Source organism: Phodopus roborovskii, unplaced genomic scaffold (genome assembly GCF_943737965.1).
Source record: "Phodopus roborovskii unplaced genomic scaffold, PHOROB, whole genome shotgun sequence".
In the NCBI taxonomy this organism is placed as follows: domain Eukaryota; kingdom Metazoa; phylum Chordata; class Mammalia; order Rodentia; family Cricetidae; genus Phodopus; species Phodopus roborovskii.
Genome location: NW_026126517.1, coordinates 53237378 through 53362067, shown reverse-complemented (window position 1 = coordinate 53362067; position 124690 = coordinate 53237378). Strand labels below are relative to the sequence as shown.

The 124690-nt window shown below is 44.2% G+C and overlaps 1 protein-coding gene across 1 annotated transcript; it reads right to left on the bottom strand.

The window, feature by feature from the left end:
• Positions 1 to 49629: 49629 nt before the first annotated feature.
• On the bottom strand, positions 49630 to 114508 carry Elovl5 (ELOVL fatty acid elongase 5). Its single transcript, XM_051197996.1, has 8 exons — positions 114352 to 114508; positions 72725 to 72790; positions 68796 to 68983; positions 58028 to 58105; positions 56928 to 57099; positions 54312 to 54436; positions 52557 to 52691; positions 49630 to 51510 (listed from the first exon to the last, which is right to left on the bottom strand). Exons 2-8 carry the CDS (start codon positions 72780 to 72782, stop codon positions 51367 to 51369), a joined length of 900 nt encoding a protein of 299 aa, XP_051053953.1. The 5' UTR covers positions 72783 to 72790; positions 114352 to 114508; the 3' UTR covers positions 49630 to 51366.
• Positions 114509 to 124690: the final 10182 nt, after the last annotated feature.

Genomic DNA, 124690 nt, shown 5'->3' with positions numbered 1-124690 from the left:
CTCCACTCAGCCACGGCCCTAAGCTCCTGTTGAAATCTTTTGTTGTCATTGACTTTTACTTTTTTCAGGAGGTAGGGGTGGAAAGGTGCTGGAGACAGGCTTTCACTCCCAGCAGCCAGGCTGGCCTTTTAATCTGTGGAGATCTTCATGCCTCAGCTTCCCCAGTGCTGAGACTACAAACAAGATTCACCAGAGCCAGTAGCCACCACACCCAGCTAAAACTGTCTTTACAGACACTGAAATGAACTTCCTTCTTTTTTGTGTGTTAAGTATTACATTTAAGTTTTTCAGTTGGTAGAGCACTTGCCTAGCACGTGGGAAGTCCCAGGCTCTAACCCCAGCACTGTAACAGGGTGTGGCAGCTCATATATGTCTTCTCAGTACTCAAGTGAAAGCTGGAGGATCATCCAGCAGGGTCATCCTTGATACTTAGACTGACCTAGAACTCACTCCTACCCTAGGGTCACCTCGAACTCCCGGTCCTTCCAAGCACAGGTGTCTGTCACAGTGCCTGGCTATCTCCTCTTTACAGATGAGGACCTGGACCTGATAAGAAGGTTCACTTCTTACTCAAGGTTACACTGCGGTTTGGGGTGGCCTGGAGGTTGCTGTTTAGGAATCTGGAGCCCGAGATCAGGCCATTATGCTGGTCGCCTGCACTGACCCTTTCATTACAGCTCCTCTCTCACCTTCAGCCTCCCCCTCCAACCGCACACACGCTCCCAGTTCTGAAAAAACAAGGAGGCCTGTCGGGTTGCCCTTGCTTCAAGGTTGCTCTGGTCGTTGAATGTTCCTGGCTGGCCTTTTTACATGCGCACACCCTTCAAGTGGGAATTCAAATTGTACTTCCATAGACTTGGTTTAGCGGTATATATCTGTAATGCCAGCACTCGGGAGTGGAGACAGGAGGATTAGGATTTCAATATCAGTCTCAACTAAATAGCAAGTTCTAGACTGTCCTTGGTTAAGATTCCAGCTTCTCACTGATGACCCAGTGTCTGTATAGATCTTGCCCACTCCTCTCTGGTCTTTGGCTCTTTCTTCATAACACACTGTTTTTACATTTTCTTTTCTTTTCTTTCTTTCTTTAACAGTTTCAATATTTACTTATGTTGTGAACACAGCATGCACAGAGGTCAGAGGACAACTTACAGGAGTCAGTTCTTTCCTTTTGTAGGACTTGAGGATTGAACTCAAGTCAACAGGCTTAGAGACAAGCATCTGGCTCATAAAGGTTTCCCTGCCCCTGCCTCCTGATAGCTGGGATCAAAGGCATGTTCTACCATACCCAGCTTTTTTGTTTGTTTCATTGTTTGCTTTGGTGAAAGGATTTCACCATGTATCTAAGTTAGGGTTTCCATTGCTGTGAAGAGACAGTATGACCACAGCAATTCTTATAAAGGACAACATTTAATTGTGGGTGGACTACAGTCAAAGGTTTAGTTCATTGTTATCATGGTGTGACAGGGTGGCATCTGAAGGCAGAGGGAGACTGTATATCACACTGGGAGTAGCTTGAGCATATGAGACCTCAAAGCCCACACCCACAGTGACACACCTTCTCAACGCCACACCTACTCAAACAAAGCCACACTACATAATAGTGCTAGTCCCTATGGGGGCCATTTTCTTTCAAACCACCACACTTTGTAACCCAGGTTTGCAAAAACCTTACAGCATCTCCTGCCTCAGCCCATATACTACCATACTCAACTTTATTATTTTGTAATTAAGTTTTTGCTTTTTTGTTGAGACAGGAACTCTTGTAGCTTAGGCTAGCCTTAAAGTATCTATGCATGTGAGATTGTACTTGAATTAGTGTCTCTGTCCTTGAACTAGTATCTCCACCTTCCAAGTGTGAATTTCAATAATTGCTTAAAAGTTTGCGATGGGAGTGGTAGCCTAACACAATCCCTATCTTTCACCCTGTGCAAAAATCAATTCCAAATGGATCAAAGACCTCAAAATGAGACCTGATGCCATGAAATTGCTACAGGAAAAAATAGAGGCCCAGGCAGTGGTGGCACATGCCTTTAATCCCAGCACTCGGGAGGCAGAGGCAGGCAGATCTTTGTGAGTTCAAGGCCAGCCTGGTCTTTAAAGCAAGTTCTCAGAAAGCCAGAACTGTTATGCAGAGAAATCCTGTGTCAAAAAAAAAAAAAAAAAAAAAAAAAAAAAAAAAGATATTCAAAGACATTCAAACTAAAGTCTTTTTTTGGAAGTATGGGAAGGAGAGGGAATTGGGATTGGTATATAAAATAAGATTGTTTTTAATTTAAATAAAAATTAATCTTAAAAAAGACAAAATAGAAAGAACACACCAAGACTTTGGTAGACTCTGTTCAGGAAATAGTATCAACAGTTGACAAATGGGACTTCATGACATTAAGTTCTGTGCTGCAAATAAAACATTCATCAAGTGAAGAGGCCACCTAAGGAAAGGAAATGTGAGAATCTGACAGAAGAGTGATATCTAGAACATATAAAGAACCAACAAACCAACAAATAAGAACTCAAACATTAGTAAATAAATTGGCTAACAAATAAGAAAATCAAAGGATAAGTACAAATGGTCAAGAAACAGAAAATGCTCAGCTTCACTAGTTATCATGTAACAGGGCCCACCAAGATCCAGGGGAAAGAAAACAGAAAATATCCACACAGGCTGAGAAATGTCTGAGTGTTACCTGAACAGTACATCCATCTAGCAACCCCACCCTCCTTAGTAAGCTTTCCCAGAGTCCTTGGCAAAATCACAAAGAGACACCATGTGCTTTAGTTTCTGCCAAAATGTTTACAGAAGACCTTACTTCACACCCCCCCCAGGGACATCCCTTGCTATCTTTAGAATCCTACCTTAGGGTCTTAAATGTCCAATGAAATGATAAGTTACTATGTATGGGAAACAATGAAACAAAAACCATATAACAACATAATCATAAATATAAAAACCACATACTAAAATATAAACATAAAAATATATAACATAACATAAAGTAGCAATGAGGTTTGACACTCAGTTCTTTGGAACAGGAGTTGAGTCTGCTACCATATTTAGAATTGTTCAGAAGCCTGGTACCTCATCCTTCAATCAGAATCCCACAACAATCACAAAGATGCAAATATAAACTACATTGACATTCCATCCAGAATTGCAGTCTTCAAGAAAACAAATGACAGCTCGTTGGTCTCAGCAGCAGAAGCACGATGAATCCGACGTTATTGTTTGGGAAAACATCTCAAAATACACATGTTGTGCCACCACTTCTGCTCTGAGGCATGCCACCTTCAGAAGTAGAGCTGTGACAAGTGTGGCTACCCTGCCGATCACAGGAGGATGAGCCACAGGAGAACCAATGATCATGAACTAACCCTCTGAAATGGTAAGCAAGCCCCCCGGCTGAATGCTTTCTTTTATAAGCATCCTTGGCCATGGTGTCTCTTCACATAGAAGATATAGATACAACAATAGAACAGCAGCTAAGACACTCAGTAAGTTTTAAAGTATAGTAGAAGGGTGGAAAAATAGAAATATTTTAAATAAAGGACTCGTGTATAAAGATTAAAATGGCTAGATATTGGGGATAGAGAGATGGCTGTCTAAGAGCACTGGCTGCTCTTCCAGAGGACCTGGGTTCTATAGCTGGCATATCCCTCCCCTTAGCCTGAACTTCCCAGTCCAGGGCTGGGCTGCCCTTTTCCCTGCAGACTCTTCCTTATATAATCCAGTCATTTGGCTATGTCAGTGCTTTTACCTTTTCTTCCCTCTTGTCCTCTTGACCTGCTGATTTCCTAGCTCTCCTCTCTCCTCACATGGCCAGGCTCAGGGTCATGTTCACTGTGGATTCTCCCAGATGCTCCTGACTATGCACACCCTCATATCTACAATAAACCTTCTCTTCCACCACACCTAAGAGCAGACATGTCCTCCATTTTACTTCTTTTTTCATTCATCTGATGGAAGCCCAAAGTGTTAAGGAAAGCATGCTTGGAAAAGACAGAAAGAAGTAAGGGAAAAGTTATCATTTGCAGAAAGGTGCGCTGACTCAGCACCCTGTCTGGCTGCAGTCTATACGAGCTTTTGCACTAATGGCAGGGAATCTGGAAAGGGGAAGTACTGTATACCATTAATAGACTAACTATTCCATCCAACTCTTTACTATGGTTTAATATGAGCCTGCCATCTTAGCATTGGTCCTTAGCCAAAGTGATTAAATGATCGAACTGGATGTTAGACCGCCACCCAGAGATTCTAGCTGTCCCTATTATAAAGTACTAAAACTTCTAAGGTCAAAATTCAATATATTATTGTTGAACCTGTTCAAATCATTGGAACTGCTTGCTGGTTTGCTCTTTGTAATGACAAGGGCAGACTTAAAAAAAAAGGATATGTCTAATTAAACCTTACTTTAAAATGTTTGCTTCTCAAGATTTCCTCTTACCCTGCCCACCAGTTCTAAACTATATTGTGAATTTTTGACAGTTCACAGCTCTGAGGATGCCCAACAGAGAAAACTCTGAATAGCGCTTGAGGACTTTCTTTGCCATTACCATTAGATCACATTCTTTTTGGACATCAAATTATAATTCTGCCTGACTATCCATAGACAGTCTATTGTGTTTCTTTGTTTCTTCATTTCTGAAGGTGCTGTGCCATGTGAAATTTATGTGAGTAAATTTTTACCACATACCATGTTCTTTTACCATGTTAATGTTTTTGTTATAAGGATGCTGGTCATGAAGATTTGATGAGTGAGAAAAAGACTACAGCCTCCTTAAGAACATGGTATTTGGGATGGAGAGATGGTTCAATGGCTGCTCTTACAAAGGACCCACATGATGCCTGTCTGTAACTCCAGTACCAAGGGATCAAATTCCCTCTTCTGGCCTCCATAAGCACTGCAGGAATATGATGTACACATATGCATATAAGCAAAACACATTGTCCTAGTTAGGGTTTCTATTGCTGTGAAGGGACACCATGATCACAGCAACTCTTATAAAAAGAAAAATGTTTAATTGGGGTGACTTACATTTTCAGAGGTTTAGCCACTATCATCATGGCAGGACATGGCAGCATGTAGGCAGACATGGTGGTGGCTACATCTTGATTTGCAGGTAACAAGAAATGGTCTGAGACACTGGGCAAACTCTAAACTTTACATCTCTATGTCTGATGTCAGAACGCTCTTCAGATCTCCAACTCTGTTCAGCTTTGTTGACTGCAACACACTTCTCTCTCTTGGGTTGGTCCACTCCCCATTAGCAGCTCTCCTTGGCAGGTGTCCCACGGCTCTGGCAACTCTAATATCTTGGGGTCTCCAAGGCAATCCAGGCTTCAACTTCACAGTTTCACTCAGTGATCTCCATCAGTGATCTCCATTAAAGGACACCCTGATACATGCCTGGCCTCAGGGCCCATCTCTGCCTCCCAGTGATGAAATTAAAAGCATGTGCCACCGTGCCCAGCAGGACTGTGAAGTTTTAACACAAAGAAAATAGTTAGAGCCCAGGGGCCCTGAGTAGGGCTATGACATGTCAACCCGTGGTTGTAGATGACAAGAGCCAAGAGTAATAGTTAAATGCTGAAAAAAACTAGAGGTAATGGTTGGCCTGGTGGCCTTCATTTTTAAGCCCAACACTCAGGAGACAGCTGCAGGCAGATCTCCGAGTTCAGGGCCAGTCTGGTCTACATAGTCAGTTCAGGCTATCAAGAGAAGAGCTACATAGTGAGGGCTTGTCTCAAAATGCCAAATGAATCAATGGAAAGAGAGAGAGAGAGAGAGAGAGAGAGAGAGAGAGAGAGAGAGAGAGAGAGAGAGAGAGAGAACAATGGACTGGCCTAGCCAGATGCTCAGTGGCAATAGAGACTCTTACTGCCAACCAGATAATTTGAGCTCAGTCCTTCCTGGGTAAGGAAAGCATTGACCCCTGATGTTCACGTTCATCCCATGTAACCACCACCACCTCCCACAATAAATAAATACATCTAATACAAATTATCATGACTAGTTAGGTGTTGGTGGCACACGCCTTTAGTCCCAGCGCTCGGGAGGCAGAGGCAGGAAGATCTCTGTGAGTTCAAGGCCAGCCTCGTCTACAGAGTGAGTGCCAGGACAGCCAAGGCTACACAGAGAAACCATCTCAGAAAACCAAAAACCAAAACAAACAAACAAACAAACTAAAACAAAAAACCAACACCCCCCCCAAAAAAAAACAACCCCACAAATGAAAGGAGGTGGGGCAGCAGTCAAAAAGACAAAGGTCTTTCTGGGCATGATTAAATATGGAAAGGAATAGCACTGATGGGTGACAGCATGAGCAATTATGAGTAGTTATGGTAAAAAAAAAATGAAGGTCTAGGTTAATGAGCAGAATGGCATATCCATGGGTGTCTGAGGTAAAATCCTAAAAGGGTCATTTTGGTTTCCATATGCCCTGACCTGCACCATTTGTGATCTTGCAATATAGGACTCACCAATATAGGACACACCACTCAGTGAGTGGTGTGGTGAGAAGGCAAAGAGAGAGAGAGAGAGAGAGAGAGAGAGAGAGAGAGAGAGAGAGAGAGAGAGAGAGAGAAAAAAAAAAAAAGAAAAAAGTTTTCAGAAAAGCTAATCAGAACAGGGCACAATGTACACAATGTAAAGCTGTAGGGAGAAAACAGGTATTCTTGATCCCCAGACTGAACTCTGTGTCCAGCCAAACCCATTAGCCAAATGTAATTCTCGGTGCTGTGTCATGGTGGCCCCCACACTTATCTGTGGTTCCACGGTCTGTGGTTTCAGTTACCTGTTTAAATGGGGCCTGGAAATGTTAAATGGAAAGTTCCCAACATAACCAAACCCTGTGCTTTACATTGCATTTCATCCTGAGCGGTGTGCTGAGATCTCTGTCCTGCTCTGACCTGCTCGGGGTGTGAATCACTCCTGCTTCCTGTCCACCCTGCTATGCACACTCTGTACCCATTAGTCAGCTGGCAGCACCACCCCAACACAGGGCTCGTGTCTGGGTCTTGTGTCAACTCAGCTTCGAGTGCCTACCCCTGAGGAGCAGTGGTGAGCAGAGCATAAAATAACTTAGAGTCCCTGCCAGTGCCCACTGAGGGCCTTCTTCCGGTGTGCTGCCGGAAGTCTTGGGGACACTGACAAGATGAAGCGTCTGATGGTGATTGACGCATGCTTTAGGTAATGTGAGCTGTGAAGAGAAGATGTGACAGGAAAAGGCTTGACAGGGAGGCTGCTTTGCCTCTGTGGTAGGGGAGGCTTCTTCAGCTGACGTTTTGCTAAGTATGAAGGGAGCATTAAGGGCCAATGAGAAAAGTGTTTACAGAAGCACAGTGGTTCCAAAGCCAGGGAGTCTGAGGGACAGAAGGAGGGGCCACGGCAGCTGGAGCATGGGAGACAGCAAGCATGGCCAGGAAAGCAGAGTCACAAACCTTGGATATTACTTAACATCCATGGAGGCCACTGAAGGGGCAGTGACTGGCTATCATTTCTGTTAATACAAGAGTCTCAAGAATGTATGGATAAAGAGGCTATTCATCACATAGTTCTGGAGGGTGGAAATTCAAGGCTGGCTAGCCACATGTAGCAAGAGCCTCGTGCTTCATTTTAACATGTGGGGACACAAAAGGACCTGACAGAGAAGACAAAGAGCAAGGGCAGCCTGACCTTACAACAGCCTGCTTTCACGGTGACAAACTCAGTCCCAACAGTGGCCTTCATTCCCTTTTGGGGAAGAGGTGCCACAGGAGACTTCTCTTCTTTCAGACCATTTACAAGAGATGCAGGGGTGTGGGATGGGGGTGTGGAAAGCGGCAGAGAAGGTGGAGCCCTGCATCCGGGAGCGATCTCACTCATGTGGAATGAACTTCTCTGTATGAGGAGGAAAGCACAAATATTATATCTTTTTGACAAGAAATGCTTGAGAGATTTCTGCAGTACTCAAGGATCAGATTCTTCCTTCCTGAAAATATGCAGAAAGTGGCTTTAAATCTAGAGACCAACGAAACTTTGAGACAAGGCTGTGGGTTTCAGTGGGTGAGCAGCTGTGGGTAGGTACACAGGCCAGAAGGACTTGTAGTAAAGGCAGCTAAGCCTGCTTAGACATGTCTGTGCAGACCCAAGTTGCTGACAAATGTCCCTTCTTACCAGTGTAGAAGTTTGTTTATTCATCTCATTTGAATGAGTGTTTTGTGTGCATGTAAGTCTGTGTACCACTCGTGTGCCTAAGGAGGCACTGGATCCCCCGGGACTGGAGTTTCAGACAGTTGTGAAACCTCCATGTGAGTTCTTGGAATTGAACCTGGGGTCTTGCAAGAGCAGTGGGTGCTTTTAAATGCTGAGACAACTCTGCAGCCCAGTGCAGAACATTTTGAATGACAGTTGTTTCCTGCGGAACAAGCAGGAGAACCATGAGCTCTCAGGAAAGAAAATGGCCAATGAGACACAAAAATATTTTATGCTTGATCTCCGGGCCTGCACAAGAGCTACAGCTGGAAAAGAGATTGTGAGACACCATTGAGGGAATCTGGCTATCTAAGGCCGTGTCCTTCCTCTGGGACTGTTAGAGAGGGCCGGGCCTGCAGGAGCTGTCACTGTCAACTGGTCCAAAGGTCAAACGTTGAAGGCACTTTGGAGAGAGAAGTTGTCTATGAGGGCAGACTCACATAATTTGGAAAGATGAGTCAACAAGGGTACTAAGGTGAGGGAGTAGTAGTTACTGCTGATGCCAAGCAGGTTGCTATGGCTGGGATATAATCACTTCTGAGGATTTCCCATTGTCCATTCAGATATCCCTGTGTTATCAGGCACTGATGTTCCAGCCCTTATAGACACGGCCTGCTCCTCACTGTGCTGTAGAAGACATACCACAGTAAGAGAATCAGGACAAACAGGGCATGTGTCCTGATTCAACCGTGGGAAAATTCCCTGCAAATGAAGAAAGACCAGAAAGGAATGTGGAAAAACGAAAACTTTTGTTGTTGGGACTGGAGGTTTCTATGCATTTGTAAAAGGACAGAAAGTTCCTGCTGTTGTTTTGTAACCCAGAAATCATGTAGCCTAGGCAAAGAGGACTTTAGACTTTGATTCTCCTGCCTCTGCCTCCCCAGTGCTGGAATTATAGGTCTTTACTACTGTACTCAGTTTTCTGAGGCGCTAGGGATTGAACTCAGGTCTTCATGGATGCTAGACAAGCACTCTCCCAACTGAGCTACACTCCCAGCTCAGAAGTTCAGTTTACTAGCAAATGACAGCCTCAGTTCACCCTTGTTGTCCTGACCTGTATCTCCAATCCATGTCTCTTGAGCTAAGAGCTTGATAGTGCCTGGGGTCTCCTCTACAGAAGAAAGTTGGCAAATTACCTTTCCAGTTGAGCCTGAGAGAGCATCAGGTAGTTAGGGGGCCCTGGGGTGAGACTCCAAACAAACTGTATTCTGAAGATGGGCAGGCATAGATCAATGAGGGAAGACATGCATTTGCCAACTCTAAACTTCCTTAAATGTCCGGCTGCTCCCTCAGGCCCCAGAGGACTAAGAAGCTGAGGCCTCTTGGTTCAGACCTAGCAAGGAGACTGTGGAGGGCCTTGCTTCCTTCTTGTGCTCAGGTGGGCCCTGAAAACCATCAGTGGGTTAAGGCATACAAGAAGAGTGTGGTATGCTGCTTGTACAACTCATGAGATGCTGTTCTATCTGAGCCTCAGTGACCCAGCAGGGAAAGGCCTCAAGGACAGCTAAGTGACCTATGAGTCAGGGGGAAGCCACTCACAGACCACATGGCCACAGTCCACATGAAAACAGAACTGTGGAAAGAATCAAACAGTATAGATCCAAAGAGTGACAGGACTTGAGAGAATTCCAATACAACACACATATATGCACACACATGCCTTCCTAATACCAAAAATAATTGGAAAGAAAAGGTCAGTGTTGAGACCCATACCCCAAGGTGTGTCATTGTTGTTGTTTGTCTTTTGAGACAGGGTCTAAAACAGACCAGGCTGACCTTGAACTCCTGATCCCCACCCCTACCTCTATCTCATAAATGCCAGGATTACAAGTGTGCATCACCATATTTCTCTCTCCCTGCTCTCTCTCCCCTCTCTCTCCTTCTTGATCTCTCTTTAAATACGGCCTTTTGTTTTGTTGGTTTGGTTTCAGTATTTTTGAGATAGGATGGCTTGTAGGCTAACCTTGCACTCCCTAAGTGGATGAGCTTGGCCTTGAACTCATGACCCCCGGTCTCTGCTTCCCATCACACCTAGGTTTAAGATGTGTCTTGAAATAGACATTCCATACATTCTGGTAGAACAAAAGTGGGAAAAATGAGAGAGGGAAAAATACAAAGATATCAAAATAATGAATATGATAAACGATTTTGAACATGATCCAAGGAACCACCCATGTGGATGCAGATTACTTAAAAATAATTCCTCAACTGGAAAAAATGTGTACATTTCTAGGCAGAAGTAAAAAGAGTTAAGTCAACATACTGGCATAATCTCCTCAGTCAACTGTGAAAACAGGAGTCCCAACCCCAGTACCCACCAGGCTGGGGACAGCTATTTCCAGACAGTAAAGAGTCACAGGCTGTTACTCACAGGTGGCTTGGAGATCTCCAGTCTAGTCACAAAGAAATGGGAACAGAAATTTAAAACAGAGAAAGGTTATTTCACAATGGCATGTAGTCAGAAGGGAAATAATGGAGTCCTCAGAAAAGAATAATTTCAACAGGAAAGAGGTTTTCAAACAGTAAAGAAAAGCAGACCTTGTGGGAAAGCCTGTTAGTAGCCAGGAGCAGGAAGGGGGAACCAGCTTTTTGTTGTTGTTTCAAGACAGGGTTTCTCTGTGTAATCCTGGTACTCACTCTGTAAACCAGGATGGCCCAGAACACAGAGATCCACCTGCCTCTGCCTCCCAGACTGCTGGGATTAAAGGAGTCCACCACAACACTTAGCTGGAAATCAGCTTTTAAAACCTAGTGTTGAGTCATGTTGGAGGGTGAAAGTGGGCAGAATTTCTGTTTTCACTAAGTGGGAGATGATGGGAACAGAAAGCATTCTGAACAGATCTTTTTTTTTTTTTTTTTTTTAAATGGGAGAAATGGCATTTATCTAAGAAAAACTGCTGCTATTTCATATTCACAGAATACTAATGAAATATGAGAACATAGGGAAAGCAGAGAGTAGTCAGTTGTCTAATAAAAACTACAGCAAACTATGAAGCCACACACATTCAAGAGAATCAAGTGTGGGCCTAAGGAGACGACTCTGGTCTCCCTGAACCCACATGGCGCCATCTGTAACTACTTCCGGGGATCTGACACCCTCTCCAGCTTCCATGAGTACCAGGCACACACACACACACACACACACACACACACACACACACACACACACAGTACACACATGTTTTATTTATATAATAAATCTTTAAAATATTTAAAAGGAGAGAACGAAGTGCAATTTGCCAAAACTTGTAAAAGCAAAAACACAAGAAAGCAAAGATGCTGGAGGTAAGACATGGTGGTTAAGAGCAGCCTCTTGCAGAAACTGGGATTTGACTCCCAACCCCACATGGCAGCTCACAATCATCCCCTTTTCTAATTCCAAAGAATCCAATGCCCTCTTCCAGTCTCTGAGGGCACCAAGCACATACATTGATATAGGCAAGACACTGATACACATAAAATAAAATAAATATTTCTAAAAATGTAGGATATGAGGAAAATTAAATAAAGAGTAAACACAATGCCAAAAGAATTAAAGTCAAATTTTCATTCAAAGTAAAATGAATGGATCTATTAATAAATTCTAAAAAAAAAAAATTGTGCCTGAAAAAAGACATTCCTAGCTGCATATTTAAAGAAAGGCAGTTAAGGGGTGAGACAGCTCATGGAGTCAGTGTCTAGCATCCACATGGTGACTCACAACTGTCTGTAAATCCAGATCCAGAGGACCTGACATCCTCTTCTGGCCTTTTCGAGCACCAGGCATGCATATGGTGCACATTCACACATGCAGGCAAGACACTCCCACACATAACAGAATGAAATAGACAGCACAAGCACCTCCCAGCCACGGCACCACACCGAAAGTGCTTGTCCTGAAGAACCTTCCCAAATAAGTCTACCTCTGATTTCCTGACCATTCTTTTAAAGTACTGAAGTGCTGCGTTAGTGTTGCCCAAGTAGGAAGTCCATCCTGAGACCTTGTCCTTGTGAACTCTGTCAGGCCCAGTGAAATGAGCTAGCACACGGCAGCGCCTATGCTGGAGCTCCAAGGCAGCCTGGGACAACTCCCAGACACTCTCTCCTCACTTAGATGGTTTTGTAGACTACATTTTATTTATTTTTGTTCTCTACGTCTGTCTCTGTATGCAGGTAGACATGTGTGTATGCAGGTGGACATATGTACGTATGTTTATGTAAGTATGTGCAGGCAAAGGCCAGAGGTCAACCTCAGATGTTATCCCACGGGTGCCATCCATCTTGATTTTTGAAAGTGCATCTCTCACTAGCTTGTGGTTTGCCCAGTAGGCTAGACTGCCTGGCCAGAGTGTCCCAGGGACCACCTGTTCCTGCCACCCACCCAACTGCTGGTATTATAAGCATGCATTGTTACTTCCAACACACACACACACACACACACACACCTACCTCATTGGACAGTTTCAGTTTGGGGATGCAGAAACATTTGGAGCCCAGTTTCACACAATGTGGATAAATGTACAACACTACTGTGCTGGTCTGAATGAGAACGCCCTCTTTAGGCACAGGCATTTAAACATTTTTCATTTTTGGTCCTGTTTGGGAAGCTTTAGGAGGTGCAGCCTTGCTACAGGAAGTATGCTCCTGGAGGCTGGCTTTGGGAGTTTGTCGTCCCAACTGCTTCTGTTTGCTTGAGTTACAGGTGTGACTCTCAGCTTCCTGCTCTTGCCACCATGCCTGGTGCCATGCCTCCCCACCAAGATGGCAACTATAAGCCAAAATAAACTCATCCACGTATTGCCTTGGTCTGTGGCATTTTAACACACCAACAGAAAAGTAACACAATTACTGAGCTAGACCTCTCATTTTTTTAATTTTTTTTTTTTTTATGTTGCTGCGGTCTGGACATGCTAAGCATGTGTTCTGTCACAGAGCAACGCCCCAGCCCAGAAGTATTCATTTAAAAATAATAGCTGGGCATCGTGACACGTGCCTATAATGCAAGCTATATACTGAGATCCAGGTTGGCTAGGCTTACATAGTGAGACCCTCCCTCAAAAACAAAACAAAACAGCAAAAACTAAGATGCTAAAGCATATGCTACTTCTATGTATGAGGGGCACACTCACACTGCAGGCTGGCCTTGAACTTGTGGCGATCCTCTTGCCCCAACCTCTGGAGTGCTAGGATCACAGATACCACCATACTCTGCTGTCATATATGTTTACAATTTTAAAAACAAATAGTCTATTAACTATTATTTGCTTCTTGAGACAGGATCTTACTGTGGAATTCATGATCTTTCTGTCTCAACTTCCGAGGTTGCTGGGATTACAGGCCTGTACCGCCACACCCAGCATAGTACTAGATATTTCTAAAAAGTCATGTTTTTAGCAGAACATTGGAGATTCTTTCCTCCATGGTAGAAGAGACAGAAGTGTGGAGTTCAGTATGAGGTTTGTAGGTAACTAATGAGCGATTTGGTGTCAAAAACGGATTTCAAAGGCCTGGTACACAATGTGAATTGTTTGCCCAATGACATCACACTGTTCTCGTCTTTCGTAAGTGTGCTTTTCCCATTGACTTAATGACTTTCTGATTCCCACTGTAGTTTTTGAGAACTTCAAATGTGTGAGGCTCTGGCAGTGGGCACTAAGTCTCTGGACATGAAGTGCTTGTGGGGAAGACAGCTCCTCAAAGCAACAGACAACTTAGTGAATGTAACAAAGAATGGAATGATGAGCTGCTCCCACTATGGGGGCCTACAACAAACTGGGATTCAGTCTAGGTAGATCTTGGATGGTCGATGTTGGGTGGCTGTAAATTTGCGGGGGTTGGGGTGGAGGGTCGCTCCTTTCCCAGGAGAAGTGGTATCTATGGGCTAGTCCTGTGACTTTGTGCTGACTGGATGTTAAAATAGCTGCCTTCGCTGTTAGAATGGTCCCATTAGAAGGTAGCTGTCACAGTCTGAGGTCATCGTGCTGTGGAAAAGGACCGTGTGGCAATGCAGCATGGACACAGAAGGAGGGCTCAGGAGTAGGAGCCTCTGTGCTCTTCCAACCTGTCCCAGCCAGCAGCGATGGTGCCTACATTCCTCCTTCACAGAACCATGAAAAAGGATACATTTTGAGTAGTTTATCCTATATTTCCCTCAGCTGCAGCTAACCACAGTGCCGAAGGAGAGGTCTTCGTGATGTCTAAGCTTTGGCAATGAGCAAGATTCCCAGCATGGCTTCAGCACTGGTCTTTAAGCTGTAATTTACAGAGTCACTGTTGAACTCAAAAGGAAAGTGGGGGTGGGAGGGGGGATGAGGTGGGGGGAGGCAGGCACCGGAAGCAACAGACCGAGGTTGTTCGACCCTCTTTGAGACTTGTGTTTGCAGTGGTGGTGTGATGGATTTGTAATATCTGAAGGCAAAGAGATTTGAGGGCTGGGATAAGGGGACAAATACTTACGTACCCCGAAGCATTCTCTGGCTGGGTAGCCAGGTTTTCTTCAAGTCTGTGAACTTTCATCCTTCTGCCTCTGGACTGTCTTTGACTAGTTTCCTGGTTTGCAGTGTTTCCCTTCAAAAGCTCAGCTACAGCAGAACATCAATATAGAAGTTTCTAAAGGACCCAAACCTCAACTTCTGCTGCTGTAAGGCCTTGCCTCCCTCCTGCGAGTTGCGCTAGCCAGACAGGCTTTTCTCTCTAGCTTCCTCAGGAAGAGGTCAGGGCCAGAAGACAATGGCCGCAACTCTATGTTAATAGTATCTACATCTGTTTATGGTGTGTTTACAGAATATGATTAAAATAAAACCTTTAATGAACCAGGAGCATCATATAAGGAAGAAAAACCAGCCTGTGCCATTATTGTGGAACTGGAGACTGAGAAACTGCATTTCAGTGTAAGTACAAATTTACACTGCCATTCAGTAACAGTAGCAAGAATGATGAGCCTTCTGGAGAGGGATGGATTCTCCCTCCGGCCCATATCACTCAGAAAGGAAAGCCTATGTTCTCAGGGGGCCTCTCTGGTGGAGGGCACACAATCTTCCAGTTCAAGCCCTGTCTTTAAAAATTAATGTGTGGGGTGGGAAGAGTTAACACGGGCAGTTGTGCCATCAGCACAAATAGTTTCTGAAATGCTGAGCCCAGGTAAGGTGACTGACCACATTCCCACAGTGCCTTCGTATGTGGTATTAGGCATGGTGACCTTAGAGTCAGAGGGTCCAAGTTCTGCTTGCTGTATGAGCTACAGCGTACTCAAAAACTTCAGAGCCCAGTTTCCGTTTCTTTCACTAGATTGAGAGTCTAGTATCTCATTCTGGTTCCTAAAATGCTGAGGACCAAAAGAAAGGCAAGGAAGAGAAGGAAGGAGGGGATCCACCGCGTGACCCTGGTCACTGTGGGTGGCAATGTAGGCAGCAAGCTTTTGAAGGAGATGGGGTCGGAGTGGGGGCTCTTCTTCATAGAGGGCACAGAAAACAGAAGGAATGTGCACAAGCTACTGGCCACATGGGCTTTCCTGTTCTTGCTCCTCTTAAAGCCAGTGACATTACAAATGACAATGGTGTAGGAGAGGAAGGTTGTCAACAAGGACAGACTGGGCTGCATCTTTACCAACAGTAGGGTCAGAGCTGCCCCGGAAGCCCTGTGGAACTGCCACTTAGTTTTGTGCCACCAAACTTGTCTGATGCATGTCCCTTGGCATCCTCCATTCTTTCAACCTTTGTAGACATTCCTCCACCCCACCCTGTTTAGGATTGTTCTCGGCTTTGAATAGGAATGTTAGCTGCAGAGGGCAAAGGAGTCAAGCTATTAAGCACTCCAATCTTGCTTCTTGCAGACTGCTTCAGATTTGGAGAGGTTGCTAGTTTTAGAATTCCTTCTGGCTCTCACCCCATGTCCTGAATGATTAACTCTAACCATCTTCTTGATGTTTAACCCATTGCTCCTCCAGTTGCTCCCGAGATTAAAAAAAAAAAAAAAAATCTCAGCCATCCCCAATTAAGACCATTTCCTATAGCCTCCAGCTTATCAGAGGTAACAGCACTGTGATAATGTTCACTTGTTAGAAATTGAACTCCAAGTCACACTGGTTAAGCATGCAGTCTTCACCATCAGACCCAAACCTTCAATAACCTTTAAATTCCAGTAGAACTCTTTCGGTCTTTAAAGCAGGTGACTTGGTGAAATCTTCAAACAGATGATGGAGGTACTTGCCTGTGTCATCAGATACAGAGGCTCAGAGGGTGTGGTGGTGTGCAGGTCTGTACTCTAGAACTCAGGAGGTAAGGGTGTTAGGATCATGAGTTACAGGCTAGTTTCCAGGCTCATGGTTCAGGGTTCAAAGTATGCACTAAATTATTGTCTTAGGGTTCTCATTGCTGTGAAGAGACACCATTACCACGGCAACTCTAATAAGAAAACATTTAATTAGGGTGGCTCCCTTACAGTTTCAGAGGTTCCGTCCATTATCGTCATGATGGGGAGTATGGCGGCATGTAGGCAGACAGGGTGGTTGGTGCTGGAGTAGCTGAGATTCCTACATCTTGCAGGCAACAGGAAGTCACGTGAAACATAGGAAACCTCAAAGTACCCACAGTGACACACTTCCTCCAGCAAGGCCATACCCACTCCAACAAAGCCACACTTCCTAATAGTGCTACTCCCTATGAGTTTATAGAGACCAATTACATTCAAACTACCACAATTACCCTTGATTAATCATTTCATTTTGTGTGTGTGTGTGTGTGTGTGTGTGTGTGTGTGGTATGAGTATCTGTGTGCAAGTATACATGCACAGAGGCCAGAAGAAGATGCTAGGTGTCTAGCTCTGTCACTGTTTTATTTCCTTGAGACAGGGTCTCTGAGTGACCTTGCGAGGGGCCCCTTATTATTTTGCTGCTGCACACATTGGTCTAGTTGTCTGGTTAGTTTCCAGATCCTCCTGTCTCCACCTCCCATGGGAACTGTGGGATTACAAAGTACCATCATGCCCAACTTTACATAGGTTCTGGGGATCCAAACTCAGGTCCCCACACTTGTACAGCAGCACACTACCCATTCTCAGTTCCATACAATATATTTATATACTATTCACTGCTTCCCCATGTCCTTCCAAATCTACCTCCAACTCCCTGCTCTTGTAACTTCTGTTCTTTCTTTCTTTTTTTCCTTCCTTCCTCCCCCCCTCAAACATTTGGAGTTCAATTTGTGTTTCCAATACACTTGGATTAGGAGCCTGCCATGTGGAGTGGTCAAATTAGCAGGGGCCACATCCTTAAAGAAAATGAACGCTTCCTCTTTCAGCAGCTATCAAGAGCTAGTAGATCGGCAGCTAGGTGTGGGAGTTCATTCCTACTCCCCACACCCACAGTTATCCTGAGAACGTGTATGCTTGATCTTACACTGACTTTTCTTAATGTTGTACCTTGGTCTGTAGCCAAAGCACTGCCATTCAATCTCAAACCCCTATCCTCATCTCTTACTTCTTTTCAAGCCACCTGACAGATTTTGTCTGTTCCATTCCTTTTAGGGCAAGTGTTACATTTCCAAAGTTCTACTGGATATTTGAAGGGAAAACTGTAGGTTCTGGCTGGTTTTTGTGTCAACTTGACACAAGCTAGAGTCATGCAAGAGGAAGGAGCCTCCGTTGAGGAAATTTCTCCATGAGATCCAGCTTTAAGGCATTTTCTCAATTAGTGACTGATGAGGGTAGGGGGCAGCCCATGGTGGGTGGTGCCATCCCTGGGGCTGGGGGTCATTGGTTCTATAAGAAAGCAAGCTGAGCAAGCCATGGGAAGTAGTGCTTCCCCCATGGCCTCTGAAGCAGCTCCTGCCTTCAGGATACTGCTCTGTTTGAGTTCCTGTCCTCTATTGAGTTCCTGTCCTGTCTTTGGTGATAAACAGTGATTCGGAAATTTAAGCCAAATAAACTCTTTCCTTCCCGACTTGCTTTTTAGTCATGATGTTTCATTGCAGTAATAGAAACCCTAACTAAGACAGCCACCAAATCATCATCTTTTTGTTATTTATGTTTTAGTCTTGTTCTGTAGTCCAGTCTGGTCTTGAATTTACAGCAACCCTCCTACTTCAGCCTCCCTAGTACTGGGATTTATAGGCGTAATCTACCCTACCCAGCGTGAGTCGACACCTTCAAATGAACCAAAATTCCAATATTTTTTGTTTTGTTTTTCGAGACAGGGTTTCTCTGTGTTGCTTTGGAGCCTGTCCTGGAACTAGCTCTGTAGACCAGGCTGGCCTCAAACTCACAGAGATCCGCCTGCCTCTGCCTCCCAAGTGCTGGGATTAAAGGCGTGCGCCCATCTTCCAATAAATTTTTTAAAAAGTTATTTAAGCTGAGCTTATGGAGAGTGCCTTTAATCTCAGTACTCAAGAGGCAGAGCCAGGTGGACCTCTGTGAGTTCAAGGCCAGCCTGGTGAGCCATAGCTATGAGACCTATCCAAAAAAGAAAGGGTAAAATTATTTAAGAAGACAGAAACAGCTGAAGTAGCGCACACACCCGCCTCCACTCACCCTTCACCCTGGCCCAGCACAGCTTGTCATGTGGACCCGAGTCTGGCACAGTCAGATCTGCAAGTCAGCTGTGAGAGGGAAAGGAACTATTTTAGAAAGATCCTCTCCTTTGAAGTAACGAGTCCAATGAACTCTTGAACTGGAGAGCGGATGTCCTGATTTCTGTCATTTGAAAAGCAGTCTTGACAGTCTCTGTGTGACTTACTTGGGAGTTATAAAAGTGGTGCAAATTATTAATGGCTGCAGCCTTAGCCTGTCTCGATGAAAAAGGAGAAACATTTTTGCTTAAATCCTTGTGCAATTCCCATGTAATGACAGGACACATTCATTGGGTGCAATGTGATATTTCAGCAGACGAATACATCGTGCAGTGGTCAGACAGGGTAATTGGTGCCTCCACTACCTCAATCTTTAAAATTCATTTCTTTGTGCTGGGAGTTTTCAAAACTCTTTCTTTACAGAGTATGGTGGCACAGACCTGAAACTCCAGAACTTAGGAGACAGAAGCAGGAGAATCATGGATTTGAGGCCAGCATAGTAAGACAGGCAGGAGGATTATGGGTTTGAGGTCAGCATACTCAGACCCTGTCTCAAAACACAACAAATCCCTTTTCTATCTGCTTTGGAATATCTAATAAGTTGTTGTTAACTATGTAGATAGAAACTGTTGAGTCAACCCAGAATGTCCCTGCGTCAAGCTTAATTAGTACTTTCAAATGAGCACAAATAGTCAGAAGGTTCTGTGTTTCAGACAACCAAGGCTGTGGGTCTTGCATGGTATTTGGTGTAGACCTTTCTAAACTGTGTGATGGGACGTTCATTAAAACCCAGTGGTAATTCAGTTTGTCACCCTGGCCAAGTTGCTTCATCATGAACTTGGTTTTCCACATCTACAAAGGTCACCTATTTCTCTGGATTAATCCATATCCAGATAAATGAGTCAGATATTTTCTGGTGACACTAAATGTTGTGGGTTACCCTGCTTGGACACCCCTTGGGGGAAGGGATGAGAAGACACAGCACCAACAACTCGGGCACTGGGAGTCAGTGAGTAGCAGAGCATGCTGCAGACTCGTTTATTAAGGAAGTTAGAGCTGGGCGTTGGCTCTTGCCTTAAAACCCAGCAGGGTTTTAAGCAGGGCCAGGCAGATCTCTGTGAGTTCAAAGCCAGCCTGGTCTACAGAGCTAGTTCCAGGACAGGCACCAAAGCAATACAGAGAAACCCTGTCTGGGAAAAAAATAAAAATATAAAAAGGAAGTTAGACCCGCCTTTATCCCCCCTCCCAGGGTCCCATTGGCTCAGTCAGCTGACTCTGCTGCGTTGTCCTTTCCTCACTGGCGTCTCTGGGTCAGGTGTCCGCAGTCTCTGGGCATAGAGGCAGGCTTGGCTCAGGGAGGAAGTGCCTGCCATGTCATGAAGGCTGATCTGGGCACTTGGGCAGGGCAACTGTGGTTTGGGTAGGCTGGCTGACTGTTTCTCCTACAACTAAATGCCATTTTCATAACCTTCCCATTGGGCTAGTGAGATGATTCAGCAGGTAAAGGTGCTGGCTGGCTGCCAAGCCTAAAGACCCGGCTTTGCTCCCCAGAACCCATGTGGTGGAGGAGAGAACTGAATGACAGAAGTTGTCTTCTTATCTCCATATCTCTCTGTTTCTGTCTCTCATGCATACCCAAAGCTATATAAAAATATGTTTCAATGCTTAAAAAGAAAAAAAAAGTTCTTAAATGGCTTTTCTGAATCTGAAAAGATGTGGAAATGCCTTCAGCATCCCACCCTGGCCAGTCCCACTAAGTCCCACTAAGCAGCCACCAGCTGGCTGTCTGCAGCCCTGCAGCCTGAACAGCTCCGCTCCTTACTACTTGAAAGCCCTTGGAAGCAGCAGGTCTGTACCACTCTGTCCACACTGATAAAGCGGAAGAGTGAGTGTCAGATGTGCCGCCCTCACCTAGCACATTCTCAGGAGTGAGGATGGGCTGTGAGCCACGGTCGGTCCTCCGGGAAGACTCACTCGGGTTCTTAGCTCTCTGTACAGAGCCCATCTCTGTGCAGAGCTTGGGCTAGTCTGCTTCTTTTACCTGCTTCTTATTTCCCTTCTGGCTAGTGCCACTTGCTCCCTGGTGGTTCCTATGGAAGATAATATACCTAAGTCATCAACCATCATCCCCAGCCTTCCGCACACACTCTTTGTCTTTAGGACCAGATTTTGTGGAAGCAAACCCCAAAGCCCAGTGACTGAGTGAAGGATTCCCAGATATCTGTTTCATGAACACACCTGATGGGTCTATTACTCTCCAATCCTCCTTTCCTACTTACTCATCACCAGTATAGGGATGGGTAGGGCTGCACTTCCAGTCGATTGAGAAGCATCTGGAGAAAACACCATGACATCTGTGCCCTGTGCCTGAATGCCACTGCTGCCTTTTGAGGATCAGCAAGACAATCTGACAGGCTGCACGAGGCCAGCTGAATTGCCTGGACCCTGGGTGACACAGTGTGCTGTTTGATGCACAGCCCAGAGACATGCTGTCTCCTGTGCTACCGTGACTTCAGGTTACCATTGGATGGGAAGCCTGAAGCATCTTCACATGGCTGGTGTAGTAGAGCAGTGAGGACCTCCCACTTAGGACTGCACTGGCCCAGTTTCAATTCTCAGTTCTTCTGCTCACTGTTGTTACTGATGAACAAATTAACTCAAAGCTTAGTGGCTTGAAATACAGTACCTCCACCATGGAAGCACATTCCAAGGTGCCCACTGGATGCTGGAAACAAAGGCTTGACACCTCACAATTTTAGTTATATACACATACCTAAATGAAGCTTTATTCGTAAAGTACACATAGCGAGGGACTCACAATCACTGCTAAGGAAGTAAAATAATTACACTGCTTTTATAGTTGTCAAAGTTATTTAAAATGCATTTGTTTATTTTTTTTTAATTTCTGGAAATTTCCATTTAACACTCTGGGACCTTGGTTGCATTTGAGAATAGGAAGGTGAGCTCACAGGTGGGTGGGGACTCCTATAGAAGCAGCATGTATTTTCTCACATCCTATGGGTGGTACACTTGGGGACATCTGGAGTCAGCATCACTGGCTCCTATTGTTACACCTCAATGATCCCAGGAGGGGGAGCATTCCAGGCCATGGTGGGGTACTTAGAGAAACTCTAGAGCAGTCAGGAGGCAGCTGGGGCAGGGTACCACAGCTAAGCTGTTGTGCTGAGCTCTCTGTGGGAAGAAATGATCAAGGCAATGCAATCATGTTTGGGACTGGCTAGGTGGAAAATTGCAGTGGGCTCTGGAACATAGGGCTGTACTCATTGACTTGTATCTGATCCTGGGATAATTAGAGCAAGGGGTGTAATTAGAGCCTAGAGTGTAAGACAGAGGAATGTGGTCGCTACAGGGATTGGCGTGCACTAGAAAAGTGCACTTGGAGTTGTTCACTAACTCTAGGAATTAGCTATGAGATGGGCGTGTGGGGTGTCTCTCTCTAGGTCATCAAGGCTTCAGATATCAAAGTATTAATAAACAAAAATATATTTAATATAGCCTTATGGTATGGTGCTAACTGCTCATAGAAAGCAAGGCAGAGGACAAGATAGAACTATGGCCTCTGGGATCTGGGCTCAGCAGTCACATGATGTACAGTACACAGGCCAATCCTAATTCAGCACTGGGGTGGGCAGTGTATACCTGGCATGAATTCCCAAGACATGTGGATCTTTAGGGCCATCCTAGAGGGTGAGTGGATATGTTTGGTAAGTCCTTACATCCAATACTCAATTTCCTCATGTGAGAAAGAAAAAATATTTCTTGGTTGCAAATAATAGAAAATGATTCTGAACTGTGTAAGTAAAATCTAGACAGTTCATATACCAGAGGAGAGGCTATATCCAAGACCCATACACCAGAGGGGAGGTCATACTCAACTATGACAGGGAGGTCATATATCACAGGGAGGCCACATCCAAGAGGGAAGGCCATGCTTAAGATCCACACACCAGAGAGGAGCCATGTCCAAAAATCGATGTGTAAGAACTAAGTGAACAAGAGGAATTGTGCAGACCGAGAGCTTGGGAGTGAGCTTGCTAGGGTACCAGTGTTGACATCACTCAGCTGAACACCAGCTGTTAGCAGGGCTCAGCTCAGCCTGGACACTGCTGCTGCCACTGAATAACTCTCAACCATCCAAAGCAGCAGAAAGAGGATTGGCTCCTTGTGCTTCCCAAGAACACAATCAATACCCTTACATATTGATCCCATGGCACTCTCCTAAGGATGAAATAAAGTATATGGGGTAGGTATTTAATAGAAGGCAGAAAGCAATCATCCTGGGGTAGACTACAGTGAGTTAAGAGGTCTCAGGCCAAAGTGTAATGATGCCTCTCTCCCGATGGTGTCGGCAGGCAATCAAACACAAAGCTTGCTGGGCAAGTACTCCTGCTGAGCCACACAGCCTTACCCCACTGTTTGACATCCAAATTCTTAAATTGCTGAGATCTTGTTGCCTTGTGGACAACAATGGAGGCAGCAGGCAGCAGGTGAAGCAACGGACTGAAGGCTTCCTGCAAAATTGTAGAGCAGGCTCCTCAGTACCCAACGGGAACTAAGATTAACCTCGCTCCCCAAGTGGGTGTGGCTCCACTTGGGTTATTTCCTTTACTTACTTCCATCTCAGTCTGAAGAGCCACGATGTGGCAGCCCTTTCTTACCAGGAAGCCCGGGCTTTGTTAGCTGTGGGCAGGATGCATGGCTCAAACTGAGCTGTTTCCTCTGCGTTGCAGCCCTGTGTGTTGGAGGCTGACATATAACTCAGGCTTACGGTCCTGAAACTGTAGTATACACAAGGCCCCTCACTATGGGATTTGTATTTGAAAGTTTTTGACGTTTTGCTGATGTGAATATGACACCTGTTCAGGAAAAGCACACTTTGGATTTTTTTTTGAATTTTGAATTTTCTTCCAGTTAGTACCTCATCTTGTGACAAAAGGGCCCTGACTGGACTAGTAATTCCAACAGAGGGTGAAGTGCTCTGTGGTGTATATATTGCGGTTAAATAAGGATCAGGATAAACAAATAGGCAGAATAGATGTTTATTCAGGGAGAAATAACTTACAACCTAGACAGATGAACACCAGCAAGTTCCACCGGATGCTCTCCTGTCCAAGTCCCACCAGCAAGAGAGCGTGCCAGGCTCTTCCTCAGACCTCCTTCCACAGGTCACTTCTGCCCATGGCTCCACTTCCCAATGGGCGTGGTCAGTGCCACAGAAGGAGACAAAGTAAATATCTCACTACATGTATGTCTTGCTAAGATTTGCTATTTTGAGGGCCAAGGGCATTACATTCATTTTTAACTCATCTTGTTTCTAGATATTTATAGTCAGGTATTTGGCACATACCTACATACTCAACACTTGGGAGGCAGAGGCAGGACTAGGAGCTTAACACTAGCATTTTGACACTAGTATGGGCTATAGGAGACCCATTAAAACACAAAAAAAGCTTTACAAGTTAGTGTGTGATGGGTTTATTGCATGAAGCCTGGCTGTAATTCAAGCACTGCTTACCTGTGAGGATAACCAATTGGCCTTGCTAAAACACACAGCCTGGGCACCTTCAGAGTCTAGATTCGGAGGTGTGGGGCAGGAAGATGCTCATCAAGGGCGTGGGGCAGGAAGATGCTCATCAAGTGTGAGAGCCGAGATTACAGAGTAAAATCATGTGATAGTCACATAAGCATTGAAACTTTGTTGTTGTTAAAAGGATGTTTGGCTATGTGAAACAAATTTACATACAGTAGCTTAACCAGACAATAGTTTATTTTTCTCACATTCTCAAGTTCCCTTACTCACGGGGGATAACATATTTACTTGTTCAAGGCATAGGACAGAGGGGCAGAATATTCAATTTACTGTACGGATGAGATCAAGTTTTCAAAGAATCATACATGGTGTTGAGAATGGATGTCACAAATATTGAAATTAGGCTTATTATAGGAGGCACACAATAAAAGGGTTGATAGAAAAACAGACAAACAAAAGGGCTGGAGAGATGGTTAAGACCACTGGCTGATCTTGCAGAGGAAGCAGGTTTGATCCCCAGAAGACAGGTCACAACAGGCTGTACCACCAGTGACACAAGATGAAACACACTCTTCTGGACTTACATGCAGGAAAGTACCAGGAAGGAGTTACGTGGCAACCAGAGCACGCACTAGTTAGCAAGCATCTGCTAGCTTGGTGAAGGAGGTAGACCAAGCAGTAGATGGCTATTACAAAATAGTATTTTTCTCTCGGAACTAAAAAGCTAAAATCACGGTGTGGAAAGCAATATATTAGCAATCATTAAACTGGTCCTGCAATACTTTACTTAATTTTTTTCAAGATAGGCTTTCTCTTTGGCTTTGGAGCCTGTCCTGGAACCAGTTCTTGTAGACCATCTCGAACTCACAGAGATCTGCCTGCCTCTGCCTCCCAAGCGCTGGGATTAAAAGCATGAGCCACCACTGCCTGGCACAGATTTGTTCTTTTTTATTGCATGTACATATGTGAGAACCCAGCCCTCTTCAGGAACACGCTCCAGCCTCACTCACCTCAATTTTCAGGGTGGGGGCAGAGCAGGCAGAGCTCCACACACAGCTGCAGCCACACAAAGAATTTGGAGTTTAAGATGAGGTGCAAAAAGAAACATAACATCTACATCCAAGGAAGGGCTGAATGGGGACCGGGACTTTATTGACCATTGGAGGTCCAATAAAAGAGCAAGAACCAGAACCAAGAGAAGGGATCCAGGTTTGTGTACACCAGGACATTACAGCCTTGGCTGCACCAAAGCAAGCTGGGACAGGGAGTCCATCATTGGGTGGACCTGCTCTGTTTGCTACAGCAGGGGTGGCAGAGCCGCTGGATCCCATCTATCTGACTATGGTAAGCACCCTGTGTAGGCTGTGCCATCCCTAACTGTCCCTGTGTAGCTGAGGAATCTGACAAAATCGCTGCAGTATACTATAGTCTGTATAGTCAAGGAACGTATACATCCAAGGAACAGGCCAGGCCAGGCCAGAAGAGCGCTGCCAGAAGGTGGAGCCCGAGAGCCTGGAGAGGTGCTGCACTTTGCAGGGAGTTGGGTTGGCAAGGCACCACTAGGAGTGTCGCACTGCTTTGCTTTCTGTCTGTTCAGGGCAGCTCTAGGTCAGGAGGACTCACAGACAGTCTATTCAGGATTGCACTGTGGGTGGCTTCTATCTGTTAACCCCAGCACAGACTTTCAAAGGCAACTTCACCTGGGCAGGTGATACGTTTGGGATCTACTCACTTACATGGTTGTTGTACTGCATCTAGGTTAACTGCCTGTCCTCCTGACCCTTGGGTTGCAAAGAATGGAAAGAGGACGACAGCCGAGAGGGACGGGGGCAAGTGGGCCCTCTCCAGTTGGTGCAGATGCTCTTATGTGGTTTAGAAAAGCTGTAAGCCTGTGTGTCCCCCGGGGCGTCGGGAGCCAGATTCAGTGGATGGTACTGGCTCTCCAGCAGCCCTGGGAGTGTAGCAAGGATGTCAGCCCACACAGCTTGGCACCTTGTACAGTGGGAACCTTCAGGGTTTGTGGGGCAAGTGCCCCCCCCCAAGCACACAGCTTATTATAAATCCATGATGCAGGTTACACACAAGTTGTGAATGTGGGCAGCTTGGGCAATGTGTACAAGCGCTGTGTGGCAAATTAACTTCCTGACTGCCAGAATTGGATTTCTGATGCAAAACACAGACTAGTTCCAAAGGGATGGACATAAAATTCTGAGGTAGAAAAGGCACAATGAGCAGGCAGCTAGGAGAAGCAAACCCAATGGCCTCACTGGGTCTAGCTGGATAATTGTATTTCCTGATATTTTAGGGTGCAGGTGCGGAGGGAATTTAGAGTTATGCTTTTGCACACAAAGGACGGTGTCTAAAAGCCGTCCCAGGTTTTAAACATAGATGCCCCAAGGTTAGCAACTACACCTAACTCAGGAGATGTTAGCCATGAGCTGCTGTGTGAATGCCTGGCTTTGGGTGCTGCTCTAGAACCTTCCTTCATACCCTGGAAGGCTGGGCATGTCCGTCTCTTTTCTAGGCAGGTTAGGTGACAGTAACCCTGGCATGGGACAGAAGTGGAGAGAGTCTCAGGCAGGTAACAATCAGTGCATGAAGATGCTCCCCTGCCAGGGAATATAAAAGATCTGTCACAGAACTAGATACAGGGAGACATATCAAGTGTTTGCAGAAACAAATGCTGTTTCATAATTTGGAAATGCACCTTCATAATAGCAAGAAGAAGAAAAACAGGCGGAGGAATGAATGAGTTTGTTTGTGAGACAGGGTGAAGCTAGCCTTGAACTCCTGACCCTTCTGCCTCCACTTCTCAGATGTTGTGGTTATGTGTGCATTGGAACACTTGGCAATGTATGGTTTTTATATGATTCTAGGTTGTGAAATCTGAAATGACCTCATTACTATTGCCCACTCCTGGATGCTCTGTTTGAGTAATAATATAAACATAATTCATATGCCACATATTTACCAAAAATTAGGTATGGCTTTCATTTCATAAGGTTGCTAATAATTATACTGTTTTAATCAATATTTTTGAGTCTTGGCTTATTCATTTTAAAAGCTTTTTTTGTTAACCCCTTTCCATTGTTTTGGTTTTGTTAACTGAGGTGGAGGCTTGAGTAGCCTAAGGATGACCTCAAACCTCTTCTGTGGCCAGGGTTGGCCTTGAACTCCTTGATGCTCCTGTCTCTGCCTCCCTAGTGCTGGGATTGTAAAGCAGTTCTTTAAATATCCCAACATTCCCTTCTTCCTTCACTGCTGCAACCCAATACCTGACCAAAGCAACATGAGGGCTTCTTTTGGCTCACAGTTTGGGTGAGAGAAGCTGTCATGGTGGGGTAGGTATAGCAGCAGGGGTGGAGGGCTGCAGGTCACTTGCATCTGCAGTCAGAAAGCAGAAGACAACTAGTGCTGGTGCTTAGCTTGCTCTCTTTTTATGTGCTCTAGGACCCTGGCCCACAGAATAATACAGCCACAGTTGAGGCAGGTCTTCCCACCTCAGTTAACCTAGCCTAGATAAACCCTTGAGGGCATGCCCAAAAGTTTATCTCCTAGGTGACTCCAGAGCATATCAAGTTGACATTACCCATCACTACACTTTAAATTTATTTGTGTGTGTGTGTGTGTGTGTGTGTGTGTGTGTGTGTGTGTGTATGTCTGTGTGACTGGTGATCAAACCCAGAGCCTCCCATGATAAGCAAATACTCTACTACTGAACAACACCCTGAGTACCTGTATAACTTATTTTTAATTGACAGAGATAGGGTGTAGGGTGATATTCAAATCCATGCATACAATGCATAATGCTCAGAATAGGATACTTGACATATTTATCATTTAGGTGTTTATTGTCATTTTATGATTGGAACATTAAAAACCCTCTCTGCTAGCTATTTTCAAATATATAATTATCAAAGAGTGGACATGGTGGCACATGTCTGTAGTCCTATCACTGGGCAGGGGCAGGGAGTGGGTGGAAGCCAGAGGATCAGAAGTTCAAGGCTATCCTCAACTACATAGTGAATTTTAAAGTCAGTCTGGAGTACACGGGAAGCTGTTACAAGAGAGAGGGAAGGGCTGGAGAGAGGCTCAGGGGTTAAAAGCCTGGTTCCCTTTCAGAGACCCTGGGTTTGATTCTCAGCACATACATGGTAGCTCACAAACTGTTTTAACCTCCAGTTCCAGGGGGATCCAATGCTTCTGACCCCCATAATTATCAGGCAAGGACATGGTACACATGTACATACAGGCAAAACACTTCTACACATAAAATGAAAATAATAAAAAAAGAGGTTGGGAGGGAGATAGAGAGAAGAAAGAAAAAGAAGAATATAGAGAGGGTCCAGATCATGAGATCAGGGTCAAGACAGCTAAAAATCAGGTGGATATATCCTATTATACTATATAATACAATTATATTATATAACATATGTATATAACATTCTATAATATATAATAGATATTACATTACCATAATAACATGTTATATTAGAATTTATTTAATTGTTCTTGTGCTCCCATTAAATATCTCTCCATATCTTTCTCCCCAGCTCTGCTAACCTAGTTTCTACATGTCAATGTTTCTTAAAAAATTATGTGCATATGTGTATTTGTGCATGCAATGCCAGAAAAAGCCAGACACACTAGATCCCCTCCTGGGGGAGCTGGAATTACAGGCAGTTGTGAACCATCTAACATGGGTTCCAGGACCCAAACTTGTGTTCTCTAGGACAGCAGTGTGTGTTTTTAACTGTGGAACCATCTCTCCAGCTTTACATCTTTTTAAAGCTTTCACAGATCACATTGTACACATGGCATTGTGTACAATAGTGAGAAATCAGCTCACCCTAGATGGAACGGCTATTATCAAACAGATAGAAACTGCATGGGATGCTGCCCAGTGGCAGAGCATCCACTCAGCATCTACAAGGGCATGTGTTGCATCCCTAGTACCCTTCTCCCCACCAAAGACCCAAACTCAATAGTAACAAATAGTGATGTGGACATGGATAAAGGGGAACCCCTCTATGCCACTAGTGGGAACATACATTAGCATGGACATTACAGGAAACTGTGAGAGGTACATTAAAAGCTACAAGTAGGCTGGGTGCTGGTGGCATACACCTTTAATCCCAAAAGTCAGGAGGCAGAGGCAGGAGAATCTCTGTGAGCGTGAGGCCAGCCTGGTCTCAAAGTAAGTCCCAGGACAGCCAGGACTGTTTCACAGAGAAACTCTGTCTTGAAAAACCAAAAACCAATCAACAAACCAAACAAACAAAAGCTACAAATAGGGCCACCATTTGATCCAAACATTCCACTACTGGATGTACAGTCAAAATGAAAACTAGAATGTTAAGTCGTTGTTCTGTGATGTTTATTAGCCTAACTCAAATTTGGAAATGAATCATGAGTTTTTCATATTATGTACTGTAGTTAGGTTGCATATGATATACTATCATTGTGATAGACAACAATTTAATTTTACCTTTTAAAAAATAATGTGTGTGTTCTGCCTGCATGTGTGTGTACTACATGTGTGCAGTACCTGCAGAGGCCAGAAGAGGGAAACAGATCCTCTAGAACTAGAGTATGGATGGCTGTGAGTTGCCCTGTAGATACTGTGACTTGAATCTGAGTCCTGTAGAAGAACAGCCAGTACTCTTAACCACTGAGCCATCTCTCCAGACCAGATACTTTATTCTAGGTCATCTATGTCATGATTTCCAAAATCGTTTAAATAGCCTTTAAAGGTCTTTTGTAAAGAGTTTCTATGTTTCGTGTGTGTGAGGTACAAATCTGGTATATGAGCTTCCTGTGGCTGTAGTGAATAAAACCCTCAACAACTTAAGGAACTTTTGTCAGTTTCAGTAGTTTGAGTCCATGCATGGCTATGTTGGGCCTATGGCAAGACAGAACAACAGGCACGTGGAGTAGGCTGCATATCTTACAGTGGCCGGGGAGAGTGATAACATGCCTATGTTGGGAAGCTTCCTCCTCATTTTCTTGCACCCAGGTCCTCCCTCTGTAGGACAATGTGGCCACATTCAGGGTGAGTCTTCCACTTTAGGTAATCCTTTCTGGGAATGCCTACACAGACATACCAGAAGGTGTGCTTTCCTGGTCTAAATGTCTTTCAACCCAATCAAGTTGGCAATGGAGATTAACTGTCACACACATACACATACTCCAGAGTGACAAAGCCTATAGTTCCAGCTGCTTGGAAGGCTAAGGGCACAGGATCATTTGGGCCAAGAGTTCAAGACTGGCCTAGGCAACAGCAAAGCCCAAATAAGTGGCAAAAAGACCCACAAACTGTTGTCAACATTATACAGTGTAACTCCAGAATTGTAAGGTGGAAAATCAAGAGAAAGGACTTGCGGCATCCAGCCCATCAGAGAAGAAGCTTTTGGAAAGCTTGGAGCCCCTGTTGCCCCAGGCTTCCTCATGCTCCACCGTCTGTGTGGCATCAGCAGGAATTATAGCCTACAAACCTTTGTGGCATAGGTGGTATCTCCCTTTCAGGGATAAAGACACAGATGTCTCCTGGGCTGGTTACTATCCCAGTGCAGTGTTCAGGTCTGGGGCTACACTATGTAAATGCTGCGTGCTAAGAGACAGAGGTCTTAGGAAGCAAGAGGTCCGGGGTTTATAAGGGACAAGGAGATAAGAGACAAGAGGATGGATAGGAGAAAGAACTGTGGACAGACAATGGAATGACAGCTAAGTCATCAGAGAAAGGACTTGGGACTCTGAGACATCAGGGCTGTCAGCACCTTGAGTTTGGGCATCAGGCACCGTGGGATAGTTTTATGTTGTCTTAAGCCACAAAGTTTATAGTATGGCCATCTGAGGCAGTTAGGGCCAGTTATGACTGTCACCAATGATGAGTACTTGTCAGGCCTGACTGTGTAGCCACTCGGCTATGGGCATGCTACGTTACCTTATTCAACCTTGTAACTGCCTAATGGTGAATGTCATCATTATGCTTAGTTTACCCACACTGGAATAAATTTTAAACAGGCCAAGGGGCATGCTCACATGGCCCGTAAGTTTCAGAGGCGTGATTTGAGACCAGTGCATCTGACTGCAAATAGTTCCTCTCATTATCCATGAAAGTCTTCCTGCCTGGTCACATGTTCTTATGAGAAACAAAGCCCACACTTTTTTTTTTTCAGTTGCTTTATATTCTTTGTCCCTCTACTTAGGTACAGCTTTTCTTCTTAAGCTTTTATTGTGTGTATGTGTGTTGTGTGCGTGTCATGTATATGTTTATGTGTGTGCATAAGTGTGTATGTGTCATGTGTGTGCTTGTGTGTTGTGTGTATCATGTATGTTTATGTGTGCACATGTGTGTGTGTCATGCATGTGTGTATTGTGTATATATGTGTGTCATGTGTGTGTGTTTGTGTGTTGTGTGTCTCATTTGTGTGTGTATGTGTCATGTCACTCATGTGGAACTCAGCACAACTCACAGAAGTCAGTTCTCTTCCCATATCCTGTGGGCCCCAGGGATCAAACTCAGGGTGTCAGACTTGGTGACGGTCACTTTGAGTCATCTAGCCACCCAAGGTCTAGTTTGTCGGGCGCCTCTTCTCCAGCCCTCAGTTCTTTACCATCATATGAGATATAGAACATAAAATGACAATCAAACATCTTTTTAGCTCAGTGGATCACGGGAAAAATGTTTTTCTTGCTATAAAGTGGTTTAGTTTTTTATTTGAGGTGGGGTTTCACCTAGCCCAGGCTGGCCTTGAGCTCTCGATCCTCCTTTCTCCCTCTCCTAAGTGTAGAGAAGTTTTCTGTAGTCACACACAGTTCTCTGCATCTCCTGGGCTCTAGGTCATTTGGGCGTATCTGCAGATGCGGCCAAAGTGATCAGAAATCTGGGAAAACAAGCCGTCCTTGAAAAGGACAGTAGGAGGTGGCTTTTGCTGGTAACTTTTTGCTGATTTTGAATTTGTGTGAAGACTATCTCACTGCAGGGGGAAAAAAAGTTTATTTTCTTAAGTTTGAAAATGTCCTCTGAGCTTAGGATACTCCCAGAATACTAACCCTGGGCTCTGGCTGACAGCATGATTTAGGAAGCAAGCATTTCTTTCCTTTCTAGTTTCAGCCTGTCCTTCAAGGACAGAAGAGATTGTTCCCTTCGTTAACAAGCTTGAACTCTCTCTCTCTCTCTCTCTCTCTCTCTCTCTCTCTCTCTCTGTGTGTGTGTGTGTGTGTGTGTGTGTATGCGTGATGTGCACAAGTCCTGAATAAGATGATTACCTTTGTTAATCTTTTCCTTCATACAAAATTCATAACATCATTTTACAGGTGAGAATGTGGTGTCTCAGTGAAGTGAAAGGATTTTCTCTTAGATGACTCAATCATATATATACTAATATAAAGGTTGTGTGCATCCATATGAAAATCCAACCATTCTACTTAGTGAAAACAAGAACTATTACACAATGAGTTTTGAGGCTAATTTTTAAAGCAAGTTGTGTGTCCTTCCCATTGTTCTGGCCCAAATATCTTACATGCAAAAGCCCAGGTTAATGAGAAGGCTCTTCGTGCACAGTTGGCTGATTACAGAGACACAAGCCTCATTTTCCAGCCATTGGGTTCCCTCACATGTGACCCGAGAGAAGGAAGCACAGTCCTCAGCCGGGACTGACCCTATATCACCTGGCATCTAAGGCTGAAGCCATGGTTGAGTATTTGGAGGACTGATGGGGAAGAGGGCAGACGGCACTCGGGCTGGTTGCCAATCACCTAAAAAGCAGCCTAGGGCTGAGGGGCATGTGTGCTGACAGAAGGCAACACCGAGACAAAATGTTGGTTCACCCCCAGTTCCGTTCGGATGAACTTTATTTTTCTGTCCAAAGTTGCTTTATACCAGTGGTTTGCAACCTGCGAGTCTTGACCCCTTTGGGGGGGGGTCAAACAGCCTTTTCACAAGGGTCAACCAAGAGCATCGGAAAACACAGATATTTATGTTATAATTCATAACAGTAGCGAGGTTACAGTTATGAAGCAGTAATGAAATACTTTCATGGTTGGGGGTCACCACAACATGAGGAACTGTATTAAAGGGCTACAACATTAGAAATGTTGAAGACAACTGTTTTACACAAACAAAAGGTGTTCTTCCCCTCTCTTTTCTCCAAATTAAAATCTGCTCTGGGGATATCTGAGTTCAGCTGTACTGTGGAGAGCAGGGAGACTTGCCTCCAAGGACAATCTGCACCTGAGCCAGAAACCCTAGTAAAAGCCACCTGCAACATCAGGGGCCAGGGAAGAGGGGCAAGAGGTAGGACTTGCTCTGGAGGCAGGAGTCCTAGTCAGCAAGAAAGTCAGGGGTTCAGCAGGATAAGAAAGGGAGGGCAAGGGGCAAGGAAGACAGTGGACATGGAGACAGAACAGACAATCACAGAGCTCATGCTGGATGCTATCTGCTTCTTCCTTCAAGAGAAAGACTAGAGAAAGCATGAAGGCAAGTTGCACTTATTTACAATTACATTCATCCATCTGTGTGTGCCTCCCGCCATCCATCTACTTATCCATCCAATCATCCATCCATCTCTCCACCCATCCTCTACCTATCCATGCCTCGCTCCATCCAACCAACCATCCTCATCCATCCATGCCTGCCTCCCTCCATCCACCCACCCATGAATCCATCCATCCATCCATCCATCCAACTTCTTATACCCTCCATGTGTCTTAGTCACTTTTCTATTTCTATGATAAAATGCCATAAACTTATTTCAAAATGTATCTGATCATACTATATAATAATACACTGGCTTTATGTGACTCTTGAGATTCTATAGTTTTTGCTGGCTCTTTAATTTTTCTTTTTTGGTTTTTCAAGACAAGGTTTCTCTGTATTGCTTTGAAGCCTGATCTGGTATCCTGGAACTCACTCTGTTGACCAGACTGGCCTCGAACTCACAGAGATCTCCCTGGCTCTGCCTTCTGAGTGCTGGAATTAAAGGTGTGTGCCCTGCCTGGCTCTTTAATTATAAACAAGAGTACATGTGCATATTTTTTTGTTTTAAAGATATAAAGATGTTTTCACCCAGTGCTTGGGCCTTTGATTGAAGGATACTGAAAAGAGAGGAAAAACAAGCTAGCAGACACGAACTCAATTTCTGCTGGTCTGCTGGACAAGGAAGAGCTGAGGTTGCCGGTTTCAAGTCTCCAGAGGGTTGTTTCCTGTTTGCTGTCCTTTTTGTTCTTTTCTTGCTCTGCTTATCGGCTCCGTTTCTGTTGTCGCCTCCCAGCCTCCACCTTGTCTGGCTTTCTCCCCTGAACACACCATCCCACTTCCTGAAGCCATCAGCAAACGCTTTGTATTTCCACCCAGTAACTGAGAGGATATTTCTAAGGGCAGCTAATGAAGGTTCCTTGTCACAGTAGCTGAGTTTGTGCCCATCAGCTTTGACAAATCCTTGCACTATTTGGCCTATAGGTACATTTCCACGAGTGACCCCAGGGATAATCTTGATGATGACTAACAACAGCAGGACCTTTGGATTTCTTTCAGCTCTCTTTATAGGGCCTCATATTGCCTAGGCTGGCCTCGAACTTACTCTGTAAGTGAGGATTATTCTGATCCTGATCCTCTGGCCTCTGCCTGAGGGTTGGGATTGCACCACGATTCCATTTTACACGCTGTGGGGTGTGGAATCTAGAGGTCTGTGCATGCTGGGCAAGCACTTTACCCATAGCCACATGCCCAGCCCTTGACATTTCTTGCTGGATTGAGTTATCTACCATCTTCCAACTCTCTACTCTCTTCTTTTCAGGGGTTCTTTTGTGATTCTAACAACTGAAAAAACTGGGCTGAAAACCATTGTCAAACTACAATTTGAGAAACAGCTGACAGAGGTAATAAAAGTCAATAAACCTCAACTGAGTGTCTGAACATCAGTAACACTCCCCTTCCCTCCCCCACACACATACACCAAGACATCTCATTTGCTGCAGTTTCTAAAAATAGTTTTCAATGTTGTCTTTCACCTTCACAATTATTTTTGTCTTCAGTTCTAAATGTGAATGGCCCGGAGCAGCAGAATCTGTGCATCGTTTAGAGGAAAACAGAGAGTCCATTAATCTGAACATTGGCCAGATCTGACTGGTCGCCATCATGTGCTCATTTTGAAATAAACCTGGGCACACTTTTCCGAGATGATTAAGTAGTTTTACAGACAACCTCAGGGCTATTAAAAGCACAACACCCTTCATATCTGAGACAAGGTGAATGTCCCCAAGGGAGGGTGTAGGTGACATCTACCCAGACCACCTCAGCTCACTCATCCTGTAAGTTAACTTACTCAAGTATTAATACTCATGCACACCAAGCAAGGGCATTCTAGGAGGAAAACACAAACAGGGCAGAAGGGAAATGCCACAAAGAACAGGAATCCAAGGAGGGGAAAGGGGTAGGCAAGAGTAAGCTATTAGATTTGGTCATTAGGGAAGATCTCTTTGGGTACATGGCATTTCAGTACAGGGACAGGCCACCAAGTATCTGCAAAAGAGCAGAGCCGAGTTTCCAGCATTGCAGGTAGCTGAGTGTGATTGACTGTGAAGGAGAGGGAGGCAGATCCAAGTCGGTGTGGGCCAGCTCAGGACAGCATGCATGTAGCAAGGGATGGACTGTACTTTATTCCCCATGAAGCAATGATCCAGAAATGGCTGGGAGGCAGAAGGAAGCATCCATTAGGAATTGTAGGGGAAAGTTCCAGTCCTTGTGCAGCGATGCTGTCTCCCAGGCCCACCCTTTTAGAGGCTTCGCCATTCAGGTTAACTGCCCTGGCACCCAGTCAACTGGAAGCAGACTGTATTTTCCCTCTGTGCCTTCAGTAGTTTTCAACCATCTGATATAACCACTGACTCCCTCACAGGGATCAAAAGTCTTGAGCCTGCCCATGCGGAATAATATAAATTGGTGCATAGTTGCCTTGTCAAGGAGGTTAAGTAGGTTGACAAGGAAGATCACACAGTTACTGAGGGACTGAGAGCATTTAAACTCAGCTCTAATTGGCTAGAAAGCCTCTTTCTAAATTTGCACAATGGTGTCTAGTACTTTCCGATTGCTTTTTCAGAACATTTCTTGAAGCCAGGGTGGTGATCCAAAACCCATTAATTCTAGCACTTAAGAGGCAGAGGCAGAGGATTTTAATTTTGAGGCCAGCTGGGAAAACCTGCTTCAAAACATTTTTATTCATCTGCTGTGTGTCAGGTGCTATGCTAGGTATACAATGGCGATGGAGGGAGGGATGACTGATACAGTTCCTGCTGTCATGTGTCTTGGAATTGTGTTGTCTAGAATCTGTATTATTTCCTCTAGGATAGTATGAGAATAACTGCCCCCCACATACATACTTTAGATGCTCAGAAACAGATTTATCATATCATCTTCCCCAGTAAAGACCTTTGCCAGATGCCAGGTAGAAGATGATGCGGCTGTCATCTGGCCTCTGCTAAATCTTTCATCTGTCAACGCATACCATTTTGTGACAGTGTCATGTAGCTCAGGCTGCCCTTGAACTCCTGATCATCTTGCCTCACTGACCAAGCTTGATCTGTTTGTCTTGAATTGACTTTGGAAACATTATTAGGTAGATGTCTTAGTTACCTTTCTATTGCTGTGATAACACATCATGACCAAGGGACTTATAAAGGAAAGCGTTTAATATCGAGCAAACAGTTCCCGAGGGTTAAAGTTCATGATTACCATGGTGGGGATCATGGCAGCAGGCAGGCAGACATGGGGCTGGAGCAGAAGAGAGAGCTTACAAACCATTCAGAAGCCGCAGGCCGAGAGAACAAGCTAGACGGGAATGGTGTGGGCTTTTGAAGCCCCAAAGCCTATTCCCAGGGACACAACTCCTCCAACAAGGTCACAGCTCCCAGTGCTTCTAAAACAGTCCCACCAACTGGGGAGCCAGTATTTAATCACATGAGCGTATGGCACATTCTCATTCAAACCCTCACAGCAGACAACATGTAAATTCGGATCTCTAAATTGTCACTAGAAAGACTCTGCAAAAAGAACAATGAGCCTGCTCAGCATCTGGGACACTTGCTGTGTAAGTCTAGCAACCTGCTCCATCCCAGAGCCCACCTGAAGGTGGAAGGAAAGAACCAGCTCTACCAAGTGGTCCTCTAACCTCCACATGTATGCCAAGACCTGCGCATCTCAACACTCATCATGCACACAAAATTAAAACAACAACAACCTTCATAGAGATCACACTACGCTGTAGGGCTAAAATGAAAAGCCCGCCAGATGTGGCACTACCCGTGACAGGTCACGGGGCTCTGTGTGTTACTCAGTGTGCAGTGTGTCCTTCCAGTGTACAAGTCAGGGTACCATCCCTGGCACTGATACAGCAAATGCTCCAGCACCTTTCACTGCACTTTAAAACTGCCTGTGTGAGTGCCTAAGAGCACACACTCAAGACTGATACCCTGTTCCTTCAGAAAAGGGCCCCAGTTGCCTGTGGCACTGTGGCCTTGACTTTGTCTTTGCCCCAGAATGAACATATCTCTAGTAACTGGAAAGTCAACAGAGCACTTGCCACAGATTGAAAGCCAGCACTCACAATGATCCTGACTGTCTGGAAGAAGTTTAGCCACAGAAGAAAACACTATACACTTCTTTTTTCTGAGGAAGAGTCTATGTTGTCCTAAAACTCATTATGTAGATGAGGTCAGCCTTGAACTCACAGAGGTCCTCCTGCCTAGATTTCAGACCTAAAGCTGCTAGAAAACACACAGGAAGTGCTTCAAGGACACAGGGAATACTTCAAGGTCACAGGAAGCACTTCAAAGCAATTCTACAGGTGATAATTTGGGGGACAGGACTGCAACGTACAGGAAATGAAAGTAGGCGCACAAATTGTATTCATCGAACCTGTAACCCTTTCTAAAGCAAAGCAAATAAGGTTGACAACCTAAAGAATGAGAAAAAATTATTTGCTACCTATTCATTGACAGGAGAGTTAACATCCCAAATGTACAAGAACCCATGAAACCAGCCAAAACAAATCCTCCAAAACACAACCCAGAAATCCCCCAGGGAATGCAATTTGAAAAATAGCCCAAATGGTCTCCGGCTAATATGTATTTGAAGAAATGCTACACTTCACTCATCAGCAGGAGAAGGGAGGTCAAGACCACAGCTGTGAATGGCTAGAAAAGCTTCAAATGGGTAGTGTAAGTAGCAAGATGGCTCAACAGGTAACAGTACTTCCCTCTTAGCTCAAAGACCTGAGTTCAATTCCCCAGGCCCCAGATGGTGCAAGTTATCCTCAGGACTATTCTATCTGCACCTCTGCTTCAGAAACCTCCCTGCAAATCCCAGTACAAGGGCTAGGACCCAGGCTACACTCCCTTGCTCTGTAGGCCCTCTTGATCTCATTTCCCAAAGGACCACATTTATAACCTATAGGGAGAGCAATCCTAGAAGCTGAGAGATGGGGCAGGAAGGTCACAAGTTCAAGACCAGACTGGACTACATGTACCCACACCTGTCACCTGTCCTAGTAATGCAGGAGAGGCAAAAGGGTCAGGAGGGTGCTATCAGGGTGAGGGCTAACATTTCCGGGGCTAATTCTTTCTTCTCCTACAATTTAAAGACAAAAAAAAAAAAAAAAAAAAAAAAAAAAAAGGCAGGGAAAGCTAGGGTTTTAGCACGTTGCTGGAATTTGATTGAGAGCAGAAGCATACAGCAAAGCATACACAGACAAATTTCATGTGTTTGGAATTCTCTCTCTGAACAGGCTGGCTTGGGCTGTTTGAATTGCATAAGCCAGACAAAGGGAATTTGATTAGTTCTTACTATTAGTATTTAGGCATCTGTACTGGCCGGTCCTTGGGGTTCTGACAGGATACACCCTCAGCTGCTGCCACTAAGAGCAGCACCTGTGCACATTCACTATGTTCCCTTTTAAAAGGGCCTTGCCCAGCTCTTCTCCTCCTCCTCCTCTCTCTCTTCCCTTTTCCCTCCCTCCTTCTCCTCTCTTTCCTCTCTTTCTTCTTTCTCTCTCTCTCTCCTCTCTCCTGCTGCCCTTGTCCCTGGAGGTTGGTCTCCCCATTCTCCTTTCTATGATCCTTTCCCCTTAATAAAAACCCCCTTTGCTTGAAGCCCTGTTGCATGGCGTTTTTCTCTCTCGAGCACTACTTTTCTTAAATTACAACGCCTACCGCAGGAACCCCCTACCCACCCCATTTGAAGATCCTATTGAACACTTCCTTTTGGGTAGGAAAAGGGAAAGCTCACTAAGTCTGTCCTGGAGAGGAAGCAGCAGCAGGAAGTTGGCCATGTTAAATATCTAAGTGACCTAGACCTTCAAAGAATCCAAGGCTTGCCAGTCCATCGTCAATGTACACAAATTCAAAGCTACCAGGGCTACATTATATGAGACTCTCTTAAAAACAAAACAAAACAAAAACAAACAATCCCCAAACCACAGTCAAAAGTTAAATCATGCTGTGACAAAGTTATACAAATTTTCCTATAAAATGTATTTTATAAAACATGAAAAATGAATTGAAGATAGAACAAGTAACAGGAAGATATTTAGACCCGGAGAAGGGTCAGTCCTGAAAGTGCTTGTCATGGTACAGAATTTGAGTCTCCAGCATCCCCACAGGAACATGCATACACATGCACACCCATATATGTGAGAAAGGCATTTTTGAAGTTAACTTCTTTGTCTTTATTTTGTGTGCATTGATGTTTTGCCTGCATGTACATCTGTATGAGGTTGCCAGATCCTTTGGAACTGGAGTTACAAGTCAGTTGTGAGCTGCCATGTGAGTGCTGGGAACCAAACCCAGGGCCTCTGGAAAAGAAACCAGTGCTCTTACCTCTGAGCCATCTCTCCAGCCTCCAAGAAAGGCATTTTTAAAATTATTTATATTTTAAATTACTTAATGCAAACAAGGTGGTTGTTTTTTCGTTGGTTGTTCAGGCTGCTCTCCTGAGAAGTGCTTTGATAACCTCAGACAGACAGACAGACAGACAGACAGACAGACAGACAGAGGCCAGGAAATCGGCCACAGGACTCCTTATCTCTCGGTTCTTCGAGTGTGACGAGTGTGATGTCAGAAGCACATGGGGAGCATGGTCACGCTTGCCTTTCACAGAAAGGAGTGAGAAGGAAGTAAACGGAAAGAACGGGAACGCGCCTGCAGCCTCTTATTCACACAGTAATCCCAGAGTTCCGTTTCACTTTTACAATTACATAGCATGTCAGTGTGAGAACAGCTTGTTTTCTAGTAGCCATTATGATTAGGCAATTCTCACATTCATATATTGTGAGTCAACTAAGTTTAAGACATCTAAAATCTTTTTTTTTTTTAATCCTTTATGAAAAAAGCTGGTAGTGACTAAGTTACAATGATAATTTAGGCTAATAATTTGCTTTGGACAAAAGTGACGATTGTCTATCTTTCTGGCACTGTCTGATAAGACACCCATGATGGTTACCATAAAGGCTGTGTTAAACCTTCTTATCTCCTGACTTAACCTCAGCCATTTGGGCTAGTGTCCTAGTTGGGGTTTCTATTGCTGTTAGGAGACACCACAACCACAGCAACTCATATAAAGGAAAATATTTAATTGGGTTGGCCTGTTTACATTTTCAGAGGTTTAGTCCATTATCATCACAGTGCAACATGGTAGCATGCAGGCAAATATGGTGCTGGAGAAGTAGCTGAATCTCCTATATCTTGTAGGCAACAGGAAGTGGACTGTCTCACTGGGTGTGGCTTGAGCATGTATGAGACCTCAAGGCCCACCCCCACAGTGACATACTTCCTCCAGCAAGGCCATGCCTTCTCCAACAAAGCCACACCTCCTAAGGGTGTCACTCCCTTTGGGGGCCATTTTCTTTCAAACCACAGCTAGGCATTCAGATCTCTTTTGTAGTAGAAGAAAAGCAAGGCTAACTTTTCCTGAGGTCCCTGCAGAGGGCTCTACCCTACAGGATGCCATGCTGCCACCAAACTTGAATGGATGGACCCCATCTTGTATGTGTCCTTTCCATCCAGTTCTAAAATGAGGGTGTAATTCTGTGTCTTGCTTGGGGCCATCATTTCTCTCCTTCTCTCCTCAGGGAAGCAGCTTGTGTTCAGGATTTGGCTTCTGATTGTTTCCTTGTAAGGGCATGCAGTGACTTTTGGCCTTGTTCTCAAAATACCTTTAACCCAAATAGCATAGGGCAGAGAGCCAAAGCTTCACAGTCGGCCAACCGGACTTCCTCAGGACTCAGAAATGATGCCTGAGGGAGCAGGGTAGGGCCCATGTGTGTTGGAATTTGGTGTTGACACACTGTGACAACTGAGCACCCACTTAATTGGGAACAATCACACAGGAAGGCATAAAGCTTGCTGTGAAGTGCTAGCTCGGCTAAACCGTTGTCAGGCTCACTTATGAAGGAAAGCCACATCTGTGCCTGTTATTTTAACCAATAGGCTAGCAGTGTGTTGACGTAATCATTGAACAATTTTCAGTTATAGTCCACACAGAGCTGGCTTATTTACAAGCCACACACCACCCACCTATCCCTCTTCAGGTGCACCACAAGTTCAGACTTCAGATGTCAGCTGTTTGGCTAGGAGGGATTTTCTGGCTCTGGCAAGCCTCCCCGTAGGTTTGCAGCTGATGCACAAGCCATCAAGATTCTCATCAGCACCAATTCTATGCTCCTCCTCAGCACTGATGGTGAGGACAGGACGCACAGGCAGGATGATGCTTTTACAGGATAATTATCCCTTCCCCTCCGGAAGGATGAGTAAGACACACCTTTCATCAATGAAACACCTCTCACTTTCCCTATTAATTTTAAAAACTAGCAGTTTCATCCACACGCCCACTAACTCCGTACAATGTTCTCTCTGCCTTCTACGCATTTCCTAATGCGGGTTTCTGGACTTGAAATGCTGGCTCCCAAACAACCTCCAGCCTCCATCTCCATAAACCCAGACTGTGTGAAGACTCAGCTGACAAGCCCTTCATCATCATCTTCACTGGGAGAACCCTCCCTCCCTGTACTCCCAGGAGCCGGCATGAGCCACAAACCATCTTACACTCAGGGCATTAGTGTATAAGCTTTTGATCCTAACAAAGTTTCCATGGGGACCGAAGCAATTTCTCATTGACCCTCATTTGCTTCATCCACTTAATTGAGCCCCTTGCACTACTCTTTCTCATAAACAACCTCAAAAGTCTGGTCAACACAATGATGAAACTGGGCAACATGATAGAGTCCAGATTATCTGAGAAAGGGACAACTGTCACCATATTACTGGCTCTCTGCCTTTGCGGCTCATTCCTACAACTTCCATCTCGGACATCTCCTCAGACCAAAGCCAAGTCCAGATATCCTATGTGGACTGTGGCAAGGATGAGCATAAGACTTAACTCCTTATAGGAGAAAGACAGATGAGATGCAAAACACAACAATAACAACAAAACCCCATCAAGGATGACAAACATGGGCTTTAAATATTCCCAGAAGAGGTGGTAGCCAAAGAGAGAGCACATAGAGAACAACTACTGTTGCCCTGCTGTTTCCTCACTGGAATCACCACTCAAGACTGGAAGTGTAGATAATAAACTGGTTAGGGGGCTGAAGAAATGGCTCAGAGGTTAAGAGCACAGTCTGCTCTTCCAGAGGTCCTGAGTTCAATTCCCAGCAACCACATGATGGCTCACAACCATCTATAATGAGATCTGGTGCCCTCTTCTGGCATGCATGCAGGCAGAAAACTGTAAACATAATAAATAAAAAATAATAAATAAATAAAAACTTAAAAATTAAAAAACAAAAAAACAAAACTGGTTAGGTAGGTCCAAGAGGATAGTGCAGTACATTTGAGTTTCTGTCAAAGATACCTCAGGCATCGAATAAACCTGGCTGGAGTATTGCTATCACAACTCTGACAAAGAGGCCAGACTGATAATCATGACCCTGTCTGCAAAAGAGCAATGGAGATCTTAGAAACATCAAGAATGTTTTGGGGATGACTGGAGAGAGAAGCTCAGTGCTTATTAATGAGCTGGGTTCAATTTCCAGCACCCATGTGGCAGCTCACAACCACTTCTAACTCCAGTCAAATGGCCTCTCCTGGCCTCTGTAGGCCCCTGCAAGCATGCTGTATACATAAACTCACAAAAGCAATACACAAATGCACATTAAAAACCAAAAAGAATAGTGAATATAGAAGATGGAGACGACATATAGGCAGATTCTGCTTGATAGCTCTGGATTTTTAAACCAAGGTAAAAATGCAGAACTTTACAAAGTAACAAAGTCCAGAATGCACCCCAACGGATTATACCAGTAGGGAAATACCCTACTCTCAGAGGGAAGGGATGCCAAGCACAGACTGTGGGAACGATGGCTTAAGACAGAGAAGCCCAGAGAATCCAAACTGCTCTTTCAGTAAGGGACAACAGGTTAGAAGCAATCGTGATACTGGCAGAGGGATGAGCGATGCCAGGAAAAAACTCAGCGCTCGACTGGGCAGCCACGGTACACCATCTTTAAAAGACCCTTGCTGAATCAGCAGCTAGGTGTCTGGAGAGCCTTGTGACCTTTATGTACATACTCTCAGCAAGCTCAGAGCAAGTGTCAAGGATGACACACCAAAACCCGACCAGCAAAAAGACCCAAGTCTGCAGGAAAGAAGATTTGAAGAAATACAAAGCAAAACAAACCAATGCAGTGTTCAGTGAGGTAGAAGCCTGGTTGGAGCCAGAGCCTACAAGGGAATATCGACCTGGGCTCCATGTGGTACACCTGAAAGCCAGAATAGGACTGCCCAGTGCCAGGGCCAACACTGGTGACCTGATTGGTGGAGATTGGTGGAATACAACCTTGCAATGGCTTACCTGGGGCTGTGTCAGCAGTCCTAACCAGACTCCTAAAGGACCATGGAAAGGTGTGCCCAGCATCAGTGGCAGGACAACACAAAGCAGCCCAGAGGTGAGAACTTTATTTGTATCTTGACTCCTGACTCCCAAGAGACTCAGCCTTACAAAGGAACACCCAGGGGGTGTGACAGACAGGCTTCATCTGGAAGTCAGGGAAGGAATGTAGACACTCATGGTGGAACCAGCGAACTGGTGAGACTGTGTTCATAGTCTTTTGGGAGGCCCTGCTGGTCAGAGGTTGCAGTCTATCATGGCCTGGCAGCTTTCTCCGAGCTCGGCAACATGAAGGACTCCCTCCCCAGCCAGGCTTCATGCTTGCTACCTGCCCTTATTTGGAGGATGTCTCTAGGCCCAATGCCTGATTTATCTCTAGAGTGACTCTTGACATAGTTCCCTGCTAGAAGCTTCCTCCCTGCTGCCGGTACAGTAACTAAGACCTGTGCTAGGAGCTTTGCTATGGGACCCTGCTGCCACATATGAGACTTGTGAGAGGAGCGTGCCACTTAATGCAAATGCGAGTTTGTCCCAGGTTTCCCAATCCTATATATTTCCTGTACTCGGGAATAAAATGGAGTTGTCTCACTGAAGTCATCTCCCAGAGGGCTGTCTCTGTTGTTTCCATAGCCATCCCAACCCTGTTCCCTACTTCTGCTCCCCTGACCTAGCAAACCAGCAGCTGCGGATCCTGAGGGAGGGGAAACACAATAGTCTACTGCCCTCGGCAACTCTCCACTTCTCACATTTATTGCTCCATTGTGTGACATTATTAATATCCAGTGTCAACTTGGCAGGCCAGTTGTCCTGCTTCGCTGGTCTTCCCTCCTCCTTAAACAGCTTTCCCGGAGAACAAAGGCTGGTCCAGTTTGTGAACATCCTGTAGCTCGGCCTCACTTTACCTGACTCTCTTCATTCTGCTTTTGGCTCAAATAGCATCACCTCCCCAGCCCAGTCCCTATTGCTCCCCCTTCTACTTCTATTGCTTCCCCCTTTTAATTCTATTTTATTTCTTTGTCTATAAACCCAATATTACAACAGAAAAGGAAGCAATGCTAGAGTTTTCTGTAAAGCTAGTATTGCCCTAATGGCAAAACCAGGACACACACTAAGAGCCAGTTCTACTTTAAGTTTTAATTACTATACCCAAGAGAACCATGAAACAAAAATCCCTCTGACCTGTAAGCCCCTTGTCCAAGGACAGATAGATCCTGAAATGCTGGAAGCTATTGTTTATGAGAAATAACAAACCATGTTTCCACTCCCCTAAACAGGTTTGTTTGACCCATCTTCATCAGATGGGTCAATCAATCACATGTGGGTAGGAGATTTATAGGCAGGAAATACGTCAGGATGTATGCTTGCCCCTGATTGAACCAGATGACAAATGTGAATTGTGGGGTTTGCCTTTTTAGCCTCCTGAAAACTGTAACTAGGTGTTATTTTCTAGAAATCCAGAGATGGACCTGGCCAGAGCCCACCTACCTGATTAGTAATTAAAGCTTCAAATTTGACTTTAAATTGTGGTACTGGTTTTATTCTCAAATGGCAGGATTAACAACACACAAAGAAAATTATAGACTGAGCTCCCTGATTAAGATAAAGGCAAAAATTCTCAATACTTGACACTGAATTCAAGAACAAATCAAAAAGATCACTCATCAAAATCATGTTGGCTTCATTCTAAAGATGTGGGGAAAATCCAACATATTCAAATCAACAAATGTAATACATCACATAAATGTACTCAAAGGTCATCTCAAATTCAGAAAAGGCTTTTTGATAAAATCCAACATCCCTTTCATGATGAATGTCCTAAAGAGACTTATTTCAGCATCATAAAGATTTTATACAACAAACCTATAGTCACCATTCTACTAAACGGGGGGAACTCAATGCACTGTCACTAAAATGAGAAACAAAGTTATGAGTTTTCTTCACTCTTATTCAACAAGTGCTTTAAGACAAGAAAGGAAATAAAATCAACAGCCTTCCTGTATACCAAAGGGAAGCTTAGTGAGAAAGAATTCAGGGTAGCCAACTCATTCACAAAACAAAACATCCACCTTGGAATATAAATAACCAAGGAAGTTGAAAACACTGAACAAAGAAATTAAGGAAAACACAGTGCTTATGAATTAGAGCAATTAATATTGGCTACACTACCAAAAGTGCATTCAATGCAACACCAATGAAACTTACAATGCCATTTTTTATCAACACTGAAAAAAAAAAATCAAGTCTTAAGAAATTCACATCTGCCAGGCAGTGGTGGTGCACACCTGTAATCCCAGAATTTGGAAGGCAGAGGCAGAAGGATCTCTGAGTTGAAGGCCAGCTTGATCTACAGAGTGAATTCTAGGGAAGCCAGGGCTGTTACACAGAGAAACCCTGTCTTGAAAAACATAAACAAAAAACAAACAAAAACCTCAAAAATAAAACAAACAAACAAAAACCAGAAGAAATTCCCATCCTCAACATCTACCACCACCACCACCAACCTCCACCAGTGGATTTTCCATGAGATGCAGCTGCACCATTCCAGATGTGTAACCAAAGGACTCCAAGTCAGTGTTCAACAGAGAATGTGCATCTGAAGCCAACCTGGGTGTTGAAAATGTAGCACATATACAAAATGGAATTTTTAAATTTAATTTTTTAGCCATAGAGGATGATATCACTTTTAGAAAAATGGATATAACTGGAAATAATCAAATTAAGCCAATGTCAGAAAAGACTAAAATTGTGTATTTTCCTCTCATTAGTTCCTTAGGTTTTTGCATAGATACATAAAATCATGTATGCATATGTGTGTAAATGAATGACATGAAAGTAAAATAACACTAAAAGGAAAGGGACATAAAGCCATGAGTGTGGGGATGAGGGGAATATGGTCTATGTATAATATATACTTGTATGGAAAAAAAATTAATAATAAAAAAGGCAATCTGGCAAAATCGGGAATGCAGATTAAACATTTTGACTTGTAAGGCTTTCAACTCTGATTCAACAACAAAAGAAATGCCATCCCTCTGTCACAGGGTATTGGAGCAGCCAATCAAAGCCTTAAGAGTAAAGCAGCAGCTTGAACTTGATAGAAATGAGTGGGGTGCTTGGAGAAGATGAGTCTTGGAGGCTAAGAGCCCCTGTGGTCCCCAAGTTGGGCCTCTCCAATTAGGCGACACCACCTTCTATGTATGAATAGGAAGGCTGCTGGGGAGGAGGCTCCCAGGAGTCTGCCCAGCAAGACAAGTCAGAAAAAGGGAGAGGGACATTCCCAGAAGGACAGCGACTGACAGCTAACACCAGGAGATGAACTGAACACTGTCTTGGTGAGGCAAAGGTCAGCAGGTCAGATTCATAAATAAGGGGAACCTATGCAAGCATATGCTGATCTTCCAAATGTTCTGATGAGCATCAGCAGAGGCCCAAGAAACCGTTACCACTAGTGTGATGATGGCAGCCCTGAGTTCAGTTCAGGATATCGCTGGCTGGGGAGCACTGAGACTGGCTTTACAATAGGGTCTTTGCAGTGAGATGTGCTTTGATTTCTTTTTTCCTGTCTCTTCTCTCCTCTCCTCCCTTTTCTTTCTTGATGAAAGGGTTTTCTATGTAATCCTGGCTGGCCTGGCTTGCCATCATCTTCCTGACTCTGCCTCCTTTGTGGAAATATACTAGGCTGTTTTGTTTTCTATTACTTTAATTTCTGTGTCTTAGGTTTACCTTTGTTCTAGACATAAAGGAGAAAATTTGATTCTTTATCACCAATAATCCCCCTGGTTATCTTTTAACTGGCCATTTACTGATGAGGTTTTCAGGAGACACTTTAAAGTCTTATTTACACATATAAAAGCTCCAGCCTATATTTCAGGCTGTGGTGTGAAGGGAACAGGAGATAGGGGCATGTAGGCCATTGGTCTCATTGTGAAGAGGAGGAGGCATGGAGCTCATCCACCTCACTGTAGACATGGATGTTAGATAAAGCCTGGGGCAGGCTAGGAGGGGCAGGAATGATGGCACCTGGAATGAAGGGGGGAACACATTACTCCTCAGCAGACCAGGCAATCCACAGCACAGGTCTTCTGTTTTGAACATGAGAGTGTCACACAGCCATACACACTTGCTTATACGCCTGTAGCTGTTCTGCACTCCATAGTGGCTCAATTGAGTAGCTTTCATGTGATCTGACATGTTGCTCTTCACAGAAAAATGTACATGAGAAAATTAACTCAGCCCACAGAAGAAAGGAGAAGGTGGGATGCCAGGAAGAAAGGGTCAAAGGAGTGTGTTCAGAGCTGGAAGCTCTACTGGGGATGCATCTAGGAGCTAGGCTTCCAGGCACTGTGCTTTATCCCATGGGGTCCTTCCTCATGGGAAGTGCTAGCAGGCTGGGATGGCAATTCTTGGTTGTCCACTTAACTATATCTGGAATAACGGAAAACCTAAATGGCTGGACACACCAGTGATTTTTTTTTTTTGTGTGTGTGTGTAGTTTTGGCTGTCCTGAAGCTCACTTTGTAGACCATGCTGGCCTTGAACTCATAGAAACCTGCCAGCCTCTGCCTCCCGAGTGCTGGGATTAAAGTTATGCACCATCACCACCCATCAGAATTTTCCCCCCTTGATTAAATCATTTGGGGGTGGAGAGATTGCTCAGTGGTTAAGAGCACTGGTTGTACTTGCAGAAGACCTCAGTTCAGTAACCAGCACCCACAAGGTGGCTCACAATTATCTGTAACTTCAGTTCCAGGAGAGTCACACTTTCTGACTTGATTGGGCACATGATATATATATATATATGTAAAGCATTCATATGCATAAAATAGATCTTAATATTTTAAAATTAATCATTTGAAGTGGGAAGACTGACTTCTAATCTGGATCTCTGAGGTGGAAAGACCACCTTTCATCTGGGCCACACCTTCTGTGGGCAGCCTATTTAAAAGACACGGAAGAATGAAGCTCTCTTCCTCTTCTTTGCTCTCATTTTCAATAGCAAATCCATTCCTTCACTGACATTAGATCTTACTGCTTCGGAATTCCAGTATATACTGAAGAGCAGCTGGGACACTCAGCCTCACGGACTGAACAACTATTGGATTCTTGGGTCTTTCATTTGTAGGCAGCCATTGTTGGACTAGCTGGACCACAGCATGGAAGCCATTCTAGTAAATCTAAAATATGTATATGTATGTATGTATTTGTTTTCTAAGTTCTGTTCCTCTAGAGAACCCTGACTAACACAACCTCTCTCCATACAGCATCACTCACATCCACTCCCTAGCCTCCTATAAAGTGACAGGGTTTGACCATCCTCCAGTCTTCCAGAACTAGCAGCACATCAAACAATGAAAACACAGCACTGATGGTAATCAAAAATGTTTTAATGATTAATGTTTAGACATTATTTAACAGTGTGGGTATATCCAGATGAGCTAAGCACACTTGACAGCACACTATCGAATGTTATAGTTTTTGTACTGAAATACACAAAGACACCTGCAAACTGGTACCTAGGATGAAGACACACACACATATACATATTCTAGATTTGATAAAGTAAATGTAAACAGATGCTGCAATTCCTTCCAAACAGAAAACCCACAAGACTAATTAGGACCAATTGGCTCCTTATAATATGAATGTGCAAAATTAAAGCATGGTAAACTGATATTTACATAAATATCAAACCCACAATCACTTTATACATTGTCAATCATCTGCTAAGATGTGTCACGAGTGGTTCAATGAATTTTTTTCTCAATGCAGAAGATATTTAAAGGCTAAACTTTCAACACTTTAAAAATGACACACAAAAGAATCTCCATCTGTATGACCACCGCCTCAGGTGCACAAGACATGATTTTAAGAAAAGCAGTCTGTTACTTTTAAACAAGCGCTTTAAACCAATCTTTAGATGCTAAGTGGGAAAAAAAAATTACAGATGCTGGCAAGATTTAGACTGAGTAAGCAACCACTCCCCAAATGCCCAGTTCCTTCATGCTCCAGCTACCTCTTCAAAATAGTTAAGGTGCTTCCTGGTCTCTTAGTAAATTCTGGTAAATTAGGCACATTTTAAAGGGAAGTATACATCAAAACAGCACTACAGAAAAACACTAAAAAAGTTTTGGACCCAGGTAACCAGTTCTCCATCACTGGTCCATGTGACTGTCATGTGATAAACATCTAATCACCCTTCCTGAAAGATATGTCCCCTCTTTCCAAACGGTGGGAAGTAGAATGGCCCTTTTGCCTCCTGTATAAAAACACTAAGCACTTCAAAAGTGTAAAGTGTCCTGCTCACCCTACAGTTGCCCTAGACTCTGGGGGACCAAGAACGGATATATGTAAGTGTCTCAAGACTGTTTTGGACCCGTTCCCCACCTCTTTAAACACATTAATAGTGGCACTCAAAATAAAAAAATAAGATCTGTTAAAAAGTTAAACTGACTGTTCACTAGACTTGAACCGGCATATCCAAAGCCAGCATTATAAAACAGAAGGTGCCGTCAGCTTTCGAATCTCCAAGTCACTTGAAGTTACATATCACACACTAGTTTCATAAATCACGTATTTGATTTTTCTAAACAGAGCTATTACAAATCAATAAAAAGTTGAAACATACCCTAATTATACTAATAAGCTTTGGGCCCTGCTTTTTTTTTTTTTTTTTTTTAAAGTCTTAAGGCATGTGTGTTTTTTCTACTGTTAACAACATTGTACAAATTTACATTTACAATCACATGCATGGTCTACAGTTAAAAAAAAAAAAATTTGGATTACAGTGTTTTAAATTGTGAACCACAATTCAGCACCTATCGTGTTATAACTAATAAGGCAACAGCAGTGTCATATACTACAATAACATTCCCTTCCCACAGTCTAGCGCGGGGGTCGATGAGAGCCCAGAAATGTGAGAAATCGTATGCCTACTTGTATAATCTGTATACATATCCTAGGGGTTTTGAACGGATGAAAAGGTCCTACATAAATCACACTACAGTAGGCCAGACTAGTGACAGCAGCTGTTACGAGCGTCAGGGCACAACTCATACTGTGCTTACAATCACACGCCGTGGTCTGGAGGGTGTGGCTCTGCCATGTCAATCCTTCCTCTGCTTCCTTGGCTTCACACTGTTTTCCAGCGAAGGGAAGCTGTTGCTGTGTCCATTGATGGCAGCCATGGACCCGTTCTGGTGGCCCTTCAGGTGCTCTTTCCTCCGAGACGCCCCTTTCTTGTTGTAAGTCTGAAATGTACGAGGCAGATGAGTGCCTGCTAACCAGAACTAGTGTGCACCTAACTAGGCCTGTCTGCCTTGTATGATAAATCTTACCACGTAACTCCCGTGCTCGGATAACCATTTCCTATTTCAATCACACTTCCGTTTGTTTTTGAGGCTTAGCCCATAGGTTCTCTGACCCCTGGCCCACAACAGAAACATTTATAATGATACAGAATTTATGTTCATTCTGCTTTGCCTCTTCAGCATCTAGATGGCTGTGACTAAACTGGCCCTCCCTCTGCATAGTAGCTCCTCTAACACACAAGTCATCTCCGATCTTTACATTTTTCTTATTGCTTTGGCTACTACCTTAGCCCTCACGTAGTAAGAACCGTGCTGCTGGGAGCAATTGGGAGAAGGCCCCGTAGTCAGTCCCCAACAAAACATGAGTCAACAAATGACACACAGGTGTATGGGGACACAGAAGAAAAACACCGGCTGAGCCTCTAGGTGGCCATTCCACACTACTGGCCTTTTCTCAGGGCCCACTCGCTACCTCCGTCCTTGCTCCTGATCTCCTGCCCAGGTCAGTAGGGACTAAAGCCACGTGACACTGGCCACAAAAGCAGGAAAATCATCAGGATATGCCAAGTGGTCTGGCACCCCCAGAGACAGTCTGTGAGCTTAAACCTCTATAGCACCACGTGACCAAACTCGAGCAGTGGGGCACGTAAGAAGCTGGTAGGGCTCAGTTATATCAGGGGACTTCCATGGAAATGTCACTTAGCTATGACAATCAGGGAAGTGGGCCTGAGACCTTTGATTGAAAAGTCACCTCTTTATTTCTCTGCACTAGGCCAGAGGGAAGGAATAAATCACCCTGCTAAACATGACATCTCCCACCCGAGTCCCAAGATGCCCAAGTCCAGTATCTGGAGCAAAGATGGTGGTCCCTCCATCCCCACAAAGGTTGCTTCACAGCACAGTGCTAGCTGGCACCCACAGTGGCTCCACACAGCCCTACTGAGTGAAAGGCTGAAGGTAGGGTACCAGCCAACGGTGAGCTTTACCTGAATGTAGAAGTTTGTGAAGAGAGTAATCAGGGAGATCATGTATCCAATCTGGAAATACAACCACCCGAGGGGGAAGGTGCACGGCCAGATGACCCCACAGCTTGTCTGGATGATTGTTAGCACAAACTGGACCTAGGGGAGCAAGGCCAGGGCTGAGCAGTTGGCAACACATAGATGGGATCCAAGCAGGACCGTGTGTCAGAGCACCCCACCCAAGTTTCCAGACCAGCATTTGCTAGCTTCTATAATACATTTTATCTTAACCTCTATATGTATATGTCTGCTCTAAGTTCCCCCTCTCCTCAAATCTAATCACACCACCTTTCTCCAAAATTCTGGGACTCAGCCCAGAGAGGTACTAGAGGAGTGAGGTATGTGTTTTACAGGGCCTGTGATGTCACTTGTGACGCATGATCTGACCGGTACACTTCCTACTCGGTATCTGTGTTCACTTTGGTGTGGTGAAAGCTGTCACGAACATTAAAACTCTTCTTGGCCAAAATCCTGGGTCCACAGATGACTTCAGACTAGTGACCTTGACAATCGGGTGGACTTGTGTGTGTAGAGACACACTGCAAAGGCGTTAAAGGCATGTGACTACTAAAGCACCTTCAGGAGGAACAACAGGGGTGAGGCCAGCCTGGTGACATCTCAAGCCTCTAGCAGCATCCTCTATCTCTTCAGGCTAGTCCTCCAAGACAAGACATTAACTAACGCAGACGGCACACAGCCCAGCAAGAATGGCAATGCCCCACAGTGCTCTTCCACACTCTGTCTGCCACAGCCGTTGACTACGGCACAAAGGCATCTATCTCTGCATCCTTTCTCCTCTGGTATTGAGGATGCTAGAGAACAATTACCCTTCCTCACAGGTGAGAAAGAGATTAATAAGGACTGCAGAGCTGCTGGCAGAAGTGATAATGAAACACCGAACACAGAAGGAGCTCTAACTTCTTGATGTTATTTTTAAATTTTGAAAAAAAAAAAAAAAAAAAAATCAAGATTGAGTCAGGGGATCTAAATTAGATTAATGTACAAGTCTGGGCTGGAGGGCTCAGTGCCTGCCCTTGCAGCCAGTGTTGGCCTCCTGTCTGAATGTGCTCACCTACAAAATGGAGACTTTTGAAACAACTCTTGCGAAAACCATTACTTAGCATGAGTGCTTGATATACAGAAGACAACTAGCAAGTTTCGAGAAACAGTAGTATTACTAATAAGCTCAGGAGATTTCATGAAGGGGAAGGGACGTGCACCTATAATATATTGACAACTGGGCAAGGCTTGAAAGAATGGCAAGAAGATCCATCAAGACCAGACAGCTGCTGGCCGACCTCAGCCAGGGGCCATCATCCGAAGCACTGTGAGGTGCTACATGGGGTCAGAGCAGTCACCTTGCCCCCACTGCAGCCAACAGGCTCACTGTCTAGTAAGCTACAAGGGCTCTGGACTCCACACCTTGAATGGCTCCCAGGAACTCAGATAAGCAGTTTTCATCTCCATTTTGGACATGAGAAAGCACACACAGGTACAGAACTAAGACTGACCTGAAGTGGGGAGTGCAAGGCTTGAGGCACTCCAGTCAGAGCAGGTTCTCCATCTACTAGAAACAGGAGCACGCTCTCATCTGCCTATGACGAGTTTAACTGGATCAACTGGATTCGATTAAACAACTGTAGGGCCCTGGGGAGTGACTGGGGAGAGCACTGTGTCCAGCAGGGAGCAAGTTCTGGGCACAGTGACGACATTACTCACCAGCTGTCCCTGAGTGATGTACTTTTTCCACCAGAGGTAGGGACGCATGGAAGGGACAGAGGACAGGCCATAGTACGAGTACATGAGGACATGGATGAAGCTGTTAAGTGTCGCGCCAAAGTAAGCTGCAGGAGCAAAGAGGGTTGGGGAAGAGGATACATTAGAGTTGGGTAAATAACAGGCATGGGAAATCCAAGACCTTCTGGAGCTAGAGAAAGTCCTCTGAACACAGGACAACAAACACTGCAGCTAAATGTACTACATGGCTATGTAAAAAATAGTTTCCACTTGGGTAGGCGGGGCAGGCAGCCACCAGGACACCTTAATCCCAAGACTACTCATGACCTAGACCCAGCACCTGCAGGCGTGGTGGCAGACTGGGAGGCAGACCCTCCTCCCAGATGCCTAAGATGTGTCTTTCTGAAGCCTGGGCAAGGATTAGCGACAGATAGCACACTGGAGGAAGGCTGTTTCCATCCCTTTGCTGAGGTCTGGAGGAGACTCTGACGTTACAGTCACTCCCCAGGACTACAGATATAGTTTTTATTAACAACAGAATCTAGGGTCAGTTCCTTCGAGACAGAAGATCTGCGTTATCACAAGACTTTCAATTTCTAGTACAATACCAGTTTTTTTTTTTTTTAATACTCCCATCCTCAACAGTGAGTTATGCCTCCCTTCCCTTTCAGACACACGGGGTATGTTAGAAGGAGTTGTGTTAGAAGGCTATGACAAAAACTGGTCCTGTAGCCTTGCATGGCTCACATACACACTCTAGTTTTCCATGGTTCAGGCGGGGCTAGCTGTCCTATGAGATACCTTAAAATGTAAAATGCTCATGAAATGTAACCAGATGGAGGGCTGTCCCTACTAGGATTTGGGCTAGCTTATCCACAGGTGATGAGGGATAAACACTAGTTCAAGAGTGTTTGCACTCAACCCAACCTCCTAGGGTCTCATTTCTCTCCCAAGCCCAAAGGCACAAACAACATTTAGAAAATCTTGTCTGTGTATAAACCTGACGGAGCTTCGAATCTTTGTAGGCAGTTACTTCAGCAACTATTTGGGGGGCTTGAGGAGAAGCTGTGAGCAGATCCAAAGGCAAATTCTTCAATGTCAGGGTTAAAAACAAGTGACTGAGGCATCTGTGGGATAGAATCCTAGGTGCAACCTGAAGATGCAAATGACAGGACCGTACCCCACCTTAAAGAGCCAGCAAACTTTAATGTATGTTATGTAAGTCTCAGAAAACACAGTATTTTGGGGTTTCATAATGTGTGGTGCAGCCAAGAACGCCTTGCTCCTTGACACATACCTACCACACTCGATGGATTCCATCACTTGGCAGGCACCCACCTTACACACTAGACAGAACAAGGATTGTGGGAGCTGGTTCCCTCCTTCCTCCACATAGGGTCCTAGGGAGTGGACTCAGATCATCCAGCCTGGCAGCAATCACTTTTATCTGCTGAGTCAATTTACCTGCCTGCCCATCCCACACTTCTTAATGTGCCCCAGGCTGGAATTTCCTTCATAGGACACTGCCTGCTACAGAAAGGTACTGTGCCCTTAGGTCACACGAACTCAATAAAAGCAACCTCAGGTCCTCTGCACAAGGTCCTTGCCTATTTCTGTATCTTGAAGCCATTGCTTTCCTCAGAGAGCTTAGAAACTTCCAGTTTTTCTTTAAAGCCTCTGACCTACTTAGGATTGGCTATTTAGTCAAGAGCAGTATAGCAAAGTCATATGGTAGTCTTGTTTTTAGTTTTTGAGGAATCTCCATACTGATTTCCATACCAGCTCCATGAGTATACAGTACTACCAGAAATAGGTAACAGTTCCTCTTTGCCCCGGTCCCCAGCTGGTATTGAACCTAGGGCCTGAATGACACTGGTCAAGTGCTTGTCACTGAGCTACCTCTACCTCCCCCAGTGGTTTGTTTTCTTGATAACCATTTTGGAGTGAGATAGGCTCTCAAAGCAGTTTTAACTTGTGTTTCCTGATAGCTGAAGGATGCTGAACACTTTTAAAAAATATTGGGCATTTGTGTTTCCTTTAATAAATTGTATATTGAGTTCAATAATACATAATCCATTCTTAGTAAATCCATTTCATTTGTGGGGTTTTGGATTTGTCTTTTTAAGCAATGACTGTTTCTGCTGACACCTCTGTCAAAGGTTACATGGTAGCTGTGTGATATCTGGTCGTCTACTCCTTTAGTCTGCACGCCCCTTTTTGTGCGATACTGTTCTTGTTACTATGGCTCTGTGATATAATTTGGGATTGGGTCTTGTGATAACTTTAACATTGTTCTTTCTGCTTTGGATTACTTTTGTCTAATATGTTACATGAAAGCAGAAAGAAGGAGACCAAAGGGGTAACGGGAACATGAGAGGGTAGTGGGAGGAGGGACAAGAGAGAAAAAAAGTGTAGTGATATGAAAATGCCACAATGAAACCCTTTATAATGTATGCTAACTAAAATAATGAACAGAAAAAGAAAAAACCTGAACACAAATTCAAAAGCGTAACCTAGAAATTTAGAGACAACATCTTTCCTGAGTACCTAAGTTCCCATCTGTTTCAGTCACAGGTTCCCAAACACCCTCATACTTACAGTGGCCACAGGGAACCCAGTTCATCACAAACCACCAGATGTTGAACATGGAGGCATGGTGGTAGACATGTAGGACGGTGATCTGGTGGTTGTTCTTACGAAGGATGAAGAAGAAGGTGTCCATGAATTCTATGAGCTTGGAGAAGTAGTACCACCAGAGGACACGGACGATCTGAAAGCAAAGGGTTTATGCTTTATCTCCAGTGATTTTTCTGGACTGTCACCTGTGACATGTTGTACACATACACACTCAACACAAACATAAAGCTGGAGAGCCCCACCGGCTCCTGGTGCCTTCCAGTGTCTGAGCTCTGCCACTGTGTGCCTTTAATTGATGAACATGCTATACTAGGCGACTGAAATGACAGCAGGAAATGTCTTCAGAGAGCTCCTGACACTTTAAACAAGAACAGCAAGGGGGTGCAACTGCAATCCTAGGACTTGGAGGTAGAAACCAGAGAATCAAGAGTTCAGGATCATCTTTAGCTACACAGAACTTGAGACTACAAATGACCCTGTCTCAAAGCAAAACAAAAGCCCTGGGAAGCTCCAGCCTCAACAGCGCTTCTCTGAAGTAGTCTACAGAGCTGCTAGGAGGGAAAAGGATGCTCTGGGCTTGAGGGACTGGAGTGAGGTAGCACGAATCATTCAAGAAATGGAACCAGAAGTGCAGTACCCGTTCCAGGCCCAACCGATACATTCAAAGGGAATGTTGGCCACACTGGGCTTTGACTGTAAGCTTTCTGTTGAACTCCAATTCTCAGGGAGGAAGTTGGATTTCAGCTTTAATGTAACTACTCAGAGGGCACTTACAAGAGTGATTTTAAATTCAAATGATCTCTTTTATGTACCTATGAAACCTGTCAACTGTTCACAGGGGTTTCTTCTATAGAGAGGGAGGCTTAAGTTTTCATTCTATTTACGCCTTTCATGTTCAGATTCTCATACCACACACCCAGTACTTCTTTCTCTTTTCAAAATGTCAACAGGAATTATCAGGATTGAGAGGGTACAGTCTTTTTTGCCTTTATTGTGTAAGATCTTTTTGAAAAAACCAAACACACAGACACACCCACCCACACCCACCCCTGAAACAGTACCTTCATGTCTGATTCTCCAGCACTGCGTGTTCCCTGACAGAAGAAGTTGTATTTGCCTTCCCACACACCTGTCACCAACTGAAAGAGATTAAAAAAAAAAAAAAAATAGTTACTGCATCAGAAGGCTGTTCAACTTTATTCGTCTAGAGTATGTTAAGAGTTAACTTGAGGCTGTACTGAGCAAGCTCCCTGAAAGTAAAATAGTCCCAGGGAACTGTGAAGAAGAGAGAAGTCTAACACTGCCCCTCATTCACACAGAGTCAGCACACTGGAAGCTGAAGTGGGAATCTGAAGCCTTCAGAAACTCCATCTACCCGGTGCCTCAACATGCCCAGACCAATCCAACTCCAAGATGTCATCCTGTCTCCTTATTCCACTCTCCCTTAGCCTGGGCTCCTCAAACCTGAGTTCACTCAGATGTGAATGTACCAGTCTTAGACTATCCAAGGAATGAGGGCAAAAGAATTTGCAGTTCTAACCAGTACCTAAATTGCCAGTACCAAGACCATTCATTGGAGTGGAACCATACTTCAAACACTAGGAGCAATGCAGTCTAGCTTCCTTATTCCTTTCCATTGCCGTTGCTGTGTCATCCTCATCTGCAGACACTGTGGTGCCACAGAAGGACCCCAGAACTGGGGTGCAAGCTTTTGTTAGTCCTGTGGTTTTCACTGGCTCCCTTATAGGCCCTGTTTCCTCACATGGTGAGATGAGTAACCTATGATGAGACCTTAAGACTCACTCTAATGGTCAGGACAGAATGTTTAATTCCTCTATTTCCTTGCTGCCCACTTGCTTTGTTCCTAATACCCATGGGGTGTTATCTGCCTATGAAAACCACAGCTCCAAGTTTGTTTACTTTCTACGGTGTGGAACAGTTGAGTGTTCCTGGTGACCACAGAATGCCAGGTGCTAAGACGGAACGCTTTAAGCCTCATCTCATGCAAGCGTGAAACACGCACGAGGACCCGTCACCAGCTGTAAAGTGTGTACCCCATCCAGCACCACCAGCAGCACCCAGGACCCAGAAATGCATCCTTGAACTACCCCCCACCTTCAGAATCTAAAACCCTAGATCGCCAAGGCTGGCACTCAGGGACCCGGATCATAAATTCTTGAGAATCCAATGATGTTGTTTCAAAGCATTGTCCCCAACCAACACAGCTGACACCACTCAGGAACTTGTAACAGTCTTAGAACCCACCCTAGATCCCATGGCTCCAAAATTTGAGGGCAGGAAGCCCAATATGGGGTGTGCACATGTGTGAGAAGAGAGGCAGGGTCTCAGGTGGCCAAAGTTGAAGTTCTGATCCTCCTGCCTCCACCTCTTGAGTGATGTGACTCGACCTGCTGGTCAGTGTTTTAACAGCTGTGGGTCCTATTGTAGCTGCACAGCACGACCACCCTGGGTGCTTCTAAAGAATTACTAATGCCAGGCATCACCCGGACCATGACAGACAACCTCAAGGGGCCTCTTGTAAAGTTCTCATGAGAATTCAGTGTGCAGCTCGAACTGTAACCCAGTGGTCTCATGCTACTGACCTCAGTAAGAAAGTGTTGGAGGGAAAGGGTGACTGAGAGCCAGGATCCAGGGGGCTCAAGGCCCCTGAGACAACTACTCAGCCTGGTGAACAGTACAGAAGCCCTACAGCAAGCATACAGACTGGAAGACACACTGGCACATTTTCATCCAATTTAATGTGAGAAATAAATAAATGCCAGGCATGGTACATTCACATGGATGCCGAGTTTAACATCTCATGTTTCTTTCAACTTCCCTTCTGCTGTTTTCCTTGTTTTGTTACTCTCTCCACATGAAAACATTCAGAGTTTATATAGTTTTCATGGCCAAAGAACAGTGAGAGGATCTGGACTGCCACCAGACGAACAGTGCTATGGGTTGGGAATGTTTGACCGGGAGGACTATGGCTTTCACTGCCAAAATGAGCTCGAGGTTGGACTAAGTTATCTCTAGTGGTTTTCTGTCCAAGTTTTCTATAATTTCCACGCTAGACGTCACAACGGACCATACACAATATACATACATACATACATACATACATACATACATACATATTTGTCCTTATGTCCTCTTTCAAGGCCAGTTAAATCTGTCACTCACAGACCTATTAGAACTTTGAAGACCCAAGATACAAAACCAGTGAAAAGGGGACCAAAAAGCAGGGTGAGGAGGTGGGCATGGTGTCCTACCTGGAGAGAGGGCCATGCCATCAGAGTATACTGTTGACTGTCCTATGACAAAGTGCTAAGTATCTTCTGAGATACAAACAAGAAATGCTGCTTGTCAAAATGCCACAGATAATGCAGAAAAGTTCCCATGAGGATTCATGGGGACAATAAAAAATTTGCCAATGTGATCATCTTCATCTGCTTTATCTTTTGAAATTTTACCATATTAATAGTGCCACATTTAGCAGGGTGTGGTGACTTACACTTTTAATCTCCCTTGGGAGACAGAGGCAGGCAGATCTCTTTGAGTTTGTAGCCTGGCCTGGACAATAAGTTCCATGGCAGCCGAGGTAAACAGTGAGACTTTCTCAAAAACAAAACCCCCAAAACAAGAAGAAAGTCATGAGTATGACACTTATTCAGGTACGGAGGACTGCAATCCTATCTCCTTGTGCAGGGGTGGGGTTGCTCTATAGGGAAGAGGGTAAACGCCTACCCCTTGTAATCTGCAGGTGCTGTTTGCAAGGAAGGCTCTTGTTAATTGAGCAGCAGGCCTCTCCAGGCATGTGCCTCATTTTCACATTTGTTTCTAAAGGAACCCAGGTGGGACTTCCTTCTACAAGCAAGGTCAGTCAAAAACTACTTGCCCTTTCCTATGGCCTGCAATAAAAGAGAAAAGTCTCTATGTAAAACACCTTTGGAGGATAAAGAACTCAAGGTGGGCTAAGCTCTATCGGCATCAGCCAGCTACATACAGCAGAAGCTACCCATGTGGTGGCCATGCTCTTCGTCTGACCTACCACGCCTCCACCTCTCCAGGTCCTTGTGGAGGCAATCTGGGCTGCAGCATTCTCTCCATTGAGACTGCCATGATGTTGTATGTCAACAGATTCAGTGGAGCAAGAGGCCCAAGAGGATGGACAAGTGAGCTCTGAGAGAAAGGACCACCATCTACCCCGAGCTTCTGAGAATCAGCTCAGGGACTGTTCCCAAGTGTTGTGCAGGCCACAACAAACAGCTTGCCTCTACCTCCACCCTCCCTGTACCACTCACTAACTGGTCCAAGGACAACAGAGAGAGGATTACTCATGCGGCTTTCCCTAAGTAACCAAGATACGGGCAGTACCACTGTAAAGCCATATGTGCTTTCTCCTTCCTTGGAGTAAGGCAGACCTTAATTAGGCCAGGAGCGTGTGAAGAGCTATAATTAAAACACAGCCAGCAGCTTCTTTCTCTCCTAGGAGACAAATTCAATAGCCAATGGATGTTTTGTGTATCTTTTCACCTTAAGAAAAATGTAGGCGAGCATTAGTCGCAGGGAGGTCTGCGTGATGCAAGCAGGGAGCAAATGATCTTCAATAGCGAGATGAGGACTGACTTCTAACCACAAAGGAAGCGCAACCTTCCGCACAATACTTCCTGGGACGCTGCCAAAGCCTCTTAGGAAACAAGGTCATGTGAAGTCCTTGAGTCTAATTGGAAAAAGCTCTTTCCTCTCAGTTCTATCTCCCTGCCACCCCCCAATGCCCCAAGATGTCAGAAGGCTGTCTGGTTTGGGTGGTGAAAGGTGGGTAAGTTATATGGTGGACATCATTCCCTGGCAGAAATGAGTGAAAGGCAATGAAAACAGACTCTCAGTGCTACAGCACTATCGCAGCCTGAGGAACACTTCTAAGAGCCATTAAGACATTTCAGATTTGTTTGGTGGGATGTGTACATATTTATATCCAGGAAAAAGTGAGCATTTTAAGTGAGGAAACTGAAACAGAGATGGGCACTTCACACAGCAAATTCTAGGTTCCAGTGCCTTCCATGCCTGTTTCTGGGCTCTTGGCTAGTCTCTCTGTGAAGGAGGCTGGGGGAAATTAGACCCATCTTCTTAGCAGACATCTGTATTGAATACAGAAGCTATTCTGTATTCAAGGGTACTCATTTCCTCTAAAGCACAGTGGGCCACTTTGGGTATGATTATGGAGTCACACCGGAAGTTGGCTTTCAATCCGAAATCTCACATCCAGAGCACAAGGAAGCCTGTGAAGACACTTTCACACCCATGTCCTCCAGAAGTGTTTTTCCTTCCTACCACCATGGACAAAGCTGAAGGCGCCTCCCTTGTTTACACATAAGGTCGGCTCCTGAACACTTGACAAATCTTCAGCACAGAGCAAACAGGCCAACCTGAAGCAGGTATGCCTGGCATCTTCTAAATAGTACCAGCCCCTGCCTGGTTATGCTGAAGGTGGCCCCCACCCCACCCCCTTGGTTCATAGAGTAAAAAAGGACAGGGATATAGAGACAATGTTAAATGAGAAAGTCTGGTGTACAGCCTTTGGTAGGTACCAGGCAAGTCTGATATGATTCTGGTACCCGAGAATCTATGACTAGGGTGGAAACAGGAGCCCTTACCATTTGCATAGGTTAAAACTCCTCCAGCTGAACTACTTCAGTTCTGCTTTGTGAACAAAGCCTGGCTTTAATCAAGAACTTGTCAGGTGGTACCCTTAATCCCAGCACTTGGGAGGCAGAGGCAAGGAGGATCTCTGTTCTAGGTCAGCCAGGTCTACAGAAAGGGAGGAGGGATGGAGGGAACAGAAAGAGAAAGAAACAGTCTATAATCTTCCCACATACTTCATTACTTCAGTAGCAAAGTTGGATTGGAGGAGTCTGCAGAATCAGGTCCAAGGCTTCCTCTCTGGCCAAGGCAGCCCCTCCCTTCCCTTCTCTCTTCCTTTTGGTGTGGGTGAGGAGGGAGAGGGTGTTTAGACTGCATCCTCCCCTTCCTCTCTCTACTATGTTCAATCCTCTCAGGAGAGCAGCAGATACACTAAGGAGCAAGTACTATTTCCTTAAAATGCCCAAGGAATTATGGGCAAGACCCAGCAATGCCTAACTATAATTGTGCACCCCAGGATATCTATGAATAGACACCAACATAAAACCATAAATGTAATCAGGCTCTTTTTGCATTTTTGCAAGGGGGGGTTATTTCGTGGTGTGAATTCTGTAGGTGCCAATGTCACAATGTCAAAAGGCTGGGCACACCTAGCAGAACTTCTTACAAATACTGGTCTCTCCTGTGGGTCAACTTCTCTACGCCCTCATTAAACAGGAAGGCAAGGAGCACGAATCCTTTTCCAAGTATTCTGGAAAACAAAACGCCTTCTCCAAATCTCGTTTTCCATCAATAACATTATCTATTTTAGGAAAGCCTGAACCAAAAGAAAAAGAAGACAGTTTGGAATATAACACTTCCTAAGCAACTGCTCTCAGACCACATCAGAGCCCCAAGCAAGGCAGAGCCCAGGGGTGCCTAGGGAGGTGCCGAGCAGCCCCCAATTACAGAGGGCAGAGGCTCCAGCACACTATCTGACCCACACACCCCATCCTCTGTCTTTCCAATACAGTGTCCTGATTTTCAAAGCACAGTTCAAAGAAAGGACAGCAGGAGCTCCTGGCAACCTGAACAAAGGCAGAAACCACGCAGGTTAGACACATATCCACATAACACACACCCAGCTCTACCACTGTTGCCAACCAGGAAGGTTAAGCATTTATTGCCCTAGTTGTTCCTTATAATTCTGTTCTTCCATCCTCTTTCAGACACTCGGGGAAGACACTCATCCCACACAACCCCAGCAATGCTAACATGGGATGCTTATTTGGGATGTTCAACGAACACTTTCTGTATTAAAGTTTTAAAAAAAAATTAACATATGCTAAATCGTGACTTCAGGAGCATGACCTCAGAGATGCAGCTAGGGACGCTTTTTAAAAGTTTTGTTTTCAGATGGGGTTTCATGTGGCTCAGGCTGGCTTCACACTTACTACATAGCCAAGGATGAGTATAACCTGATCCCCCTGGTGTGACAGGCATGTGCCACCATGCCCAGCTTCAAGTATGGGTTCTTTTACAAGGCTGAACTGGGGGATAAGAAAATGAATGACTCAGTTGGCAAAGAGCTTGCTGCACATGAATGAGGGCCTGAATTCGGATTCCAGGGACCCGTGTGAAAGCAAGAATAGCATCATATGTATGCAAGCCCAACACTGGGCTCAGGAATAATTTTTTTTTTTTACATAAAATTTTAAGTGTTCTGATGTTGGAAAGCTAGACAGATTGGTCACATTTTCACCAACATATAGTTCTACCTACTAGAGAAAAAGACATACTCAAAAAGTAATCATTTGTAACCCGTGATTCATATCGGATTGTTAAATAGTATAAAAATGTGGTTCTGGCATTTGACGTCCCCCTATTCCTATACAAGGACAGCTTTTATGGTGTAAACAACCAAAATAGGAATGGAAAGAAGTAGGGGGATGCTCTTCATCACAAGTGTCTGGGATGGAAAGAGACGTTGATGGGTGTACCATGAAAGCAAGTCGGTTGGGAACAGAGATGCTGAAGAGGTTGGTGCTGGTGGGCTTTGGACAGAGCTGAGCAGGACAGCCTGGGGGGAATTCCAGAGTGTATCTTCCCAAAGAGACGCATCCCTGGGGCAACCAAAGGCAAAGGAACTGTACAGCAGTGACCCGGCCTCCCTAACAATGGCTACAGAGTCCAGGATCAGTGTGCAGCACAGGCCGAGCAAGATGAACGTGCCCTTTTCAAACTACATCAAACCACACAATTAGATCTCTCCATGCAGGGCCACAGAGGTCAGAGGCATAATGGGAAAAGAGCAGACACATCAAAACAGCCTGTCAGAACCGAGAGGCTGCCTGAGAGGGACACCTTGTGTAACAGTGTGACAAAGGAGCAGAAGTCACTTTGATAGCTCGCTGCCAGGCTGTCAGGGAAATGCAGGTCCAGCTGGTGCAGAAATAGTGAATAAGGGGAAGCCACCTGATGTCATGAAGACAGAGGCTTCCATTGGTTCCTTTTACCTTATAAAAAGTGTTTGTTTTGGCTCAGTTCCGGGTATGCCTTCCCTCATGGTGGTCAGAGTGGCTTGTTCCACTCTGGAAGCAGGGAAAGGAAGGCCATCACTCATCTGCATCATCCCACCCCCACCCCCATTATTTGGGTCAGAGATGTTGCCATCCATAGTCAGGGTGGGTTTTCCTCTAGATAAATTCCTCTGTAAACACACCCAAAATTATGTCTCATGATATGCTAGATGGTTCCTAATCCAATCAAGCTGGTGTTTGGTATTTGCCTTCATGGGGTTCTCACCACAGACACTGATAAGGACAGCCTGACAAACAGTGGTACATCTACTCAGCTGAAATACACTCTCAGAGGGGAGGAAGCACACAGACACTTATGATTCTGTAAGAGCTGTGTCTCGAGGCTAAATAGCTAAGGCAGGTTTCTCTTCTACAACCTGGAATCTCATTCAGATCTTCACCCCTGTCTGGGGTGCCACACAAGAGCCTAGGTCAACAAGAGAACCTAGAACACCCAATACTTTCAAACCAGTACACTCCACATCTGAAATACACTTACAAATCAGCAATGTCTGACCTCTTTCCTGGAAACAAACATTAGGTCAATAAAAGTACAAAGCCCCTTTCTCCTTTTAACTCTTTTACCCTTCCAAATGACATAAACTATAAACACACCTATATCCCTTCTACAATTTGAACTTAAGTTTCACTTTCAGAATTGATTTGGTTCTTTTCATCCCGCCCCATTTACTATTTCTGCGGCTCTCTTTCATCTCCTTATCACCCTTCTTTTAAGACTTCGGCTTCCTTTAAGCAGTCATTACCTCTCTTTGTACCCACCCAGGACTTATCAAGGCAGATTTGCAGCTAATAAAAATACCCATGACTACATATTTGCTTTAAAAATTCTTTACAGCCTCAAATATGTCGATAAGCATGAAGGTAACTAGAGCGATGAGCACTGTACCCCACAGGCTTCATGATCCCCTCAGCTTAGCCGCTAAGGCTTCGTGGCTGCCCTACTGTGTCCTGTTAGCCAATGGGATGCAAACATGCTCCAGAAAGAACGTGGAACTGAAATGAAACCCCAGACTCAACAAGGGACACACTAGAGTCATATCACTGATGAGCCTATGGAAGAATAGAACAACAGCAATCATACAGGATGACTACCCTGGAGTGGTAGGTACTGTGGGATGATGCTCTTGTTCACTGTAAAAATCTGTCCCTTGTACTGCTTTAATAAGATGCTGACTGGCCAGTAGTCAGGCAGGCAGTACAGATGGAGCTACCAGACTAGGAGAGTGCTGGGAAGAGGAACGGTAGAGACCCAGTGGCCAGCCAGACCCAGAGGAAGCAAGACGAGAATGCCTTACTGAGAAAAGGCACCAAACCATGTGGCTAAACATAGATAAGAAGTATGAGTTAATTTAAGATCTCATTAGTAATAAGTCTGAGCAATAGGCCAAACAATTTATAATTAATATAAGCCTCTGTGTGTTTATTTGGGACTGAGCGACTGCTGGGCAGGGCAGAAACTTCCCTCTACAGATAGGGGCTTATCATTCAGGTATAAGTGATCAGAATATAAACTCACAAACCTGATTTAATACAAGTAACAGCTGCCTGTTGTGTGTTGCCCTTTATGCCCTGCAAGCTCAGGAGTTAAGGGTAGGGTTTCCCTCTGGATATTCCTTACATCTATTGACCACGGGCTGTCCGCAAGCCCCGGATCAGATGCACAGACTGTCAGTTTATGCAGCAATTTTTTTCTCTTCACTTCAGAGGCAGTTGTATATGCAGCTAAATTTCATAATGGCTACGGTGTTGGGGCTTGTGAAACACGAAACATCATCGAAGGCAAACACTCTGGCTCTCTAAAATTCAATCACCTTAAATTATTCTTTTTCTACAATATACTGTATACAATATTAAAGTGTACAGAAGCCTCTTTAAAGAAATGGCTCTGTCACCTTTTAGTTACGTGAGAGAAAAGTTTGCTCTGGAACCTGACGGCTGCTGCAATCTATCCTTTGAGCATGAAGAGCAGCTCCTGGCACTGGGGCCAGCAGTCACACTTGTGTATTGACCCTACCTCTAGGCCTGCAATCTCCATCCCAGAGGCTAAACTGCCTTTATTCTACAATGAGTCAGAAAAAAAAGGAAAAAAATCTGAGTGTCAAACACAAAAGCAATGCTATTGCTGTCCGCACCCAGTCACACTGTCTATACCTTGGCACAGGGTACACACACAAGGAGACAAGCTGCATCCCTTCCAATGGGCACAGCAGTTTGCACTAGCTCACATCCCTCCCTGCTCAGTGTGAGCCAGGGAAAGTCACCACTGCAGTTCATCCCTCCCTTTCCCTCCTCTTCCCCACTACCCCTGGGAGAATTCAAGCCATACCAAGAGTATCCAAAGGTGTCCATTTTGTGTGTAGATATGAAGTCTCCGTCCAAGAGGATTTAGCAATGGGTTAAAATGAGCCTGGAAACTACAGTCCTTCCCAAAGACACACACTGTGCTTACCAACAGAGGACAGCTTTCCTGACCTTCCTGGCTTTACAGGCTCTATTTATCATCCTTGCAAAATAGGGAGAACTAGAATGTTGACTGTGGTTATCTGCCTTTGAGGCCTAAACACCTCATTTGGGCATTCTGGCCATGTAAAAGAAACCACTGGTCTGAACTCACATAGACCATTACAATTCTAAATGGGGATCTTTAGCTTTGCAAATCGGTTCATGCTCACAGCGTGTACTTGTGTAAAGGTATTCTCATGTTAACACAGTGCCATGTACAATGAATATGCACAGCAAGACTTCAAAAACAAAACTTGTGAGATTTGACAAGCTTACCAGATAGAACAAAGGCTGAATGGCCACAAAATTATCAGCGTACTACCCACTCCCCTCCTCCTCCACACGAGAAACAACCCCTTATTGAATGCTTAGTGATAAAATGCGCACAGATCAGATTGTCACATTTTGTTCATTTTCCAGCCCATATTCTGTATGCATACAAATGTTTTGTAAGATACTTAGTTTAGTTCTGAGTGTCACATGAAACACAAGTAACAAAAGACTCAATGACAAAGGCTTTTCTACTTTGGGTATTCTAGGAGACATTTGTACTTTTTTTTTTTTTTTTTTTTTTTTTTTTTTTTTTAAGATCAACGTTAAATCCTACTCAAAATTGCTGTAACAGACTAGCTGCCCAGTTCTCTCCCCGAGAGAAGCGAGTACCTTTCCTCACTTAGGGACACAACCCAAGAGAGCAACATGAGAACAGAGCAGTGGAAGGAAATCTTCGTTTGTAAACAGGGGCTTTCCTGTCCCACCCGGTCCTGCAGCCACCTTTAAATATTCACTCAGAGGCTTAATATTAATTACAAACTGGTCTATCACCCAGGCTTATTACTAACTAGCTCTAAAAACCTAAATTAACCCATTTCTATTAATCTGTATTTTGCCACGTGGCTTCGTGGTGTTACCAGTTCTCTAGTCCTCCCGTGGCTGGCTAGCATCTCCCCCAACTCTGACCCTCCTCATCTGAGTTCTCAATTTGATTGTCCTACCTAATCTTACCTTGCCTGGTCACTGGTCAAATAGCTTTTATTATTAACCAATGAGAGGTTACATATTCACAGTGTACAGAAAGATCATCCCATAGCAGACATTGACCTACCTCATAGAACATATAGAGAGACAGCAAGGTGAGTCCAAGGTTATACACCACTAGAATTCCCCGGCAAGAGAACGCCTGCTTATTCTTCATGTATTTTGGTCCCAGCCATACAATTAGTAAGTAAATGACAGAGCAGACAAATGTAGGTAAGTAATTGTCCAGAAGAAACCATCCTTTTACCCTTGTATCTGAAAAACACCAGAAGAAAACTATTTAGTCATTGGTAAAACACACATAAGAAAAATCATCTCCAAAGCCACCTGTTACTAATGTTGCATTTAATCTGCACAAAGTAGAATACCTACAGATATACATCAAACAAGGCAAAGCCTTTTGATACAGGTTTAGAATGGTTTACTACTTATATTTTTGCTAAGTAAAATAAAAATGTGCTTTCAAAAAAATCTGAAAGAAAATTAAAGCTAAATCACCCTCAAGTTTATTATGTTTATTGAATTAACCCAGAGTTATGAAACATAGGTAGTGTGCACTCAAAAATACCTTCAGCTACAAGCTATAAGCCCCATAGCCAGGTTAGGGACAGTGTGCCGACTAGAAGGACAGCAGTAGAGGGCTAATGAGTAAAAATAGTGAGATGCTATTGGCTCAGCCATGATCAGACAGGGATGATTTCAGATATCTAGAGCACTCTAGGAACTTGAGACTTACACTGACTCAAAGGGGCTACCAGTGTAGAAGAGATCACCCCACTCTCAGCCTCTTACCTAGACCCAAGTACCTGGTATTAACAGCCTACAGCCCTGTCCTCTGGCTGGACTGCCATGCTCACTCCCCTCATTTTTTGCTTTGATCTCACAGGGAGGAAGAAAGTGCTCAATAAATAGTTCCTTTTGGGGAAATATTCTCCCATCTGTGCAGACACTCTGAGCCTTCCCAGTACGTCTTTCATGGCTTGTTTTCTTTGGCTTCAGAAACAGATGTTGCCTCCACATCCACCCTACTAGTTAAGCCAGAGTGGCAGCAGACAATACTGTCAGTTCTAAGAACTGTCAGTGCTCAGAAGTCCTTCAGGGAGTGGCTGAAATGATGGCATTCCTAACACCTTTTGTTCTCAGCCCTGGGCCATAGCAGTCTGTCTTGAGAAAGTTACCACTGAACCAGCTAGCATCTTCTGTGTGTACATACATATTATAAACACAATGAATATGCATATTTGCCTACAAATTTCCCATGTTCTTTTACTTAAAGTTCACTCCAGTGCCTTACTCTTTTGTACAGTATATTTTCAGCAAGTACCTATCCTTCCTCTAAGGGTATCCATAGCATCTGGTCCCAACCCCAGCCTCTGGCAAGGAGTTCCCAGGGATCTAGCTGGTCACGGTAGCTCACTGCTCTGCAGACAGTTGGGAAATGGAGATGTGGAATCATCGTGACCACTAAGCTTTTAGGTGAAAAGCCACCTTTGTTCTGCAACTCATGCAACGAACAAACATCTTCTTCCTGTGTTGGATATACAGCCTGCAGCTGCTGCAATCCTAAAGGTGGCCATCCCAAGGACTGAGCTGCTCAGATGATGGCAAAGTGAAAAAATATAAAGACAGGGTTCTATCATCGAACCCTTGAAACAGCACAGTAGTTGCTCTTCTTTGCAAAGTAAGACAATAACTTTTATTATTATTTCAGACAGTTTGAAAGTTGGATTTTCTGTGTCTTATAGTCACGGAGGTGTAGTCTCAACACAAGCTAATGCGGATGCATTTAGCTGTTCTTTTTCTTTGTCTTTCACGGTAGAGCTTCGTATGGCTTGTGACTTGTTGAGCGGCTTGTGCTACTCTCGAAACAGGATTTTTTAGCTTTGGCTTCCTGGATATAGGATCCTAACTTGTTTTTGTGTGTGGGTGTGTGTGTGTTTTTTTCCCCCCCAATGGACCACCCTCTTGTTAACCTGTTCCTAATTGATGGCCAATATTGACAATTCTAAAATTCCTTTACTCATCTTTGCATAATCGATTGAGAATCTCTGTAGGATAACAGCTTAGGGTCACTACTCATGTACATGCATTTTAACTGTCATAGAAGAAAAGAGGCTGCACCAGGTTAGACTGCCACATCTTTATTCTTTTTTTTTTTTTCACATCTTTATTCTTATCACAGATGGTATCAAACACCATTTCATCTCTGATATATTGAGAGATGAAGTTCTTTGGTTGTTTTCTTCTGCACTTTAAAAATCGTGAGTAAAACTGAGAATCGTTTGGTCTAATAAGAAGCTGTTCAACTCCAGTCTGATAGCTGGGAAACCAGCATAGGACCAACCCAGAACCCCTGAACATGGGTGTCAGTTAGGAAGCCTGGGCAGTCTAAGGGGCCTCTGTTAGAGGATCAGTATTTATTCCTAGTGTACAAATGGACTTTGGGAAACCATTCCACATAGAGGGATATTCTCTTGGGGGGGGGCCTATGCCCTACTCCAAATGATGTGATAGACTTTGAAGATCCCCCAGAGAGGCCTTACCCTTTCTGGGGAGCAGAAAGGGGATGGGATAAAGGGGAGGTGGGGGGTGGTAGGGGAGGATGTAAGGGAGAGGGAACTGGGATTAACATGTAAAACAAGATTGTTTCTGATTTAAATTAAAAAGTGTCTTTTTAAAGAAGAAGGAGAGGGAGAAGGAGGAGAAGGAGAAGCAGCTATTCACAGTTTCCTAATTGGGGCTTTCAGAGAAATGACTGGACTATGAAGTCCCCAACATCCCCAATGGATGAACCCATCGCTGGGTTTATTATTGACTGGACTACTGAGAGGCGCTGAAAACCTGTGGCAGAGAGTACAGGTTAGTAAGGCTCCCCCACTGAAGGGAATATCTTATCCTTGGGTCTGTCCTTATACCCTCAGCCACGATCTCTCAACAGTGACAGTCAGCTTTGTCTCAGGCCCAGATGACAGGACCGAGACAGACTGGGGACCTCGGAAGTCAGGAGCCAAAATAACCTTTCCTCCTTTAAGTTGATTTTTCTCAGTGATTTTGTCACAGTGTATTAGAAATCTAATACATCTCTGTGAACCGCTCAAAATATTCTTTTCTAAAGAAGGCATTACAGATAATACTAAAAGAAGAGCTTACTTAAAAAACAAAAACAGAAAACAAAGACTAACAGCTATATAAGCAGGGATTTCAAGTGTATGACATGAAGTGAAATGAGTTATAAACAAACAAACCCTTAAAACACTATTAGAGGCATGGAAGAGGACAGATGATGGGAAAAAGACAAAAGAGAGGGTAACGGGGGAATTAATGTAAACCAAGTTCATCCTGTAGACATGGAAATGTCAAAAATAAATACCATCACTGTATACAATTAACATATGCTAAAGTAAACATAATTAAAAAACTATTTTAAAAACAAGGGAAAAGGTCCTTATGGGCTTGTTTACATTGTATATAGCTCAACAATAGAGCCCTTACCTAGCACACACAAAGCCTTGGATTTCGTGCCCAGTACAATAAGCATATACTTTTGTTTGGGTGCAGTGCCACACACACACAGCCCCAGAACTTAGGTAGGTAAGGCAAGAGGACTCCAGGGCTTCAAGGCCAGCATGGGCGACACATCAAGACCCAGATTTTAAAGGAAAGAAGCCCTTACAACTTCACTAGGGAAGCAGTGCCTTATCGTCAGGTTGGGTGCTCGTTGAGAACGCACTGGCTTGGACTCTTCTAGGGAGTCAAGCTTTAAGAAAAGCATATCACCTGTAATCACAGGCTGAAAGTATGGCAGTTGAGTCTCTGTCCCAAAAACCAGGGGACAGCATCCAACTACAAGAGGACTCTGCAAGGCCCCTTGGGGACAAAGTTTTGATCTCATCACAGAAAACATTATCTAAGATTTCCTCATGTAATATTTACAAGGCACCATAGAGAGCTGGGAGGGAAGCCATAGATGGTGAGCAAAACCCAAAACCACCTTACCTCGGGGGCCCAGTAATGCCCTGAAATAGGTACTGAGTGATGCATCAAAATGTTCCATTTTAAAACCTATTAGAGAGAAAAGGAGACATTGATTAGTGTCTACTCAAAATACTTCTTATATGCATTTTCCTGAAAGAACAAGAACAAGCCACTTGCAAAGGTACAAAGGGAAAGGTTGAATTCCTCCTGCAAAAACAAAAGTGCTCTTACCTCCCCCTGCAACTGATATGCTAGGTCTAATTTAAAGTCAGAACAATGAAGCATCCTGTGAATTCATGTCAAAAGCAAAGTCCCAGGTCCCTGAACTTCTGCTCCCAGTTCCCTAAAAATCGTCCTTGTGATGCTGAACCTCAGTGTGAAAGAACGAACGGGACTGAAAGGTGGCAGACATCCATCCCCACAGGGAAATGACACTCAAGGACAGGAGGAGGTGTCCTTGCTTGTCACCATATACACATAACATTGGATAGAACATATACTATATATATATGTGTGTGTGCATTATATACATATATATTATATACAATATAATTTAAAATATTCTTCTCATATTTATTCAAAGAGAGGGAGTGTGTATATGGGGAGTATGCACATAGAAGTCAGAGGACAAGTTCCAAAATTGATTCTGTCCTTCTACCATGTGGGTCCATGGGGCTCAAACTTAGGTTGTCACACTTGGCAACAAGTGCCTTCACCTGCTGAGCCATCTTGCCAGCCCAATCCTTTCCCCACTGTTGTTACACATTTTCACACACACACATACACCCCTTCCCCATAGCCACTCCTTTTGCTGGTCCCTTCCTCTCTGCCAGTCATTCATGTGTGTATATATTACACACACATATATACACACACACACACAGACACACACACACACACACATATATATTCTATTACCCATTTTTGACTCTGCTCCCTTCTTAAAATAATTTGTCATAGAATATTAGTTTCAGGTGTGTTACGTTCATTTACGTTGCATTTGTCTAATTCTGTAAGGCTGTGTTACTCTGCCTGTCTAAAACACGTGTCTGGTCTAATAAAGAGCTGAATGCCAATAGCTAGGCAGGAGAGGTTATAAGTGGGGCTGCCAGGCTGAGAGAATAAATAGGAAAGGAGGATCCAGAAAAGGAGAAGGAGAGAAGGACACCAGGAGTAAAAGAAGATATATAGAATAAAGAAAGGTAAAAAGCCCAGAGGCAAAATGTAAAAAGAAATGACATAATTTAAATTAGAAAAGCTAGCTAGAAACAAGCCAAGCTAATGACAGGCATTCATAAGTAAAAATAAGTCACCACGTATTTATTTGGGAGCTGGGTAATAGGCCCCCAAAGAATAATGAGTAATAATAATAATAATCATCATCATCTACCAGCAACTTGTCACCTTTGTCATTATTTTGAATGCTTCATGTCTGCAGGGGGAAAATATTAAACACCTTGAACTCCAACCACAGTCCACTGACTCCAAACATAAAGAAGCCAGTGGTAGTACTTGAAAAAACTGTTCCAGAAACAGCCCCACTTTGAGCACAGAAGTCATGATGAACAGGTTTTAAAATTTGGATTGTAATTCATTAGCATTGACCTAGTCAACTTAGCATTAAAAAATAATGAACTGATTACAGCAGTGACACAGTGCTTTTCCCCACTAATGCTGGGCGTGGAAGCACACACTTCTGAGGCAAGCAGAACTCTGAGTTTATGGCCAGCCAGGGCGACACATAGTTCTAGGTCAGGGTTACAATGGGAGACCCTGTCTCAAAACAAGCAAACTAGAGCCAGTTGGTGGTGGTGCATACCTTTAATCTCAGTACTCGGGAGACAGAGGCAAATGGATCTCTGTGAGTTCGAGGCCTACAGAAAAAGTTCTAGGATAGCTAGAGCTGTTGCAGAGAAACCCTATCTCAAAAAAAAAAAAAAAAAAAAAAAAAAAAAAAAAAACAAAATAAAAAACCAAAAGACAAAAAAACAAGCTAACAAGAATTTAGTTAAATCCAATACAACTTTAGTTTTATAGTTATCAAATCCATAAGCATGATGTACTTAGATGTGCTGTAAACAGAGTTGCCCTGTTCCACACAGAAGTAGATACATCACTCACTGAGACAGCACTATGCATTCACCCACATCTCCCAAGAGTCTGTCATTGCGTGCATGTTCTCTTTAACATAAGATGAGCACTCTGAGACTGGAAATGTGTCTTCATTTGTGTACTGTTTACATTCTCACTAAAGTTAGGAAGACACATTACAACTTCCTCTATTCCTGTAGGAAAACCAATGTGATGTTGGGAAGTAGTGGTGGATGGCTATGTGCTGTGGAGTAACCCTTCTGTACACTGTGAACATGTATTACTCTCACTGGCTAATAAAGAAGCTGATTGGCCTATAGATGGCTGATTGACAGGATAAAATTAGGCGGGACAATCAAACCGAGAATGCTGGGATGAAGAAGGGCGGAGTCAGAGGAGACACCAGTCAGCTGCTGAGGAAGTGGAAAATGTGATAAGCCATGAGCCACGTGGTGAAGCATAGATAAGAAGTATCGGGCAAGCATTTGTAGGTAATATTAAGCCTCTGTGTCAGTTATTTGGGAGCAGGCGGTCAGGACAGGAAAACTTCGCTTACAGAAGTGGTTGAAATATATGACATCAGTGCACATTTTCAAAGGGTGAATACTGTGTAAAAAAGGAAAAAAAAAATCTGCTTCCAAGAACAAAAGCAAAGCCAGTTTCCTTAACTGCTAATCATTCTGCAGTCCTTCCCGCTCTTGGCTTGCCACTCAAGTATGTGTGCTCTCCGGCTGATTTCCAGAGAAACAACTTTATGCACGAAAATATCTAATAGCTCTAATAATTATTATAATTAAGCCAATACAGCTGGAACATGAAGCAGAGCTAGGAAAAAACACCAGTGCTGGAAAGCAGTAGCTCCTGGGTTGTATTCCAGCATCTCTTGCTTTGGGAAGGCACTACTCCCTCAGCCCGTGGTGGAAACTGAGAGTATCAACCTTCATTTGCAGTGATAGGTCCCGGTTCTGAAACAAGGAGTGTGACTACTGAACAGTCCCCCTCCCCTAAGGCATTCCACCTCTAGACCTTAGTACCTGATGGGCATTCTTACTCAGTTAATGAAGGGATAAGGACATGAGTGGCTCAGGACTGGGTGCTTTAAAAGCAACTAAGCCTTGAAGGCTTGGAGATTTGGTTTTCTAAGCAGAGGCCAAAGGAAAGCTGGGAACAGAAAGCCTTTAAAAACAATACAATGCTAACTGGTTGTGTGGGGGTGGGTGGACAGGGCAGGGGAGCCATTAGTGGATTGGGGGAAAAAAAAAGTTCCGGGAACTGCTCTGAATGACCCACTATTCCAAGGACAACGGCCTAGGACAGAGTCCAGTTTGAGAATCTAGGCTGCCGTGGCCGGAGAAAAGCAGCTTGATTAAACGTAAGTCTAACTTCAGTCCACAAATACTGAACCCAGCAGTGAGCAGGCTACCAAAAAGAATGGTGTTTTTGGTATTTGGAGACACTGAAGACAGGGTTGGTCCTGGGTCATCTAACTGCTTGCTGTGAAGCCTGCAGGAGCTGGTGTGCACAGGGGCTTCCTTCAAAACACAGCCAGGAGGAGACTTTGCCAGAGTGCCACATCTATTCCGAGAACGATGCCTTTCTTCTCAACTGCATGACTCTTAGGTCTGTGGAACTTTCCCCAATCAACCTCAGAAGATAGTGGAAAAGCAGTCAAATGGTCTTTGAAAGAACAGACATGGGAAACGGACAAGAGGGATACATTTCACAGAAGGGTTTGCTGGTCCTGTAATGAAAGGGAATCGGGAAAGGTGTGCCTGTGACAGGCCCTGGCCGTCGGGGAGGGGGTTGACCCATGACTCACCAGCCTGACTGACATGTCGGGCATCTTCCCCAACTCTCCCCCAGCACACCCACAGCTGGGTGTGTCCATAAGCTCCTCACAGCTCATGCTGTTTGTTCTTAGAAGGTACAAAGGCAGATGTCACCAAAGGCACTGGATGCCATACTTCTCTGTCCACTACTCAGCAATCCACACACTTTTTTTTTTTTCCACTTACACCTACACTTACTGTCTACACCAGGGCTAGGTTCCCAGGCCTTAAAACCCTAAGAGATACAGTAGTCTAGAAAACAGAACTCAAGGCTGGGGAGAGAGAAATATGAACACAAACAACAGTAATCTAAATGCCCCACAGTCAACTGCAGTCCGAAACCATTAAAGTGAAGTTGGTGGGCAACCCCACCAACTACATGCTACCAAGACGGCAACCACTTAGTCACACCTCCCTCTCAGACTGGCTGTTCACACAGCCGTTGTTTATTTACCGACCTATACAGGTGATGGCAGTTTGGAGATGTCAAAATACACCTTTTAAAGTGTGCTTTATGTGAAAAGGTCAAAGTTTGTTATAATGTAAGTGGATTTGAGTGGAGAGAGACAGAGAGAAAAGAGAGAACACAGTATGTCTAGGGTTTCACAGAGTCTCTGGCTTCTAGCATTCAGTGGGGGTCTTGAAGTAGATCCAGATGGATAAGGGGAACAACTGTATTGATGACATATACATGCATGAAATAGGATATATTTTCACAAGAAGACTAAAGCAAGAAAAGGGGATGAAATGAACCTCAGAGTGAGATTTATTTTCAAAAGCAGGGTTACAGAGGGCTGTCCTGAGAAACTGGCAGCAACAGAGGGCCTGCATGTAAGAGCCAGCCCTGTGTCTATCAAGAGAAAGGGCACCGTACTCACTACAGAGATGCACAAGGGCTCGGAGGCTTGGGTGTACCTGGCCTGGTTCAGCAGTGGACAGTCATGCAGAGAGCATGTGTCGAATGACTTGGAAAAGTAGAGAGGTGCCAATCCTTAGCTGCTCACACTATCTCTGTCCCCATGCCACTGGCTGCAGACAACCTGCAGGCACCACGCCCTTTCTAGCATCATCTCCCCCACGGAGCCTCATCTCTTATGCCACGTGAACAGTACAAAAGGTCTTCTGCCAGGCCGGTGTGACCCACTGCTGAGTATACTCTTGCATAGGCGAGGGATGCTGAAGGACCCGGACCCCTGACACTTTGCCTAGCTGTTGCCATGACCCAGTTTGCAACGATGTCCAATCATGTTGCCAGGTCTGCAGCCTGCCTCTCTGCTGCGGTTTCCAGCTCCCAAGCTGTGTGGTCCAGTGACATCTTCTCAAGTGTGCTCGGCCAAGTGGGAACACAGCTGCTCTGTATCACTGTGCTAGCAGGACCAACCCAGGCACTGGGACCCTCTGGAGGAGGGGCTTTGATCCTCTGTGTAGCAAACAGTAGGCCTTTCTTTGATCTGCCTGGCTCCCCACAAATTAACAAGAGGGACATGACAAGAATGGATTACTATCCCCAGAAACTACACCCTGCTGACACAAAACCAAAGTCAGGGCCTCTTGAACCCAGAGTCTCTGACCTCCACTTTACCCGGATGGCCTCCTGGAAGTTCCAGGCCATAGCTAGATGTACCAGAATCCTTTTTTAAAATGCCAACCATAACAGTACCCCCAAACTATTCAGGAGTTCAAGAGCACACAAAAAACACATGGACCAAAAAAAAAAAAACAAAAACAAAAAAAACAAAAACAAAAACAAAACAAACAAACAAAAAAAACAACAACATGAGTGAGGGATGAGAAGTTAGTTACAAGGGATCGCAGGTGGGCCTCAAAGTGGAGATCTTCCTGCCTCAGCCTCCCAAGTGCTAGGAAAGCAGGCGTGTGCCACCAGGCGTGGCTAAGAAATCCTTGTTTATATATACATTTCCCAGTCGACACTCAGTTGAGTCATTTCCCACTGTAAAATCCTAGACCACTCACTTTTGGCAATCATGTGACTATACTGTGTCACATTTACCATCACACCATGGAACATTGACCGAGGCTGGCTGGCACTCCCTAAACATTTAAAGGGACAGCTGAGGGGAGCATGAGGGGGGAAGAGCAGTACACCATCTAAGTCACTTCCAGCAAGTGCTTAGAATTTAGAACCCTTAGGCCTGAATTCAAAGAAAGATCAGAAGCATCATGGCATAAATACTGTAAGCCCTGAACCCAAGAGGGCAGACCACACCCCCAGAAGAACCCCAGCTGTGCTGGTATGGAAAAAACCCATCCTCTATCTACCTCCTCACCACCCCTTGAGTGCAGTGTAAGCCCAGATGAACTGTATAGCAGTTACTAGAAAGAAGCATCTTCAAAAAATGAAAAATTACACTCCAAGAGGTTTTACAGTGAAAGCACCCCCTCTGTCTGCTTCCCACTGGGCTTCCAAGAAGGGCAAAAGGAGTGTGGCAGGAGGCTGGGATGACAACGGCAAAGACTGCTGAGCAATGGCAGGCTGAGGCCAAATGTCAAGTGTGTGAGCTCTCTCTGCTGGGCATAGTCTACCTGTTGGAGAGAGCGAGAAAAGTACCAAGTAAGGAAAGGAAGGGAACCTAAGGCAATCTGCCTGGAGAGGTAACACTTCATAAAACGCCATCAAAGACCTGGAAGACAAATCACGCAAACATGGCTGAAGCCTTAAACCCACAACCAGGCTGCCTGCTGGCCCACCCTGCTACAGACGTCTAGAAGTCTCTGCATCTGGCTGCAAAGGTGACACTGCCAGGTGACAGTCTCCTTTTCTGAGAAATCAGTCTAGTACAATTCCTTTTGGCTTAAAATATATCCTGGAAGTTTAGCTGTCCACCATGTAACCCCATCACATTGGGTTCTATTTCTTTGAATGGTCAAAGTTCACCTACAAACAGCCAACTGAGCTGAGCTAACAAACCTATGACCTGTGAGTAGTAAGCTGGTACCTAACGGCCCTCTTAATGGTCAATTTAGGGTCAGCAGACATGGAACACTCTTCATGTTGGCCGCCAAAACACACACACACACACACTTTGAGAAATATAACCTCAGAGCATGGTGGTGCTGAGTTCCCAGCCAGCCTACTCTACATCGTAGGGCCCTGTCTCAAAAACAAAAAACAGAAATGTTAACTACACAAGTCTACAAGGGGGAGAACACTCGAGTACTAACAAGCTTTAGGACAGGAATGTCACCTGACAACAAAACTCCTCAAAAACTCTGGTATTTAAATAATAAGGTTGGGTTAAATCTTGGCTACAGAAAATAACCTGCCACGATCACTCTGTGCGTCCTCCAACTGCCATGGCTCCCACACATACAGAGCCACACATTCTTTGTCTACTGTAGATTTCCCATACACTCTCCCCTCACTCAAAGACTGTAACTCTTGTTACACCCCACACACACACACACACACACACACACACACATCCTTTTTTCTGCCAAACAGGAAGAAAAACAGCACAGCCCATTCAGTGCCTCAGGTCAGTAACTCCAAGAACAAAGCATGGATGCGTTCTTCAAATTAGGGTCACAGACCAAGCCATTATTAAGAAGGTAAAGCCTCCCTATTGTTAAGATAGAATGGACAATTTTGAGACAAACATGTATGAAGTGCTACCACAATCAGTATTCCTTTGCACCAAAACAAGGTGTTTCAAATAGGAAGCTCTGTCTCTAATGCCTGCTGCTGCTAGTTGGTATTAAAAAAAAAAGAAAGTATTATTTTAGGGGCTGAGCACATATTGCATTGACAGAGCACTTGGCTTGCCACACATGAAGCCCTGAATACTTGATCTCCAGGACTCAGGAATGCACCACAACAAAGAAAGGAAGGTGTAGGGGTACTATTCTAAACACTGCTAGAGGACACTTTTCTAAACTAATAGCTACTCCACTGGCTTTGCTTTGTGTTGTGATCTGTGGTAGTAGTAATTTGGGCTGTAGTTGTTTTGAGACAAGGTAGCCCAAACTGGCCGCAAACCTCATAATCCTCCTGCCTCAGCCTCCAGAGCACCAGAGTTGCTAGGGTTTATTCACATGCCCAGCTGTTCTGTTCTTAGGAGCCATCTGTAACCCTCCTCCCCATTCTGTTTTCTTCTCATTTCCATCCCTTTCTCTTTCTTCCATGCCCAGCATTAGGCACCTTTTCTATAGCTTTTTAAAGCTCTGCTATCTGCACCATTCATTCAGCATAGAGCAATGTCTATGCGACAGAACCTGGTCATTTCAAGTTAGGTCTTATGAAACATAATTCTTCCAATTTGTTCTGAGTATGAGAGTAGTCCACAAATATGGTACCAAGATGGAAAGATACACTTGGTATTACCAAAGAAAGAGGGAGGAAGACCTACCCACAACAATGGCTTCCTAAAATCCTAGTTAGAGGCACTTTCGAAGGGAGCCCTTCCCCAGTGCTCTGCTCTCTTCTTAGATGTGCTCAGCAAAAATATTCTGTAAGGTATGAAATGACTCTAAAAATACAAACAGGCACTCATACACGCATGGCCCCTTTCAAAATCGAAAGGAACTTCTTTCCCACTCACAAAGAGATGTGCCTTTCTGGTCCTTAAAAGCAATATATAAATAATCTAAGGAACTCAGATGTAAGAAAATCAGTAGTCTGAAAGGGAAAGTAAAATAAATGGTCCTGGAATGCAACTCTAGGTGAATTCTTAATAGCATGTTCTTCCCTCTTTTATAAGAGGGATTTTAGTTTTTAAGTCCTCTAACATGGGCTAAGAGATGGGTTCATTGCTATAGAAATTTGCACTTTAAACCCAAGAACTGGTGATAACTTCTGGCTTCCTCAAAACCACTCTGTCGCTTGGAATAAGGACAGTATCCGGTGTACAGAATCCTCCTTGTTGGCCAGCGAGTGCCAGGCTGCCGCAGGTGGACCTAGAGCTCACTCTCACAATAAATAACCAATTACTGCCCTCGAAGCTACAGTGCAGCATTGAAGGTGCAGGAATCTGGCCACCCCATGACTGCATTTGCCTCTGTGCTTCATTCATGGCGGCCTTTCGTGCAGGAAGGCTTTTGAAATGGAGCTGACTCAAACTAATGTAGTTCTTGAGTTGTAGAGTGTGCAAAGCAGTGCATTGCTTTACTAGCAAAAGGACAGAGGTGCATGGGACTCTGCCCCTTCTCAAAACACAAAGTAGCAAGCAATGTGCTGGCCAATCAGGACTGAAAGAGTAGTGGTGCCGAAAAAACACAGAAGCAAATCAGCCAGGGTTCAAAAGTGCCTGCCTCGCCAGCAGGGTAAGCTAGGGAAAGTTGCTTGTCTTTTAGTGTCTTAGTTCTCTAGTCTGTGAAATGAGGATAATTAGACCTTTGTGTGACTCGGTGAGTCAACTTAGGTAAAAGGCTTAAAATACCGTGAATCACACTATGCTGCAAAAATGTATGTTATCACCATTGTTACAAAGACTCACCACTGATCCAGTGTACACCTGATGGACAGTGAAACCGGCTCAATTAACTCGGGGCTCTGTTTTTCTCTATTATAGATGGAATTACAAGCAATGATGATTTCTGCAAGAAATCCCTGGGTGAACTGGAACACTGAGGGAATACTGGTCGTGAATTTCTCTATGAAGAATGTAGATCAGGTTCCATCTCATCCTCAATACAGAGCATACATTGAGTCTGTGTCCACCCTGCCTCTTACTCCTCACAACCAGCAAACACTAAATACATAATGAATTTCTTAATTTTCTATACAGATGGCCCCTAATTTACAGTTTTAATTAAGTTAAATTAATTTTAATTATTTCAATTCCCTAATTAAACCCTGGGTAGGTTTGCTTTTGTATGTCTGTGTACCTGGCATGAGTTAATGTGTATTTTATTTCCACAGAACTCTGATGCCAGAGGGTATCAGAACTACGGTTGCAGGCAGCTGTAAGCTACCCTATATGTAATGCTGGGAATTAAACCTTAGTCCTCTGTAAGAACAGTAAGTACTTTTAACCAATGCCATCTCTCCAGCCAAGAAGATTCAAGTTCTTTGACTGGTGGTATGAAAAATGATGCTCAGAAGAAACTATATTTTCAATTTTTATATTTTCCTGGCCTGGTGACAGGCATCGTGACATTCTCTTCCTTTGATGCTGGGCAACTCAAACAGCAGTGAGTCATAGCTATCAGCCAGCCAAGAGATAATACGAGAAAAAGGTAGTGGGCTTGGTCGCTAAGCTGCTATGGATTGATCTGGACATCACTGCCCCAAGTTGAGAAACACAGAACCTGGGTCTTCTGCTCTATACCCTACTACCCTTAAAACACCCAGACAGCCTTCCAAGGGAGCACCTTCTTAAATTACTAAGATGATGAAGATAATAGGTACCAGCATTGTTCAAATACATTTTCAAATTCTACCATCATTTCCATCAGTAATAAAATTATTTTACTTGTAAAATGTGGTTATCACTTAAAATAAAACTATCTGTTTATCTGTCCACAGTTCCACTTAGGTATAAACTCTTCAAGAGTGAACCCTCTGGAATTCACTGTGGTGGTTCAAATGAAAATGGCCCCAAAGGCCCTTGGGGAGTGGCACTATTGGGAAGTACGGTCTTGTTAAAGGAAGTGTGTCACTGGGGTGGGCTTTGAGGTCTCAAGCCAGGACCAGTGTGGCATTCTCTTCCTGCTGCCTCTCAGCTACCTCTCTACAGCATCATGTCTGCCTGCATAACACCATGCTTCCCACCATGATGATAATGGACTGAACCTCCGAAGCATAAACCAGCCTCAATGAAACAATATCCTTCATAAGAGCTGTCATGGTCATGGTGTCTTGTCACAGCAATAAAACCCTCGGTCAGACAGTCACATCTGTATCTTTATAGAGGAGCTGGATGTGCATGAGACTGCCCGTGGCCAGGTGAGGAAATTAATACACCCTCATGACTTCCCAGTTTCCTACCAATAGAGTTTCAAATGTGACTGTACCTCACAATCACCCAGAGCTTTAACACACAGATGCCTGGAACCCATCCCTAGAAGTTCAGAGGCATTCTTCTGGAGGCTGAGAACCTCTCTGAGCAGCTCCACAGCTCTTGAGGAGTGAGCGCTCTGCTTGGTAACTGGTTCATAAATGAATGGGCTTCTGAACTACAGTTACAGCTGTTCATGTTTAGTCATCCGGGCTGTATCCATATATTGTATTACACTGACAAAGCCTAGCCTGACGGCAGTCTCAAGGACAAGCTGTTTTTTATTCTAACACATTCTGCCACAATTCCTTGTTTGCTGTAATTTTACCAGCTAAGAGGAAGGAGGACCACTTCTATTCAAACCATCTCTCCAAGTCAAACAAAACTCTACCAGTACAGAAATTATTTCTCATGTGTGCTAATACTGCCCTGCCTCACACATAACATATACGCTGAATGCATTATACAGGGCTACTATCTATCCTGCCAAGTCCCCAAACTGATGTGACATTCCATGGTGTTAGTTTTTTATGCCACAAAAGACAGTTTGAATTATTTTGAAAAAAGGAACTTTCGATCTTAAAAAAATTTTTCCATGCCATTTTGTGTCTTAACAACAGCAACTCTTTTGTTTTTAACAGGGAAAAATATATATAAGTTGTTTTTTCCCCCTTCTTTCACAGAAGCCCAGAGGCAGTCAAACTGGGTTCACAGGGGACTTTCAACATAAGCAGAGTCACTGTGTTTGTCATAACCAAGGGGTCAGCCGCAAAGTAGGGTTGCTATAACAGCCCTCTCTCTTTAAAAAGATCCACAACAGACACTATGATAAGCTATACTAAAGGCAGACAAGAACAGGTGCTGGCAAAGATATGGGGAACCTGGGATATTTGTGGGGGAGGGGGTTGTTGTTCCATTTGTTGTTGTTTTGTTTGAGACAGGGTCTCACTATGCAGCGCTGGCTGGCCTGGAACTCACTACATAGACCAGGCTAGCTCAAACTTCCAGAGATCCACCTGCCTTTGCCAGGCTCAGACACTCATGTTAACTGACAGTGATGCTATGCAATGGTTTATGTGTTAGGGAAAACAGTTGAGCAAGTTCTCAAAATGAGCAAGACTTTCATGTTGCCCAGCAATTGTAGATATTCACCCAAGAGAAAGAAAATCCATGAGATATATTATTCCCAACAGTCCCAGAGTTACAGCAACTCAAGAGTCCATCAACTACCAATAAATCAACAAAATGTGATGTGACAAGAATGGAACAGAAAGGCATGAACTATGTTACTTAGTACAACATACAAAAAGCTATCTATCACTAGGTTCCATTACATTCAATGTCCTGAACAAATGACCAAAGAGACACAAAGTGCAAATGTGGCTGCCTGTGTGTGTATGTGTGTATGTGTGTGTGTGTGTGTGTAGTTCTTTTCAGAATGTTACGTGCTCCAAAATTATATAATTTTTTTTAAGTTTTAAAGGAGGTACTTAAATGCTTAAATCTTTTTATTTATGTAAACTTCTAGAAATCAATAAATACTAATGAAATAAAAGCAGATGTTTATTACAATTTTTCTAAAGACCATCATCTAGATAATATTTAGAGCTGTAGAAATATTGAGAGACGATCTGACTATTAAAATTTTATCTGGAAATTACAAACTACAAAACTATTGTAGAGACCCACAATTACATAACACTCTATTGCGGGTACAGGGGGATGATATGAGAGGACATGAAAGTGGGAAGGGGACATGTTGGGAGGCATCCAGGGGTAGTGGGAGAAGAGAGCTGGGGTAGAAAGAATCAAGATATATTCATGCATAAAACTGTCAAAAAATTTTTTTTTAAAAGAAAGCCTATTGATAATACAACCTAGGCGAATCTCCAGGGATATAAGTGGAGTCAAAGAAGTCAATCCACTCATATAACATTCTGTAATACCAAATTACAGAGCTAGAGAAGAGCCTAGTGGTTGCGAAGGGTTACAGGTGCAGGGAAAAGATGTGGCAATCAAAGCAAACTTGCATTGATGGCATCATCCCAAGCCAGACTGTACCAAGGTCAATGTCTGCAAGGCATTTTCCCTGAGTAACCAGGTAAAAGGTATTTAGGATCAGTGTGCTATCTCTTTTATTGATTTTAAATTAAAATATAATTAGATCATTTTCCCTCTGTCCTCTCCTGCCCCTGCCCCAGCTCCTCCCATGTGTGCTCTCTTACAGCTGCATATGAACTACAACTCTCTCCAAAGCCCAGTTTTCATAATCCCTTACGCTAAGTATTTATTAAAAACAACACAAAACACCCACATCCTCAACCTAAAAACAACACAAAACACCCACATCCTCAACCTAATCTACAGGGTGGTGACTTTAGGGTATAATTTCAAGTAAACAAGGGTGTGTGTTGGAAAAGAAAGAGGGGGCTTCTGAATTTTGCCCCAGAGCCTACATCATTCAAGCAGGGTTTCCCCATAACTTCATTTACCCATCCTCTATCCAGGCCAGGGAACGGGGAGCTGGCATTGCTTCTACTTCATTTCATGGAGCCTGGCATTGCACACAAGCTACTTTTCAAAGAGTAAGGAAGTCATGGAACAAGTAAAGCCTCCCAGAATAATATGTCATCTTTGAGATTCGGAGACACATTGCGGCCTGAACTACTTCAGTCATAATGACAAATGCAAAAAATCTCACCTTACAGGACTGTAGCTGGGCAACCTGGGAGAAATCTGTAACAGCTCCAGGGCTTTGTGTGACAGTAAGTGCAAACTAGATGTTTCCTAGTCACTTCCTCTCTAAGTAGGGCACCCTTCCCTCACCTCAGCCTCTCCCTCTACCCTCACACACAGTAAGAAAGTGTTCTAGTGCTGAGTTATAGTCTCCATGCCCCTCCCCCCCCTTTTAAACAAAAACTCTCGGTAGTTTTATACTGTCATATCTGGGGTGCTTCTGATAATAAAACATAAAAGTTCATTGCAGTATAAAAAAATTAATAGCATTGTTTTTCTATTGTCTGACTAATTTCTTATTAATTCCACTGAAAATGACATGGATAAAGTATCTATTTTATCTTGCACTCAGGGGAAGTGGAGGCAGCCTGTGAGTTACAGGCAAGCCTGATCTGCGTACGCAAGTTCCATGCCATGTTCCATGTCTCAGAAAGAAAAGAGAGAGAAAGAGAAAAGGAAGGGAGGGATGGACGGAGAGAGGAAGGAAAAAGAAAGAAAAGGGAGGGGGAGGGAGCCTGTCACTATGTGACCTCACTTCCTGACCCCCCCACCCCCTCCTGGCTTTGCTTGTGGAGGAGCTACTCAGCTGGTGCAGACTGCAACCTCCAGCCTTAGCTGGGGATTGAGAAGGCTTCTGAAGCCTCCTCTGTAAACTCCTCCCAGACCATCTCTGTCAAGCATTACATTGCTTTCTCCACCAAGTGAAAGTGGTTCTCAGGTCCTGACAATCAGAAGGCAAAAAGCTGGCATTAAGTCATAGGATCACACCTGAGTGGAACTACTGATGTCAGAAGTCACAGCACTATAAGCCAGTGTCCTGCCATGAGTCCCTTCAGGCCTGCTCTCCCCAAGCAATGACTTTCAGAAAAACTACTTTATTGTAACAAAACAAAGGAAAGTCGGTGATGACATAAACATGAAGCCCATTAAGGTTTAACTAACATATCCCCACAGGAAAATTAAGGAGACTTAAGGAGAGGGGACCCCATCTGTGTTTAGAAGTTGTAAATAGCCTTGCCTAGAGAAGACAATTGGGTAAATTTTAATAAAAGAAAATGTAAAACATTCTTAAAGCATCAGCTTTCTTCAAGTACAGCACAAGGTGGTGACCAAAAGTGTGCATCTTTTCTTGAAGCTCAGACAGCTAGCTGCTGTCCAAATGGGACTCGTTATCTTCAGCAAAAAACATCAGCACAAATTCACAAAGCCTAACACAAGATGGACAGACAGACACACATACACTGAAAGGTAAGAACAACTATCTGGCAAGTGACAGAAGGAAGATGATACATAAATATCCTAATTGGTTTGGGAAAGCTATCATACATTTCCTGTGCACAAAAAGCTGAAAAGTGGGAACTGTTAAACAGTAGCATGTGTAAAATGGCTTGTCATGTCCTCCAGGGATTTCTGTCATCATACAAGCAGCTGGAAAAAGACTATAGCCATCCTAGGCTGCTGCAGCAAATACTCAAGACTAAAGGGCTCGTTAAACCATTCCTTTCTCATACTTCTGGAGGTTAGAATGTCCTGATCTTTTTTTATTTCTTTTTTTGTTGTTGTTTTGGTTTGTTGAGACAGGGTCTCACTATGTAACTCTGGCTGGTCTTGAACTCACAGACATCTGTCTGCCTCTGCCTCCTGAGTGCTGATATTAAAGGTGTGCTCCACCACACACAGTTCTTTTTTCTTTGTTTTTAATTATATGTATGCTTAGGTGTGGGTAAACACAAGAGTATAGTGCCCACTGAGGCTGGAGTTACAACTATGGGCATGGAACCTGAGCCATGGAATAAGAGCAACAACAACTCTTAACAACTGAGCTGCCCCCCCAAATTGTTGCTGTTTTTTAATACACACAATCTCCCCTTTATGTGAATGTGTATTACAGACATTCATTTGTCATCTGGCTTTTAAAAATGTGGACTTTGTTTTTTAAAAAAAAAAATTTTGGGGGGGGGGCATGTGAAGCAACAGTAAATTTGGTCTGTGAGGCAGGGTCATAAATCCACTTTTTAAAGTCAAATGTTTTATGGGTTTAAGACGACACCCTCTTCTAGTTGTTTCCTAACTGTGTACATAGCATTCTACATAACAGAGGCCCTGAAGAGCAATAGCGGAGTCAGCCAAATCCTGTTGATGATATTAGTTATCACAGGAACTAAAATAGTCTAAAACAGCTTGATTTTTCCAATCCTTGTGAGGTGCGGATGAACAGGAAAATATTTTGACTTGATCACTGAGAAATGTTATACCCACATCAGCAGACACACCCCGAAGTATCCTCTACCTACCACACACAGAATAAGGCTTAGGATACAACAACTTCAATTTAGAGTCATCTAACTTCTACCTGGGTCATAATGACCTCATGGTGACAAGCGGGCCCCCTCTGTCTGAGAACTGTCACTGAAGGAAACTGGCAAGTAGGGAGAAGTACGGAGAAGCTGTTCTGGGTTTACTAGGATGAGATGGCATGAACTCTGACCTAGTTTGTCCCAACATCAAACAAATTCTGAAGCTATAATGCCTCACTAATGAGTTAAGAAAATTTCATTATGATGCCTGACTGTTCTTCCTTGGGTGATTCTGGCTTCAGGGTGGTACCATTAGTAACAGAAACACACCAGTGACAATCCCAGTAGTAGCCACCACTGTCCACTTAGGACTAAGAAGCATACCACACAAACTGTTCAATTTAATCTTCCCAATAGTCCTTAAAGGGTTATTATTTATAGATGTGGAGACTCACACATTAGAAACTACAGAGCCTGTACCAGGTGGAAAACAGATCCAACTCTGGCTGCTCAGCTCTTAACTGTCACTAAAATTAGAACAGGTGCAATCTAGTCTGCCAGGAAAACAGGAAAGTGTATCACACTAGCAACACTATAGACACCTACAACAAACTTGAGGATCCAAGTTGTAATGTAAAGATTGTGAAGACAACTTTATATACAGGGCAACCTAATACCAAGACAATAATTCCATAAGATGTCAGAGAACCAGTCGTCGGTGACACACTCAGGTGGCACACACACTCCTTCACTATGAGTTTCCGTTCTAATTAAGCATCAGACTGACTTGGTACCTTGGAGGTAGAGGGAGTTAAGACCTATTGATTCTATTGATTCTTGGGCAGTAGGCCTGCTTCGAAATGGTGGGTAATGTTGTACAGTAATGTGACTTTAGTGAGCCTTTGCCTCTGTGTCCCAGGGAAGTTCTCACTTGTCTTGGAGGATACTGTGACATAGGATGTCCACTGTATTCAACATGCAGGACTGTGAACCAGGATGAGTCATAAATCTCTCCCAAATTCCTTTAATATACTTTATAAAGAGGATGGTTCGGTGGTTAATAGCACTGGCTGCTTTTGGAGAGGACTTGGGTCCCATTCCCCGTATCCACATGGTAGCTCATCCATAACAACAGTGCCAGGGAAACCAACACCCTCTTCTGGCTTTTGTGGTCACTCACTGTGTACACATGGTGCACAGATATACATGCAGGCAAAACACCCATATACAGCAAAATAAAAATAAAGTGCGGTATAAAGCACATAAGATTTGATTATAAAACCACGGGAACTAAATATATATCTATATAATTAAAATGCTCATCTAAAATGAATTAAATGCTTAATGGAAAAAGGCCTATGGCAAGGAGTTAAAGATAAGTAGCCCTAGATTAAGACAAAAAGTAGAGAAAGAGGTTACGTGAATTTTAAAAACTTTTTCAAAATACATTTCCACATTTATTTGGCATTGTGTGTGCACACATCAATTAGTTAATGACTTCTACTACGTGGGTTCTGGGATCAAACTTTGGCCACCAGGCTTGAGGCAGACACCCTTACCCACTGAGCTGTCTCAGCAGTCTTCTGTAAGTTGTTTAAAATGTGTGCCTTCTCCTGAACTGGTTGCAAGTTAAGAAGACATAGCTTGAAGAATTTTGGGTGAAATGTACAAACAATAGAAAGACCAGTGGAAACAGTGCATACATGAGCCCACCTGGTTTGGGTTTAACTCAGGGACACTGATAACCCCGGCCCCATGCAGACTAAAGCAGAGATGTACAATATTAAACGTCACTAGATTCTGCAGCATGGCCCCACACTCAAGCCTACTTTCTAACTAATGAGGATATCCTATCCAACTGTTAAATTCCTTCAAGAAGGTACAAACACATCCTCCAAAATGCCACCTGCCAATCACATTACTACTCACTAACTTCATTCAAGTGTCCAAGTCTACAAGTGTTTGTTTACTTGGGCATAGTGGATTGCACCTTTACTCGCAGTACTTGGAGACAGAGGCAGGTGGATCTCTAAAACTTGTCAGGCACATAGAGAGTTCCAGGCCAGTAAGGGATACACAATGGAGAGCCTATCTTGGGGGTCAGGGGAGGAGTACCCATGTCTGTCACAGGAAATGATGAAGCTGGGGTGCCATCTTGGTATTTTTCAAATACCAACTATTTGGAATGACCTAGGCAAGCTTTCAGCTGTCTGGCACATAAGGGAATGCACACCAGAAGATGAGCAGTAAGAACGGCACAGGCATGCAGTTAAGACGTAGAACAACAGAGGGCAAGGGCTGCCATGAGGAGGCAGGGAGCCAGGCCTGGGGCATTGTGGGGATGCACCAAAGCTTTCCCTGCTACTTGTGATGCTGGCAGGTGAGAGCAGGCAGAAACCGTTCCCATGGAACAGAGGTGGGCTCAAGCTGCTGTGTTCTAGCAAGAAATACACATTGGTGGGACCTTCGACATTTCAGATTCTGCCTCAACCTTGTAACTTCCACTTGTTCAATCTGCGTTGCCAGAGAGCCAAGTCAGCGACTAAATGAACGCATTAAAACCTGTGGACATGCTTAAACGTTTGTTCAGTGAATTAATTCCAGGCAGTGCACCTAGGAAGACCATAACAAGTGGCACCTGGCCAAGACAGTGAGAAATTTATAAGAAAGAAGAGTCCTAAGACAATGCTGGGGGTACCTAAAGCAGAGGGATCATGGGAAAAGCCACAGAGGCCCGTTGGTAGAAGGAAGAGTCGAAGTATCTCTAATTCAACCACCGTATCCGGATCTGGTTGTAAAAACCTAAGTTTTCCCACCTGCATCACCATGGCACCAAAGGCATTTTCTTCTCTTTCTCCCTCTCTCCCTCCATCCCTCCCTCTCATGTTGCCCTTGTTGCACTGCCCTGGAACTTTCTATGTACAACGGGTTGGCCTTTACCTCCCAAGCAGTGAGATTAAAGGCTTGTGTGACTGGTAAGTCCAACTGCTTTCGCATGAACTCTAAGGTGGCTTTTAATTATAATTTCTCTTTGAGAATAGCTTGCTATGTAGCCAGAGTGGTCATGAATTCACAATCACTGTACCCCTCACCCTGTGTGCTGGGATTATAAGCATGTACCACCATGCTAGGTATCTATTCTTGCTCTCTCCTATTCATCAACATATTATGCCTCTGTGTGTGTGTTTAAACTACCCACCCCAACTAATAGAACTGCTCTTGCCTATCCCTTTGTTCCTCCCGCTCTGTTAACAGTGGGGGAGTCTGTACTTTGGCTTAGAGGCTCCTCTAAGTTCCAGTTAACGCCATCTTCCCAGCCCAACTTCTACCCCCCAAAGCTATTACCACCAGCACCATCGATCTCCTTTTAACCAGCTGTGCACCCTTTCCTTGGGTAGATCCTAGGAGCTTTGACAAGTCTTCCAGATCCCCTGCTTCACTCCCATCTACACAAAGAATGTGTATCACACTGTACACTCACCTGGGGATTCCTAAAAGCGACAACCTAGGTTAGGTCCCACTTTCTAATCACAAACTAGTGAGCATGAAGGAAAAGGCTATGGCTATCATCTGATCCACCATGAGCACACAAAGGATGCCCAATACATTCCTATGGGATGAATGGGAAGTTGCATAATAACACTAGAAAGCAGACTGGGAACACAACAGGGTTGACCAGTTGGCCAAAGGCAGCAGCAGCTCTCCATCAAAGGAGGCAGAAAATAACTCAGGTCTGCTGTCCATTGAACTGCTTCCAACTGATTGAAGCCCTCCAAACAATGGGAAGGGAGAAGGGAAGGGGGCCTGCACTGTCATCCAAGCTTTCCACTTTGATGCCTTTAAACCTTGGGGTGCTCCTGTGTATTGCAGCAGACACGGGTGATCCCCATGATGAACAGCAGAAGGGAGCACCCCAGTTTATGTGAGCTTATGGTTCCACAGGCATTCTAACTCAGGATCCCACTATCCATACTGAAGCTGGATACCCCTCTCTCTTTGAACACAAATTCTCTGCTTTGGGGAATGTCTCCACAAAATCCACATCTTTGTTCCCACCCATCCAGCTTTGCTCTTCTAGTCAGGCTGGATCCTAGCTAGCCATTCCAGGAATACTCTTGACACCACACCCATGGAGCCTGACTCCCAGGAAAAATAACTAGCAGAACCATACATCTGCCAAACTCAGTGTCCATATGAACAATACTCTGTCTTCAAACATCACTCTCTACACAACACAGTAGATGAGTCACAGAAACACCAAGCACTGTATGAATGCATCAGCAGGCAAGTCTGCAGAGGTATGAATAGAGGTGAGTGAGGTGGTCAGGGGTGGTGAGCAGAGAGAGGAAGAGCTGTAGCACAGAGCCTTCTTTGGAAAGAAGGTATGTTTTGCAACAAGATAGTGTCTGTGGAACACCAAGGACACACCAAACCCCACTGTACTGAAACTTTAAAACCTTTAATTGCTTACTATGTAAATTTCAGTAGACACATATTTTAAAGAAATTCACTCTTCTCCACTCACTGTCTAGACCTTTTTATTTTCAACAGACATTAATAACTATACACTCACGAGGTGCAGTGTGACATTCTGCACACATAAACAGCATGTGAGGATAGTGTCATGGTAACTATATGCATCATTTAGAACATGGCACTTCTTCACACTGGAAATGCTCAAAATCTCTAGTAGCTACTTTCAATAACATCACTGTTGTCATCCACGGTTATTCTGTGCTAAAGAACATGACAAGTCATTCCTCTTACCCAAATGCACCTGTGAACATTTTCTCCTGGCCCACTCGCCCTCCCCTTCCTGGCCCTTGGTAATCTCACTAGCACTAGTTCCTATGAGATTAACATTTTAGCTTCCTGGTCTACCTGGGGACATGAGGCAACTGTCTTTCTGTGCTTGATTTACTCCTCTTAGTATAGCATTCTCCAGTTCTACCCATGACAAGTGACTGGTTAAGAACTTGAGCTGGGGTGGGAGGCCACTCTCTGTGGCTTGGACATAGATCCTGACACAACACACCATTCGGTGACCTGGTCTGCAGCTTTCTCCATCCTTCCCTGGCAGGCGAGGAGGCAATGGCGTGGCTTCCCACTGTATCTGTTTCCCAATTTCATCCCTTAATAAATCAGTCTTCTTCCCAAGCATCTGTGGATTCTCACTACACCTGGCACCCAACATGTCCTGATCCTCCCAAAGGGCGGTGAGAATGCTGAATCCTAACCACCAGACCACCAATGAAGGAAGGATGGAGAAAGGTCTGGACCAGGTCACCGAACAGTGAGTCAGGAAGCAAGCTCCCACAACCCCCTAAACTGCTGGCCCATCAAAGCAGACTTGCTTTTAATTTCCTGTCTCTCCAATTCTATCCTCATCAATAAAGTAGACCAGACAGTAAAGCATATGTGCTACTGTACATCTGGGTGGACAGGTGAGTAGACAGGGTGAGCCTTCATGAAACTGAGGTCAGGGTGACCTCATAAAGAGTTGCTGTTAGGGACAACCAGGCAAACTTAAACAAACAAACAAACAGAAACACTTCATGAGAGGCTGTCCCAAGTACAGAGAACTCAAGCACTCAACAAAAGCCAGATTTCTCATTTTTAAAAAGAGGAAATATTCACTTCAGCACATGCACTGCAAGGACAACACTTCATTCTGAAATATTCCTTATTTTTCTTAATCCTTTTTTCAAAAAATGGGAAAACTATCTGACCAGACATGTCTCAAAAGAAAATGGCAAAAAAGCCAGGCAATGGTGGTGCAACCTTTAATCCCAGCACTCGGAGGCAGAAGCAGGTGGATCTCTGAGTTCAAGGCCAGCCTGGTCTACTAGAGTGAGTTTCAGGGCAGCCAGGGCTGTTTTGCAGAGAATCCCTGTCTCAGGGGGAAAAAAAAGAAGGAAGGAAGGAAGGTAGAAAGGAAGGGAGGTAGAGAAAGAAAAGGAAATGCAAAGAAAAAACACTGTGTCACCAGGGAAACTGAAGAATCACCCCCTGCCAATCAGAATGGCTATGATTAAAAAGATAAAAGTAAACACTAGTTGGGAGACCGAAAAATGTAGATAATGCTGTCACTAACAGAAAACAACAAGGAAGAAGTTCCTCAGAAAACTAAACTCAGAGCTACCATGTGAGCCAGCAAGCCCATCCCTGGGCTTATCTCCAAAAGTAATGAGATAATAAAGCCAAAGGGCTAAGAATTTGGCTGGTCATGGAGCATTTACACTGTGCATGATGGCCTAGGCTACATCCTCAGCAACACACACACACACACACACACACACACACACACGTACAAGACAAGAAGCCAGTAAATCCATAGGCATGTGCACACATGCTTACAAGAACACAATGCACAAGAGCTAAGCTGGATTATCAACTGAAATGCACAGATTTCAGCAGATAGATAAATGGATGAAAATAAAATGGTGGTACATTACACAATGGGGTATCACCATGCCACAAACAAGGAATGAAATCTAGTCCTTTGTGGCAATATGGGTGAAAATGGGTCACAAACAACCTAGGCACAACACAAAGACAAATACCTGGTGGTCTCCATCAGAATTCATGCCCTACCTGATCCAATTTTTATGTATGTGTGTCATTTCTTTATTCCCTACTTGCATTCCCTGATGCTCCCATCAGGTCAACCCCAAAGCCCTTCAGGTAGCAAGCAGCAGGGGGAAGAGTGGGTAGAAGTAGATTGGATACTAGGTACCAAAGTACAGTCAGGTGGGGAGAAAGCTTCTAGAGCTCTGTACCACAGCAGGTTGGCTGTAATTTACAATTTATATATATTTTAAAGTAACTGGAAGAGTTCAAAGGTCCCAATACCATTTGATTATATTTGTATGCATATTACCGAATGCCTACTTTCTAAATATGTACAATGATTGATTACTAAAATGTTAGAAAGGAAATAACCAGATACTCTTTGGAGACTTAAAATCATTAAACATACAACACACACACACACACACACCAAAAAAAAAAAAAAAAAAAAACAGGCTAGAGGAGAAGTGTTATGTAGCAGCTTCCTTGATAGTAAAACATTTCCTGCTACAGGGAAGCTTCTTAAGACAAGAAATAACTCAAATCTCCTTCAGGAAGTCCCTGAAACTGACAGGATTCACTAGACTACTCCCCCCTCAAGAGTACAAACAGTAATCAATCTTAGGAGCCAAGCTCCAAAGGAGACTTTAAGACAAGCCCAACCAACCACCTGGAAGTAAAGACCAGCAAGCTGCCTAGAAGGGCTCAGACCAGCTGAGCCACCTGTGGAAGACACTCTTGCTGTTTTGAGCAGGCACTCATGCTGGTACACCATGCGGGTAGGCTGTGGTGATGCTGCTGTCTGAGTCACTTCTGCCCCTTTAAGTAACCACAGTAAAATTCACTGGTTCAGCAAGTTGGACTTTGGTGGTAACTGTACTTTGGTCATGACATCGCCCCCAGAAAAGTCTATCACATAACACAGAGGCAGGCAGACCTGTCTCAAAAACAGATCAATCATTAAAAATAAAACTTCATTCAGTTCCTCAGGTACATAAGTCACTTTTCAAGTCTTGGTGACATGCAGCTGATGACTACTACACTGGGCAGTGTAAATATAACCAACAGAAAAGTAGTAACTAGAAACAATAACTCACTGCACCGGTACCTGGCTCAGCACAAAACCAACAGGAAAAGACACCAAACCTGAATAAAAGTGAAATTATGCACTTTTAAGCGATGCGTAGCCAACTTTTAAGGTCCACAGATTATAAAGCAAAGACATAGTTCAAAGGAAGGGATAAATTAGAAAATAAAAATAAAATGAGTATCTTTTTAAAAGAACAGCCTATTACTGCTAAAATGACATTAATCTCTTTCTGTTTTTTAGACATGGTTTCTCTTATGTAGCCCTAGCTGGCCTCAAACTCATAGAGATCCACCTACCTCGGCATCCTAAGTGCTGGGATTAAAAAATACACCTCAACACACATACATCATGACCTTAATCTTATTTGCTCCTTTCTGCTCAGATTTTCCAACACTTACCCCGACAACCAGTATTGTGAACAAACTAGCAGTAAATCTCACCCTACCAATGTAGGGTATTCTACAGACATATTCATGTGATCAAGTCCAAAATGGGTGTCCACCTGATGAAAGATAAATGTGAAGGGGGTACACACACACATACCCAGAGGCATACCCCAAGACTCTTAATGAGGAGGAGCTGGAGAAATGGCTCAGTGGTTAAAAGCACTGGCTCCTCTTCCAGAGGTCCTGAGTTCAATTCCCAGCACCCACAGGGTTGCTCACAGCCATCTGTAATGGGATCTGATTCCCTCTACTGGTGTGTATGAAGACAGTCACTCATATGCATAAAGTAAGTATTTTAAAAGTGAGTAAATAAAAAAGCTATTTATGAAGAGGAGGGAAGAGGAGGAGGAGGGGGAGGAGGAGGGGAGGAGAAGGAAGAGGGGGAGGAGGAGAACCACTACCACCTTAAGCAGAAGGAAATGAGGGCAAGGGACATGAAAAGAAGAAATGAAAAACGATTTTGTAATAGTTAAGTGGAAGGATCTTTTGTAGAAGGATTCTCAACATGCCTCTGGACCCTTTTCATAATACTCAAAGGTTTCTTTCCCATCTCCCTCTCACCAGAGACTACATGTGTGAGATCTGAATCTACCGAATGCAGCACATTGAGAGGATTCATTCAGGTGTCTTTCATTAGCCGGGACAGAAGCATCAAGCTTTCTGGTTTCCACTAATATTTTGTTGTTTTACAAAGTGCATTTTCTACAAAGAGGTTGTTTATGCTGTCAAGTAATGAGAAAAGTATTACCTAAAAATCCAATTCCAAAGTAATTTAAAATTAGTATCTGACAGGCTAAACATCAATAGATATAATCCAAATACAATGAAGCTCTAGGAAGCTCAATAGTTTTTTAAAGGGTATGTAACTGGGTCAAAAAGGTTGACAGTTATTGTAATAGGGGCTATGCAGATTCCTTCCCCCAAGGTTAATTTCCCAAAAAGATATTGAAAATTTACATCCCAAACTTAAAATATTCACATGCACACCCCCAAAAGAAAAAAAAAAGAGGGTTCTTCTGAGGTTTATTTTATTATTGGGGGAGGGGCAGGGAGGGAAAGAGTGGGGGGAAGGGGGGAGAAAGTCTGTGTACGTTCATGGTGGGGGGGGGGCTCTGGATCCCCTGCAGCTGAACTAGGAGCTGTCTGCTGACCTGACTGCTGGGAACCAAACCCTAGTCGCCTGCAGAAATACCAGGTGGTCCTAACTGCTCAGCCATCTTTTAAGCCCTAAGAATGATTTTTTTAAAAAAAAAAAAATACCTGACTTCAAGAGTTAATAAATTTACTAAAGTAATCATTTTGAAAACAAAGTTAGCAATAACAAAACTTAAAAGTTATAATTAAAGGTACCTATGAGAATACCTTGCCAGTTCCTTACTGACTCAAGTTACACACATGAGCTTAAGAAAAATTCAGCAAGACCAAACAACAGCAAGCTGATTCTAACATTGTGTGTGGGCATAAAATCTGAAAGTTCTTTTTAGTCAAAAAAGCGCCAACTCTTGTGGGTTAGGACATTCTTGGATGATTCCTTGAGCTAAGTCACATTACCTATCAGTGCAAAGAGAATACAATGGAGGATGAGGAAGAAAACAGCACAGTGACAGACATAAAAGCTATGTCAGGTGGGGGGTGCAAACCTTTGAGCCCAGCACTGGGGAAACAGAGGCAGGCAGATCACTGAATTTGAGTCCAGCCTGATCATTAGAGATAGTTCCAGAATAGCCAAGGCTACACGGGGAAATCCTGTCTGGAAAAAAAAAAAAAAAAAAACAATAAAGAAAGAAAATGTTATAATAAAACACATTACTTTGTACGCTAACTTAATTTTAAAAAAAAAAAGGAAAGAGTTCAGTTACTAACTACTGCATACATGAAGTGTTCACAGTCAAACATACACACGGAGAAGGAAAGAGGAGGAATGTAGGAGAGAGCAGGAAGAGAGAGGGGGCAAGGGGGGGAGAGGGAGGGAGAAGAGGGGGAAGAGAGAAAGGGAGAAGGAAACAATCGGGAGTGAAGAAAGACAGGGCAAAGTACAGGACACTGCCTTTTCCAAAGAATTTGCAAATGACATTCCATGACCCCCAAGCATGCCTCTCATGGTTTGGCAGTGTCTTCCTTTGCAAGACTGCAGTGTCATGAGAGCAAAACACTGTGCATCCAAGTGCTCATGCTCCCTGCTGCGCCCGGCACAGCACATCCCTTGTGTTATGAACGAGAGCTCAGAATGTTTACCACCAGGGCACAGCCACAAAACAGACATCTGCCAGTTTCTCAACACAAGATGTTTTCGCTTTGCTTTCTTAGCTTGGAAAATATTACAGAGTGATGCCTATTAGCCAGGTCCATTATCATATTAAAGGAAAACAATGATTTGGAGATAGAAGAAAAAAAAAAAATCTCAACTGTTCATAGAGAACAATGCAGCTGGCATACTGGCAGTGAAGGGCAGGCCTTCCCCGCATCCTAGCTCAGCCTGGCTATGCTTGTAGCATGTCTGGTTGGGGGGGGGTCTGCCTCATGGGGATACTGATTACTGTAAATGGCAGCCCGCTGTCTACAACATAGAAATCTCACTTAAGCAAGCCAAAAGGCAAAGAGAGAACGGAAAGTTTGGCTTGTCACCTGAAAATTAACTGGCTCTCATTTCAATCCTATTTCCCTTTCTGGAGAATGAAAGGAAAGATAATTGTAATTAAAGTGATTTTCACGTGTGGCATATGCAACTACTTTATTAATAACATCTCCAGATAGGTGGGAAGGCAATGTGGTGCCAGAGAAAATAAGCTCCAGTGCCAAAATGCTCTACAGTCGCTCTTTCCTCCCCCCATTTCTTGGGGAACACTGTAGTTTTAATCACCACATCAACTTAATTATGAAAAACAAAAGAGGGTTGGAAACCAAGAATTTAAAAACAGATGTAAAAATGTTCTAACAAGTAGCATCCATTTCCCTTCTAGCACAAGTCATCAAGCTGGGATTTCTTCCCTCCATGACTCTACTGCTAAGGTTCAGTAACACTGAGCCCGGAGGGCACAGCTTGTGACCTTGAGCTACTCCAAGAGGGAACAACCAGAGCCAGAGTGGCTTCTGGGAAAACCCTGCAAGCTCGCTGACCATGAGCAGCAAAGAGCCATAGAACTGTCATTTTTATTTTATTTTAACTTACTAATTAAGTTACATTTACTTACTTTCTTATTTAAAAATAGGGGCAGTGCCATCAGCAGTGAAGCCAAGATGCAGATGTGGCCTGGTATCTAAGCAACACAGGCTTTTGTCGCTGACCTCCAGTGGCCTTGGTTGGCCCAGTGCAGTGGCTGCATTTGCAGGCTCAAGATCAGCAGGAAGGGCTGCAGGACCAGGGTCTTCCTAAGCCTGATGAGTACAAAGTTTCTGCTGCCAGACTTCGGTCAGCTGCCAGAGAGCACAGGCTGAGGAACTAAGGAACTAAGGAACTAAGAGGGACAGGGTGACTGAGAGGAGCAAGTGAGAATCCGGGAATCGCAGGTGAGAACTTGCAAGAGACCCAGGAGAAGTGAAGATACATGCGAAAAGCATCTGGAACAAGTCAGCTCCTTCCACCAGCAAGTGCTCCTTTGAGAGGGAGGAGCAAGAACCTTCACTGCAGGGTGGGGGTGGGGTGGGGTGGGGGTCAGGGTCAGGCCAGCCTTTAAATGTAGGCATTAGATTTCACAGGCTACAGTCAAATGCATGCAGCCTGAAATGCCACTGACTAAAAGGCTCAAAACATCTGTAATTTGGTCTGTCTACAGACAGTATGTTCACCACAAATGGTAAGCTGCAATCTTATTTCTTCGAGCGATTTCTGGTCACAGTGAAGGGAACAGGCAGTTTCTCCCTGGTCAGAGATAGGGCAGGATTTAGAGAGTGGTTCTCAACCTGTGGGTTGTGACCCCTTTGGGGGTTGCATATCAGATATTTATATTATGATTCATAACAGTAGCAAAATCACAATTACAAAATAACAATAAGATAATTTTATGGTTGGGGGGATCACTACAACACAAGGAACAATATTAAAGGGCTGCAGCATTAGGAAGGTTGAGAACCATGGGTGTAGATGGTAGGGAGGATGCATCCGGCTTGTGAGGCAGAAGAAAGAGGAAGTATTTTGAGGTCAGAGGTCTGCTGTCAAGGGGTGGGTGCAGCTCTGCTCTTGTGGGACCTAGTTTCTATATGTGTTTAACTCAAGATTACGGTGTGTTGGGTTCAGGGGTGCTTCCTGGAAAAAGTGACACCCTAAACTGAGAGCTTAGGTAGCTTGGACAGCCTGCAGAAAGGGGGAAGCCAGGGTGTTTCAGGCATAGGTTAAAGGCATAACCAACAGAGACCAGGACTCCAACCTAAGAGGAACAATTGTAAAGAGTGAGACTCAGGCCAGGTATGGCTGTGCACACCTTTGACCCCAGCAGCTGGAAGATATGGACAAGGAGATCTCTGTAAATTCGAGGCCAGACTGGTCGAGGATTCCAGGAAAGCCACCAGGGCTACATAGTGAGACCTTGTAAGGAAGGGAGGGAGTGGGGAGGGGGGGTGAGGAGTAGGGGGAAAGGGAGAGGAGGAACAGAGGTAAAGAGGGAGGGAGGGAAGGACACTTCCTCCATCCCTGCCCACGAGGCAGGAAAGCCAGGCCCCTTGAGGGAGATGAGCCAGTGTACATGTTCTCCTAGAGATAACACTGGCCTCAAAACTGAAAAAAAAAATGGGTGTGACAGAAATGAACAAAGATGGGAGCTCACCCAGGCAGAGAACCGGAAAGAAGAGGTGAAGCTCTCTCAGGGCTGAGCCCAGCTACTGAGCACTCGGCAAAACCAAGCCCCTGCTTTTCCCTGGCGTGGACAGTGGCTGGAGCTGCTGCAGGAGGCAGAAAACAGTTTTCTGTGAGTCAGGAGGCACCGATGCCCCATGACCAGGCTTGATAAAGTCTTCAAAGGTAACTGAAAGCGGTCACCTCTGAGATCTGACAAAGATTCTACAACTATGGGCTCTATACTATTCTCACTTTTAGTTTGGGCTTTGATTTTAATAGGGAATAAATAAAATGTTCAAAAACTTTTTTTTTTAAAAGGAGGGCTATAATGTAAATTACAACAAAAATAATTTAGATTCAACACTGGGAAGAAGGGGGTGATTATCACATACACAATAACTTATCACAACAAGCATTCACTCCTTCTATAAATAAATGTTTACTGTGGAACTGTATACCTCAAAACAATGGCAACTGCCCCCACACATCTCATGTTGAGTGACCCACTCAAGTTTTGCTATGACCCAGCTTCTAAAACTAGAGGTCACATACTGAACACTGGAGCCTTGAAATAGCTGGTAACAATCAAAGGCTTCTGAATATATGAGCACCAAATATTAATTCCAATTCAATGTGTAATGAGTCCAACATGCTTCTGCCTGACCCCCCCTTGGCCCGTGACCCTTCCGTGTAGCCTTGGTTCTGAATGCATATGTAAAGGCTGCACAGCCCACACGCTCATGCCTCAACCCAGGGCACCTGAAAAAACCTCAGAGCAAGATGACTGCACATTACAAACTGCATTTCTGCTGCACAGTTTTCTGCTCTTACAGATACGTAATAGTTATGAAAAACAGACGTTTAATATTTCCTCAGCATGTAAATACTAGTGTGTCTTTGGAGTCTACGGTTTTAACACATTCCATTTTAAAAACTGATGTTGAAGCTGCTGGCATGCATTTCATTAAAACCAAAACTTGCTGAACGTGTTGTGGCTTGTGATTAGGATGGATTTCCAACAACTTCCCAAGTGGTCCTAAATTAACTTCTGCCATTTTGTACTACGTATTCCTACAAAACTCAATTCTCAGGATGGTTAATGATACGATGAAATCAGTCAACTCTGAAAAACACCGACGATGCCCTACATCTGGTGCTGTCAGAGTTCCCCTGGTTTCCAAGGACAACTCTCACTTCCTGGAGGTACCCAGTGTCACTGCAGCACAGAAGGACAGAGGGGCACAGTCTCACATGCTACTCTCCACAGTAGGTCCTCCACGCAGGAGGTTCGTCACACAGTAGGCCCGCTGTAGAGTAGACCATCCACATAGTAGGCCCTCACCACTCTTCTCTCCAAGTTATTCTCAGCTCTTAAGATTCAAATGAAAAGCCACCCGCCTCCTATGTCTAATTCTCCATGCCAGAAACAAAATCTGCTTTTTCAAAATCCCACAGAAGCTGCAAGTGGTACATCACTCCTATACATCCTAGGCTGAGGCAGGAGGATTCTAGGAGTTCCAGGCCAGCCTGGACTACATAGAGACCCAATTTCAAAAACATGAAGCAAGGGCCAGAGAATAGCTCAGTGGGTAGTGACAACCTGAGATCCCTGAACCCTCTCCCCCAACATCTCTCTCTCTCCCTCCCCACACTTTTTTTGTTTTTTGTTTTGTTTTGTTTTTCCTTAACAAACTAGCCTAGAACCCTGCTCTAGCAGCTGGGATCACTTCTGGCCAACTATGATTAATGCAGCCCTCACCCCTCATTGGGGAAGTCTCTTTTTGTAATGAATGAAGGTTAAATACAGAGAAGCCACACTGTTTAAAGTAGACAATAAGTCCTAAACATCTAAATCACATCTCCCCCAGAGAACATCGCAGGTGAGGAAACGCAATGATTCTAGGGGTCAGAGGTTGGGCGCCTGTAAAACAGTATCTTCTGGACATAAGGCCACGAAATCACACAACTGTGGCTGCCTAAAGGAGATTAAGCCAAACATTCCAGAGTGAGACCATGAAGCCCCCACTCCTAGCTGAGATACTGCAGTTGGCGGCTGCCGGCAAAGGAGGAAGGTCAGTTCTTTTCCAGGGGTGTGGCCCCGACAGGGGTCGATGCACCAGTGGATACCCCTATGTCCCTGTGTATCCTGTGGGCACTAAGTGGACTCGGATATAATGAGGATGGTCTGGAAGAGGTGGAGGTATGACAGAAGAATAAAAATTAATACAATAAAAATGCCAGTGTCCACAATACCCTATTCTCCCAAATTAGCACATTAGATAAGAGCCATAAAGAGGTTTAGAGACACAGTTTCCCCTATTGCTCTAATTTCTGTGAAAACTCCAGGAAGCCATTTAGGTTTCCAGCCCTGGTAAACTACAACAGACCAGAGTATTTCTAAATTTCTTAGTCCCTAAATTCTATAGGTTTATTTTTAATACTTCATCTATGTCCAGCAAAGCCACTGGCTCCCTGAAGCTATCCACTCCCCTATACTCACACAATTCCCCTCAAATTCCTTGTCATTGACGGCTCAGAAGCAGCTGAAATCTCGTAGGAACATGTTCAGACTCCTCAGGGTGGCCCCAGGGCCCACACTGATAGTTTCCTGCTCCATCGCTGGTTTTCCTCTCATGCCTCTCCATCCCCTAACAGCATGCCTATTTCCTCTTTCCACCAGCCCGATTCCTGTGTCATCCTGGCTTTCCAATCTGGTGAACGTATCCTTGACTGTCCCCTGGCTGTCTACAACACCCTACCTTGGCCTCACAGTTATGTTCATTCTGCCAGTGCCCTCCATCAGGCCCAGAATTCACTACACAGTCCAGGCTGGCCTCAAACTCAAGAGATCCACCTGCCTCTGCCTCCCACGGCTGGGATTAGAAATGTACACCACCACACCCAGCTAGGACCCATGTTCCTCACATGGTAGAAGCATGCTATAATGTGTGAATATGCATGATCAACTCAGCTACTCACTCAGCTCCTACCCTGTCCACCCCTACCCTGGGCATGGGGTTAACCAAAATAAGGTTAAAAAGGGTGGCAAGTCCTCTTCGGTACCTAGACACCAGTGCTGACTATATTCCTTCTTTGGAAATAGTGCCACCAGACTGTTCTATGGCAGGCACATTCAACCTTGAAGCATACAATGTGATATGCAAATAAACAACACCTTTAAAAATACTCATCTCCCCTGGTCCTAGACAAGTGGGATGAATGTCTAGCGATTCGTATGCTCTGGGAGTTGATGCTGTTCTATGCTCTTGGTCTAGAAATATGCCCCAGCCTCTGATCAGGTGGGCTCCTCAGCTTATGAAGTGTCATGTAGCTCAGGGTTCTCAGGGATCACATCAGCATCACAGCCACTTGCAGAGTAGAGCACACATCTGAAGGACACTTGGGAGAAATGTTCATGCAAATATTTGCCAGATATCTACACTACACCGAGAAAGCACACAGGTTTTGAAAACACAGAGAAAGTCTTGCCAGGCAGATTCTGAGCAACTGTGGGAAGAAAACTGCTGGCCATTCACATTTTAAAAGAAACCTGAGCCAACACAAAGCCAAAGAGCCAAGAAGGGGTCAGAACACACAATTCAGCCAGAAGGATCAAAGAGGTGAGGTTTTGCAGTATGAAAAACAATTGCTTTTCTGCTATCATTTTGCTTTGCTTTATAAATAGTGGCAATAGACACAGACATTAATGAGGAAGCTATCCAAATAAGCATGAAGCAGAGACAGGAGCAAGTGAACATAAAGCCTTAAGTGTCCAAGATTAAAAGGTACACGCAGGCCAAAGGGTCAAAGGATGAGGCCTGGAGAGGCCTTTGAGCCAAACTATAATGATCCTAATGATGTGTCAGAAAGCCATTTTGGCAACAGAACTCAAGGGGGACCGAAAGAAAGCAGAGAACTAAATGTGCTGAGAAAGCCAAGCAGCTGACAGGCAGGACAGGCCTGAGCGGGCCATACCATGTAACTGACAGCCAGGTGGACTGAGGGTGGCTGATAGGAGGGTTACTTCTAGCTTGAAGGCTTAGGCAAACCAGGTCACACTGATGCTGCCACCATGCTGTACAATAGCAGAATTTGTGAGGATAGCCACCTACACTTAGAAAAGAGGAGTTAGGAGCCCGGAGTGCAGGAGAAAGGGTGGGATAGGAACAGATAGCAGAGAGAGACACTCAGAAGCATGACAACCTGCCAAGAGAACAGCCATGAGCTACGGGAGTGTCTACGAGTGTTTACCTCCAGCTCAGACTCCGGAGGCCCTTTAAATGACATCAGCCCCATTTCTCAAAACCATGAAAAGTCCAATCTCTGCTCCACACAGCTCCACGAAGAGCAAGTATGTGGGCTCAGGCACAGTGGTACGCCCTTACCTGAAATATCAACACCTGGGAAGGGGAAGCAGGGTAAAAGAGCCTGCCACCAAGCGGAGTTACATGAGTTCCATGCCAGCTTGGGCTATGGATGAGACTCTCAAAACACAGAACACGAGCAGCTGCCTTACTTAGCAAGTGTAGCTCAGTGGCAGAGTGCTTGCATATGTGACTTACTTAGGCCCCGAACTCAACTCTAGTACCAACAAAAGGGAAGGGGGAGGGGAGGAAGAAAGAGAAGGCCTTGGTCTTCTCCAGTCACCTCCTTTGGGTCAAAAAGCCCACTTCAAACTCTACTACTACTTGTTTTGAAAATGAAGCCACTACAGTATCTGCTACATTTCTAGGGACATGGAGGTTCTGATGTAGCTGAAGAGTGTCCTGGAGAAGCCCCTAGCCATTCAGAGCAACCATGTTCTTGACAGCAGCCAAGACAGTCAACTGACATCAAGATAACTCCACTTGTCTCTCCTTTCAGCAGCTGCCTTAAGAGACTGGGCTCAGACTGGGCTCCACCTCAGTCACACTTGAAACTGCTAAACCAACAGGCTGCAATTGCAAATAGCTGGGAGACCAATTTTCAAGGGCTTTTTAAGCAATATTTTCTTCTCTGGGTAGCTACTTAAAATTCCTCCTATCTGATTGCAGTCTCATGGCTGATGTGATTACGTGAATATTCAAAATAAATTCTAATGTTCTCCAAGCTAATTTGTACAAAGCGCACAAAAGCTGTATAGCAGTCCAAGTTAAAATTAAGAGAGGAGGGCTGGAACAGAGTTCTACAAAGCCTCCACAGAGAATGACTTAAAAGATTTCCATTGGAGCCTGTGCAACCTAAGGCAGGTCATATGAAAACACTTTGTTTAAATTCAACTAACCATCTATCTCATTATTAGAGCGTGGAGGTGCGTGCAGTATAGCCACAACCAAAATGTGCAGGATATCTTTCAAAGCGTGCTGCAATGTGGTATTTTAGAAATAAAAAAAAGAAAAGCAAATGCAAACATAATAATAGTATCCATGTATTTATCTCTTCTGCAGATTGTGGCCAAGGTCATGATGGTTTTATTGCCAGATCCCTTGCTAATATATAAGCCATCATATGACTTGTGATTTTATTTTCAGACCCACGGTACTTTCAAGTCATCACAGTACTGTCAGACAAAGTTAGCATCCCCCAACACTCACCTGGAAGAAGGCTCAATGCTGAGAAGATGGACAGACCCCAAGAGAACTCAAGGGGAGAAAGGTGCTGACGACGGCTCGGCTCGGCTCAGCTCAGCTCAGCTCAGCTCAGCACAGCAGTCTAATGGTGCCGGTAGCAGAATGACCTAGTGTTCTCAAAGCGCTCATGACTTACATGTCCACTCACAGGACTCTGAGAGGATGTCCCTGGGGACTCTGGGTGCCTTTCCTACCCAGTGCAGCACACACTTCTCAGGCCTTACACCTTCCTGATGGGGCAAGGCCACATCAGGACATCAATGCTGGATTCCCTAGGTTTCTCAACACAGGGTTCTTAGACCAGCGAGCTCCGTGTCTGCACTCCTTGTTTTCTTTTTCCTTCTCCGAGTACTGAGGACAGAACTAGGAACGCTGAAGCAAGGGTCCTACCACTGAGGCGCTGCCCTGTGCCACACTGATTGCACAAACAGAGGAGCCTTCAGACCAGAATATTAAAAAAAAAAAAAAAAAAAAAAAAAAGTGAGGGAAGAGACGAAAGGCCACCCTTTTAAGCCCTGACCACAAGTGCTGTTATTCCCTGTCCACTTCTAAAGCTTTGCTTAGTTACTGTCAACAAGAGCTTTACACTGTCACCAACCTCCCAGAACGTGATGGCTAGGACCTCCACTTGCCTTCTGAAGCAGAGCGGCCCATCCAAGTGACTGGGTCTTAGAGGCCAGAGCACTGTGCAAAGACCTCAGAGACTGCAGCACCCTTGTGGGCTTGAGACCTGGCTCAATGAACCCTGGAGCTTTAAAGAGCCAAGTAACATCCCGAACCTTATTTCTCTTCTGTTGAATTCAGGTTCTTACCTTACAAGATCAGTGAACTGGAAATGACTTCATTTATGTTGATTGGGTACTTCCTAAAAGTGGCTCAAGGTAAAAACCAACTCTATTTGGCACACACCAATCAGGGTATTCCCTTGCCAAGCTATGGCACAATTTATTCTGCTGCAGGACATCTGCCCTACTGGCTCTTCTAATCTGTTGCTACTATAAACAATGCTTCAAGCATCCTGTACAGGAGGAACTCTTGACTGTACTTACTGGCCAATAACCTACTTAACTTTCAACAGAATTCTGATGGTTCCAATGCCACTCAAAGTGGATGCAGCTATTATCCAAGTTCTCCACACAAACTGGCCTCTTGAGAAGGTGGCATAACTTACCTGCCACAGCCCACACTTTGGTAAGTGTGGAACCCTACATAGGTTGTGTGGCTGCTAACTCAGAAGCCACTACTGTTGTTTTTTTACTCTTTGACTCTCTGCTCTTTGGGGGTCTACCACCCAGCTCCCAAATAAATATTCACATGGAGGTTTATTCTTTCTTATGAATGCCCAGCCTTAGCTTGGCTTATTTCCAACCAGCTTTTCTTAACTTAAATTATCCCATCTACCATTTGCCTCTGGGCTCTTATCTTTCTCTGTTCAACATACCTTTCTTGACTTCTTACTCCGTGGCTTGCTGGGTAGCTGGCTCCTGGAGACTCCTTTTTTTTTTTTTTTTTGGCTCCTCATTCCTTTCTTTTTCTCCTTCTATTTATTCTTTCTGCCTGCCAGCCCCACCTATCCTTTCTTCTGTCTTGCTATTGGTTGCTCAGCTCTTTACTAGCCAATCAGGCGTTTTAGGCAATGCAACATATAAAAGAGTGAAACATATCTTCACATCATTAAACAGCATAAGCAAAACACACCTTAAAATAACACTTCACAACAGCCACTAACTCAAATGCTTCCCACGGCCTTCCTTCTTAGATGCATACAAGATGCGCACATCAGATCATATAACATCAATATTCCCAAGTTTGGTCAGAAGCAAGTGCTAATTTTCTGTTGTGCAAATCAACTAACCAAGAGCTGACTGAGGTGTCAGCAACCTCTGTAAATATTAATTTGCTTCTTCTCCAAAGAAGCAGGTGTGCCTTGAACACTGGCCCTGGGGACATACCATACTGCTGAAATCCCAGAGAAACAAATGAGTAATTATTGAATTTGGTATCCTGAGAATATTCTTTAAGGAAGGAGAATTCATAACAATCACTTTGTCACAGCATTTACTGTGCCAAGACAAAGGGGAAACAGCACTCTTGGCTCCAGAAACTCAAAGCACGTCCCCTGGCCAATTCCTAGGCATGGTTCCAATGAAGCCTGTTCAAAATGGCTTCCTAAAGTTAGTAACAAGAAGTATTAACCAAAGGAACAGGAAAGAGCCACGGTGTATTCAACCAATAGAAACCACAACTTGCGCGTGTGTGGGGACTTGTGGCCTCATATAGTAACTAAAAATATATATAAAAGTCACAAGTATGTTTCTAGAAAAATGGTTATTCTAGTTAGAAAAAGCCAAGACAGAATCCCAACATTGAAAGTCTCACAACAAAAATAACTAACTATGTCCTGAGAACCTCAAACAATGTGAGATGTTAAACCAAATGCACCAAAGCCTAACTCTCAATAAGGAGTACAGGGGTACCCCTTATTTCCTGAATACAACTGAACTTCAGACACAAGAGGTGGGGAAGGAAAGGGCAGGAAAGACAGGAATTTAGTCTTTGTGTGTATTTGTGCAGGTGTGGGCTTGAGGAAGCCAGACAATATCATTCCTCTTTTAGGGGTAGGGGCACAACAGGATCTCTCGCTGGTCTGTAACTTTCCAAGTCATCAAGGCTGTACAGTCAGGGCACTCCAGGGACCTGCCAACCATTGTTTCCCCAGTGCTATGAGGGTGTCATCACTCCCTGCCCCTACTCCAACGCCCAGCCATGGGTTCTAAGCATTTATCTCAGGCCCTCAGGCTTGCAAGCGGAAGCCATCTCCCTAACCAGGAGTCTGAATTTCTAAAAGCTCACCAACTAGGACTGTTTTAAACTACCAGGGACCACACAATGTTTGATGTAGAGGACTACAAGTCAAGTGAAAGTCTAGCCATGGGAAAAAAACATGCCATTGGGAACCAAAAGTTTGGTGATGGTAACATTTATGGTTGAAATCAGGGCCTGGGAGACAGGGTCCTATCACACAAACTCAACATATGAGATGTGTTTCCTTAAAACTAGGCTGAACCACCTCCTAGAGTAATGCTTCAAGCTCCGGAAGACAAAAACAGCAGCAGTTTGCTTCCACGGCTGCAATTTCACCACCAGTTGTAATGCCTTTGTAAGACCTCAAAGATCCAATCTCCATCTACTGCCAAACAGAAACAAGGGGTTTATTCTTGGCAAAAATGAAACTAAGAAATGTTCTTTCCTTTCATTTTTTAAAGGAAGAGACAGGGACCAATGCCAAATTCTCGTGTTTGGTGGCATGTGAAGATAAGGAACCATGCAGTCAGTTCTACGTACCCATACTTAAACACCCGTGCCTTTTCATTCACACTGACACTAGTTAACACATGTGTGTTTTACTCAAATCCTGCATCCCAAGCCTGTTTTTTCAGCCTGTCACATGCACCATTATGTGAAGTAAGGCAGATTGTTACCTCTCCACATTCCAAACCTCCAACCTAGCCAATCTATCCTATACATATTGACAACATTCCTATTTTTTAAGCACAAAACTCAAGGTACTCCTTCTAGTTTAAAAACAAACAAACAAACAAAAAACACCTTGTGGCATTCATTCTGTTACTGAACATCTTAGAGAAATCAGGATTCAGCATCAGGAACATCTGGGCTGCATGAGTTGTGACCTTGGACATTTATCTAAATTGAGCATCTTATTATTTTTTAACTTATGTGCATCAGTGTCTTGCCTGCATGAGGGTGTCAGATCCCTGGGAACTGGAGTTACATCCAGTTGTAAGTTGCCATGTGGGTGTTGGGACTTGAACACTAATCCTGGGAAAGAAGAGCCAGTGCTCATAACCACTGAACCATCTCTCCAGCCCCAAGCATCTTATTATTAAGTGAGAATGCTCTGATATCAATTAATAAGGCCTGAGGTCTATTCTCGGGAAGTGATCTAGTGGTCTGATAACAACAATCCAGTAACTAAGATATCTGTCATTAGAGCAAAGCCAGACTAATGTCGTATTTGTGCTGTCTCTACTGACTTCAGTCACCTGCACTTCCTTCTTGCCAAATCATTCCACACTTGTTCACCCTCCAAACTTCCTCTTATTTTCGACATGCTGGTGGTGTTAATGCAAGCCCTCCCCTGAAAGGTACACCAGCCAGTTAGGTGAGGCAAGTGTCAACTCACTATTGGGATGGATACCAGGTTATCAGATTCTTCTCAGTTATTGCTTAAAGTGGCCAGGGCATTAAGTCAAACACCTCAAGGGGAGATCCAGACAGTTGCTGGCAGTCATGTTGCAAAATGAGCCTAAGGACAGAAGCTGTATCTCCGAGGGCTGCAGTGAAGTGGAGCAAAGGTCTTGCTTTCAAGGCCTTCATAGGAGTGTGAGGTTAAACTTACCTGAACTGGGTTTTGCTTCCTGCACCAAAAGCATCCTGACCAATTCAGCATTGCTAGAAACTGTAGTATCTGACAGACAGTTGTGCCATGAAGCACGCAAGACACATGCCCCCAGAAGTCCACCTCTGACTCCCTTTTGGTATAAAATATAAAATGAGTGTGTACAAACAGGATCAACATGTAAGCCAAGTCCAGAGCTTTGAAATCAGGAACTGCTCCACTCATCTTTGGACCCAAACACCACACACACACACTTAATACAAACCAGCTAATGGAAGACAGCAAGTTAATAAAAATGAATCATGGGTTGGGGCAATAGCTTGATTGGTAGAGTGCTTGCCTAGCATGCTGAAGCCCTGAATTCCGTGCCCAGCCCAACACAAAGCAGACGTGTTAGCCTTCTATCCCAGTACTCAAGAAACAAAGGCAGGAGGACCAGAAGCTGAAGGTCACCCTCAGAAACTGATAAGCTGAGTTCAGCCTGGACTACAGGAGACCCTGTCTTAAAACAAATGAACCAAGTATAGGTTAAATAAAGGAGCATATTTTGGGCAGGTTTGAGAAACAGCAGACTGCTAATCCTAGATGGTTTAAGGTGGTGCTTTAAGCACATGGTTAGAGCTTGTAAAGTTACCAAATAGCACAATTACATAAATAACACATAACTGACTAGACAAACAATCCAGCATCACAAAGATGTGGTGAGGAGTGTGATGCCGCTTGAAACAGAGCTGTGTGAAATTAGGAAAGGCAGCATCTCTAGGCTTTAGTTCCTTTTAAACAAGCAAAAAGGTGGGTGATGCGTCTCCCCCAGGAGACCCTGGTATATGGAAATAAATACTCCGCAAATTGGTTCTCTTATCATTAGTCCATGAAACCGGGCGGATGGATTAGTTCAGAGGCAAGGTTTGCTGAGCATGTGTGAAATTCTGGGTTCAACTCCCAGCATCAGCAAAGGAATGGAAAGAGGCAAGGGGGAAAGGCAGACAAGCAAACTGTACCTGAAAGGGAATGCACGCAGGGAAAGACAGACAACTAAGGGGAGGAGGTCTGTGGTCACCATGAGTTAGTAGGCCAACGGAGAAATCTAGTGAGTGGTAGAGAAAAAGGCAACATATATGCTTTACTCTGCCCCAGTTCCTGGGAGACAAGGCAAGCAATTTTGTATATACTTCATGTTGGAAACACAACACAAGGGCAAGTACTTCGCCTCTCAAGGCAGCACAAGCAATAATTATGGCCATGGCAGTACAGGGAAAAGGCTTCTGCAATCAGTAGACATCCAAGGGCTAAGGTCCTAGCCAATGGAAATACTGCTAGTCCCAGGAAAGTAAAAGGAAACATTTATCAACCCATAATTTAGCAGAACCCCAGTTTGGTTCCTTCATTTATAGCCTCTTGAAACCGCCTAATAAACCAGTAACACGGAACCCGGTTTACTGACAAGGAAACTGAGTCAAGCAGTACAGTGCCTGAACTTACCAGATACCTATTCTGAAAAACCCGACAACCATGTTTCCGTTCATTTTTCTTTAAGGTTTACCCTACGTTCCGTGAAAGTGTGTAGCATTCCCCCTTTGTCTTCAGTTTGAAACTGAAAGACAAAATGAAGATGCAAAATGAGATGGCATACAGAAAAAGTTCCTGGCAGTGCTGTTATAATCAGGAGAAAATCTCAAAAGAAAGAAGCATTTCTTTCAAGGTCACAGGCAGTACCTGGGCTGACTAGATAAATGGTTCACTTGTGACCAACCGTAAATGGAAATCTAAGGTGTGTGTTCACCTCATGCAAAGCCAGCTGAGCTGTAGATTCTGACCCAAATGCTGTGTGTGGCCTTGCAAGCAACAAAAGTACAAACCAACAGGTTGGAACTGCCAAGCGGTTAGAGGAACAGATTACAAAACCAACAGGCAACCCTCCCGTACAACCATATGAAACACTTCCTGCCACCAGCCCTGGCATTAAAAAACAGAAAGACAGTCGGAGCTGGGGAGTGGCTGCTCGCTCTCCACAATTTTTCAGATACCTCTCGAGTATCCGGATAATGAGTCATGCATTAGATTCTTTCAAACGCCCCCTCCCCTTAAAATTCGACCAACGCATCCTTCAAATTTGCAATCAAGGAGCCTAGCGATGAGCATAACTCATAATCCTGAGCGGGAACATTATCAAGTTCAAAGGTGCCCGAAGGGCTTCAAGATCATTTAAAAAGAACAACTCTCACTCTTGGCGTTACTATCTCCACCCCCAAGGATAGGGAAAGAGGAAGCCTTGCTGGCAAGGAAACAATTAGGTGCACTTTTCCTAAAAGTCCAAGCAGCGCACTCTATGGACCCATAGACTCCAGGCCGCTGCCTGCAGCACAGAGCCTGGGTCCCCACCCTCGCCGGGCAAGCGGAGCTGCTAATACCAGGCAGAGTGGTCGCGGGTTAGCTAGCGTCCCTGGCAGCGGTAAAGGAGGGGAAGGCAAGGAAAGGTTGGCGCGCGGCCTCGACACCCGGTGACGCTCGGTGCCGCCCGGACCCGCGCGGGCTCCTGCTCGGCAGCCCTGGCTGCCGCCAGGAGAAAGCTCTGCGGAAAATCCTAGCGCGCCGCCATCCCTCCCTGAGATCTTCGCGCCTGTCAGCGCGCCAAAGTGGCTGCCACCCACGAACAGGTGCGACAGCATCCGGGCAGAGCCCCGCTCGCCCCGTGCTCGCTCGGCCCGGGTGCCTGCCGTCGCCCCCCCACCCCACCCCACCCCGCCTGACCAGCTCGGACCTCACGGCGCCAGCAGCCCGGCCGCGCCCCGGTGCCACGGCACCCGCCAAGTTCCCAAAGCAAGCGGCTCACCTCTCGGCTTGGCTTGAGCGGCGGCGGGGAACACCGGGCGGTAGCAGGACCGCACGAGCAGGAGGATGTGCAAGCGGGCGCGGGAACAGCAGCGAGCAGCAGCCGCGATGCAAGAGGAAGGCGCCCGGCAGCTTCAACCCCCGGCGTGGGCTGACTGTGACGTCACAATGGCGCGGCCAGCCAATCCGGGCCCGGAGGTTGGATCAAGCGCTATGATGTCATGCGGCCTTGGAGCCAATCCTGAAGCGATAGAACTTTCGTGATTGTAAATTCCAGAATCCGATGCGGTGCTCAGCCAAGGCCGGGGTTGGTCCCCTGTGGTTCACGTGTCTGAGGGCAGTTTTTCTGGCTTCTTCCTAATAAGCCTGCGTGGGACGCAGAGTCTGCGCAATAGCCATAGTGAAGTTCTAGATGCCCTGAATTATTTTTAGCATCCAGGAGCAGGGTCTGGTGCTGCGTTTTTTGGCAGGTGCCCATCTTCGTTATAGGTTTCAATACCATTCTGAAAGGGATTCAGGGTTTGGGTACTGTTGAGCAAGATGAAGCAACAACAACAAAAATCACTCGGGACTTTGTAACGGTAATCCTTGGATAGATTGATCACACATTATTGGGAATTTTTATTCTTCCACTCTACGAAAGTATCAGTCTTGTAACAGAGACGTTGGTAATGTCTTTCAGCTGGGCAAATTTAAACACTTAAAAGGGACTCAGGCACAAACATGAAAGTCTTTCTGATTTTCGCTGCTGTTTGATAATGAAAGGCCTTCATCAAGTTCTCCCATTTGAAGCACTAGAAATTTAACCTGTGTGTGTGTGTGTGTGTGTGTGTGTGTGTGTTTTAGTTCACTGTCCCATAACACAGCCAATCATTCAACATAGTCACTTTCATAGGGCAATGACCCAAACCTTTCTAATAGGAAAACAGATGAACAAACTATATACACATTAGATAGAATAAACATACATAAGTTGCTGTGTAACGTGGTTGCCATTCATTTCTACAAACACTAAGGACCACCTTCCCTGAAGCAGTGCAGAGTGCTAACTATTCATAAAGTGGATGTCTGCATACACAACGTGGTGTTCAAGTGGCATGTGAAGACATACTTTGATGGAATAGGAGTAAATTTCTTCTATTATTCATCCTTCAATCACCTAAGAGCTGGCTAACTTCTCTGACCCTGTATGTTCTGTCCTCTTTGAGTTTTAAGCTTTCAAACTAAAAATTCAATCTCAAGTTTTATACCATACTCAACTGTTTATATTGTCTCCACCAATAAAATGTTTTAAGCCAAAAATATTTGCATTTATGTTAATTACAAACCAAAAGGCAATACTTCTGTCTTAGGGTCTATTGCTGTAAAGAGACATCAATACCATGGCAACTCATAAAGGAAAACGTGGAATTGGGTTGGCTTGCTTGGAGTCTCAGAGGTTCTGTCCATTATTATCATGGTGTGGCATGGTGGCATGCAGGCAGACATGGTACAGATGTAACTGAGATCCCTACATTTTGCAGGCAACAGGAAATGGTCAACTGTGACACTGTGCAAAGCTTGAGCACATGAGACCTCAAAGCCAGCCTCCACAGTGACACACTCCCTCCAACAAGGCCACACCTCCTAATAGTGCCACTCCCTTTTGGAGGCCATTTTCTTTCAAGCCACCAATGAAGAATGCTTTTCTTACTTTAGAATGAAAATAAAGTTGTATTTTCTTCTCGTCGTTTAAAGGGCGTCTTCACACACGCAGTTAGCCCATGTTCATTGTCCTTCCAGAGCTGTATCACCTCAGTCTCTGGGGTTCACCCACCACTTTACAGATCACTATTTGAGATTGTAAAGGCCATTGAAAGGAGAAATATGCAGGGGTTGTCACATTGCTTGCTTACAGACCCTAGCAGTCCCTGGTGTGTACTAGAAGTCACGAGCCATTTTTTGAATGGGGGAAGATGAAATCAGCAGCGTCATGCCTGCTCCTGTTTCAGTTCTGCTTCCCACCTTTGCCAGTCCTATCCTGGACTTTTTTTTAACTCTTCCCAAGGTTTTTAGCAAGGCTATATTCTCATCTTCCTCAAGCAGCATCTTAGGGTTCCCAGTATGTCAGTGGTTCTCAACCTTCCTAATGCTGTGACTCTGTAGCACAATTTCTTGTGTTGTGGTAACCCCCAACCACAAAAATATTTTGTTGCTACTTCATAACTGTAATTTTGCTACTTTTACAAATTCTAATTGATATGCAAGATATCAAATATTTGATCACAAAGGGTCTCAACCCACAGAATGAGAACCACAGTAGTATGTAATAACTTGTGCAATCAGTGGCAAGTAGGACCCTCTCTGCCTCAGCAACTAAATTTACACCACGCTTGTGGTGGTTTGAATGTAACTGGCCCCAATAATCTCATAGGGAATTACACTATTAGGAGGATTGGCCTCGTTGAAGTAGGTGTAGCTTTGTAGGAAGAAGTGTAGGGATAGGCTTTGAGGTCTCCCAGGCTCCTATACCATGTCTGCCTGCATGCCACCATGTCCCACAATGATAATGATAAACTAAACCACTGTAACCTATAAGCCATGGCAATTCAATGCTTTCCTTTATGGTCATGGCATGTCTTCGCAGCAAGTAACTTTAGATTCAAATGTAAATCTTCAAGGAAGACCCAGAATTAGTGAAACTTCCCATCTTAACTATTTTTTCCCAAATAAAAACATACCTGTGATCAGTGCCAGGCTTACTAAATAACAGGATTCAAGGGAAGTGTTTTGGATACCATAGAATTGGATTCATGGCCATTGGAATTATGAGACTGTCCTGAAGCCATCCGTACCCCTTTACCTATCTACCATAAGTGATCCAAGATAGTTCCTTTATAAATCTCATGTGGTAAATATCAAAAAAAAAAAAGCATTGAATTTTCTCCATTAAAGAATGATTTTCCTCATTTAAATTATGGTAGGGTAGCACCCCCCCTTATATATACTTCCAAGTATATATAAGAAGGCTGTTTCAGGATTTTTTTTTAGGAAGAAATTATTTAATATCCAGACCAATTTGTTTTATTGTAACAGCAGCTTCAGTTGAATTAAAAATACAATTAACGGTTTCATTAAAATACAATCCCAATTACTGAAACTGCTACTGTTTCATTAGGAGATATTTTCATGACATAATGAAACCTATCTTCAAAGATGACCAGAATCTAGGACTGTAGTGCCAGCCCAACAATCTGCTCCACTAGTTGGGCAAAGGCCTAGAGATTGAAATAAGAGGCAAAACAGTGGGTCATTCGTTCAACAGCAATGTCAGAATGCTGAATGCTGTTTATTGAGGGGATGGGGTGGGCTTATACACTGATTCACAGCACAGTGGAAAACAACAGGGTTTTCAGGCTTAGCTCCTCCCCAGCAGATGTGTGTTAGCAAAACAGGAAGAGAACCAATGAAAACTGAGGGGGGGGGTGAGAGAGGGCAAGAAAACAAGAAGAGCATCAATAAAGACTCTGGGGCAAGATGTTCCAGCCAACAGCTTTAGGCTTGCTGGAGGTGCCTCGGGGGTCCATATAGGACCCTACAGGTCCCCCTTTCTTTTAATATAAACTAGCGACTGTCTTAGGCAGCAGAGGATGTCAACATAATTCCTTATCCATCATTGGAGAGGTCACCCAAGCCCATAACCTTCCTGTTCTTAGGTTGGGTATTTTCCCCCTTCTGCCTTACCCATCTGTGGTGATTAGTTTGTAAGTTCAGCCATACTTGGGCAGAAGTGTTTTCTCTTGAGCCAAAGACAGTAGAATCTATGTTATTTGAAAGTTGGCCTGGGCCTGTCTAATACTGTGGCATCGTAAGCAGATCAGGCAGACAGCACCGCACCAAGGGCAATGGCTATGAGCCCCAGTGAGAGAGAACTTGCCCATTCTCTAATCTGCCAGCAAGTTGAAGTCCTTGTAAAAGGTCTTCTGCACTGGCAGGTGGTACTCGGGTTTCATTAACGTTAATGATCTGCATAGCTAAAGCACGTGTACGATTTAAAAACTGATCACTCTGAGAAAAGCAACTACAACTGATACATTCTTAGCTTTAGCAGGTATAACAAAGATATGAGTGAAAGAGAGAACAAGAAGCCATATGAACCTCCCATAATAAATCCAATTGTTCCTATAGGAGACTAGTTTGTAGATTTAGTTTTAAAATGCCAATTCGTACTAGATTATCCAGTGTGTTTTGGGTGGCTAAGGCTTCAGCCAATTCATCTGATAGTTAGTTGATCCACTGTGCTTGCAGTATTTATAGATTGGGAGAGGGCTTTCCTTTGCTGCAGTGGCAGAAGTGGCAATGGCAATAACAATCACGGCCATGATCCTGAAATCTTTCCTCTGTGCTACACAAGTTGATCATATGTAGTGGAGGTCTCAGGCATAGGTACCACCCTGGGTATATGGACCACATCAGCTGTTACTTCATACATCCAGCAGCTAACCAGTCAGCAGACCTGCTGAGAACATTTGAGACTTCCTCCAACATTAGTAGCATTAGTTACAACAAAAAGAAAGGGAGCCAGAACACAAGTGCCTGAAATGAAGGTGAAATTCTTATCATTTGTACCAAAGTGTAAATTTATAGCTGCTTTACCCAAATTATAATTAGTGGTCAGGAAAAGGGGCCACACAGGGCTACTCAGACCCACAGGCATCAGAATGGGTGGATTCTTGATAAAGGCCCATCAGACCTTCTCGATGGCTGCTATAATCATGGCTCCTCCCCATATGGCAAACCAGATGCTCAGACACCCAAACAGGGTTATCTACATCTTGTGGAAAGACACAAACAGACTCTCAGGTCCACACTAGAGCCAGGTCAGGGCTGCACCATTGTCCACTAGTGACATTTTTTCCACATAACTGAACTATAGTCAGATGACCGAGGGCACCAACGCCTGTCGGCCGCAGATCAAGCAGCACCTTCAATAGTTAAAAAATTTAAAATATAAAGGACAAGTGAAAGGTGATTATAAGGAGATCCTATAAATTCCCCTTTTGTTGTTTTATGAAGATAGGCTTTAATTGTGCATGTGTGTGCTCCACCATAGCCTTCATGATTATAAGGGATGCTCGTCTTATACAAGATAATTTTTTTTTTCAAAAAAGAGTTGAAACCCTGACTAGTATAAGCAGGGCCATTATCAACTTTTAATTGTCTGGGCATTCCCATATAAGCAAAGGCTTGCAAACAATGGCTCTTAACATCCTTAAGCCTTTCTCCAGTATGAGCAGAGGCAAATATGAGATAAGAATGGGTATTCATAGATACATGAACACATTGTAGTTGGCCAAAGGAAGGAACATGGGTAACATCAATCTGCCAGATATCATTAAGCGAGACACCCTGGGGATTAACTAAGGTGTGGAACAGGTAAGAACTCTGCACATAGGGGACAATTCTTAACTATATTAATAGCTTGGTCTCTAGTAATTTCAAAATGGAATTTAAGTGACCCTGCACTAAGGTGGAAGGTTGTATGAGCTTTGCAGGCTGCTTCATAACCAGACTCTCTCATCATCATGACGGCACTATCTGTTTTAGTATTAAAATCGGCAATGGTATTTCCTTCACACTTGTGGAACACATGAAATGTGTTGAATCCTCATCAAACTGTTGAAGCCGTTGTATCTGTTGTTGAGTATAGGAAGTGACAATTACATCCTGGATCTTGCCAAAAACTTGAAGACTCATTTTGTATGGCTTTTGAATAACGGAAAGAATTGCCTGGGGATAAGATTTAACTATTTTTCCTGGGGATGCATGTTCATACACCCATAATATAGTTTGCCAAAATACCATGTTAGGGGAATAGGCTGAAGCAAAAACTAATAACATCGAGTTTTGAGAATAGTCAATATAATTTAAGTGTGCAGATTGGAGGCATTCTTGCATAAGTTGTATGTATTCGCACACAGCAGGTGTTAAGGTGTGGGGAGAAGTGGGATCAGAATCTCCTTGAAAAATATCAAATAAGGGTCTAAGCTGCCCAGTGGTTAGGGCCAAACTAGATTGAACCCAATTTATATCTCCCAATAATTTTTGAAAATCATTAAGTGTGGTCAGTCTATCCAGACTTAAAGTAATCTTTAGAGGATAGATACCAGAATATAACAATTGATGACATAGGTATTGCTAGGGAAATACTTGTACTTTTTCTGGTGCTATTCTTAAGCAAGCTAATTGAAGATTATGTTCCAATTCCCCAAAGTCTCATTTACTTCCTTAGGATCTGGACTGGCTAAAAGAATATCATCCATATAATGTATAATATACAAGGATTGAGGATTGAAATTTCTCCCAAATAGCGGGACTATTGGTCATTCCTTGAGGCAACACCACCCATTGATATCTCTTACAGGGCTCTTTTAAATTAACAGAAGGAATGCTAAATGCAAATTGCTCATTATCCTGAGGATGCAAGGGAATGGTAAAGAAGCAATCTTTTACATCTGTAACTAATAAATGATAGCCTTGAGGCATACCTACAGGGGAAGGTAAACCAGGTTGTGACTCCTATAATTTGCATACAATCATTAACAGCTCAGAGATCTTGTAGAAGTCTCCATTTTCCAGAATTTGTCTTTATAAAATTGGTGTAGTCCATGGGGAAGTGGAAGGAACAATATGTCCTGCCTCTAATTGTTCCTGTACAAGTTGATGTGCAGCCTGTAATTTCTCAATAGATAAGGGTCATTGCTTCACCCAGACTGGATTATTAGTTTCCTAGGTGATAGGAATGGGAACAGGCTGATCACAATAGCCCCCAAGGAAAATTTGCCAACCCAGAGCCATCTCTGCCTCTTTTGATAACAAAATTTTTGGATGCAACAGACTGAGGGTCATCTTGGAGGAACTTACCCAGTCCTCTTCCTTGTATATAATGTTGGTTAGCTAGCAGAGTTTTAACAGGCTTAGTAGTAAGGACCACTCCCATGGCCTGAAGCACATCTCTCCCCAAAAGATTAACAGGGATATGACTTAACACAAAAGATTGAAAAAGCCCTGTATGTCCTTCATCATCTGGCCATTTAAGAAGCTGAGTGCTACATTCTGGAGCCACAGCAGTACTCACTCCTTGTAAATGAGTGAAGGCCAGCTGAAGATACCATGCTTGTGGCCAGTGTTTTTTTGCTATTACTAAGGAGTCACCTCCAGTATCTATAAGTCCAGAAAATTGTCTGCCTCATATGGTAAGGGTGAGCATGGGGTGCTGTTCAAGACTTGATACCCAAAAGGCACCCATGGAGCCTGTGGACCCAAAATCAGCAGATCCCCTGGTGTTCTTTAAAAATGGATTGTTGGTTTTGAACATAGGGAGAAGAACTTGTTGTGTCCTGTGTTATCATTAATACCCCCACTTTTACCCTAACCATGATTTTTATTTCTCCTTGAAAATCTGAATCTATTCCTCCTGGAATGACACTAATTCCTGTGTCCTAACAACAGCCCTATCACTTCTTGGGGAAGAAGCCCAAAATTCCTGTGATTAAAGCTTGAGTGCCAATTGTGGTGTTAATATTGCTCGGATGGCGGAGCAGAGGTCCAATCCTGCACTTCCTGGGGTACCTCTGATAAAGTCCTGGACATAAAGGGGTTTCTCTGAGGGACCATCTGTATTGGGCTGGTTACAGGTGTATCCATTGCCCCATACACCTGGTTGGAGGGACCTGAGGCTGGCCCTACTTCCCATATCCCAGAGCCAGTTAGGGATCACCAAGGGCATCTGTTTTTGATCTACATTCATTGCTCCAGTGGACCCTTATGGCAATGGGGGCAAAGCCCCAGCCCAGGACTTGATTGCATTGTGGCACGCTAGGGGCAGTTCCTTTTGAAATGTCCTGGCTGTCCACATCCAAAGCAGGTCTTTGGCCTGGCTCCTCCGTTGTTCCCATCTCCTTTCATGACTGAAGCTATAACTTGGCCCATAATGTGATGACCATCTATGTCCCCATATATGTGTATATAGTCATGAAGACTTTTAGCCTTATGAGGACGTAGAGCCTCTTTCCAATACTTGTGTGCATTTTCAAATGCCAATTGTTTAATAATGGGCATGGAATTTTCAATATCACCGGCTGCGTCCAGCCAGCCAGCTGTAGGAGGCAGTCTGCAAATAGGGCTCAGATGCTCCCTTTAATACCTTAGATAGTTGATTCCCTGTGGCCTTACTCTAGTAGCAGCAACAGTAATTTGTGCATAGACCAATGGATCAAAAAGAATTTGAGCTGCAAGGGTAACATATTGCCCAGTGCCCATGAGCACATCTAAATTCCTAGCAGGAAATCCGGCAGAGGCATCACATTAGGCAGTTTCTTTGCAATATTCTTGAAATTCACCTCTCCAGAGCAAATAGTCACCCCCACTCAGCTTGGCTCTATAGAGATGCATCCAATCACTAGAGGGTACAATTTAATGCTGTGAAAGACTCAAAAATTGCCTGAGTGAAAGAAGCATAGTGCCCATAAGCAGTGACAGCCTCCTTAAGTGGTTTTATATCCTTGAAATTTAGTGGGTTGTGCTCCCTAACCCTGTTATCCTGAGGATCTACTGTCTCAACCACAGGAAAAGTTTGTCTTTCCTTTCCTAATGCTTCTACCTTAGTTATTAAATCTTTGACCTCTTCCTCTATCCCTTAAGGCACAGAAGCCCTACTAAAGGGATCACAAAAGGGGTTGTGCTACGGTGGGCGGCATTTGAGCTCATCAGCATCAGCAATTATTTGTTTTAATTGTTCAATTTCTGCTTTCAAAGTATCTTTTTCATCAGTAACAGTAGGACTATCATCTCCTAGTTGAGATCCCTCTTGTTCCCTGATAGATTTCACAGATTCTAAATCTTGTACTTCCTCAAAATCCTATTCATCTCTGCCATTTGTTCTTTTACTTTAACATTGTTGCTCAGGAGCACATCTTTAACTAGATGCCACAGGGAAAAGGTGGCGATAGGGAAATTATCAGACCCCTCTTCTTTATAAGCCTTTTGGAAATCTCTTTACCTGTTGAAGCCTGCAGAGTGCATAAACCAGGGACTATGTTTCTCTAATATGGCAATGAATTCTTTAGCTGTCTTAGTTTTAATCCCAATGCCCTGTCTTTTCAATAGGACCACTAATTGCCCACTGAGAATTTCCTTAGAGTTACTGGCACCCATCCTTCAATACACCCTCATTCACTTACTTTACTGCCTGGCCTCCGAGGGTGATCTCTTAGGTGATCCTTTCTTCCTAATCTCAGTGGGACCTCCACTTGTAGCACCTGCACTACGATCTGTTCCATGAGTCAGGCAAAGGCCTAGAGATTGAATAAGAGAGAAAACAGCGGGTCATTCATTCAACAGCAATGTCAGAATGCGGAATGGGGAATGCCCTTTATTGAGGGGATGAGGTGGGCTTATACACTGACTCATAGCACAGTGGAAAACAACAGGGTTTTCAGGCTTATCTCCTCCCTAGCAGATGTGTGTTAGCTAAACAGGAAGAGTTCCAATGACAACTCTGGGGGGGGGGCTGGAGGGGGACAAGAAAACAGGGAGAGTACTAATAACAACTCTGGGACAAGATGTTCCACCAACAGCTTCAGGCTTGCTCAAGCTGAGTTGGTGGTCCATGTAGGGCCCTAAAAAGGACAACTGTTGTCTTACACTGAGGAGCACACAGTTCCATCTGTTGAGCCTGCTCTCTTGCTTCCCTTTCTCCTTTCTTTCTTTCTTTCTTTCTTTCTCTTGTCCTCCTCTCTTTCTCTCTTCTTCTGTTTTCTCTCTGTTTTTCAGTTCTGTTTAGCACTACCTATCAACAGCATGTCTCAACAGGGAATTAAAGCCCAAATCCTAACAATAGCCTTTAGACCTTAATTGTTTAGGACATTGCTATTTCTCTATCCTTCTAAAATTATCTGTCTTCTGTGGGGAGCCAAGAAAGCCTTGGGTGAATGTGTAAGGAGTGGATGAAGTCCTGGGTACATGTGCATTACTGGCAAGGAGCAATGCCCCAGGCCCCAGGGAACTGGCACTCATCTGGGTGAGGCTCAGAGAAGGCAAAGCCTTCCTCTGGTCCAAGTGTGAGAATGTATGAATAATCGACTGGTGTGTGCAAACATTAGCAACTGCAGCTTCCTCCTCCCAGATTACTGCATTCCTGAGACAGCTCCCCTCCAAAGACCTTCTAAGGCTAAGCTAGCCTCTCAAGCATAATAAACAATACAGGGGAGGTTTGTTTCAGGTTGTTGATGGTTGGTGCCAGTCCATCAAAGAGACATGGTCCACCTATTCCCAGCTTTTCTGTACGTGTATCTATCCAT

Bases quoted from the DNA above. Each gene is read 5' to 3' on its own strand.
- Elovl5 (XM_051197996.1), bottom strand. From the start codon at position 72,782: ATGGAACATTTTGATGCATCACTCAGTACCTATTTCAGGGCATTACTG. The intron at 68,984-72,724 runs GTAAGGTGGTTT...GGTGTTTTTCAG, and splicing joins GGCATTACTGGGCCCCCGAG to ATACAAGGGTAAAAGGATGG. The intron at 52,692-54,311 runs GTGAGTAATGTC...TTGCTCCCCTAG, and splicing joins ACATCACTCAGGGACAGCTG to GTCCAGTTTGTGCTAACAAT.